Here is a 144,179-nt window from a genome sequence, read left to right as displayed (position 1 = left end):
TGCGGCTTCGTTTCGTCTAAATATATCCCATAATACCACTTGCGGGGAGCCGGCGGGCCCCGGAGGAGCCAGAGTGACAGACTCACAGGTAAAATAAGCTGCCAGCTCAGCTCACGACCAGGAGCAGATGCGAAAGAACAGGCTTGTTCCTCTTTATTAATGTCCCCCAGCAATTTAGCGCTGAGGACTTCAAATGGCAGCTTGATGTGCATAATAGGGGGAAGAGCGGTCCCTGGAATAGGAGCCGGAGCTGGAGGATTAAGCTTGGCTCTGAGTGATGCCTAGTTGCTCCATTGCTGAAGAGAATCTGTTGCGGATAAGAAAACAGACTAATCTCTGAGTGATTGTAGTGAAGACAATGCGCATTTAAAACTTGACAATTATTTATATAGTGAAATTGATGCTGGGTTTTGAGCTGATGTGTATAATTTTTGTATCACACAACATTAGATTATGTTCTTGATTGACACAATGGCTCTGAAACCTAGCATAGACACATTGCTTATTTATAGATCACCTAGCTTGTAAGTCTATTTGGTAAAAATTGCTAGGAAAATTTATCAAAGTCCTTTCTCATTGTTCATTGTGAATATGTGATCACATACAATAAAATGTAGACCACATTCGTTATTTCATATATAGAAACTGCCTTTGTGGTTAAAAGTCGGGAGACTGAGCAAGAGAACGACCGATAGGGAAAGAGCAGGAGCAAGGTGATGGATATTGTTGTACCTCTGTTACAGCTAGGCCATTAACTTTTATGTGATCTGCTTTATTTGCCAAATCTAGTGTGCGAAATCAATGAAGCGGCACTAAATTATGTAGGTTTAATATGATACTTCTCTGAAACAGTACATGAATTTCTATTCACCCATGTGAATAGGCGTTCTCCTCCCCCGGCCTCTGTATCAGCCGACTGGGTTTGTCTTTTTCAGCTGGAGAGTACATCAGACAGCCTCAGGTAGCTTGATATAATATAAAAATATAAGTAAATTCATAATGTGATCTGTGAAGACCTATGCTTGCATGCTGCATCAATAAATATGTTAGCGTTAAAATACTGTATACGTGCTGATGGGTTTTGTTATTTTAACAACTAATGTGCTCTGCATGCAGATGCACTGTGTGTGTGTGTGCGCGCGCTCTGCATGTAGATATACACTGTGTGTGTGCACTGCAGTCTAAGTAAATAGTACTCTATGTAGATGCACTGTGTGTGTGTGTGTGTGTGTGCGTGCGTGTGTGTGTACTGCAGTGTACGTAAATAGTAATCTGTAGATGCTCTGTGTGGGTGTGTGTGTGTGTATGTGTGTGTGTGTGTGTGTGTATGTGTGCGTGTGTATGTGTGCACTGCAGTGTAAGTAAATAGTAGGCCTACTCTATGTCTGTCCCTGTGCTTTGCAAGAATCTTTGTCTAACTGTATAAGAGCATTAGTGCATTTGTGTGTGTAAGTGTGTGTGTGTGTGTGTGTGTGTGTGTGTCAGCTCGGCTTCACCTCCAGCACTAAAATAACACAAGGCTCTATGATGAAACTCTTTCATCCATGGCGATTGGTTTCCATCACAGGAATAAAAATATCCTGGATGTCTGACGTGAATATGAACTTATCTGCTTCCCTTTTCTTTGTTTCACTGCATTATGCAACAAAGCTCACCTCTTGTCTCTGAAGCGGCGCCTTCCTCTGATGTTGCAATCCCCTGCTGTCGTTCTGCGTAAGGGAAAAGGCCCAGCTGTCTTGGCCAGTGCATGGCCTGCAGGGGGTTTCAGGGGTACGTGGAGTACGGGGGTCAGGGAGAAAGGGAACGTGTTATCTGTTGTCCAGATGACTTCCTCTCCGGCTCAAAAGCCCTGTAAATCTCTCATTTGTTTTATTCAACGGCTCCGTCTCGGCGCGCACCGCCGCGGCTAACTCTCGCAAGCAGGGGGTGCCAGGGAGTCCGCTGAGGCGCCTCATTACTGGAGCGCGACGGCGCAGAAGGAGGCCGGGCGGTCGGGACGAGAAACGAAAACAGCAACAGGGGTTAAGCTGACCCCCTCACAGCAGGGCAGTAACAATCCCTTGTTAGCCTGGGCCCCAGCTCACAGTGCACACCCCCCCCCCACACACACACAAACAGACACACACACACACCAACCCCCTAAGCCATGTCGATGCCCAAACTCTCCCAAGGCCTCCTTACAGAATCACACCCCTTTGTGTGTCTCATATGCAAACACATTTTATTGTCTATTACTCTCTCCTCCCCTATTATGTGATCTGCTGTCTGTCGGTGCCCATGCATCTCAGGTCTTCATCCCCAAAGAGAGAGAGAGAGAGAGAGAGAAATGAAAGGATGAAAGAAGAAAAGAAAACCTTTTCATGTGTGGGCAACAGCCTGTCGGGTCAGGCAGAGTGGCCATTACATATGTACCATTTCATCAGGCTCCACAGGCCACAGATTGATTGCAGTGCCTCTGCCACTGACACTGTGAGAGGGGAGGAAGAGGAGGAGAAGGAGGAGGAGGTACAGTGGGAGAAGGATGAAGAGGAGGAGAAGGAGGAGGAGGTACAGTGGGAGAAGGACGAAGAGGAGGAGGAGAAGGAGGAGGGGGTACACTGTGAGAGGGGAGGAAGAGAAGGAGGAGAATGAGGAGGAGGTACAGTGGGAGAAGGACGAAGAGGAGGAGGAGGAGGAGGAGGATGTGGAGGGAGGGCAGTTCAGGGAAGCATGACCAGGTGGCACAGAAAAAGAGAACACTTGCCTGGAGAGATTGCCTTCACACTCGCCTTCTTTTCACCTCTACCACCCCAACACACACACACACACACACACACTTTCTGCTCATATAAACACCCTTACACACATGCTCACACTTCCTCACACACATGAACACATACAAGCCTCCCCCCACACACACACATACACACAAACACATATACACACACAAACACATACACACACTCACTCTCTCTCTCACACACACACATTTTCTTCTGCCCACGCTCCCACCTCCCCTCTGGAATGGAGATCAAGATCAAGCAGCACCAGGGGTCCGATGGTGTCTTGGGAGAGGGAGCAGTTCATTCATCAAACTGATGTAACTCTAATGAAGTGATAATGCATTAACGCATTCACGGCAACTCCAGCCCGTTATACTGCCAGGGCACGCGGCTCACTCAACATCTCATTACTCTACTCGTGTGTGTGTGTGTGTGTGTGTGTGTGTGTGTGTGTGTGTGTGTGTGTGTGTCGATTCAAATGATCGAGGCGATTGGGTCAGGAGCCATCCTGAACACCCTCTGAAACATGGCTTGAAGCAAACATATAACAAACTTGCCCTGAAGTCTAACTGTCAGTTTTTATATTTTAACCTCGGCCTTGGCGATAAAGGGAATTTGTTTCCTCTCACTATCATTCACATGTAATTAATTTTTAGCTTGCCTGATGCTAAACGCCAAGTTCACATGAAAGTGTGAAACTCCCTCCCGGGGGAGTCATTCTGTCATGGTCAGCATGAGGGACAACGTTTTCTTTATGTGTGAGTGATTAGAATTAGTGGTTCGTACGGGTGCTTGAAATCCTTGAAAATGCTTGAATTTTAATGTTGCGTTTTCAAGGTTTGAAAAGTGCTTGCATTTCGGATAAAGTGCTTGAAAATGCTTAAAATTGTAACTGTATTTCTTTTGACACAAATAGCTATCTGACGGAATAGTTAGCATAGCCTATTAGATGCAGAAAGTCGGAGAGTTTAAAATTAAAACTTCTCCGCCATGGTCCTCACTTGTGCCTCTGCGTCCTGGCTACGGCCTTGGTCAACTCAGCTTAGTTTTGTGGTTTAATGCTTATAGGCCCTACAAGTGGAAAGGACATTAAAACACCATGCATATGCGCATATCGTGCCGTTTGGCAAGAAGTTAAATTTATCCAATTATATGACAACTCAGTCATCTTCACGTCACCCAACGTCACATCTCCGCATCGCTAGCCTACTGGTTGGTAGCTCATGATAACAGATGTAGGCCTGTCTGCATGCCGTTGTAGGCAAGAGACATAATCAGTCTTGACTGTCATGAAAGAGCGAGCCTTAACATTAGTTTGAGTTCACATATTCAGCAAACAATAGTTATTTGTTGAGTGATTATTTTCTTATTTTATTTTATTTCTTTATTTAAGCAAAGTCTACTTCCAGACAGGTGACACATTTTTTAAGTTTTCCTTTAATTTCTTTTCCTGCTATTAAGAAACACAATTTTGTCTGTTAAAACCATCTCTAAATTGACCTTGAAAGTGCTTGAAAAGTGCTTGAATTTAATGTTGGAAATGGTGTATGAACCCTGCACCTCAATCACTGAAATCATTTGAAGTCCTTGAAGTCCTTATTTTTAAATATGAATTACGTCTACTCAGTTGACATACAGTCAATTCTTACTGTAAAAGTAAAAGTTCTTTAAAACTCTAGAGATGAATTCACACAGCAGCAGATCATCAAAACCTTCCCCTAGATCTCTTAACAGGTCAACTTCTACTGTTCAGAATGGCAAACTCATTGCTACTGCATTTTGAATGCAGGAGTCATAATCAGCCAGAAAAGCTGGCTAAGGACATGTTGTTTTTTACTTTCCTCTGTTGACAATGATTCCACACCTCCAAAGCCCCCAACTCTCTGCAGATCTATTTGCCTTCTGTTTCTGTTCTGTTTTACTGGGTCCCACTGGCTCTCGCTGTGCGCTCCAATTGGTTTTAAAAAAAAATGTGTGAAAAGGCAGCGCATGTGAGTTCTGCAGTGTGAGTTTGTTTGATAGCATTCTCAAACGGGACACCCTTGGTTCAGTCAATAACACAGACCACCGACTGGTCCGAGAATGACTGTCATTTCGGCGTAATGATGTTTTTACGTTGCGTCCAATTTCCAACCTGACAATATGGTGCCACATAGGCACTATCAGTGACCTTCGGGAACAGAGCTAATATTATCTTTCATTACATCACTTCAATTTAGAGGAAACATGCCTTACCCAAAGCTGAGATAGCTTAAAATGATTGTGTACTTTGTATAAAATGGAATCCTGTTGACATCTGATTGTGCTGTTATCATTGATAAATGCTCATACTTCCTTGGCTAATGAAGTAGTTGATGGTTTGATGGAAACTCACTTCTTGAGAAAACGTCTACTACTTAGTGAAATTACATTACTTTGCTATCCTAAGCGACAGGAAGGCATGAAAGCAAAAAAAAGTAGATTTATAAAAATAAAAAAAAAGTAAATCTTTGATGAACATCTATCTGCATCTATGACATTAACATGCTGTCAAAATGCTCTCCTAATGTTTTTTTTATATAATAGAATCATATAATTTGACTGGGCAGCCAGAATATTTCCATTAAATGCTGATATTCACCACAACAATGGTCCACTGTTGGCCCCAGCTGTGGCGCAACTGGCTGGGGCACCTGCACCGTACGCCGGCAACCCGGGTTCAATTCCCGCCCCCTGGTCCTTTCCGAACCCCATCCCTGCTCTCTCTCCCATTTGCTTCCTGTCATTCTCCACTGTCACTATCATTAAAGGCCAAAAAATATACTTAATTTTTTTTTTTTTAAAAACAATGGTCCACTGACATCTGAAGGACATACTGTCTGTTCAAGTGCTGCTGTGCTTTTTCTGACATCCTTTTGCCGACATTACATCACTGTATTCCCTAGAGCTAGATAAGTTGATACATACCCTTCTCATCTCTGTACGTGTAGTTACTTGATTTGACACTCCCACTGCTAGCCTAGCTTAGCACAGAAAACTACGTTTTCATTCAGGGAAATCACTACTCCTTGGGGTTTGAAGAAGTAACACCGGAGCTTTTCATGTGCTGCCTGCAAATCACTCCGCCCAAGTAGCAGTGCTTCTCTGGAATGTGAACATAGTACTAAGTATGTATAAGCTTACAAAATGGCTGTATCTGATTTGAAATTGCTATTTCTACATGTTATTTATACAAATCACAGCATGTAAATAGGAAAATGTTGGAATTCTTTTGTCACTATTGGGAGGTGTAGGCTATTGAAACCGGACACCACTTGTGTTAAGTTAGACTAGCAGTAGGTGTGTCAGACCAAGTAACTATATGCACGGAGATAAGAAAGGTATGTATCGACTTATAACTCTTCTAACAATCTAACTAACGGTGAATAAGCTAAAGTCCCAAAAAGTTGACGTGTAATAAGAACACATGTCCAGACACAGTGTTTTTCCCCTACAGTTCCTTCTAGGGGCTTCTGCTCATAGCGGCTGGCCTGCGAGTTATACATTGGCCCAGCCTTCATCCTCATATAATACAGAGTGGCCAGACGAAGGCCAAGCCCCGCTGAATGGGAACATGAGTGGTTCAGTGGGCAGAGAGCAAGGTGTTCTCTGCTGAATGCTGTTTCTGACACACTGTCACCTTCTCACGGATGGGAAGCACAGAGTGCTGCCTCTCAATCATTTGGGAAGCCAAATTTGATGTTCTCTCTCAGCAATCATGCCTGTGTGTGTAAGAGTGTGTGGTGTGTGTGTGTGTCTGTGTGTGTGCATGTGGTATGTGTGTGTGTGTGTCTGTGTGTGCATGTGGTATGTGTGCGTGTGTGTGTGGGTATGTGGATGTTGATGTGGCTGTGTGTGAATATGTCACAAGGGTGGCAGAAGGCTTCTCCTCCAGGGCAGATAACCTCTTTGGAACCCCTATTATCCTGCAGCAGGGAAAAGTGTGGGTGTTATCAACCACACCGACTGACAGGTCTCTCTCGCTTTCTACTTTCCTCTCTCTCTCTTTCTGTCCCTCCCTCTCTCTCTCTCTCTCTCTCTCTCTCTCTCTCTCTCTCCTCTCCTGATCAAAGAAGAACAGGAGCTGAACCCCACCTTTGAATATTAATAAATATGTTCTGTACCGCTGTCTCCCCAGTCCAGTGATCATTACGATACGCCAGCACAGGGCTCATTAGCACTCAGCACATAATGCTGCAAAACATTGTGTGAGAATACTCTTTGAAGAAGACATTGCTGTCAAAACACCTTTGTGTGGATTGCACACCAGAGGCGAGCTATTTTCTCAGCACAACACTTCTGTTCTCAACATTACTGCATAGATAGTCTCTGTGGTAAAAACTGATCATTTGCAATTGCATGGCTAATTACCATTGTGGGATAAAAAAAAATCTGTAACTAACTGAAGCTTCATAAATTAAATGTGTTTAATTTTCTTTTTTTTATATTTTTATTTTTTTATCATATTTTAATTTGTGTTTTCTTTTATTTGTTTGGAGAGTTTAGGGAGAAATGGTGTGCTCTCTGTATTTGAATGCAACATACATTCTCGTGCATCCAACTTGCTCTCTTCATGAACTGCTATGTAATTAAGATCATGTGCCATCCACACCTCAGATGACTTGTTACACATCTGATTCAGTAGTCTACTCTTGACCTCACACATCACTCCCCCCTCCAGAGATGCATGTGACACTGATGACAGCTATCACCAGGGAGAGTTCTTATAATGGTGTTCTTACTATCAAGCTGATGATGATAATTTCTTAGAAGAAACTTGTAAAGTAAAACTTGAGCTGGAAACTGGGATGAATACTATTATATATACTATCAAAACGATATACTGAACAGTGATATTACATTAGATGAGGTACTTAAAGTGCTAGACAAAGCCAAGGAAAATAAAGCTGTGGGCATTGAAGATCTCCCTAACGAGGTACTGAAGAACCCTAACTTGTGTAATGTCCTACATTGTTTGTGTCACATATGTTTTCAAAATTGTATTATCCCATCTGAGTGGAATAGATCAATTATCAAACCCATCCCGAAATCTATAAAAGATGACCCTAGAGTCCCGTTGAATTATAGAGGGATTAGTTTGATCAGCACAGTTTATAAAATTTACTCAGGAGTCCTTAACAACAGACTTAATACTTTGTTGGAGGTTTATGGAGGGTTGGTAGATGAACTGAATGGTTTTAGGAAAAACAGGGCCTGTATTGATCATATTTATGTGTTGTCCTCTGTGGTGAGAGCTCGTTTGGACAAGGATAAAAGTACTTTTGCCTGCTTTGTTGACTTCAAAAAAGCGTTTGATTGTGTTAACCGAGACCTTTTGCTGTTTAAATTACTTTCATCTGGTATCAATGGAATATTCTATAATGCTATAAAAGCCCTTTGCTTTTATAGCATTATAGAATTGCTTAATTATATAACCCCATTGCTTGTGTACAAATAAATAATTTAAGAATGGATTGGTTCCCAACGCCTTTTGGGGTGAAGCAGGGGGACTTACTCTCCCCTTTCTTATTTGCTTTTTATATAAATGATTTAGCTCAAGAAATTAAGCAGACAAAGATTGTTAAGTAAATATGAAGATCAATGGAAACAGGATATATGGAAGAAGCCAAAACTATGTTCAGTTTAAGAATGATTATGTTATAGAACCTTATATTTTCCTTAATATAGGAAGGCAGAGGTCCCAATGTGCTCAATTGAGAACTAGTACCTTACCTCTGGGAGTGGAAGTGGGTCGATTTAAAGGTACACCTGAACACTTACGTTTGTGTGAATTCTGTGATCTTCAGGTTGTGGAAGATGAATTTCATTTTGTTTTTTATTGTCCTTTATACCGCGACTTAAGGAACTCTCTTTTTGAATCAATTCAGTTAAAAAAAAAACTGATATAATTTGGAAATATAAAGGGGAGATTTTGTGCTGGCTGTTTGAAAATGATGTTTTTGCTTTGGCAAAATGTATAGAAAAGGCCTGGTATCTGCGGCAAAGTATTTTGTATCCCATATGACAAGTCATCTCTATTATGTACTTATTTTTAGTGGTTTAGTTATGTTATGTTGTGTTCTGTGTTACGTCACATGGTTATCTGGAGATAACTGTGAAATTATTACTGCAGTGTCTAATAAGCCCATGAGGGCTGGGCACCATGGTGTTTGACACTTAAATAAACAAATCAATCAATCAATCAAAAAAAATCAAGCAGAATAGAACCTGACAAATATAGTAAAGCATCAACATCCTCTCACATCACATTGATGTCATTTCAAGAGTTGTTATGGCATGTGTTAATGAAATTGCTAGTGGCATATCAGAATATAATTATTATAGCCCTTAAAGTTTATGGTAACATGGCCTTTGACTTTTTTACACATACATACTCACATACTTGAGCTATTATCTTATTGTTACTGTTAGAAAGCATGCAGCAGCACTAAAGGCTTCCTGGTCTGATGTATATTTGCAGTGGCTGACAAACCTTCCTCTTATCTTTTTATGGCATGACAATGAGGGAACTAATGAATGCTTTATGCAGTTTCTCGATCGGAGTGCTTTAAGAGTTACAGCTGCAGTGCGGTGGCCCCCATAAGGCAGCGCGTACAGAGCCGGAATGGCAGCATCAGCGAGCGCAACGCAGCGAGGCATAGCTCAGAGCTGTCTACGCGCGGGAGTTGGGGTCGGCCCTCTGTGAAAACCCACCGCTGATGGGGCCGCCACAATGAGTGACATTTGGAAAAATGATCAATACTTAGAGAAGCAGTTGTATTACCATAGAGTTTACAGCCGTGAGATTTATTTTAGCCCAAGGCAAAACTAAGATTAAGGGAGCGCGAGGCTGCCGAGACAGCCGCGCTCGTAAAACACCAAGCCATTATAGTCATGCCTTAATGCGGAGCTTAGCATTCCAGACATCAATTTCATTCTGCTGCCGCTCCGCAGCCATTTGGAATTCAGTTACTGTTTCATATTAGGCAGACAGGGGGCAGGGGTAGGGGGGGGGGGGGGGGCTCCACGGAACGTAAGAGAGGCGCCCCAGCTGTGTGGCAATCGCCATAATAGCTGTAATTTTTGCCCCCGCGAGGGGCACCGGCGCTGCCGTGGGAGGGCATTACGATAAAGAATCGCCGTTTCTTTAACATTTGCTGGCAGTCTGAGGCGCGAGTGAGCTGCTCAGAGAGGGAGTTCAGTAGCAGGGCCGAGCTGAAGACAAACTGGAGAGCCTGAGATGGGACACAGTGTGTGTGTCCATGTGTGTGTGTGTGTAGGGGGTTGGATGGGGGAGAAAGATAAGCCAGGGGAATTCATTTCAGATCTGATTTACTGATTTCAAGCATTTCTTTGATTTAATGGATCAGGGTGGCACATGCCATCAATTTGTCCTCCTTGATGAGCATGATCAAACGATGAAACTTAATACATAATTAATTTTCTGCTGCCAGTGTTGCTAACGTGTGTGCTATAAGTGCATAAACATGTGAGTTGTCATGTTAAACACATCTCAAATGAGTAGTGGAGACGAGACGTACATGTACAGTATATGTCGAGACTGAGTCATTAAGGGGTCAAGAGATAGATAGATAGATAGATAGATAGATAGATGAATACTTTATTGATCCCCAGGGGAAATTCAAGGTCTCAGCAGCATACAGACAACACAAACACATTCTTTAACAGCAGAAAGAGTAATTAAAGTATATAATATAAAAACACAACTAAGCAATAAGGACAGTAGAAGATAAAGAATATGCTAAATATACTAAAATACAAATAATACTAACTAACACTTAATCTAAATCAATTCTAAAAACAGTATCCACATAGTGGTGATTAATCAATCAGAGGCGCTTGCAATGACTGAGGCAGGGACTGAGCCTGTGATTCTCTGTGCATAGTAAGGTACGGTAAGGTGCTCTGTGTGAATGAGTGTCATGGTGATAGTGCAATGGTGATATTGGTCATAGTGATAGTGCAAATGAGTAAGTCCAACAGTGCAACAATGCAGAAATAAAGTAAAGTAAAGTCTATACAGTATATCTATATATTGAACTATTTTAAGAAAAGGTATAAGTGTGGCCACAGTTCGGCTGTGGCATGGAGGGAGGGGTTATGCATATGTGCTAATATAGCACGCAAACAGTGAGGCAGAAAGACAGTGGTAAAAGTGGCTAGTGGACAGACAGTTTCCAAACATGGAGGGGGTGAAGAGGCAGACAGACTATGCAGAGAAGTCTATCTCTCCTCTTCCCTTAAGTGAAGCATTGAACAGTTCAATGGCCCTGGGGACAAATGACTTTCTCAGTCTGTCTGTTGTGCAAGGCAGTGAGCGAAGTCTCCAGCTGATCAGGCTCTTCTGCTTAACAATAGTGCTGTGGAGTGGGTGACACTCATTGTCCAAGATGTTGATCAGTTTGTTCAGGGTCCTTTTGTCAGATAGTGAAGTGATGCACTCCAGTTCAGCTCCCACTACAGAGCCAGCTTTCCTTACCAGCCTGTCAATTCGCCCCGCATCCTTCTTCCTTGTGCTTCCTCCCTAACATACTACTGCATAGAAGAGGACACTGGCAACAACAGACTGGTAGAACATCCTGAGGAGCTTGCTGCACACATTGAAGGACCGCAGCCTCCTCAGGAAGTACAGCCTGCTCTGCCCTTTATTGTAGAGTTCATCAGTGTTGGCTGACCAGTCCAGTTTATTGTCCAGGTGGAGACCCAGATACTTGTAGGTGCTAACCACCTCCACATTGACCCCATCAATGTGGACTGGTAGCAGAGTGGGCTTAGACCTGCGGAAATCCACCACCATCTCCTTGGTCTTTGAAGTGTTGATTTGAAGATGATTGAGTTTGCACCATTGCGAGTTGAGTTTAAGACCACTGGTTTTTAAAAGCAGTCAGCTTCAGCTCCCACTGAAGGCCGAGTTGAGACCAAGGATTTTTCCTTCCAATTCCGAGACAAGGCCGAATAAGCAAAGAAATGGTCTTAAGACCAAGACTCCAGTACTAAAATACTACAAATGCGGTACTACAATACTACTAAATGCAGGTTTGCATGATTAAAGTGCCATCCTGGCACCTACGCAAGGCTGTTGTTTGTTGACTTCAGTTCTGCATTCAACTGCATCATCCCCGCAAGACTGGTGTCCAAGCTACATGGCCTTGGCATCAATACCGGCATCTGCAGTTGGATTTACAACTTTTTAACAGATCGCCCCCAGTCAGTTCGCCTGGGCTCACAACTCTCCTCCGTTCTCACACTCAGTACTGGAGCCCCCCAGGGCTGTGTGTTAAGTCCCCTTCTCTACACCCTATACACTCACGAATGCACCCCAGTTCATGACAGTAACATCTTGTTCAAGTTTGCAGATGACACCACAGTTGTTGGACTAATTCACAACAATGATGAGTCCGCCTACAGGGATGAAATACAAAAACTCGCCACCTGGTGCTCCATCAACAACCTGTCTCTCAACACCTCTAAGACCAAAGAGGTGGTGGTAGACTTCCGGAGGATGGGGACCGACCATGCCCCTATCTACATCAACGGGGACACTGTGGAGAGGGTCAAGGACTTTAAATTCCTGGGGACATACATTTCACAGGACCTCACATGGGCAACCAACATCACAGCTCTTGTGAAAAAGGCACAACAGCGGCTATATTTTCTTAGGTCGCTCAACAAAATCAACCTCCCCCAGAAACTGCTATTATCCTTTTACAACTGCTCCATCCAGAGCATCATCTCACATGGCATTCTGGTGTGGTCTAGCAGCTGCACCACTGCTAATAGAAAAGCTCTGGACAGAGTAAGGAAATCTGCACAAAATATAATTCAAACAGCTGCCATCACTCACAGACATATATCACACCAGATGCCTGCAACGTGCAAAAAACATAATCAAGGACTTCACCCATCCAGGCCATGATCTGTTCACCCTTTTGCCATCTGGAAGGCGCTACAGTTCTCTCCAGTGTCGCACCTCTAGACTCTCTAAGAGTTTTTACCCAAGTGCCATTAAACACCTGAACAATTGACGGCACTGCACCCTTTGGACTGTCTTTTTTAGCTACTTATTTATTTATTACTGTGCATATATTGTCTTGCTGTCTTTTGTGTTAGGTGTAGTTCATGTTTCATGTTTCATGTGTCTTGTTATGTGTCACCACTAGGGGAAGTGCAATTGAATTTCGTTGTCACTATGTGCAATGACAATAAAGGCATTCTAATCTAATTCTAATTCTAACAGAATTCAATTTAATAATATTACCGCTATATGGTTACACTTTACTTGAAAGTATCTACATAAGAGTGGCATGATGACACTGTCATGAACGTGTCATAAACATTATAAACAAGTCATAAACATTTATGACATAACGCTTCTGTCATTGAGTGTCATTCAGCTTTTGTCATGACGAGTTAGGTTTAGGGTTCATGTGTCATGACAGTGTCATGTCACTCTTATGTAGATACCTTCAAGTTACCTATTATATATGGCGACACTAACAATAGACATTATCTCAAAACTATTCAAGATCTAACTCCCCCTAAAGCAAGCACAAGATGATGGTGGTGTCAAGAGAAAACGTCCCTTTTAACAGGGAGAAACCTTGGCAGCCTTGGCCAGTGGCACCATAACTACAGTAAGCGATGGAGCATGCTGATCCGGCTAAGGCACCCCTTTCCACCAATGAGAGCTGGACCTCCACATACACCATGGGGAGTATAGAGAGGAAAAATTCTTAAAAGTAGAGAGGGTGTCTGCCTTTGAATTACAGGAAGGCCAGCATTTTGGGATAGAAGAGTTCTTGATGAGCAGTGTGGTACTAGGAAATCCCCAAGGTAGTCTGGACCTAGACCGGTCAGGGCTTTGCATGTTAGAAGGAGTATTTTGAAATTAGTGCTGGTTTTGACTGGAAACCAGTGAAGAGAGGCGAGTAATGAGAAGAAAGGTGGTCATGTAGTTCTGCTACAGTAAGTGTGCACAGTAGGTGGCTGCATTTTGCTTCAGCTGGAGTCTCTTCAGTTACTAGTTACTGCATCGGGTTAGTAAGATTTTGCAGTTGTCAAGTCTTAAAGTCTTATAGGTGAGAGAAGGGAGCTTTCAACATCTGTTTCATGTGAAGCCTAAAAGAGAGGTCCTGATCGATGATTAAGATGCTCAACACTTGGGTTGTGCCCCTAAAATGTTTAGGGCTTACAACCATAACTTCTCTTCACTAGTGGTGTTATTTCATCTGGCTTCCACTGGTTTCATCATCAACATAAGAATGTAAATGCACTCTTTTTTTCTGTCACTCTCATCCACATTTCTCCTTCTCCGACTCCTTTTTGTATCCGATTCCCCCTCTTTCCTCGTCTTTCACACATACTGCCATATTGTTATAAGTTGTTAAAAATACCTTTGAGAGGTATGTCAATATTTACTCTGGATGCCTTCGCATCAAAAATTCTCACATCCTGAGGGTGTTCTTCTGTGGCTATGTAATGCAATTACACGACTGAGTGAATTCATTTGTATCTCCCTCTCACTGTGCAGCTTTCGATTCCAGCAATATTTGTCATTTACTCCAAGTCAGGTATTTCATATTAGCCAAAAGTCAGTTGTAAATTAAATGAATTTCAGAATGCATTCTGCAACGCAAACCAACCACTTGCAAGTACAATAACTGATCCTGCCAGTGTAGCTCTGGCCTAACTCTAATTCATGGGGATAAGCAAACAGAGGGCCCGCACTCCAAAACTCTTATTATTTCTCTTCATAGCAGTAGGGTCACAAGCATTTGGGCTAACTGGTCTTCCTCAGTGTGAGTGGTGGATACTAAACCTACGAGCCAAGTAAGCTAAAGCTAATGGTTTCTTCTTGGGTTTATGGATGCTCAAGGAACCCTCACGACCTTCACAAGGTCACAACCTCTAATGTAATCCAGGCTATCAGCACGTACCCCATAGTTCGTACCCCATTTCAGGATTCCTAGAAACCCTAAGATGTTTTCAGCCACCTCCTCAGGCAAGGAAAGGTTTGAGGGGGAAAAAAGACATGAAATGTAAACATAGTTGAACTACGGCACACATGCATGTCTACATTCCCCAAGATAGATTATTATTAGCAGGGATGATTATTTTCTCCATTTGTCCCCTGGGCAGGGAAATGCGGTGGCAGATTGAGATTTTTATTTGGGGGCTCTTAGCGAAAAGGTCAGCGCGTGCCTCTTAATCAAGCGACCTTTTTGAGGATTTACTGAGCTCAATCAGAGCAGACTCGACCAAACGCTTCCAGATAGCACTCTGGAGTGACTCAGTGACTGAAGACTGGACAGACATGAAAACAGGTTTTATGTTCTTCAGTTTCTGAGAATCAAAAGCCAATTACCTGCATATTCTGTTGGGCAGGCTGTTTACCTAACTTAATACCAAAATCCTCCTTAATTACTGGTAGACACAGGTTTTAGGCCAAGGTCAGGATAGAATGACTTCTTAAGATCTACAGTTGGGGCCTCTTATTAAAGAATCTAGCATGGATTAAGTGTGCAGACAAGTTTTAGCACCTTTTATTGTGAGTGTGAGGTACTTTGTTTGGAGGTCTACAGTTAAAAATGGAAAATAGGAGAAAAACATTTTGTGTGTAATAATTAAGAAAATGTGCTGTTATACTGCTCACAAACGCGCACAACTACTGCTAGTGTTTTTCCATCAACATGAGGAAAATAGATTTTTTTTTACCCTCTGAACCACTGTGGTCTTGAGAGAAAAAATAAAATTCCATTTCTTAGAGAGGTGCTTCTGGTTTCATTGCTTATTTCATTCAGAGAGTCAAGTGTGACTGAGTTCCTCAGTCTTTATTTACGGTTTGTAGAGAATCGTACTCTGCGAATTCAAACAGCCAATTAATTAGTAAAGAAGCCGAAACCACTGGGCTAAACAGAAATGAATAATTCAGAGACGAGTCCAACGGTGACCCCCATTACCAAGAGTGAAAACTCACACTCACACAGACACACAATAACACTATAAAGAATTTTCATCCCATTACGACAGATCAATATTTTGATAGTGTCGGAGAGCAGGGATATGAAAGGAGTGGCTCTTTTGATGTGGTTGTATTCATTAGAGACACTTGTTACATCAGCTCCACACATCAGAAGAGTCCATCCTGCCATCCCTAATGACTGCAATATCCTGCGGCTTGTGGCCTGGTCCATCCTCAAATGGTGGTAGTGGTGGTGGTGGTGAGTGGGCGGGTGTGTGTGTGTGTGTGTGGGGGGGGGGGGGTCAAAAAATGTTAAGAGATCTTGCAAATTGCTTTTGTGTGCAAGAGACAATGGAGTCTTGTAGCTATCTATATTTTGTGTAGAATTGTTCAAGATGAGTAGCCTACCTGATTGATCCCCTGGAGTTCCTTGTGACCAGCGAAAGCTTTTGTTTTCCCACAGCCTAGACGCATCTGCATCTGAGATACTATATTTGTGGTTTACACTGAAAATCGCCTCGCATTACTTGCTGTGTGATTTTAATGTAGGGGCTTAATGTAAGAAGCAGACATAATGTTGGACCCCATTATGTAGCACTCAAAACAAAGATTTGGACATAGATTACAACTAAGAACTAAACGCAAAATACTGATGAGGTTTCAGACGCATGACCGTAGGGTGCTTCAAATGATCTGGACCACCCTGGCGTGCGTGGGCCAATCAGGCAAGAGACAGGTGCTCTGTATGCAGCTGGCTCAGTACGCTGTCTGCATGGATCACCGTTTCTCTTCTAATATCCCTACTCTTTTCTCTCTTTTAATTTTATACTTACTGAAGCAGATAATAGCCATAATACATTGAAATCATCCATATTCACAAATGGCTCTCAACTCAGCCCCCATAGGCACCTGAACAGCTTAGCAAGGACACAAGGGGAAGGAAATTGTGCAGATTTTAACCATGTGTGTGTGTGCGTGGAGAATTAATAAAACAGAATTAAACACACACACACACACAGAGAGTAAGAAATAAAGCGGCAGTGGGAGAGATGAGCACGAGTCCCTTTGAAGATAATAGCCAAACTATCATTTAGACTCTCATTCAGTGATTGGATGAGGATTCAGACACAGATGTTTTTCCATATCTCTCTTTTTGTTTTGTTTTAAATTTACCAACTCATTTGTAATGCAATGTGAATGCAATGTAATGCAGTGCAACATTTATGCATTTGACTTCAATTACATTATTACCAAGAGGTACATGTGTCTGTAACAAAACTATCTTTATAAAATCAGATGTCTCAGTGTTTGTTGCAGCATATTTCTGGTCCAAAGAAATCACATCTGTAACAAAAGGTATACGTACATGAATTTGGCTATTGACTACATTCATGGGACTGTGACATTGTGTCAGTAAACATGTTTTGATTGTTTAGCATCACTCCTCTCCTCTATCTCTTCCTCCTTTCCCTCCATATCTGCATCTGTCTTCCTCCAGCTTGGCATTTGCTGCAAACAGAACGCAGACAGCCGAGATCCAATCTGTCAGCAGATGTGATTTCGAGCCGCAGCGTCTTAATGAAAACTTCAGATGGTAATTAAGAGCCATTGTTTACCTTGCAAGGGCCCGTCCTCTCATGGCTGCCACAGCTCTCTTTATCAACCCAGGGCCCTTCCACTGCCTCTTGCACTCGTTTATTTGTCTTTGTGTCCTTCTTGTTGTCACTTTGTCTTCACTCGACGCAGGCAGAGGGTCTGAAGTGGCAGGTCCAGCTCGTCAGAATAGTCCAGGATTCACAACAATGATACCAAGACCTCTCCGCATGTTTGTTGTCCACACCAGATGGAGCACGAGGTAGGTCCAAGACAGAGAGAGAGAGAGGGCATTTTAACATAGTCAATTTTTAATAGAACTGAACTCAGTCCACTAAAAGGGGACCAGGGAATGACCCGCATAGTCCCTTTTAAAAGAACCAAACTCAGTCCACTAAAAGGGGGCCAGAAAGAGGACCAAAACAAAAGGGACTTCGTTCATTTTGTTTTCACATTGTGAGTTCATTTGAAAAAGGACTCAGATCTCTTTCATGTTCACACTATACCTTCTCTGGGGTTTCAGACCTGCTTTGGATTATGGGCTATGTCGTTGCTCTGGGTTATGTATTTTCATCATCATTCATTATCAGGTTGAAGTAATCATCATAACCCATAATGGTGTGGTGATTTTGTTTCATTTTTTTTCTGAAATATAAATATTAGAATATATTTTCAGAATCTTGAACTGTCAGTCAACACGCCAGTCAATCACACTTTCTAATTCAGTGGTAAGCCCACCCCACCTAATAACTGTCGCTATGTCCAACTTTAGCTCACGTCCAAAATGACAAGTGAACAGTCTCGTAGTTTGCAATGAGAGTTAAGAGAAAATAGCCTAGCAAATTAGGAAAAATGGTGAGCAAAACAATCCAAAGTTCGCTGATTTGTACATTGTTAGTTACAAATAGCTTGGATGAAAAGATATTCAGCCTAACGATAGCGCTAGAACACACTTGTGTCACACATGCTGGCTCAAGCATATGAAACATAAGGGAGGTCCACGCAAGAGTAACAATAAAGTATATTTATTAAATAATTATAGAAAAGTCAGTATGTGGAAGCTAAAAAGTAAAGTGTCGTGCATAGTGTCTAGGGGTAAGAGTACAAGTGTTCGACAGCATAACAAAACATAACATAAGCACTATAACGACGGTCAAGAGGAGAGGGAGTCCCCCTGCATCCTGAGAGCGGGCCCTTTTAACGTCTGACTCATTAGGACCAATCGACAGCACACCTGTGCACACCTGCACGGCTACAGCCCCCTGCTGGAAGATGGAAATATTTACAGAACAGGGGCGGGGTTGGTGCAGGTCTTACAGGGTCCTGACACTTGTTTGTTTGGTTGTAGCCAATTTAACATTACAAATGTCTGTAGACCTATCCTGATAATAGTTTATTTTAGGCTATAATAAACAACATGCCTTCTGTTTTGGAAATGGCAAGTCAAGTAGTACAAAATTGGCTAGCCTACAATGCAAAATGTGAAGGAGATGTGGTGGATTTCTATGACTTAAAGGATGCATGTATGTTTTTTATAAACTTTGATATTACTGCAACTATTATGAGACTTTAAGGCCTGTACCCATCTTAAACAGACCAGACCAGCAGTCAAGGAGTGGGGTGAAGGAGGTCACAGTGACACCTGGCCTCTCATTAGATGGTCGAGAGCGAGAGGATGATGTAATTAGATGATGTAATGGTGGTAACAGCAAGGCCAAGTAACAGGTGGCAAGATAAAAAGCCCTGTTACACCCAACTGGAAAAAAACAGAATCTGGGAAAAACCCAGAAGACAGTTTTGCATATAATTTTATGCATGATGAGACAATGGGTTCCACCAATATTCGTAACCCTGGTGGATGCTGATTGGCCAACAGGTGTCTTTCGAGAGTGGCGAGAGGAGAGGGCCCAAGGTTATATAAAAGATAGGCCGCAGCCACCTGTTAGTCAGATCTCATCGGGGGCGCCAGCTGATGACATCTCACCTCACCCTATGGGTGCATTCAGAGCACCTCGGAATGACAAGGACCGGCCCCATGGCTACTTTGTTTTTCCGACAGCAAGTGTTCAAGTGCTTTGCCATCGAATGTGTGACAAACACGGATGCCACAACAAAGGTTAAAACATACACTCACTAATCCTAAACAAACAACTGTATTTGCTTAAAATATAGTGTAAGATGCTCGTGAAAGAAAGATATGCAGCTTTTCAAGTGATAAAAAGGGCAAATTCCCAAGTTCACATTAAAACTGTTGGACATGAAAGGCCACATGGACTACAAACGAACTACAACGTGACGACAAAAGTGATGACGAGCCCCTAACTGGGCAACTCTGTTAGCAAAATCTAGCCCCAGTTTCCGACCTCTGACTCACACATTAAGTGACGTGAATGACGCTTAATGATGATGTTTTCACTCGGAGAAAGGTTTTTCCGAAGCACATGAACGCTAGGTATTGCTTGACACCTGGTCTGGACATCGTTTAGGCTGGACTATCACTGCAATACGGTGAATAAAGATTCAACAGTCTTCAGAGATCTCCCGTCTGCATTGTCTCCTTCGAACACCTTGTCCCAGAGAGCTAATTAGTAAAGTTAAGTGATAAATTGTTAATTGGATTCGGAAGTGGACCAGTTTTTCCACGACAGAGAACCCAGGGCGATTTGTGTTCACAATGCACAGATAAAGCGAACCGCACCGATCTCCCGAGGTGGTCTCAGTTCGGTTCGCGTTAGAGAAGTCTGAGTTAGTTTGGCGGGTTCACATATGCACAAAAATGCTGAGTCATCGATCTGAGAGAGAACAGTAGGAAAGGAGTAAAGGTTAGAGCTGGTGTGTGTGTGTGTCTAGGCTACAGCAGTTTTGGCTTAGATAGGGTGGACAAGATCCATTTCAAGTACTGCAGAAAATCCCATTTCCTCTCTGACTTGGTAACCTTTAAAAGACTCACACAAAACCACCTCTAAGGTCGCGCAGTATTATTACAAACACAACCCCCTGACATCTCTTTTTTCAAAAACATACACATGGGCAATGGGTAGCCGTGGTCATTTTCCCTCTTTCACAGGGCTACATTCTATTTTGGAAAAGCGTTTGCATGTCCTGAATTGTGGTGGCCTTTTCCGAGCGCGGCAAACAGCGGTGCGACCAGCGAGGGCCGCTGTACATATTTGGAAATGAGAGCCATTCTCCCTGATGAGCTGTAGAGGGTAATGCTCACAGCGCCCGCACTTAAACTGATTTACACACTCTCACACACACGCACCCGCTGCCCCCATGCCCCACACCTGCCCACCTTCAGCCTGATCTCATCCTCTGGTTGTTGGGTTTGCAGATCGAGGGCGCTACTCTCTCTGTCCAAACTACACCTTAGTTTAAAATTACAGATCTCCTACCTCTCACTCTCTCTCCTTCTCTCCCTCTCTGTCTCGTGTTCAGCATAACTCTCAGCTGACTCCAGGAGGTTTTTAGCCTTCCCGGGGAAGGTTTGTTTTGCTAACGTTTCCCCGTTCTTTTCCTCCCGGGCTTGTTTGTGAGTCTCACAACTGTGTCGGCCTACCCAGTCATCACTTTGGCAGCAATCTCTAACACCTGTTTTATGGGCAGGCTGTGGCGGCAAAAGGTATTAGTCCCCCCCCCCCCACCCCATAATGGAAAGAAACGTGAAACAAATCTCGGCAACATGTCTTCAGGCGAGGCATTAATCCGGCCATTTGTGCGGTGCGCGTGCTCTCCTGCTCAATGGGAGGCAGTAACAAGGCTGAGAGGGCCTCCGAGGGACCAATTTCCCTGTCTGTTCTGTGGCCAGCGCCATGTCTCACTCTATGTCTTGGAATAAAAAGTGAGTTTAAGGTAATTGACGCTTGTCTTAAAAAGCTAACTCAAACGGATTTTTGGTTAGGTTGGGTGGTGAAAGCCAGACCAATATTTGGTTTGATGTCGCTGTGCACACACAGCATTATAAAGATAAACAGAGACAAACAAAATGTTGCGCTCATTGGGTGCGAGTTTGGCAGCGATGTATCATCGGCGAATATGGTACTGTAGAGCATGCACAGTGCATGAGAGAATTGCCAGCAGGAAGTGGGTTGAGCCAGGCTGAAGCTGCCCAATAACAGCGTTGTGTAATACCTTTAAATGAAATGTGTCAGACGAGATTACAGTAGCCTTTGAAATTTCAATATTGATCTGAATAGTTTTTCAAAGAAAAATAGGAAATCGAAACTAGCATGTCTTCTACTCTTCTAAATAATTAAATTCAGGAAAACATGGTTGTTTCAGAACTGTTTTAAATATCGTATAACATCCGACCAGGCAGTTATTTTTTTAAAGGGACACTTCACCCATTTGTATTAAGCACAGTCATGTTTTTGAATGGTCATGCATCATTCCCTCATTTTCCCCTGAGACGGGAGAAATACGGATTTCAATGTTGCAGTTCCTTCTTTCAATGATGTAAAAATCGTCATTTTGCATCATTGAAAGCAGGAAGTCCCATATCTTTGTTGAGGGGGTGAGACTAACACTCTTTCTTAATTTGTCCATGGGGTGGGACCCACTCACGCTACAGACGTATTACAGACCAGTGGGTGGGACTTCACTTACAGAAACTAAAAGATATAATCGCCATTTTTTTAAGCTAAGCTAACAGGCTAGGCTCCTGGTCTGCAGAGAAAGCTGCTTACGTAGTAGTAACTACGATGACGGATGATAGTTTTGAAACTGTCATGGCAAAAGGGGATTTTGAAGATATGGTGCACAAATCCGATATCCATCGCTGCTTGTACGAGCCGCAATATTGCAGGGACAGGAGGCCTGCAGCAAGACCTGCCTGTCAGTTAGTAGTAGGGTTGCCAACCGTCCCGAATTGTGCGGGACATCCCGTATTTTGGGTGATTTTGATTTGTCCCGTCAGGGACAGCACCACTCCCGATTTTCAATCACAGCTCATCGGTCTTGTTAACTTGTCAATAGTAGGCTACTGTAAACGCACCTGGAACAAAGTGTCCAGTGCCGCCGCTACCACGCCCATCTCGCACTGTGCGCACGCACCAAGGGACAGAAGGGGCACCATAATTTAGCCAGAGAAGCTTTACTGCAAACTGCTTTTCACTCTTCTTAGAGAACGATTACAATGTCAAAATGCAGCAACAGCATCTTACATAAGGATGATACTTTTTGGGTCCTCTCAGTCTCTCTATTATGCAGCAGATCTAACTTGAACGTTATGCTACTCGTTTTAATTGGGAACGAGAGGGAGAGAGGGGAAGTTTCCAACTGGCTTGTGATTGTTGGTAATTGATTTCACCTTTTTAATATAAGAAACTTTTAAAAGGAAATCATGAGAACAACAAAAACAATGCGAGGAGATTGCGGAATTATCCGGTTCACACTATGCTACAGACCATTTACAAAATGTGAGGGCACTTTGACATAGGCTGCCCGCACTGTGATTTGGACTGATAGAATATGAAGAGTGGTCAATTGCCTTTGTGTAATGGAATTGGTGAGTCTTGAAGTCTTCAATAATCCGTTTCCCTTAAACTTAGCATTTACATGAAGCACATGATAGGCTATGCCAATCAGGGCCGTTGTCACCATAGATGTGACCAAAATGTCCCCCCCCCCCAATATTCGGACATAGAAAAATAAATAAAGAAAAAAACGCTATAGGCGACTACAGGAAATCAACAAGTCCCACCATCTGAAATGCAATCAAACGTAAATAACGCTCAAATTAGTGACCTATTGATAGTTTCAGAGAGAGTAGCCTACACTGTGAGTGGTTTGTCCTTGAGGTTTTGCGTTTATCGTTTGAGGCGTGCGCTATCAAAAGCTCCCTGCACCCTACTACAGTGCGGGCTGTCAACAATATCGCAAAAGATACCGGTACAATTCTCACAAAACTTGTTGGAAAGGTGTAGCACTGTCTAAGGAAACCCCATTCATATTTGAAGCTGATCAGACTCAAGGGAACTTTGAGCATTTTCCATATTGTAGCCTACTTTCTCGCAATAATAGCGAAAGTGAAACGTAGTTTCCTTTTATTTGAATTTGTGCGTGCCTGTGTCATTAATTTCTTTCACATGCCTTACAACATAAACTAGATGTACCGCGTAGCGGTACAAAATATGACCGCCGCTCAGTCCTGCACATCCATTCCGCGAAAATAAATCATATTAATGAATTTGTCTCCATCTTCTACTCCATCCCCCACTCTTGAAACTTTTGTGTATGCTTGTTTGGAATGTGTGTTTGCACACATTCCGCACACAAAGTAGCCTACTGGCGCTGCAAAGGTGAATAGATTTGTTTCTGGGCCAAAAAATCTGTAACATTGTTATAAAACCTTTAAAATCTCTAAACAATCACAAGTAGGGCAGTTCATCATAGTCCATCCATTGCAACTGGACTGATGAAAGGTACACCTGTAGGCTACATTGTATTTGGGAAAAGCAGAAGGTAGCAGCATAATGTATTTATTTATTTATTATTAAACTAAAACAATCCCTGTCAGTTCCATGCAGTTTTCAACAGCTATCAAGAAGAGAGGTCATGTCATGGATTTTTGTGAATGTTTCTTCTTCTACATATGCATAGGTTTAGTCATCTAGTTCAAATTATATTCAGCTTTATTGTCAATGCACAAATTAAATACCAGTAGTCTAAAACAAAATGCCGTTTTACCCAGTGGTGCAAATAACTGACATGTCCAAAAGGGCCTTCATGAAATGCGTTGCGAGACTGTTAATACACATTTTAACGGGCAAAGTTGAAGAGCTACTCTCCGTTATTGTTTGTGCAAATAATATGCTGATTCATGTTCCCTTGCATTTTGCAACCATGAGGTCCATGGTTAAGCTCAATCTTTTGACGCAATCTTTTGATTTTCACCCAGCCTAGTCCATGGTAGGCGCCCGATAGAAATATTGTTTAATTTTGCGATTGAGATATCCACGCACTGGCGCCCCCCCTGCGACGTGTTCGCCCCCCGGTTTTAGAGCTATTCTAAATGCAAAAATGCATAGACATTGCATGACAAAACCGTGACTGTTAACAAACTATAAGCTATATAAGGTAGGCCCTATGCTAGGCCTATTACACAACACAAATTGTCACCAGGCTATGCTGGCGACCCAAATAAAATCTCCGTTGGAACCAATGGCTTACACCTTACAGTATCAAGCTGCCACCTCTTGGCGAAAAGTTAATAGTTTTGCATATCAGTAGTAATACATTTCACGTAGCTGTGAATCACGGAAAGGGCGAATGAAGTGGACACTTCTAAATGGAACCCAACCCACTGTACAGTAACTCAAGGTCTGTGGCTAAAGCAGCCATAATGAAAGCGTTATCATTGTTTGGATACTTCACACACACGTGTTTTTTAATCGCATAGACTACAACTACCAAGCTGGAATCAAAGCACATCGACTCCCCTCTCACACCCTAAACACGCACTTCGAACAAACAAAAAGCGCCTCAGTCTCACGGAATAGCCATAGGCAAAACTGTATCTGACCGGTGTAACGTTGGTATTAAATCATCCATCGCAAAGAATGATTTTTGTAGCACGTGCAACAAATATGTGTAGGTACAGCCCTGCCCTGAATACATCTCAACGTGCGCTCTAAAACATCTGGTTTAAATGGAGATGTAGATCATCACGGGATCATAGACAGGTTATCTTTCAGGTAGCCTAGGCCTATATATTTTCCATTAAAAAACCATCACGTAGCGAACGTGTTGTGGCTAACTCACTTAGCTCCTGTTAGTAGCCTAGGTTATGGTCATAAGCAAATGAGATGACAGTCGAAAGATACAATTAGTGCTGTTATCGATTTGCTTGGTAGCCTATAAACGCATTTATGGTTTTCTACAAATACATCAATAATCAAATTGGCCTCCATCACTCAACCATGCTAACGGTAAAATTATTTTACCTACGTTCTGCTATTGATAGGATTAACGTAGCCTACCTGCAGTAAAAAACAAGCATGTCCGATAAACATTCTCAGATTTATTTCGGCTTCAAGAGGAAATGGGAATTACATTTCATGCAGAAATCATCCTACCCTTAGACGTTCTCTGCGGTAAACTACTGTAGCCTACAGTCTTGTCCTTGTAGGAAGCATAGTGTCTTTCTAACCCACTTTAGATTAATTTCCAACAAAATTACGTCTCACTGCAACGATGCGCCATCTAGTGGACAAACGACTACTTATCGCCAATACTGGAAATGCAGCCATGATGATGATGATGAATATTTATTTTGGCTTTCTTTTAATCCTACTGAATTTGTAATTATGTATCAGCCGTTCTAATACCGATAGTATGTGGGTGCCTGTGTGTGTGTGTGCATGTGTATATGTGTGCACCACCATCTACAGGCCAATGAGTGTAGAGTCACTAAATGTACACATAACTTAATTTTTTAGACCCCCCCATGGATGAAATTCTACGAAACTTGGCATACCCCCAGAGAATGTCAGGTTAATCATACACATAAACTTTGGTGCAGTTCTGAACGTCTTTACTGAAGAGAGGGGCGATTAAAGCAGAATGATATTGCATTTTCATTTTTTACCGGGGGGGTGCAAATCACAAATCAGTGATTATGGGCTAAGTTGATGTGGGCCCTTGAGACCAACATACCATAAAAATTTCTTCATCCTCGGTGCCACGGTTCAGGTAGTTATTTAGGAAAAACTGCATTTTTTGGGTTTCGGGGGGCCCAGCGCGGAGGGGGAGTGGCCCCCGGGGACCAAACGAAATTTTTCCGTAAAAGTCTAGTGGGGCTACATACCCACCAAATTTCATGTGCCCCGGTGTTTCGGTGCCCCGGGTATCGTTGACCAAAATTTCAGGAAGTAGATGACGGGAAAAAAAAAAAAAAAAAAAAAAAAAAAAATTTGACAATCCCTAGCTAGCGAAGCGGTCATAATAATGCATTCATATGCTAGTAGTAATGTCAGCAATGAACCGGTTTATAAGCCTCATGGTTGTTGCATATTGCATGTTACATTTAGATGCGCACAATCGCGCATCCATGCAGGCAAAACGTAGAACTCGAATGTGGCGACACGTTGAAAAAACTTTTACAATGACGGTGATAGCCTACAGTTAATGTGAATCGTGGACAATAACCAAAGAAAGAAATTAACATCTCCATTCACCAAATAAAGGGTGTGTTTCTACATGTTAACACAAAACGTAATTTCTGTCAGAAAGCAGCCTATAATGCATAGGGTAACTTGAGGTGAGTCAGACAGAAGAGGGACCTGTCTTAGTAGCCTATCTTGAATCCCATCCCTTTCAAACTACCTTAAAATTGTGTGATTAGCCGCCAGAATAATAAAATCAAAATACAAAATATGATTGGGCTATAGGTCCAAACCTATGAGTAAGCATTCAGTGTAGCCTAATATAGAGGTTATTGATACTCTAGTTTGTATTTTCTTTTAAAATATAAATTTTGGAGACAAATGGTGTCATACCACAGGTCTATATCCAGGGATGGATTATTGAATGGACCTACTGGGCCCAAGAGCTCAGGGTGAAGCCTAAGACTGTGTGAAGTTGCTTCTCCGCCCTTCTCTTCTATTTCCACAAAACTCACAAGTCATCATAATATAAAGGGTAATTATGACCGCCGCTAGCGAAGCTAGCGAAGCGGTCATATAGGGATTGTCAAAGTTTTTTTTTTTTTTTTTTTTTTTTTTTTTTCCCGTCATCTACTTCCTGAAATTTTGGTCAACGATACCCGGGGCACCGAAACACCAGTGCACATGAAATTTGGTGGGTATGTAGCCCCACTAGACTTTTACGGAAAAATTTCGTTTGGTCCCCGGGGGCCACTCCCCCTCCGCGCTGGGCCCCCCGAAACCCAAAAAATGCAGTTTTTCCTCAATAACTACCTGAACCGTGGCACCGAGGATGAAGACATTTTTATGGTATGTTGGTCTCAAGGGCCCACATCAACTTAGCCCATAATCACTCATTTGTGATTTGCACCCCCCCGGTAAAAAATGAAAATGCAATATCATTCTGCTTTAATCGCCCCTCTCTTCAGTAAAGACGTTCAGAACTGCACCAAATTTTATGTGTATGATTAACCTGACATTCTCTGGGGGTATGCCAAGTTTCGTAGAATTTCATCCATGGGGGGGTCTAAAAAATTAAGTTATGTGTACATTTAGTGACTCTACACTCATTGGCCTGTAGATGGTGGTGCACACATATACACATGCACACACACACACAGGCACCCACATACTATCGGTATTAGAACGGCCGATACATAATTACAAATTCAGTAGGATTAAAAGAAAGCCAAAATAAATATTCATCATCATCATCATGGCTGCATTTCCAGTATTGGCGATAAGTAGTCGTTTGTCCACTAGATGGCGCATCGTTGCAGTGAGACGTAATTTTGTTGGAAGTTAATCTTAAATGGGTTGGAAAGACACTATGCTTCCTACAAGGACAAGACTGTAGGCTACAGTAGTTTACCGCAGAGAACGTCTAAGGGTAGGATGATTTCTGCATGACATGTAATTCCCATTTCCTCTTGAAGCCGAAATAAATCTGAGAATGTTTATCGGACATGCTTGTTTTTTACTGCAGGTAGGCTACGTTAATCCTATCAATAGCAGAACGTAGGTAAAATAATGTTACCGTTAGCATGGTTGAGTGATGGAGGCCAATTTGATTATTGATGTATTTGTAGAAAACCATAAATGCGTTTATAAGCTACCAAGCAAATCGATAACAGCACTAATTGTATCTTTCGACTGTCATCTCATTTGCTTATGACCATAACCTAGGCTACTAACAGGAGCTAAGTGAGTTAGCCACAACACGTTCGCTATGTGATGGTTTTTTAATGGAAAATATATAGGCTACCTGAAAGATAACCTGTCTATGATCCCGTGATGATCTACAATCTCCATTTAAACCAGATGTTTTAGAGCGCACGTTGAGATGTATTCAGGGCAGGGCTGTACCTACACATATTTGTTGCACGTGCTACAAAAATCATTCTTTGCGATGAATGAGTACCAACGTTACAAGGGTCAGATACAGTTTTGCCTATGGCTATTCCGTGAGACTGAGGCGCTTTTTGTTTGTTCGAAGTGCGTGTTTAGGGTGTGAGAGGGGAGTCGATGTGCTTTGATTCCAGCTTGGTAGTTGTAGTCTATGCGATTAAAAAACACGTGTGTGTGAAGTATCCAAACAATGATAACGCTTTCATTATGGCTGCTTTAGCCACAGACCTTGAGCTACTGTACAGTGGGTTGGGTTCCGTTTAGAAGTGTCCACTTCATTCGCCCTTTCCGTGATTCACAGCTACGTGAAATGTATTACTACTGATATGCAAAACTATTAACTTTTTCGCCAAGAGGTGGCAGCTTGATACTGTAAGGTGTAAGCCATTGGTTCCAACGGAGATTTTATTTGGGTCGCCAGCATAGCCTAGCGACAATTTGTGTTGTGTAATAGGCCTAGCATAGGGCCTACCTTATATAGCTTATAGTTTGTTAACAGTCACGGTTTTGTCATAACTCCCTCTATGCATTTTTGCATTTAGAATAGCTCTAAAACCGGGGGGCGAACACGTCGCAGGGGGGGCGCCAGTGCGTGGATATCTCAATCGCAAAATTAAACAATATTTCTATCGGGCGCCTACCATGGACTAGGCTGGGTGAAAATCAAAAGATTGCGTCAAAAGATTGAGCTTAACCATTGACCTCATGGTTGCAAAATGCAAGGGAACATGAATCAGCATATTATTTGCACAAACAATAACGGAGAGTAGCTCTTCAACTTTGCCCGTTAAAATGTGTATGAACAGTCTCGCAACGCATTTCATGAAGGCCCTTTGGACATGTCAGTTATTTGCACCACTGGGAAAAACGGCATTTTGTTTTAGACTACTGGTATTTCATTTGTGCATTGACAATAAAGCTGAATATCATTTGAACTAGATGACTAAACTTATGCATATGTAGAAGAAGAAACATTCACAAAAATCCATGACATGACCTCTCTTCTTGATAGCTGTTGAAAACTGCATGGAACTGACAGGGATTGTTTTGTTTAATAATAAATAAATAAATACATTATGCTGCTACCTTCTGCTTTTCCCAAATACAATGTAGCCTACAGGTGTACCTTTCATCAGTCCAGTTGCAATGGATGGACTGTGATGAACTGCCCTACTTGTGATTGTTTAGAGATTTTAAAGGTTTTATAACAATGTTACAGATTTTTTGGCCCAGAAACAAATCTATTCACCTTTGCAGCGCCAGTAGGCTACTTTGTGTGCGGAATGTGTGCAAACACACATTTCAAACAAGCATACACAAAAGTTTCAAGAGTGGGGAATGGAGTAGAAGATGGAGACAAATTCATTAATATGATTTATTTTCGCGGAATGGATGTGCAGGACTGAGCGGCGGTCATATTTTGTACCGCTACGCGGTACATCTAGTTTTTTTAAGTCTTCCGGGGAAGTATGCCCCCGGGCCCCCTTGTCTTAACAGGGGAGGGTTTTTTTGCATCTATGCCCAGGGATTCATAATCCATCCGTGAATATGTCCATCAAAAGTTTGGTATATCCTAATTGACTGACTTAACTAATGACTTGTTTGTGATTTTAATAATATTTTTGCATGGCAGGAAATGTTTTGAAATTCTGTTATTGAAATTCACACCGCACCACAGACTTGGTCCCCCCCAATGTTGACATCATGGCTACGGCCTTGATGCCAATTGAAACACTTTCCACTCAGATAGCTAGGTGGCTACCAGGTTCATAATTCACTATTAATTGCAAACAGAAAATATCTAGCTAGCATCATTACATGCCTCTATTTCCACAGGAATGAAGGTTGTTTACACCAACTTAATATACTTATCATTATGCTATAGGCCTAAATGTGGCACAAACAATGTTAGAGTTTGTGGAATGGCCATAGGCTATATTTGAATGGAGCTGGCAAAATATGAATACCACAATGCTCTTAAAGTGACAGTACACCATTTGTAAATTAGTTTTTGTTTTTTTTTTTGGGCGGGGGGGGTCCCGCATTTGAAGTGAAGTGTCCCTCATTTGGGGTTGAGGAAGTTGGCAACCCTAGTTAGTAGAGAGTCCGGACTGGCTCGAGCTGGGGCGGACTGGTGGTCTTCTGACAAAATCGGGTTGTCATTTGGCTATGGTGATCATGGAGCTCTGAATGCATCCATGATCACCATAGCCAAATGAAAATGTAAACATACTGTAGGTCGCACTTTTGGAGCAGGTGCAAGTTCTATCGCATACTGTGGCGTTGGCTGCCCATGTGGTGATTATCAGTTTAGTGTGTACTATATGTACTATATGAAATGAGTGTACGTTCTCTTTCAAGCATTCATTCGGTATCTCACTATGGGACACGCCCCCTCGCGAGTTCCCCAGAAGCCATTATTTCATTACGCCAGCCACCATTGGCTGGACGACTGACGTATGCGACGTGGAGGAGGTACTTCCTCCTCCTTTATATTCTACGGCGCAACGTCATTGCTTCAGTCTAAAACCTCTTCTCGCCCCCAGAGGCTTGTTCTCTCGTATACAGGTGCTGTGGCTTGGTGGCTTAACTGTTCATTGAGCGAGGTAACGACTCGGTCCCCGAACGCTACCTTAACGCCGCTTCATCTTCGAAGAGCACTGGTTTGGCTAGTCTGTCTCCAAACAGTAGTCTCTCCCTTGCTAGCCTGTCGCCAAACAGTAGCACGCTAGCCTGTCTCCAAACAGTAGCCCGCTAGCCTGTCTCCAAACAGTAGCCTCCAAACCCCAAAGCTAGTCTGACTCCATACAGTAGCTCCAAAGCTAGTCTGTCACCAAACAGTAGCAACCGCTAGTCTGTCCTCAAACAGTAGCGAAACATGTCGATGCCAGTGCCCCCCCTCCCCGCGAGGAAGTGCGAAGCCCCGGCTAGGATGTGTTTGTGTGGGAACAAGATTTTGGCAGCTGACACCCACCAGGTGTGTGCCGCGTGTCTGGGGCTGCAACACGCCCAGACCGCGTTAACATCCCCGGAAGTGTGTGAACACTGCGCCCGACTTTCCCTCCGGTCTCGCCGACGTAGGCTAGCATGCCTAGCTAGTCTCACCGACGACGACCCCATGCTAGGAGCGGATGACCTCCCTCCCCTTGAGTCAGCAACCCTTTCCCAGGAGCCGGCCGGCGCTGGAGAACTGGGCGCTAGCTGGGGTGACCAGCTCGACGCCCTATCGCCTATATCCGACACCGAAGACAGCCCAATGGGGATGCTAGGTGCGACTGGCGAAGCTGAACTCATCTCAGAGGATGACTCCGTCGACCTACTATCCCTGGGGGATGAGGATGGCGACGACTTATCCCTCCCAGCCACTCAGGCTGCTCGCCCGAGCGGCGTGAGAAGTGATAGCACCGCCACTGGGGCTGATGAAGCCGCAAGCGGGGGCCTTCACGACGTCTGCAAGAGAGCAGCTGCAAAGCTCGGCGTTCCCTGGCCGGAAGCCCAGAAGGAGAACGTGTCCTCTCGTTACGAGGGAAAGAGGCTCCCGAAGGCTAAAAGCTCCACCAGCGATTGGATTCTCCCATCTGCCCCCTGTCGAACCGCTCCTGGCCGGCCATCTCCACCCCACCCAGAAGTCTGCGATGACCCCCTCGGGACCCGCATTCCCCTCCAAAGCCGACAATTTCCAGTCCGCCGTGACTGTAAATAGCTACAAAGCAGTGGCGTCGGCGGTGAGAGCTCTCAACGCCTCATCTCTGCTCATGGCCTACTAAGCCGAGCTGGAGGAAGACTTCTCGTCCGCCCCCAACCAGCCAGCTGTGTGGGACGAAATGTGTGTGGTCACAGACCTCTGCCTACGGCTACACAGGTGTGCGGTGCAAACGGCGGGACGGGCTATGGCCCTCATGGTCTCCCAAGAGAGAGCTCGCTGGCTCAACCTCTCCAGCCTCTCCCACAAGGAGAAGACCCAGCTGCTAGATGTGCCCGTGGACCCCAAAGGCCTCTTTGGACCAGCCGTGGCCACTATGCAAAAGCGGTGTGAGGAAAAGATACGGGACGGTGAAGCGCTGCAGCTGTGCCTCCCCAGAAAGGCACAAGCCCCCGCTTCCAAACGTCAGCTCCCGACCCAGACTGCCACTCAGAGCCTTGGTAAGACCCCCGAGCTCAAAGGTGCCTGGGTTAAAAAGCCCTTTAACCCTAACGCGACACAGGGAGGTCAGCAAAACCCCCCACCCGCGAGGAAGAAGAAGCGCGCCTAGTACGCGCCTTGCAGGCGAGGGGGGGCGAGTCCAGCCAGACGCTACCGCCTACAGTTCGCTACACCCCCACCCCCGTTCAATGGGATTGTACAATCCCACGCTACAGGGGAACCTGCCCGTGTTCTACGGGGGAAAATAATTTCCCTGTTAAACAAACAAGCGATCAGAGTAGTCCCCATCGAGCAAAGCCGTCACGGTTTTTACTCGGGGTATTTTCTGGTCCCAAAGAAAGGGGGGGGCTTGCGCCCGATATTGGACCTGCGTGCACTGAACAGATACCTAAGAATGTACAGGTTCAGGATGCTAACCAACGACGCATTAATGCGCTTCATGCGCCCGGGCGATTGGTTCACCTCAGGGGATCTGACCGATGCGTTCCTACACGTCCCGATCTATCCGCCCCACAGAAAGTTCCTCAGGTTTGCCTTTCGAGGTGTGACCTACGAGTGGCTTGCCCTCCCATTTGGCCTTGCGCTCAGCCCCAGAGTCTTCGTCAAGGTCACCGAAGCGGCTATCGCGCTGCTCCGGGAAAAGGGTTTACGTCTGGCTACTTTTATCGACGACTGGTTGGTGGCCGCGCACTCATACCAGGAAGCGCAGCAGCACACGGCTATCCTAACGGAGCACCTGTTGTTACTAGGCTTCAGAATAAACTGGGAGGAAAGCGTGCTACGCCCATGTCAGATCACCATGATGGCGTTTTGGCTCGCACTCAGACATTTTCTGCCCATCCTGAGAGGGCATCATGTCTTGGTCAGAACAGACTACACCACTGTGGTGGCTTATGTCAACAAGCAGGGGGGACTGAGGTCTCGTCATATGCACACTTTGGCACACAGACTGATCTTATGGAGCAGCACACAGCTCCTGTCGTTGAAAGCCACACACGTCCCCGGTGTATTGAATTTGGGTGCAGATTTATTATCCAGGGGCAACCCCCGCTACGGAGACTGGAAACTCCACAGCGATGTGGTGGCTCAAATCTGGTTGCGAACGAGTCGAGCGAAAGTGGACTTATTCGCCTCAGAGGAGAATGCACAATGTCCGATGTTTTTCTCCCTGCGCGATCAGAAAGCCCCGTTAGGGATAGATGCTTTGGCACACCAGTGGCCACACGTCCTGCTCTATGCCTTCCCTCCGTTGGAACTGATCACTCCAACGCTCGCCAGGGTGCGGGAACAGAGCCTCTCACTCATTCTCGTAGCCCCGCGCTGGCCAGGGAAACCCTGGCTAGCAGAAATAATCCCGTTACTCCACTCCCCACCGTGGCCGCTGCCCCCCCGCAGGGACCTGCTGTCCCGAGCGAACGGGGAAATATTTCACCCTCATCCAGAGCGCCTGGCCCTCTGGGTTTGGCCCGTGAAAGGCTGAATCTGACAGCTGCAGGACTGCCCTGCAATGTCATAGCGACCATTCAGAGCGCTAGGGCGTCATCAACTAGGACGTTGTATGATAGCAAATGGCGTGTATTTAATGACTGGTGCATTAAAACAGGGACGATAGCCTTCCAGTGCTCTGTGGACGTTATCCTTACGTTTCTGCAAGACTTACTGGATAAAAACAAGTCCTTCTCCACTGTAAAAGTTTACCTGGCTGCCATCTCGGCCTGCCATGTAGGTTTTGGGGACAAAACAGCGGTCCAGCACCCTCTCATACGTCAATTTATGAAAGGGGCTCGACGCCTCCGTCCGGTTCTAAACCACTGGCCCCTTCATGGGATCTGCCGATGGTTTTGGATGTTCTGTCTCGCCCTCCCTTCGAGCCATTACAACAGTTGGATCTTAAAGTGCTCTCACTCAAGACGGCTTTGTTGGTGGCTTTGGCTACGGCTAAACGCGTAAGCGATATTCATGCCCTATCTGTGAATACAGCCTGTATGCAATTTTTCCCGGGTGACTCGATGGTTGTATTAAAACCCAACCCAGCGTTCATTCCGAAGGTTTTCAACCCGTCACTGTCGTGTCGGCCGATTGAACTATTTGCGTTTAACCCACCGCCTTTCGCCTCCCCGGAGCAGGAGCGGCTGAATGCGCTCTGTCCGGTCAGGGCGTTGCGTGCGTACGTGGACAAAACAGCGGAGTTAAGGAAAACGGAACAGCTGTTTGTGTCTTGTGCAAAGTCACATCTGGGTAGACCGCTCACTAAGCAGCGTCTATAACAATGGATTGTGGCGGCTATTGCCCTGGCCTATACGACTAAGGGGTTACAACCCCCAGTCGGTTTACGAGTCCATTCCACTCGAGGAATGTCGACATCATGGGCTTTATTTCAGGGCTTCCCCATAGAGGATGTATGCTTGGCAGCATGTTGGGCAAACCCGACAACGTTTGTCAGGTTTTACAGACTTGATGTCACTGCCCCGACTTTGCCGCATTCAGTGTTAGGCACTGGGACGCCGGGGGCGCACTGATGTTGTTGGGGATCGCAAGCTTGTCTGGCAATCCGGGAGTCACGATATCCCATAGTGAGATACCGAATGAATGCTTGAAAGAGAACTTAAGGTTACTCACGTAACCCCGGTTCTCTGATAGCATGAGTGAGGTATCTCACCAGACCACCCTCCTTGCCGTTGGCGAGAAGAGGTTGGTTAGCTAGACTGAAGCAATGACGTTGCGCCGTAGAATATAAAGGAGGAGGAAGTACCTCCTCCACGTCGCATACGTCAGTCGTCCAGCCAATGGTGGCTGGCGTAATGAAATAATGGCTTCTGGGGAACTCGCGAGGGGGCGTGTCCCATAGTGAGATACCTCACTCATGCTATCAGAGAACCGGGGTTACGTGAGTAACCTTAAGTTATATGACCTGTTTAGTGTACATTATATGACCTGTTTAAAAGGGACGAACTGTTTAGGTTTTGAATTACTATGTAACACCTTGTTTGAACTGGGATTACTTTTGCTATAGTTTCTTTGGTAACCACTAGAGGGCACTACCTGTTGGGAGAATATGCTGCTAAGTAAGAGAGGAAGTAGCTGCTTGTTAACATTAATACAGCAGCCGATCTGATTAACAGCAGCACAGTGTTCTGTGTATCATTTCATACACCTATATTTCCCCACTCTTCAGGTAGGAATGTTTGTTGGGATTTTGATTGTGTTACTAAACGGTTGTGACCATAAAAGAGGGATTTTTGTTATTGTCTATGTACTTTCTATGTACGAACTAGGAAAATGTTGCTAGTCACGTTTAACAATCTCATGCTAGCACGGAGGGAAGCATGATTTGTATTATCGTAATACACTGTTTGTACTTTGTGTTTTTATTTTTCTATGCTTGTTAACATTAATACAGCAGCCGATCTGATTAACAGCAGCATGGTGTTCTGTGTATCATTTCATACACCTATATGTCCCCACTCTTCAGGAGTGCAACACCTAAAACTCAGTTTTTCTCAGTTTACATGCAAACGTGCAACCAACGTTTTCTAAAATCTCCACACTGGCCGGAGTTTTTAGAATAATTTGTTTTTAGAGGCAAATTCTCTGTTTGTGTGTAAACGAAGGGCACAAACGAAGGGAAATGTCTCAATTTTTCAAAATAACCATGTGTGAAACAGGGTTAAAGAGACAAAACAAAACAGCATTAGGACACATCAAAATATGGCTAGTGGGCCGTCACATCCTCCCCCTGAAAACCCGGAAACCCCCAGGTTGAGTCAGGTTTGGTTATGGCAGGTGTTGGAAACGTTACTTTAAAAAAGTAATTAGTTATAGTTACTCACTACTTGTACCAAAAAGTAACTGAGTTAGTAACTGAATTACTCTATGATAAGAGTAACTCGTTACCAGGGAAAGTAACTATTTGCGTTACTGTTAAAAAAAAAAGTTGCTATATGTCATTGTATTGTATTGTATGTATTTTTTGAGCAGTTTTGAGCAGCCAGTTGAAATGAGTAGAACAGACAGGTGTTTGTAGGCTACATAACTTTCGATATTTATTAGATAGATACGTTATTAATCCCCAAGGGGAAATTCAAGATATTGCACATCGACAGACCTACGGTCAGGCCCGGAGTGGGTAATCGGGAGAATCGGGAGAATTCCCGGTGGGCCGCTTCACCTTTGGGCCGGTCGAGGGAAAAATATTAACATTTGCCACGTTAATCTATCTTCTCTAATCTAAGTTGGCTACACGTTCGCATCCTATGCCTAACACCGCAGCCTCTGCATGGGTTGTTTTCCCCTCCCAAGAAGAGTTAATTGGTTGGGTCCATATAGCCCGTCTTTTCTAAAAAGTTTTCTCAGATACCAGCTGGGCCGGCCCTACCGTAGTGATAAGCGTCAGGGAGGATGGATGGTAGAAAGAGGCCATGAGGGACTGGAAAGGCCAGGTAAAAAAGACGAAAAGTATTGGAGGAAAATGCTGCCAAATGTGCCAAGCTTCCAGATTTTTTTTGAAGAGGACAGAATAAGTGGCAACTGGTAAATTAGCTATGATTATAGCGCCGTAGCCTAATTATTGGGCTAATACTGGACGTTGTAGCATTGTCAACCTATTCGCAAGCGACATCAAATTAATTAAAAAAATTTGCCTTTTTGTATCATCCAATATGGCGATTCATAGACTTTGCAAATATTATGCAAATATTGATAACAAAACTCAAGCTTGATCTGTGTATGCAGTAGCCTAGGCCTAAAAATAAAAAGTAGCCTCTGAGCAGCAGATCAGCCAGTCCCCCGCTGAAAATGATGAGCCTGAAATTAGCTATGACTACAGGGACAAGTAGAAAGGATAATAGAGTTAACCATATGAATTAAAATTATTTTATGTAAGAAAGAACAGTAGGCTATATGACAGCCGTAGGCTACATGATCAACCTATATGCCTTGTTTACTCAGAAGTGGGTGTAGTAAAGGAGCAAATCACCAAACAACAACATGATAGCTGACCCATGCAGAAAAAAACATGTAAACAATAGTTCAATATGCCTCTTAGTGGAATTGCGGGATACATTTCAAATGCATTTAAAATGTCTTCCTTCCTGTTTTTGTTAACTTATCAACTTATCCTTGGAATAGTGGAATATTGGTAGCCTATAATAAAAACTACAGGATAGTAAGAGCTGAAATGTTGCCTTATTCATCCAATTTCCACCACCACTAAAAAAGTGGGCCGGTCTTGGGCCTGAAACTCCCGGGCTGAAAAGTGGCCCCACTCCGGCCCTGCCTACGGTTGACTTCAGCCTGTGTCATAGGTTTTTGGTGTGAGGCAGAAAGATCTAGCTTTTGCTGCTTGGAGGACTTTGCTAGTGGATGGCGAGCTATCATCTGTGGTGGAGGTATCGGTGTTTTTGGCCACTAGCTTTAGATGCGTGTGTGAGATGCTTGATTAAATTAGAGTTGTTTACAACGGATGTCGACAAAGTCTTCGCTCCTGGACATAATGTACAAATTACATGTACGTTCTTGCCTTTGACCACAATGAATTTGAAGTAGGGCTTATATCTCCACCTTGAAAATGCCAACTTTTCATCGAATTGCTCCTAACCTCTGCTGTTTCGTTGAATCTCTATTTTAGCTGTTGTGTGTGTGTGTGTCGCGTGTGCTGGCAAGTGTGTAAAAACACTGGCTCTGATTGGCTATCATGAAACATGACTCTGCCTTTGCCAATCATAATCACTTACGTCGTTATTAACCCACCTCCTCACTAGCTGTGAGCCAGGGGTGCGTTCGGATTACACAGTTTATTCAATCAATGCATAGTAACGCATAGCATTTAACGTCCAGTAAAGTTAACGGCGTTGTAACAACGGGAAAAGTAATTAATTAGATTACCCCGTTACTGAAAAAATAACGTCGTTACCTAACGCGGTTCTTTTAAACGCCGTTATTCCAAACACTGGTTATGGCGGATGGGTTCAGCATCCCCAACATTGATATCGCGCTCCAACTCATCAGTCTGCGTAGGCACGTCCAAAAACAACATTTTTAACTCGCCAAGCAAATCAGTAAGCTCTTGGCTCTGAGTTGGATTTAGATTTCTATTAACTGATGACATGTTTTGCAGTGTCTCCAATTTTTTTTTAATGGCCACCACGGGATCCATCATCTGCAAAGCACGCTGAATTTTTGGGTTCTCTTCCTCCTGTTGGGAGTCGAGATCACATAATTATCATTTGGACCACAATGCAGGAACTTATAGAGCCCCGCATACTTGGCCTGGAGCGGTGAGCCAATGACCGGCAGAAGCGCGAGTGCTCGATCACGTCACACAAGGTATATATAACAACGTAAGTCTACAGCCATCTAAGACACATTTCTGTCATATAGGTCACTAAAAACAGTAATATCAGGAGAATCCTCAATCAGGGGGGTGAAAGTTCATGCTGGCTGGTTCAGAGCACCTCATTACTCTCCTAGGCCTCTTGGCCAAGCCCCTCTCCTCTTGACCCAGACCTGGCTCTGTACAGCCGTTTCTGAAAGAGCAAAATGTTCCACCAGAACCTCATTAGGCTCCAGACCTGCCTCTGGGCTGTCTGTTTCTGAGAGAACACAATGTTGCACCAGAACCTAGTTAAGCTCCAGAGTGTGTGGCCCATTTCTGTGCAGCCGGCCTGTGGTGGTGCAGCCGGCCTCAGCATGGGAGGAACTCACAGTCGGCAGAGAGGACAGTGTCGGACTGAGGGGGGAGAGGACAGATAGAGCCTTGACCACGCTAAGATCTAAATAACAGGGAAAAGAGCCAAGTGGAGCTTCACACCAGCTATCTTTTAATGTCTTGATACTCTGCATGAGCTCAAAAGCCTCTTACGGTATAGTAAGTTAGTGAGTGTGTTAGAGGACGTACCGAACATAACCATTTAACATTTTACATTTACTGAAACATCCAAACAAAGGTACTGTCATACTGGGTACATGTTATTCAAATGCATGGGCGGATTATGAACTTTTGGGCCCCTGGGCCCAGATGTATTAAGGGCCCCCCACTAATTGTCGTATATGTGGGAGGGGGGGTTTGGGGGCCCTCCCCCAGAATTTTTTTTATTTGTTTGATGTGATTTCCTGTATTCTGGTGCATTTTGGGGATTGCCAATACTAAATTCAATCAGATTCATAGCCTACATCCTGATTTGTTGATATTGAGGCAATGATTCCATGCAAAGGCTTGGGCTTCAGGGCCCCCTGACCCCTTGGGCCCGTGCAGTAATCCATCCCTGTTCAAATGTCCTGGAAATGCAACCAAATCATGAGGCAGCTGTTTGGTTGAAACTCCAGCGATCTTCCCACGGGCAGTGGGCGTCATAATGCATGTAACAAGAGCAGGCCCTTCATGGAGGCTATCCTCACTAATGGTGAATGGTATTAATTATGACTGATCTGTCCAAAAAAATGCAACTCACACATTCCATTTTTAAATATTTCATGCTGGCTGGAAGTGCACACACATGAGGATGATTCCATCGCCCGTATGAATTCATCATGAGAGCGGGCATTTATTATGCAGTCGGTCAGTCAATATCTTTACGGCTATGGCTGCCTAAAAGCTTCTCAGTCATCAGAGGGGCTTGGTCCACAGAACATGAATATATGCACCAGGCCTGTGATGGGCTCCATAAACGAGTGGGACAGGGGTCGCCGTTTACAAAAGCACGTTCGTTAGCATTCTGGAGAGCAGCGACGGCAAAAATGCAGAACAAGAGATCCAATCCATATCTGGGCCTCTCAGCTGACTGGCCCTGGCCCACGAAGTGAAGTCTGAACTGGGGTTTTTAACATACCAAGATAGCAAAATCAGATTGGCAGATAGCGGACCGCTGGTGGTATGCCGCCGGTGGCGTGACACTTGTGGTCCGCTGTTGGACCACCATCTTTTTAAATTTAACTTGTCATGAATATTAAGAAAAGTTAATCAAATGATATATGGGGTATAACTGAACAAATGAAAAAGATTTTAGACCAATAGTGGGAAAATATTGGGCAATATGCATATTGGGTCTCTGCATTTATCCCAATCCATGAATTAGTGAAACACTCAGCACACAGTGAATGCACAGTGAGGTAAAGCACACATTAATCCCGACACAGTGAGCTGCCTGCTACAGCAGCGCTCGGGGAGCAGTGAGGGGTTAGGTGCCTTGCTCAAGGGCACTTCAGCCGTTCCTACTGGTCGGGGTTCGAACAGACAACCCTCCGGTTACAAGTCCGAAGCCCTAGGCCACGGCTGCCCCGAAGGGTTACTGCTGAACAATGAAATGTTTACACAAAACCATTCCAATTATACAGTTTGAAGATACTTGCCATTGTGTTCAAAAAAATTCTTCATGGGTAGTATAGAGTTCTTCATATTTTTACAGCACTTCACCTCACCTTCAGTGCTGTAAAAACATTAAGAACTCCTCCCTTAGCCAGAGCAGTGTCCTTAACCAGTACCCTCAAACTGCCACCCAAATTGATATAGATCAGACAGTCTCACAAATCTTTAATCAAATCAATAAGCACTGCTTCTACAGCTCTATATTTACACTCAGTTCAACATCTGAGTGCAACCAAGTGGTAAACATTTTTTTGATAGTTTTACAGAGACTTTACAAATGGTCCAAATACAAATGACAACTGTGTGTCATCTGTGGTACGAGCGCACCTTAGTCTGTAAAATATGTAACATCAAGTGCCACTTCACCTGTCCACAGCAACTTTTCCTGGTACTTTCTGAGTAGCAATCTACAAACAGAAAAGTTAAAGAAGCTGAAAACAATGCTTTCAGTCTTTCCCAGTTGCTTCGGCGCATTTCTTAGATCAAATAGAAATTCTCAGAACTGTTTTTTGAAACTCCATATCATCGTATCACTTGTGCACATCATTAAGTTTCTGCCCATCTTGATCAAATAGCAATGCAAATGCTTTTTTGCCAATCTGCAAAAGTTGGTAAATTCTTACCAACTTCGTGTCCCTGTAGGTGTCTAGTAACACCTCCCAATTTATCCATGGCCAAATCCTCGGGGAAACGTCTGGAGAGCCAATGAAGTTTGGGGTACCTAGAGGGTCTGGGCGAAAAATAATGATTTTTTTTTTTTTACCAATATTAGCTTTTGAGATGTCTAACTAAATGTTTTTAGGGGTGCTGAATCTATCCCATCCATTAGTTTTGAGTAGAAATGACTCCAAGTCCATAAAACACCCATAAAAAGTGGTTTTATTAAACAATTATAAAGCTTCCTTAATCAGTTTAAAATTTAACAAACCTCATCCACCTCCACTGCATCTCCCTCACTCCTGTTGTCATCTGGCAGGTTGGAGTTACCATGACAGATCCCACAAGCAGGAATACACTTGACTCTGCTTTTTACAGCAGCACCTGAGAGTGTCACAGTCCCCTGCACAGTTGCAGCTGACAAACTTCAGAAAAAGCAACTGCTTGAGACTGTCAGAAATCAGAGAAAGCTGGTTCTGCGTTTTGGTCATGCTGTCTACTGAGGGGTACTGCTTCATGTCAAGTGGAACTCTTGTCAAGTCTCCACAGATTAGATGAATGGCAGTGGAAATTGCGAGCTCTTTTAAGTGCAGCATCATCAATGGTTTGTAAGGGGTTGTTGACCTGTTGACAGTAGTCTCAGAGGATTGCATTTGTAGTGTCTTTCAGGCACAGTGTCCCCTCTTCTCTCATCTGATGTGAATTAGAGAGATTCCTCATAATATTCCTGAAGCTTTTTTTTTTTTCAGATACAGCCGTCCATATGTGAGACTTTTGTCCTCCGTGGGATCAAGCTCTACCATCTTCATGTGGATCATCATCTCTGAGACTTGTTACACCATGCTCCTGTAACGGAGGCAGACTGAGCTAGCGTGCTAGTTGCCCGTGTAAATCCTCACAGCCCTAACCTTAAGAACGCTTCTAACCGCTGAGTTGGAAGCCTGGGCTTTTGGCGCAGTGGTTAGAGCGTTCGTCTCCCATGCCGGTGTGTGTGTCAAGGTGGCGGGTTCGAGGCCCGTGAGCGGCGAACGAACTGACCTTGTGACACTCCACTACTTCATCCATTTGCACAGTTTCTCAAACAACAACTGTCTCCATCTATAGGCCGTCAGACCTGAGGGGGGAAAATACAACTTTTAATTTAAATGATTGGCTTCTAGTCTTGAAAAAAATATATTACCTCAGAGTTTGTAACTGGGCTCTAGAACTGGGACCTGCACCGAAGATGATACAGTGCCTCTTCAGCTACCAAATCTATTATTCAGGATAGGCGACCAGCAATTTCAACTCCCCAGGCATCTCCTTGTCTCACAGCTGTCTCCATCAAATTCCTTTTCCGTCTGTCAGGTGCACGATACAACTTCCTGGCTCTGTCTGGGTTATAGCCACATATATGACTTGGCCCAGACAGAACCTGCGTCTTTTCATCCTGTCTGAGCGTTGGTCCTGCGCATCTCGTCCTATGGATGGATGAAAGAGAATTTTGTGAAGTTTTTATTCCACAAAATGTATTGGATTGAAATGATTAATTGAAAGGATTGATTGACAGAATGTGGCAACAACATTCACTGAATAAAACAAAAAAATTCCCAGTGGATACACATACACTTTTCGAATGTTGGTACAGCTCAGTTCTGCAATCCAAATGGTACTTCAGCTTGAGGTCATCTCCATCTTTCCAGTCATCATGTAGTCTGTTGATCAGCATTGCATCATCTACAATCTCAAAATAAGATAATAGCTGCTGATAGCTAGAAGCTAGAAAAATGACCATTTGTAGTTCAATGAAATTTGTCTTGTCTATGTGCTTATTGTAGGCTAGGTCTTAGGATCTTGGGAGGAATTAATACAATTAATTTTTATTCAATAAATTTAGTCTTTTCACAGTTTTTCCATGATGAAAGAAATGACAGACATAGCAAAAAAGAAGGCTAAGTTTGAGAACTAGATTTTGCATTTTGTTGTCCAATCTGCAATGATTGATTGAAATCACACAGTGATTTGACTACAGATGTGTTATAAGGCTATATTTGCTTTTGCTGTATGTTTTAAATGTCTTGAGAGTAAAAGCCTTTTGCAAGCAAAATGTGTCATTTTGGCCAGAGTGCTTTTGTTCACGGGATGTCATAGTTGACACAAGCATTAAAGCGATCAAGAAAAACTGTAATATTAGCTAACTTAAACTGCATGCTAGCTAGCAACATTCATTTTAGGCAGTAACAAAGAGATAAAATAATGTAGGGGCCTATTATACTGTAGCGATCTCACCCTCAACAAGATTCACCTTTGGCCAGGACGGCCATTTTTAGGAACAGGAAGACTCAAACACAATTAGACATACTAGGATAACTACATAGGGCAACACAGGGGTAGTCTGAGCCGCACATGTTAACACACAATAAGGGTTTACCACACACATCAACACGAGGATAAACACATGAGGTACAACCAAAAAGACTAACACGCTAACAAATACACAACATGGTAAAAGTAACTACAACTATTATAACCGACATTACACATTATAGCATTCACTCACACTGCATTCTGGGAGACACTCATTCAACGTTAAACATGTACATCCACCGACGCTACATAACCCCCTCCTGAGCCATTGTCGTCCCCGGCAATGACAGCTCAGCTCACCGCTCGCGGCTGCATCGGTGTCAGTCCCAGTGCTTAGTCCAAGTGACCGGAAAGCCTCTGGCTGCAAATGGAGAGTCCAAGGCGGCCAGAGCTTCTCTGTAGACGTAGTATCCCCAGGCTGTCGGTGGCCCGCTCTTGGCCACTACGACCCCAGGCGATCAGTCTTTGGAGCCGCTCCCGCAGAAAGTCCCGGCATTCTCCAACGGTTACCCCTCCCGACTGGAAGGGCTCTCGGCTGCCTCTGTCACGTCAGTTCTCCCCCGAACAAGCACCAGAACCGGCCAGACGTGGGTCGTGGTGTCGCTTGGGCCCTCGGTCTCCCGCCGTGCAGCTGCGCTACCTCAAACAGCAGCAAACAGTCCCACTGCAAGCCGAACCCCCGGATACGCTGGAACCCCTGGACGTTCGGTAGCCCCTTCTGGCTACTGTTACAGCTCGGCACCTTTCCACAAGTGTGCCGATCTCCAGGCAGTCAGCAGTCCACGTTGTAAGAACGCTCATAAAATGATATATATATATATATATATATATACAGCCTCGGAAACATATAGACGTCGAGCTATATCCTCACTTGAAGGAGCTTGTGTGGACAAGTAGGGTGAAGAGTTAAATGGCAATGATGTTATTACATACTCGTTAATCTGACTCCATTTGATTAATAATTTGTATCACCAATCAATTACCAAGTAACTAGTTTATCAGCTATGGAGGAGAATGGCATGGCACACTACGAGAATTGAAGTTATCCGATTGGTAGGCAAATGAACAATTTAATAGGCTAAGTCTTAAAGGTAAATGTAACCCATATCACTTCAGTTGAATGTACAAGTAAACTCACATAGTCTACTGTAACAAAGTAGCAAATGGTAACAAAGGAAACTTAACCAATTCACAGAGGTAAACTTGACAAGTTAGAGATAACTGATACACCAGATAAAACAATACAAACCCAGAGATAGAGAAAAGGGGAGAGAGAAAGAGAGAGAGAGAAAGACAAAGGGAGACAGAGAGAGAGAGGAAGAGAGAGAGAGGGGGAAAAGAGAGAGACCCAGAGAAGAGGTCCAAGGTGGAAAAGAAGAAAAGATGGGAAAAGAAGCCCCAAGATGGGAAAGAAGACAGAAGAGCCCCAGGAGGACAAGAGCCTCCACTTTTATCATTCACTTGGGCCACCCCTGACTCATCAGAGCCTTTGTTGTCTGAGGTGGATGGGTTTGGCCCAGGTGGATATCATAACTTTATGCTACAGTTTAATTCTTAATCTACAACTATGCACAGATACATTCAATTGTACCAAAACCATAATCAGACTGTTGCCCACATTACAAGTATTAATTCAAGACCAAACATGAATGTATTATTCACAACACATATTTACAGAGCAATACTGTATGATAATGAGGTTGGCCTAACTCACCACAAGACATCAAGTAGGCCCAGGACTGAGTTATCTCTCAGTAGAGGGGCCAGAACAAGGAGCAAATGGTCACTTTATGCATGAGCGGGTGTTGGGGAACTTTGGCCATGGCCAGCTAAGACAATACAGATCAAACATCCACACATGTAAATTGAATGCAAAAGCCATTCTTTAGAAATGCATAAGGTTTGGGCAAAAGACAAACAACGTCGAGGTCCCTCCTCGCGCTGCCCTCTTGTAGAACTTTTGTCGGCTGTCTCTCGAGCACAACGATGCTCCACTATGGTGGGAAATGGAGACCCCGACCCTCCCAACAGGCTCGGGACACACAGGAACTCACACACAAAACGTGAAAAACATTGCGCAGACTTCATTCAACCGGAACGTGCGCACTTCAAATCTCAACAGTCCACAAAACGATAGCTCCCAATGCTCTACAGGTCGACGTTACCGTCTTGGTCACTAGCTGGAGCACCGCAAGCTCCCGAACTAGCAGCTATGACTCCATCACACTCTCGACCGGCAGCTGACGCTCTGGAAGTTCTTCAGTAGCTGGCGGTGTAAACCCGACCGCTGTGGTCGTGTTCCAAGGTCATCAGAGAGTTCGCGCTCTCTATGGATGAGATCCTCGGATGACGGCAGCATCGACATCGGCGTCGAGCCAGGAACTCCTTGCCAGCCGCGGACACTTCCGCGACATCAGCCGGGGCCGCTTCCTCCAGCGCTGGCAGCTCTCGTCGGCTGTGCAGGGCTGGTCCCGTTGGTCGCCTGCACAGGTCCCGAGCCGGGCCGGAAGGTCCTCCATCCTCCGAAGTGGCGAGCTCAGCAAGCTGGCTAGTCCTTAAAAGGACAATTGGAACATCTGCTGAGGTTCGCCGCCATCTTGTTGGTCTGGTCTTCGGCCTTCTTCTCCATCTTGATCTGGCGTAGATCTTCGTGCCCATCCCACTTCTGACACCAATGTAGCGATCTCACCCTCAGACAAGATTCACCTTTGGCCAGGACAGCCATTTATTGGAACAGGAAGACTCAAACACAATCAGACATACTAGGATAACTACATAGGGAAACACAGCGGTAGTCTCAGCCGCACATGTAACACACAATAAGGGTTTACCACACACATCAACACGAGGATAAACACATGAGGTACAACCAAAAAGACTAACACGCTAACAAATACACAACATGGTAAACGTAACTACAACTATTATAACCGACATTACACATTATAGCATTCACTCGCACTGCATTCTGGGAGACACTCATTCAACGTTAAACATGTACATCCACCGACGCTACAATACATTTATAGTCATCTAAACTTGAGATAACAAAAGGATTTACTTACCATGCCAGAAAGTAACTTGAAACAAAGAATTTTGAGCAAGATGCGCACTTTTGCAGGTAATCCATTATGCGGTGCAGTTTGCACTATTTTTTTGAGATACACTAACCTGTTGTGCAAATGTTAAAAGGATATTACACCATTGGGGGAATTACACTTATTTTCCACCTCCCCTTCAGTTAAACAATTGATTCTTACCTTTCTCCAGTTCATCCAACCATTCTCTGAGTCTGGCAATACCACTTTTAGCTCCAGCCTAGCATAGATCATTGAATCGGATTAGTCCATTAGCATTTCGCCTGCTAGCATCACGTTTAAAACTGACTAAGATTTCCGGTAATTTTCCTATTTAAAACTTGTCTCCTCTCAAGTTAGAAAGTGTAATAAGACCAACGGAAAATTAAACGTGGCGATTTTCTAGGCTGATTTGACATGGAACTACAGTATACTCTCATTCCAGCGTAATAATCAAGGAACACCATGGGTGCAGCAGCACAATGATATCATGCAGCACCTGAAAATAGTCCCTGTAGGCTAACTTCCAGAAACAAGGTTGAGCTTCAGCAGACGAATTGGTTAGTGACTGAATTATTATGCCTGAATGAGAGTATAGTTACATGTTAAATCAGCCTAGAAAATTGCCACGTTTCATTTTCCATCAGTCTTATTACATTTTCTAACTTGAGAAGAGACAAGTTTGTCTGTTCTGTGTTGCTATTTGCAAGTTTGGATCTAATGCACATTTGGACAAAGTACTGTATTGCCTATTTGGTAAAGAAAACAGTACAAAAGGTGTTAATAGGTCTATTTCGATGAAAAATGACAAGTTGTAGTTCAATGAAATTTGTCTTGTCTAGGTGTTTACTGTTAGCCTGACGTTGTCATACGCAAATTCTGTCAGAATATGAGTCTGATACTGCTCCATTGGGACGTAATTATGGGGCATGTTTCAACCAATACAAGGGGGAATGCCTCTGCACTCAATTGGATAGACCTAACCAATCAGAGCAATGAAATAGCTTACCGTGAGATGTAGGAAGAACACACAAACCATCCTTCTTCTCCACAAATGCCTTAACATTGTTTTCTGGTCTTTTGTAAAAGTTTTTGTGCCATCAATATCTCCTACAACACTCATTAGCGAAATCTAAGAGATACATAGTGGGGTAGTCTATTAGGAAAAAACTGATAGCCTAACCCAGGGGTCGGCAACCTGCGGCTCTTTGATCCCTCTGATGCGGCTCAGCTTTTGAAAATAATTAATGAGTATTTAATTAAAATGTATTTTATTTTAGTTCGTTCATTTTAAAAATGTAATATTGTAAGTCTATCTGAGTAATTTATATAACTTTCTACCTCACTTGACTCCGTAACCGTAGCCTGCATAATATTGTTACATTTGCGGTTCGTTACCATGTTAATATCAAACATCATGTTAATATCATGTTAATATCCTACATTTCAGTCAACGAGAACACTTTAAATGTTATCGTTGATGTGTGCGCTTGCTGTAGGCTAGATAAGGAAAATGTCAAAAAGGAAACGTCAGCGACCACAGCTTGCGAGAGCGTACACAAGCGGGCTGAAATGGGAAAGTTTCCATCCGAAGACTGATTCTGAAAACGCAAAATGAACTGCCCGTTATATATCGCACACTGCAACGAGTTAGTATTGCTGTGTTAACCCTATTCCACTTGCATGTGGGAAATCTTTCTCACATATGAAAAATATTAAGACAAACCTGCACTCACGTTTAAGGGCAATTCCGCGCAGAACTGTCACATCCATAACGCCAACACAATGCCATGGTATTTGGTTGGCGTTATGGATATATGACAGTTTTGCGTGGAGTTGCCCTTAAATGATGACAGCCTCAATTCTTGCATGAAACTTCACCTCACTGAATATGAGCCAGCCAGACTCCAAGGCCATCACCAAATCTAATCCCTGGTAGGCCTAATGTTCAATTTCGCCAATGACATGTCAACGAAAATTGAGTGTTGTGTTGTTAACTATGATGTTACTTTGCATACCAAAGGACACTGGGAAAATAGGGAGTGGTGTTTAGCATACATGGGAAGCCTAAGGTCTATACTTCTGTCATTCTACTTTACATTTCAAGTTACTTGCACATTACTTTTAAAACTAGTAGAAAATGTATTAAAAAACGGAGTGTCTATTTACACCCCTGGTACGAAGAGCCTTGGCCACACAGCTGAGCTATTCACACCCTGTGACAACAACAAAAAAACATTGCTCACGTACACAAAAAACATGGCGGACATTCGTTTTTTCGTCAGCAGAAAGTGAAGAATTCTGAAAGGTTTCGGCACTAATATCTGTTCAGATTAAGTTTTAATAAACACATACAACCGTCAGTTTGTTAGTTAAAGGAACCGTATGTAAGAAATGTATTTCAATTAATCATAAAATGGCCTTAATATGTCACTAGACATTAAGAAATCATGTTAACTTCAAATACTTATATCACTGACAACAGTAGTCCGGCCAGGATATTGTCATTTAAAAAGTGAAGTTGCAGCCCTCAACTGATGTTGATGTTGTGTTTTGTCATGTCATTCTGTGTTTTGGCCTGATGCGCCACCCTCCACCTATCTACTAATCACGAAGTCATAGTGTTTCGGCATCCGGGTTGGTAACCTCGAGTCAGGGGGGGGGGGGAGGGGATACACTTCTCTACAGTAATTTGAAACTGATTGCAGTACCAGTTTTGGCCACAATCTTACATATGGTTCCTTTAACAGAAATTTTGTGAAAATATTCAATATTTTGTCATATTCACAATGACAACACATTGCTGTGTGCACCGGGGTACGAATAGAGTTCACTTCTAATTGCACCAGGGTACGAATAGCATACACTGCTAATTGTACCAGGGGTACAAATAGCCTTACCTTACCCATTAAAAAATCCTCTGTTGAATGAAAGTAACTGTACGTTAAATATCCAAACTTTTTCTTGTAACCGTCTTTATGTGGCTCTTCTGAGATTAAAAAAAAAATACATTTGGTAAAAGTAGCTCTCCAGGCAAAAAAGGTTGCCGACCCCTGGCCTAGCCTATATCCCCTCCATTTTTAAAAATAATTCCGTTGAACACTGATATGCTACAAACAGTGGGGAAAGGCTGTTGCAAATCCCTCGAACAGGTGGTCAATCATAGCCTAGAAATCTAGACGCACCCTAGCAGCGGCAAATTAATTTGCTCAGCCTGTACGTCTAGTATCGAACCATAGGAATTTCTATTGGCTTAACACCGTGGATGTTCTCCAATCACAGTGCTCTATTTCGTTAGAGAGTCTTAAGGCGGGCGTAACAGGATAACGACATCCTGCGACGGTGAACAACAAGGAAGGTGGCTATGGCGAACGAAGAGCGGTTGTTTGAATCGGCGTTGGAGGAGTTGGACTTGTGCTTTTCTTTGAAAGTAGAGCAACACAATACACTTAAGTCATTCCTTTTGAAGAAGGATGTATTTGCCGTTTTGCCGACCGGATACGGATATGGTCGTAGCACTGGCCTATTGCATGCCTAGGCAGTTTGAAAGACAATTCTCTGCCCGCCCCTTGGATTAAGCAGGTGAATGATTCGATTCCAGACTATACATTTCAATGATATAGGATGGCCCGCCAGGCTAGGTCAATCAGAGATTTCAAACAAACGAGGGAACAACATGTCACAATGCAACACGCTGTTTTCCCTTGATGAAAGTGAAACCATGAGTTTTCCCACATCTCAACTTTGGCCAACGTTTTCAGAAATAATCGATTTCAGTGATAAAACCTCATTGAAATAATATGAATTTTCCATATGGGGTCTCAGAAGCCATCTGTCTCCTCCTAGCCACAGTGTTTTTGTTAAACATAATCAACCTAAGTGTGCTCAGCGTGCTATCATGCTCAGATGACAAGATAGACAAGGTGCTGTTGCTCACCTGTCCATCATCGTAAAGCCCGATTTAGATAGATAGATACTTTATTGATCCCCAGGGGAAATTCAAGGAATTTTGATTCGATTTGATTGGTCCGCACAGCTCTGGTGCGAGCATAGTTGCTCCACAATGGAGCCATGCCAGACTGAACTTCCCGACCTCAAACAAAGCATGACGAAGTTCGGCTGGCACCCAGGCTAGTTTACTGTAGGTCTTACATGTCAATGACAGTTACATCTTAGGAGGAATGAATAAATAATTTTTATTCAGTACATTTTGTCTTTTCACATTTTTTTCTGATACCAGAAAAATGAGAAAGAAGTGGAACAGACGTAACAGAGGTCGTAATTCGTCCGCCGCTCACGGCCCTCGAACCCGCCATCTCAACCCACATCGGCATGGGAGTCGAACGCTCTAACCACTGAGCTAAAAGCCCAGGCTTCTAACTCAGCGGTTAGAAGCGTTCTTAAGGTTAGGGGTGTGAGGATTTACACAGGCAACTAGCTAGTTCTATGCTAGCTCAGTTCGCCTCCATTACACTCACCTCCCTATATCCTCACTCCCATGATCCGGGTCACGGCACCACTGTAACAGAGGTTGTAATTTGTCCGCCGCTCACGGCCCTCGAACCCGCCACCTCAACACACACCGGCATTGGAGTCGAACGCTCTAACCACTGAGCTAAAGGCCCAGGGTTCCAACTCAGCGGTTAGAAGCGTTCTAAGCGGGTAGACGGGTGTGAGGATTTATACGGGCAACTAGCATGCTAGCTCAGTTTGCCTCCGTTACACAGACATAGCAAATTTTGCATTTTGTTTGTCCAGTGCATAATGATTGATTGAATTCACACAGTGATTTGACGACAGGATGTGTTGTTTGAAGGCAAGATTTGCTTTTGCTGCATGTTTTAAGTGTTTTGAGAGAGTAAACAGCCTTTTGTAAGCAAAATGTGTCATTTTGGCCAGAGTGCTTTTGTTCAGACACGGGTGTTAACGTGATGTCAGAGTTGACACAAGCATCAAAACGATCGAGAAAAACTGTGAAGTAGCCAGCACCAGAGACACTGCATGTAGTTGTCCATCACTCTCTCCCGTCCAATAGGGAAATAGATCCATAAATGTATGTAGAAATGGGACAGTCTGACATCACTGCAAGATGATCTACAGATGCCTCTGGTGCTCCTGCGTCCTGAGTCCATTGCTCTGCCTTGATCAATGCTTTCACATTGACCGCAAAAACTCAACACCTCTGACATGGCCATCAAGAAGTGCCATGGGCAACTTGTTCATTTCGTGTGGTCAATTACGTAAAATGTTGTTTTATGGAGCTACGGTAGTATTGATTGGGCACACTACAGGTGTTTTTGCCTCAAGGCTATGCAACGAGTGAAGGATTTGCTGTTTGCAAATGATGATGGAGAAGAGTTTAAACAGAAGTTAATTTTGCTAACACGGAATGGCACATAAAGATGCCAAAGAGTTCCACTGTGACAAATGGCACTGAGAGAATTTAGCAGAGGCGGACAGAGTACACAGCTTCATTACTTGAGTAAAAGTACAGATACCCTTTGCTAAATTTTACTCAAGTACAAGTAAAAGTACAACAGTCAGATGTCTACTTAAGTAAAAGTACTGAAGTACTTGTTTTTAAAAGTACTTGAGTATCAAGAGTACAAGAGTAGCCTACATTTTCTAAATATTGCATTACTACTGCCACAGTGCGCTTACATTTACAGAAACGTCCTACATGGAGTTATGAAAAATGTTAATGTTAAAGCAACACCAAAGAACTTTTTCTCTGTCGCACGCATGCTATTTGTTTATCCAGCACTGGCTTTGCAAATAATGATGTCCACAGACAAGATAGAATATGTTGCATGATTTTATGAAAGTACGATGTATTGCGACATCATACAAGTCAAATTTGTAGTTTCTTATGTCTCATTCCATCGAACTACAGGAACAGATCCGCTACCCGATCTGGCAAACTTACATAGTGCGGTTATAGCCGATAGAGGGCCACGAAGCGAATGCAGAAGTGCCGTTCACCCTGTTACGAGTTGATGAACCACTGAAACAATTTTGGAAACATTATTTTAAGGTACAAAAAACTCTTTGGTGTTGCTTTAATACCTTGGAGAATGTAAAAGGAATGGAGGAATCAAGTCATTTTCATCTTTTTACCATGTTGCCAGGGATGGGCAGAATTTCTAATACATGTATTTAAAATACATATTTAAAATACAAAATACTATTTTGTAATTGAAACACTTGAAGCGAAAATTATCATTAACTTGTTCAGAAAATTGAAATAGTCTGGCGAGGTGGGGCTACAGGTTGGCACATTCCCGGGATGGACCTGCTGCGTCTTGATCCATTGTTTCGTCCATGGTTTCATCTCTTATCTAAATCTGACCATGGAGTTGACTTTGGCGGAAAGCTGAAGGTGATTGCTGATAGGCTGTCCCAATCAGTGGCGCCTGCACAATCCAATCACGTTTGAGAGGGAAACAACAAATTGAGGGTTTCCAAAATTTTTCTTTTTTCCTTTTTTTTAGAAGAAGTAACGGGTACTCACGGTTATGGATAGAAATGTAGTGGAGTAAAGAGTACAATATTTGCCCCTCAAATGTACTTGAGTAAAGTCATGAGTACTCCCCAAAAATGATACTTGAGTAAAGTACAGATCCCTCAAAATTGTACTCAAGTACTGTACTCAAGTAAATGTACTCCGTTACTGTCCGGCTCTGGAATTTAGTGTGTTTTGTAAAGGGGGTTGTGTGTTGTAAACGACTGCTGTTTTGAGTGTCTCTCGTGGGTCTTGCAGATTGTATGCACATGTGCTGAAGATGAAGTCTGCTATATTTATGCTTGGCACAAGCAGAAAATGAAGTGCATGTCACACACACACACACACACACACGTGCACACGCATGCACACACATACCAAAACCACACACACGTACACACACAACCCCCTGAGCCTTCTGCCTCCAGCAGCAGTGCAGCAGGCCAGCGGGGTGGAAAATTGCATCTTGTCATTTAATTTCCAAAAAAAAAATCTTTGTTTTCTCAGGATTAATCTCTCTGCTTTGCTCCACTTAAGATAAAAGCTCAGCAAAATGAACCAGGCTGTGTCTGTATCCGCAATCTGTTGGGACAACTTTGAGAACTCACACAAAGATGAATAAAGATCAGATGCTTTTTAGTGCTCTCTCTCTCAGTCTATCTCTCTTTCTCTCTCTCTCCTCTGCAGTTTACTCTGCATAAGCCATAAATTACCACTGCTAAAGCATCTGTGAGCATCTGAAAGATGCATCATTATTAGGAGCCAAATAGCCTCGTTTGACTTCGAAAGCGGCCATTTTCGCCAGCGTACTATGCAAAGTTTTCATCAACCTGTCAGCATGCTTTGTTAAGTCAATTATGCACAGATTTCCGTTAATTGAGAATCTAACAATATAACATTTATCCTGAGCTAAAGTCTGGAGGATAAATAATGTGGATACAAGTGTTTGTCATTAGAGGACTGTTGCTCCACACAAGCCAACCTCCTGTACTTAATAAGTCACGCTGTACACTGACACCCACTTATTACTGGCTTTCAATCAGGCCAAAAAGCATTAAATGTTCTGCATGGCACCTGTGGTATACAGTATGCACACTATACTCATCATACATTTACCGGTATGCATACGCATGGCACATTAAGTGGAGCATTGATTGTCCCTGGTAGGTTATCATCTTTAAAAACTTTCAAGATGTCCCCCCATGATATCTACAGTATAGAAAAAATATCCTATTCACTTTCAATTAATGTAAACACAACTGCATACAAGAAAATACCCATGATCCTCTCTTACCAGCTCTGGGGGCAGACTGGTCCTGTTTCCAGTGTCCAGAGGAACCCAGGGGTCAGGGCCCTACTCAACTGAGGGAAGAGGGCGAGGATGCCACTGTCTGCTCGATGGTTGTCTGCTCCAATACCAGGCCCTCCCTAATTAAAGGAATGGATTTTATCAAACCTGATCCCTTCAGATAGCTAAAGGGGAGAGGAGGGGGGAGGGTGGGTTGAACCTGCCCTAGAGATCGATGCCTTTACAAGAGCATTGGACAGGCTTACAAAGACATGTCCTTAATGAAAACACAAATAAATTGGGGAGCGGGGAGAAATCGCTAGGATGGGAAACATGGCGGCCCGGAGCTCATAGCTTAAGCCAGCGCTGGTGCGGCGATTAGGGGTTACACTTATTAACCTTTCCAGAATGGTCCGGCTAGCCGTGGCGTTATTGATGACCCGGGTTATGAAGTCACAATGATTTCTGGGGAAAGTTAAAATGAAAGGTTAAACTATTCACATTAATTGCTCTCCTCGAGGTCGTTTATCGACAGCTCCGTAAGCTTCTCAAGCTGAAGGGGGCTTAGAGAGAGTGAGAGAGAGTATGTGTGTGTGTGGGGGGGGTGAAAGGCATGGGGGGGGGGGAATAGCGCAGGGGAGGGGCATTTGATGTTCCTGGAGAGCTATGAACAAACAGCTGTTTGATAGCACTCAGGAGGCTGAGAGGAGCCGATGAATAGCACAGGAAACGAAGCCCAGCCGCAGCCATCAGTCCCCTCAGAGGAACCGGCGTTCCCATGAATAAAAAGCAGGCGGAGGGGAGGGGAGGGACCTGGGGGGGGTGGGGGCTTCAGAGTACCGTGCTATAGACATTTGCACATAAAATACCCTGGGAGCTTGGGAGTACAGCCCCGCGGGCTCACAGACTGGAGCCCTGGCCACTGGCTACCTGCTTGTCTTTCTAAGAAATGGAGCCCGACCATAGACCTCATGCGTAAGGATGTCATAGTGGTGTGGAGAACATTGAGTGAGACAGCGATATGGGGTGAATGAGGGGTGAAGAGAGGAACTGTGAGTTAAAGGATTATATGGTAAATGGCAGAAACTGGAGAGATAGATAGATAGATACTGCCTGAGAGGAAAACATTTTGGAAGCACCAACAATAGCATAGTTGGCACTTAAAGCAAAAAGCTTGCCACCATAGATAGATAGATATATAGCACAGGAAGTGTATGGACAGAATGTTTTAAAACATCATAGAAGGTGAGACATTGCGGAAGTCACCTATTGGGTTAAATACAGAGACCAAATTTCCCTCACGGGATCAAAAAAGTATATATACTTATACTTAAGTGTATGTGTGTGTGTGTGTTCATGTGTGTGTGTGAGTGTGTGTGCGTGTGCGTGCGTGCAAGAGAGCGGGAGAGAGAGAGGAAGCAATATTCGGTGTCCCAGTGTGCTGAACGTGACCTCTAGTGGTGTTCCCTCATAAAGATAATGGTGATTGAGGCGGAGGGTGGCAGGGGAAGAGGGAGAGGAGCATCGCCAGAGGCAGCCGGGGGTTGAGGGGTGGAGGCTGATTTGTCACTGGATCGTTTATGCGCCTGGCTGCACACAGTGTTCAGGAGCACACAGAGTTCATGTCTGGGCTAACCAAACAGCAGGGCTCCTCAAACAACCCCATCACTAACAAAAGGGGAAAATGTACTTATGGATGGCAGTTATAAAGATGGGTACAGAAACATCAGGTAATACAAGACGCAGAGGTACAAATAGAAGTAGTGGATAGCTTAATACACCACTCATACAGTATTTGCCACCTTTATGTCTGTATTCCAATGTAACCTTATAATACCTTCTTGTACCTTCTCAAGGTGGTCTTTACGGTGGGTCATCTGTTCAGGACGTCTTGTTGTTTGGGGAGAATTTCTTCTATAGATGCAGTGCTGCACCCATTCAGCTATTCCTGTTTTTCTTTATAGTCCATGAGATTGGCTTGTTTGTGTCTGCAGATTCATACATAGCACCTCACCGCTTTATCTTTGTGCCTCTATCTGTTCCCTCACTCAGCATTCTGTGTTCGCACACACGGGGGCTTCTTATTCAAAGCCCCAGTCTGTTTACCCACAGAAATATGACATTGTTTGATTCACAAGCAATTTCCTTTCTGTTCTCGGCAAGGGCGTGTACTCTAACGCCACCCCCCCCCCCCCATCCCCGGCTCAATCCTCTCCCTCTGTGTCTCTCCCGCTTCATGTTGGACTTAATCCGCAGCTTGATTACCAACAAGTGCATGTTTATCCTGTAGCCTATACCTTTGCTCAAGCCATCAAAACATGTCCACCACGCAGGCTCCAGCACTTCTCATCTTGATCTTGTTATCCTTTCACTGTAAACGCCTACAGTACTTGCAACATTAAAACAAGAAACCAACCAGGAAGACTCAAGTCATGCATACTTGGGGGTTAAAGTCTGAACATTATGATCACTGAGTGTGAAAGTATTAGTTGAAGTATAGCTGGTGTGTGTGTTCACCAGAGAAGGTACCCCAGAATGAATTTTAAGGCTTTGACCTAAACAGTTTAAGTGCCAACAGATAGTTGGCACTTAAAGCAAAGAGCTTGCCACCATAATAACTGGTGTGTGTTTTTTTTTTTTGTTGTTTTTTTTTCATAATTTGTGATGTGAAAGCGTTTCATTGGCAGTTCTAGCTTGTAAGACCTTCCCGACCTGTAGGCTGCCAAGTTCACAAACAAGAATGCCTTCTCCAACCAGATAAAATGACTCACTTAGTCACGTCATTGACGTGATGTGCAAATCTGATCGAGCAGATCACCATCAACATCTCCAAAAGTCTTTATTTGGGTAAATTGGGGCTTTGAAATGTATATTATTGAAATTATTAATTTCATATTTCAGCAGTACATTAACAGTGCAATTAACAGTAGGCTATCGTTTTGAGATCATGAACATGGCCTTAGGCTAATTATCATTCAAAGGAAAGAAAGAAAATTAAATCATAGGATGGACTCAAAACATGAGGCAAAAAGTACATCTCTGTTTAAAAACTATTTTGGCTGCATGGCTCTCCGCAAAATTATGTCTCCTATACTAACCAAGATTTTCAAAATAATTCAACTCAGTGAAAACACAGTCTACATTGCTGTGACTAAAGTTCTTTCATCTACTTGCCAAAGGTATATTCAATGTTGACCCCACACCACCCCATACCAACCCCACCACACCTCCCCTCTCCCTCCTTCCCTCCCTTCGGCCCCAACAATAGAAAGCCATTAGTGCTGATTTATATTAGTAATAAAAGCGGCATTGGAGGGGCTAATGTCAGGGTACCCCAGCGGGACACAGGGCTGAGGACTAAGGCACGGGGAGAAGGCCACTCATTAGGTCTGTCAAATCAAATCAAGCCTGGCCAGTGTGGGCGGGTTGCACCAGCCTAATGGAGATTAAAAGCTCTGTCCATCAGCACATGCTAGACACCACCATCCACCACCACTACCACCGCACCAACAACAGCTGTCACCGCGGTGTACCAAAGCTTACCTGACTCTCCCGCTCAGCAGAAAGCGCTAACAGTGCCAATACGCTGTTCCACATCAAAGCACTGGCCTGACGAGGCCAGCGTTTGAGTTTAATTATGGGGTGTGGCGTTCCAAACGCTTGCATGTAAACCTACATGTACAGTAGGCACAGTGTGGCAGGTTCCCATGTGCAGTTCACTTCTTGGAAGCCTTTATGGAATATTATCAAAAGACACAACAGGGTGTGTATAATGGATGAAATTCAATAAGGAAAAGAAAAACTGGAATAAAAGAAAATGAAACAGAAGTGCTGAACTTAATCAAGAGCTAAAATGAAAAGTGCTGTGCAAAGCTTGATCAAAGCGACAGGAAAACAATTTAAACACACACTCACACGCGCACACACACGCTCACGCACAAACACACACACTCACACTCTCACTCACACACACACACACACACATATAGAAAAAAGAATCAACTAAATCAAAGAGTTATTTCACAAAAACACACACATGCACATGATGGGGAGCATTAAAAAAGCTAGAAAACCTCATCAGAGAGCGATGCACATGATCTACTCATGCTGCTATACCTGCTGCGTCATGCTGATACCTCATGTTGGCCAATTTGCTCCAAACATTCTTACATATATTTTTGCTCTTTGATTTTTACAAGATAACAAAAATTAGATTTTTTTCTGACCCTTTCTTGACCGATTTGCACTAATCAAGAAAAGTTCTCAAGCGTAAATAAATCTTCAGCCTGATCATTTTGACAAGTTGCCGAATAATGACTCCCCAAAAAAACACATATAATGAAGTAATTGCTGTTTAAACGGCATGGTGAAGATGTCAGTGCGAAGAGAGCATGTATGAGCATGCAATCATTAGGATGCTCTCTCACAGCAGGGTCCTATTGGAGAATAATCAGACTCATTGCCCTAATGATACTCTTGATTTCCGGGGCACCCTAGCAGCGTGTAATCACCCTGTTTGCGTCTGTCTGCTTTTGACTGTTTCTCTGACTCCAATCAGCTCAGGGCTCTGAGGGTTGCGATGGCTGGATCGGGCCCACACCCGGCCCACTTTAGGCCCAGAGTTCACTTCTCTCAGGAGGATGAGTGAGAGGACAGAGTCTCGTTGCTACTGACAGCTTTACAAAGCAACTTTTACGAAGGAAAAAACAAAGCAAAGGAAGGAGTCCTCTTTGATTTACTCATTTATTGGTCTGTATTCTACTATCCACCTCATGTTGACTAAACTGAAGTCGTCATCCCTCACTTGGCATTTATCTGACGGTAGCGTAGAGGACAACGATGGCACTTTAATTACCCAGGTGTGGCACACATCAATCACACGTCCTGGAGACCTTGCAAGGAGCTTGCGGGGGGGGGGGGGGGGTGTGGGGTGCAGATGAGGAAAAATCCGTTTGACCTGTCCGAGACAGAATTAATTATCCAATTACTCGAGTGCTACTGACTGCGCTGGCTAGATAACTTCAGAGCTATTTACAACTGACTGCCTTGCCGAGATAACAAAAGGCCCATTTGCCTCATAATCACCTCGCCACCGCCACAAACGATCGTCCAGCAAAATCTCATCAGCGTTTTTTTTTAAGCTCACACGCAAGAAGGAGAGAGAGAGAGACACAGTTGAGTCAGTTAGTGATTTCGTTTTTCTGGGAGCTTCAAAAAAGTTTCCCTCAGCAGAAAAAGAAAGAATGAGGTGAGCAGACAAGCTAGTGCAAGTTCAGCACCACACTCCACATATCAGACATAATGAATAAAACATGCCACCAGCACACTCACAAAACTTTGTCCATGAAGGTGACACCTTGGGGGGGGGGTAGATTCATTCAGCAGGAGAGTTGTATTGAGAGTGTGCAAGAAATGCTTACATGTCATCTTAGAATAACTTGCATGTCATCTTAGAATAACTTGCCCTGCTCGACCACAAAGAAACAACAGTAACCAAAGTACTCTAAAATACCAGTAGCATCAGGCCAATCCATGGTCACCCTGATGTCCAGCCATCCCGTCACTGAAACACTAGTCTGCTGGCTCCGGAGACAGCCTGGAGGTACCTCGGGCCTCTTTGAGCCCAAACACACAGAACAGTGGTGATGTTTTAATCCCTCAGCACAGACAGGGACAGACACAGCACCGGAACCCCAAGGACAAGGCAGCAATGGGAGTTATCTATCATCGCTGGGTAATAATCTCCATGTATCAAAAACGCTTCAAACGACACGGTCACACTGCGCAGGACAATATGTCTCTCCCTCTGTTTGCCGAAGCAAAGCACATTTCTCCGTGAGGAGAAGAAAGAGTGTGTGTGTGTGTGTGTGTGTACAGCACATATCTCTTCCTTATCACAGCAGAGGCAGCTATGCGGGACTGCTGCAGTCGGTTATCCATAACACAAGAGGGCTCAATTCCTTTCTTTGATATGTTGATGCCTCCCTGTTTTCACGCTTCTCTCCTTCCCTCTCTCCCCTTTCCTCTCGTCTTTGTGTTGACATCTTGGATTCCTTGAGCCCTGTGAAGCTATGGCAAGGCATAGTCTCCAACAACTAATGACTAAGAGGCACTTTAAAAGCAATATTATTCTGACTTTCTCACATAACCAAAGTAATTTCCAGCGCTCTCGAGACAAACTAATTTCTTCAGAAAAAGAAGCCGCTTCGTGTCCTAAATCTACCTTGCATAATTGTGTGGCGTGTAAACGTGTGTAACAGAACGAGCAGAACTCTCCTGTTCTCCGAGCTATGGTTATCTGTTCATCCTCATCTTTTCTCCTTGATGCTGCTCCAGCGGTGCAGATGGACCCATGACCCACCCCGCTTAGATTCTCTGCACTGTGCGAAATGACCGCTGAGACGGAGATGGAATTGGAATGCTGCTATGGATTCTATTAGGAGTGGAATCATCGCTCACCAGGGAGTGCATTTCACAGCACACCAGGGCCTCTCGTGCAGCACTCCGGGCTGAACACTCTGCCGTGCTGAGGACCAGTGGCTTGGCAAAGAGATGGGACTTTTTTTTTAAAGCTGTGTCGCGAAGGAAGAGGGCACTGTTTTGCATAATAGCATAAGCTTTTATCTGCCAAAAACTCATGTGATTCTCTGCCAGAGAATAAGAAGCCTTTTAAAGTCCTTTAATAGCACTTTTCTAAAAAAATGGATGTACAAAGTCTATCATTTCTGAATAATATTAGCATTTAGGAATCTATTGCGATCTTTGTGGATGTGGCTGTGAGCTTCATTTTCATTCTCCGTGCTAAAAGAAAGATGTTGAGGGAGCATTCATACCAGACCAATAAAGCACATCAAAAACCCATCTCCATCTACAAACGTGGGCTTTCAAAACCAAAGGCCAAAAGGGCAGAAGTTGCCAGAGATATGGAGACACTCTTTGAGTCAGAGAGATGGCCTGGCCCCGATCGATAAGTCAGCCGGGCTGAATAAAGCCGCCACTAAAGAAGGCTAAACCACGCGGCCACGTACGGTAAGCCTGTTCAGGGCAGCCCGCGACCTAGCGCACATCAGGCCTTCAGAACCCACCAACATCAGAGCCAAGGTCAACCAGAGGGGAGCAGCGTCGGAGATGTGAACACGTCGAGTGTGAGGGCTGCGATCTCCCATGCCCTACTGAGCCGGGAGAGCCATGATGTGTATTCATGAGAAGACAGAGGGAGAAGGAGGAAGGGAGATAAAAATACAAAAGAATTACACACACAATCACTACTCGTAGATATGTTCAAATCCTGTCTAAATAAGGGCATACAAATGCATTGTACACCATACATACATACCAATACACACACACACCTACACACACACACACACACACACATACAATAAAGGGACTTACCTAAAATGCAGATTTAACTGAATATGTGCAAGAGATCCAAGAGGTCTCTATGAGCCACACATATACACACAGAGACCAGTCTCTCTCTTTCACACACGCACACACACACACACACACACACGCACACACTCACCTCAGATATCCGTCCCACCGGCCCCTTCACAGCTCTGACCCTGCCCTCTGGTCACAGGGTTGGACTCCATCCCTTTCCACTGGAAGCCTAAGAAGCACAAAGCCAAAGGTGCTGTGATACCACCAAGCAGAGCACACTGCATGCGCTCCAGCATAGCCCACTCAAATCCTACAGAGAGTACAGCCTGTTCCAATTTATGATTCAGTTTTATCAGTAGTGTTTTTCTTTTACTATTTTACATTCAACTAAAAGCTGGACTGAGAAAAGTGACTAAAATTACTAAATTACTGTGTATTTTTGTTTCTTTTTCCATTAGTCTGTAAAGTCACTCTAATTTTGAGGAAAGTGGGCTTGGCAATATCAAAGAGCCCCAGCAATGTAGAGAAACTAACAGACTTTGAAAATTAGGTGGTTCATCCAGAGTTTAATGGTAAATTTGGTAATTGCAGACAGAAATACTCAAGACGCTAAATAGGCAGCCATTGCTGTTTTTTTGTTTTGTTTTGAAAGCGGCAGTCTCCATTGAGCAAGGTCATCGAGTGTGATCGAGCGGAGATGCAAAATGATGGCGTTAACAGCTGATGATGAAGATGATGAGGGCCTCGGAGGAGGAAGACAGAGGAGAGGGGAGGTCAGCCAGGTGTGGTCACCTGCCCTGGGCGCCAGCGAAGCTCAATCCGTAATCCTCTTCCTTAGAAGGACACCACAGTCCCACCACACATGAGCTTGCTGGCATGGACAATTGCAAAAGGTATACGCTTATAGAAAACACTTGCAATTGCCATTTTTTCCCTAGTTTTTGCTGTTAGTCACGACCTGTGGGGGTTGGTGTGGTTCTTACCATAGCTTCAGAGCTGTGTGAGGTCACCTGTGTTTAAAGTGACTGTAACCACAGCAATTTGAGGACATGGGCAGAAGATAATGCGGCCAAACACTCGCGCAAGCGTGTCAGAAGCAATTCATGCAAGGGTGACGTCCCCTGCATATTCAACAGCCGATGGAAACCACACAATAGGGCTCGGCTCTGCGCACCCACTCACACACACACACATAAACACACACACACACAAATCCACTCATTCACTCGCTCACACACACAAACACACACACACACACACACACACCATACAATGACATAGTCAGACACATACCCACTTAAACACACACACACACATAACCATCTCCATCCATCGGATCTCTGAAAGCACCCCCTCCTTCCTTCACGAGCCCCCCACCGCCCCCTCCGCCCACAGACACACTTACACACACACACACACACACACACCCTCTCTCTGAAAGGCTCCTGCTGGCTGCGTGGCGAGTGAGCTAACGAGCAGGAGCAGCCCCTGTAACGAGGGTGCCAGAGCGTATTAGGCCTGTCGGCCAATCACAGTAAGCATCTGTGAAAGCAGCCGTCTGCCACCGATGGAACGCAGCACCGAGGTGGGAAGCCAGCCGGATCGCCGGGGTGGTGGTTGGGTTACAGTCGGGGGGGGGGGGGGGGTGCAGAGAGAAAGAGAATGAGGAGAGAGAGAGAGAGATGTGAGGCAGTTGCATGGAGGCAGCAGGACATAGCAGTGTTGTCAAGGGAGGGGGGTGGGGGACAGAGTCTCCTGCACACCACAGGTATCTGCAACCCACTCTTTTGAAGTCGTGAACTGCAGTCCGAGACCACTCACTCAGTCCGAGACCACTCACTCATGTCAGCTTCTGCGTGCTCCATCATCACGGCTGTTACCAGATCACTTTGTTTTTTTATTTTAAAAGCCCGAAGCTACTAATGTTAGATGGCCTGATCCTGAATCAGTAATGACAAGAAGAATAAGCATGAGGAGTAATGTTCTCCCGTAGTGAATTCTGCACCTGTCCAAAAGCTCCTCTTTCGTCACATACACACACCTCCGTTTGACTTTCAGCGCTAATTAAATCAAGCTGGCGACCGGAACAAGGTGATGTATGCAGCAGCAATTCATTCCTGCAAGTGACAATTGTGCTGGCAACAGCAATAATTGCAAAGCTTGGCAGTGGATCTGGCCATGCTGATTGGTGATGTCATGACAACATTCTCTCGTTGCTAAGAATACACTTTGTTTCACCTTGTTTACACCCTGCAGCACCCAATGGCAAAATCTCTATCGCTGTTGTCTGAACAGTAGATGGACTGTTTGAATGAGCACATTGTCATGTTTTAGTGTGGACAGTCACGTGTGCTGCTGAAGTCTACCTTAACTTACTGAAGTGTACCATGCTATGGCATGTTGTTGAACTGAATGTTTGGAGAAAGCGAGGGTGGGAGGGGGGACTCAGAGAGAGTGAGGGAAAGAGAGAGAGAGAGTGAGGGAAAGAGAGAGAGAGAGATGAAGCTGAATCATTAGGCTACAGGTGCAAGGTTAAATGTGGCTGTGTGCATGTTGTCTGTTTGTGTGTTCATGTGTATTTTTTTGTGTGAGTGTGTGTGCTTCACTACTGCACGGCCATCGATTTAGTAGATTGTGGGAACAGTCTGTTCTTTTATTTTGCTCAGTGCCCTTCTCTCCTTTCTTCTCCTCTCCTCTCTGAGAACCTGCGTCATCTCTCAGCCCTTGATCAGCCGTTCACTTAGAGGATCAAGGATTTTTGCAAACAAAACTTTTCCTAACCTGAAAAAAATATTTTTTAGCAGCAAACTCAAACATCAAAGCCACTCAAATACATACTCAACCTTCCTATGTGAAAGGAAATGTGCCATTTATGGTGATTTTGGCATGCTTCGATATGTTAATATTATGAACATTATACACACACACACACACACACACACACACAGGAGATACAATCAGTCAGTGTCAATCATTCAATCAAACAGTGTTGGTTTGACAACTTCATGGCCATTGACACAAGAGTGTATATACTGTAGCTCTGGAAGAAATGGGCATATTTGTGATATGAACACACACACTTACACACACGCCTTTAAAAGGTCCATATAAATCCTGGTTCACAGGTCAAAAATCGCAATCTCCAGCAGTGGTAGCACATGTGTAATTGCTTCTCTAACTTGTGTATGTGTGTGTCACAGATGGTGTGAGTCCAAGCGAGCATGTCCATAAAAAAAAAAAAAAAAGAGATTGACCATGAACGAGCAAATGGGTGTGTGAATGTAAATCAGAGTCTGATCTGTACAGCGGGCCTCCTGGGACGGCTTGGGGACCCTGGAGCCATCACTCGTCAGGGTAATGACACATTCTCGACACGGATGCAGCCAGTAGCGTGGAGCGGGGGGGGGGGCGGGGGTGTACCGCCACAAGGCTGGAATGGATTTTCGAGCAGGAGTGGAAATATGTGTGACTCGCTGGGTCACGTGTGTACGAAAGCGCTTCTGAAGCGCAGACAGTAGCTGTAATTATGCCCAAGGGTTTGCATAGACACAAAAAACATTGAGGAGCCTGATTTGGGTCTGGTTTCATCTTTCTCTTTAGTTTCTTCTCCTCCAGGCGTTTCTGTCTCTCAATTGAAGACACACATACACACATTGTCTGTCTCTCTCTCTCACTCTCTCTTACACTTACACACACACAGCACACATTCCTGCCTCTGCTGCTCTTTGTCTTGGCAGTGGCTGTCATGGCGACATCTGCTAACTTCACATGAGCTCCCTTCTGTGCCCAGGGCCGGATTCACGCCGGGCGCATTTTGTTCTGGATGCTGCGTTGCCATGGGAGAACGGGCTGTAATTTGGCTCGCCGACGTTGCCATAGCAATCAGGTGATGCTACGTGTGAGAGAGTGTTGCCATGGAGAGAGATGGAGGCCGTGGCTGGCTGGCTGACGGGTGGGTGGGTGGATGGAAGGTGTTGGTGTAAGCGCTAAGTGGGATCTTGGCCCAGGTTGGGGGCACATGGTTAGCGGAGGGCGATGAGCACTTGAGGTGAGAGGTCATGTGGGGTCAAATGTTGTCGGGGGAGAGTAAGCCAGATGCAAGCCCCCATGAACAAGCAAACCACCTGCAGGAAACGCATATGGTCAGCTGGGAATCATATGCTCCTCACACTGAGCATAATGCTTTGTGTGTGTGTGTGTGTGTGTGTAAAAACATAAATACATACAAAATGTCTCAAAAAAACATGCACACAATTGCTAAAATACATCTTTAATGTTTCAGTAATCCTCGACAAAAAAATCTATAAAGGTTCATATACAATAAACATGGGCACTGGTTTACAAAGGCAAATCAGCAGTACTATCTGAAACAATACTGATAAATTATACAAAATACAAACAGATGTATAATTATATATATACATTTCAAATATCATAACAAGGTCAAAATGGATATGGATCCTTACATTCAAAGCATATATGTATAATTCCCTTTAAAAAAAATACATCAGCATAGGATATTGCAAGAGGAGTGGCATTAAAGATTTGTTTTGGCACTGCCGATCAACTTCTGACCATCAAGCCATAAATACAAGTATGCACTTTTTACATCCATACCATAATAAAAGACAAAGACTTTACAGAATTAAATAATAAGATTACATGATGAACCTCTGGGGAGTGAGGTATCCTATGACGGCTAAAAAATATATAATTGTCTGAGAAACTGAAGCAGATTGATGAGTCGACACAGCCAGAGACTCTGAACCATTAATCAAGATCAGGCCCTCCGCGGAGACTGGCGGCTCACCCTGCAGAGCACACAGCAACCACGACACAACCCAGCCCTCGGATGATTATGTCACATTACACACACACACACACACACACACACACACACACACACACACACACACACACACACACACACACACACACACACACACACACACACACACACACACACACACACACACACACACACACACACACACACACACACACACACACACACACACACACACACACACACACACACACACACACCCGTGTGGGAGCTCAGCTTGGAATAAAATCTGGCCCTGATATTCTCCTCCATCAGACACTATTTTCTGAGATCTCTACTAACAGTTTTAGGAAACTTTAAACTAATGTCACTTGAATTTAGCAGCTTGACAAGGTGGCTAAGAGAGGGCTAAATACTGACTTATTCCCTACACAGACACACACACACACACACACACACACACACACACACACACCCACACATCTCCACACACACACGCACCTTTCACATCCTTCCCTCACACTCTTTTCACATACAATACAATTTAATACAAGCAAATTGTGTCCTGTGATCATAATATATCCGTGCGGCAGTGCTGATCGATTGGCCAATAGGCTCTTATGTCTACATTATTACTCTTAGGCAGCCTATGATACTGTTTCCCACACACACACACACACACACACACAACCTGAGACAATGCCATAGAAGGGGCTCTGGGGATATCAGAGAAGGAGAGCAGAGAAAATATCCCTGTGATGGAGTGTATATACTCGCTCTCTCTCTCTCACACACACACTCACTCTAAGAACTGAATTCCACTTTCTCTCGCAGAAACTTGCACTTCACTCTCTTGAATACAAGCGGACATACATTCACAAACAATATATTGTCTGTGTGTCACACACACACACACACACACACACTCCCCCAGATGCGGCAGCAGTCGTAAGGTCCATCCTTATGCCATGGTGTAGCCGTAGCTGCCGCAGTGCAGGGCCACCAGCAGCCGGTCGCGCAGCACTTCCTTGCTGGGGTATTCTGGAAGTTTCAGCATGTTGATGCTGTGGACATCACAGGAGGAGCAGCGGTCAGAGAAAGACAAGTGCACTGCATACACACATGGGTCGTGTGTGTGTACGTGTTGTGTGTGTGAGTGTCATCAGAGGCTGCATTTGCGGAACATTCTCTAACTCTTAAGGCATGTAACTCATCCGAGCCGCTTTCACCCGCTCCTCCTCATTGTAGAACATTGACAGAATATTCCACGGACGGGTGGACTTGGAAACATCCTGAGAGCGGTTCTGCGTTCTGCGTGCCTATATGTTCCCTCTGAGTGGAGCCATACTGCCCTCTAGTGTTTGTCCTTTATTCAGCATTGTGTGTGTATACATGTTTGTGTGTGCATGAAAGAGCGGATGTGTGTGGTGCCTGTGTTTCTATTGTGTGTGTCTAGGACAACCATTATCTATATGTGTGTTGGAATACAAGTGGATTTGAGTATTAATAATTTATCCAGGTGAGTATCTCGGCATTCGTTCGTTCGTGTGTGTGTGTGTGTGTGTCTGTGTGTGTGTGCACACACGCACGCATCAACAGAGCTCACCAGGTGCTAGAGGTAGGCAGGAGATTCTGGGTGTAGGGCACAGCAGCGATGGTGAACTTCTGTAAACCGCTCCCTCCCATGAGATATGCAAAGCCTCCATGGGGAACCCTGGAGCTGAGAGGCAGCACAGAAAAGAGGGAGGGAGAGAGAGAGAAAAAAAAAATAGGAAAATAAATGATTGATGTCTAACATGGTGGTGGTGAATACAAATAGTGTGGTGATTCAGAGTGAGATTCTCATTAGAAGAGCTATTACGTCTATGAGCATATGACACAGACAGACAGAAGACGGAGAAAAGACTGTTTACCTGCCAGTCACAAACTGCAGCAGGAGCACTCTCTCCTCCTGGGTGAAGTTTTCCACCGCCTCCCAAAACCACTGCAAGGACAGACACCACGTCAAAGCACGCAAGACTAGAGTTCTCAACGGGTCGGGTCGGCCCGACAAACCCGACGGGACCCGCAGGTTCGGGCCGGGTTCGGGTCGAAAATATAAGCAAATGACTCGGGTCGGGTCGGACCTCGGGCTTAATCTTTTCTGCTCAGTGAAAAAAAAACATTTATTAATCATCGCAGCTGTTCACCGTAAAGCAAGTCTGCTGCTGCGTGCAACATGCATCATGGAGAGGGGCAGGGGCAGACACTGCGTGCACGCCTTTAGCCTGGAGAAGAAGATGGAGTTGGTGAAAAGTAGGCTGAACTTGCCGCAGGTGAATTCACCGTCGCTACTACAGGAGTGGGGAAATCAGAGGTCTGGAAAGTGTTTGGAGTGGTGCTGGATTCTGATGAAAATTCTGCAGGTTATGTGCAATGCTCAAAATGCAAGGTGCTGATTAAATATGTGACCCTGCAAGGCGAAACCAGTCGCTTTGGTAAAATTTACAAAATGAAGTTATTGTGCTCACATGAACGGCCATGAACTAAGCTTTCCAACGATATGTATATCGAGGGTAGGCCTATTGCAAAAAGTAGCGCTAAGATAACCGCATCCAAAGTTGGCATGGTTCTTCCGTCACGATACGCCAGAAGAGGAGAAAATCACAGTTTTAAGTAAATTGTCACGCTAATGTGTTGAATCTTCACCTAAATAAAGTCAGGGTTTAACAGTCAAAACGTAGCCTATGTTTTACGTCGGGCCGCGGGCCGGGTTCGGGCAGATAATTCATGTTGATGTGTCGGGTTACATCGGGTCCGGGCTTTAAAAGCCACGGGCCGGGTCGGGTCGGGTTGTAATTTTTAGGCCCGTTGAGAACTCTACGCAAGACCAACAAAAAGCCGCATAAACACATCCCACAGAGTTCCCCATGTCAAAACAGTGTCAAATAAACAATGCATGATTACTGTGAGTATCTAACTAAGAAATGACTACACGGATAAACATAAGCAGATCGAGGGACCAAAGTTCATGTCCATGATGAATTTCCACTCAGTTAAACGATTGCCATTCATTTCCATTGGGCGACAGCTACTAAAACAAACACTGAGTAAGGACAACACCAGGAGTAGGATCCCAGAGTGCCTGAGCTGATGGTTTGATACAGTAACAAAATGGAGTAGCTTTTCATTAAAGAAAGTTAGGTATCACCAGACATGTGCTGGCATGTGTCTAAGATTAGACTAAAGCCCACACACAAGAATGCTGGGTCCTGTTAGGCATCATTACATTACATTACGTTACATTTGGCTTACGCTTTTTAGCCAAAGCGACTTACAACACGATAAACAGTTTAAAACTTTATAAAGCAATTCTCCCAACAATTCTAAAAGCAATTTAAAACATTTTGAAGGTGCTCTAAGCGATGCCACGCATTTTTTAGGCTAAAACATTTTATGTCACTTACTACAAACATCACCTAACCATCCGCTAGCTGTCTGTGTCCTGAATACAATATAAAAAAACGCGATCTCTGTGGACAGCCCAGGCTCCAAAAACGGCAACAAAAACAACCTGGGCAAACCTAGCCCATAAAAACATAACAAACTGTTCCAGCAAATCACAGAAGAGATGCGCGTTTAGGAGAGTTTCAATTGCACTGGAGCAGCACGGGAGGAAGGGGGAGGAAGTAGCGAGCTAGCTCTCTGTTTTGTTTGAAAGTCAACAGAAGTGACGTTGCCCAGCATCGCTTAGAGCACCTTTAAAAGGTAGAAAAGAAAAGTGCATCGGTGAGTGCTGTTTTTAACAGTTAAGTGTCAGTTCTTGTCAGGTGATAAGAGCTAGAATTAAGAGGGCTAGTTGTACATGGTGCTACGAGAGGAGATATTCTCTGAAAAGCAGGGTCTTCAGGAGTTTTTTGAAGATGGATGTCCCTTGTCTAGTAGGAACTGGTAGCGCATTCCACCAGATGTGTCTAAGATTAGACTAAACCCCACACACAGAAATGCTGGGTCCAGTTAGGGATCACCAGACATATGCTTGGCACGTTTCTAAGAACGCTCTCTGGTGCAGGCGGAGCAGGTGGAGCAGACATGGGAGGCGGCCGCTGACCGGGCTCTGGGGTGAGTGGAGGCAGAGACGGCTGCTGACGCAGGTCGGTCAGACAGCCAGGGGGCAGTTCCACTGACTCACTCACTCACCTGGATAACAGGCTCTTGCAGGTCATAGCCACTGGTGTACTCCGTGTTCCTGGTCCAGTCCATTACATCGATCTCTGGCATCCCGGAGAGAAGCAGCTCCTACACACACACACACACACAGAGGCGCACGCACGCACGCACGCGCGCACACATACACGCACACACACACACGCACGTCAAAACACAGTGTGGAAACGCTATACTATAACACTATAAGCACATACAAAAATAAACAAAAAAGCATATGCACACGCACACACACACACACACACACACACACACACACACACACACACACACACACACACACACACACACACACACACACACACACACACACACACACACACACACACACACACACACACACACACACACACACACACACACACACACACACACACACACACACACACACACACACATCCATTCATAGAGAAGTTACAGAGGAAACACAGGCTTGCTGTAAACACTCTCCATACATGAGGAGTCACACAGTCTGTGTTTAGTACATGTAGTCCGTATGGAAATCAAGGGGAAAAGGATCAGGGATCAGGAACAAAGATGGAATGAGTACAAAGGCCTCAAAAGGGCATCCGAATGGTGTCAGGACTAATGGCTCTATCCATTTGTATCGTACCGCCCGAGTTGTACGCGCGAACGTGACGTAATTGCCTGGCTTGTACCACTTTAGCGTTCCAGTTTGTCTTTGTAAGAAAGAACATGGACGCCACCAGGGAAGCAGCTGTCTCGGTAGTGCATTTGGTGACCGGATTAAAGCAGTAATGTAATCAAGTGTGTACGAGCATTAAATCGACCAACGTAGTACAAATACAAAGAAAATACATCTCAACTTCAGCAATTATGGGCGCAGCCGTCTTTGTCTGTCAACTCGTACGTTAAGCTCGGTGCACTCTCAGGAGCCCCGAGGTGGACTGTTGAAATAACGACCAAAAGGGGGTGTGTTTCAGTGAAATTTCATGAGATAGCTGGGAGATTTACATTTTCCAACTCGGGCGGGGGATTTCCAATACAAATGGATAGAGCCATAAGAACTAAAGAGAGAGATAGAGAGAGAGCAGAGAAAAAGAGACATAAAGAGTGTGTGAGAGGGATGGACTGCAGAGAAAGAGGCAAGGCAAAGCTAGTTTATTTATATAGCGTATTTCATACACAGAGACAATTCAATGTGCTTTACATAAACAAAAACAAACAAAAGCATAAAGTACATAATTAAATGTCAAGAGAGTGTGTAAGAGGAAGGGATCAAGGAGAGGAGAGAGAGAGAGAGAGATGGACAGGCAGAAATAGAGGGAGAGCAGCACTGACCAGTTCATACTCATCGAACAGCTGAACGAGGGAGGGGGGGATGAAGGTGTGGAAGCCCTGTAGGAAGGCGTTGATCTGGGGCTGGATGGCTCGGGTCATCCTCAGCTCTGTCACCAGCTGGACATACTCCGCCTGGCCCAGGGAAAGCGTGCACACACACGCGCACACACACACACACACATGTGAACACGCACTCACACACACACACGCACGCACATACATGTGCACACGTGCAACAGTAAAAAAAGCCATTTCTCTCTCACTCACACACACACACACACACACACACACACTGCAGGCACTTACAAGCGAGAAAGTGAGCAAAGAGCTAAATCCCAGCCTAAACAGAGGCAACCAGCTTGTGCCTTAGGAAACACTGCCCTCTACTGCTTAAGTGTAATAACACAACACAGCTCCTCACTTCTGGCTATTTCCAAGAGGGCTGCACAGAAGGCCAGATTTCAGAATCAGCTGGGCAGTACTTATTAAAACTCCCACAAATCTGTAACACAGCTTTTACTGCCTGCCAAGATGCTAACCAAAACATGGTCCAAGGCTGTATTTATCAAATACCCATAAATATGTGAAACATAATTTGACCAGCCAGTTCCATGGAATCTAGTAGGGAGGGGCCTTAAAAAGACTATAAAAAAAATAATTGTTCCACCCACAAACACGGTGGCTACAAATTTTGGAAAAACAACTTTGATCCAACAAGTCAACAACTCGACAACAACAACAGAAAGTCGAAAACCTCCCTCCGCCAGGAAATAAAACAAACAGCATAACCGATTAATCAGTTCTCTGGTTTAGATGGCACTCTCCTGAGCTTAGGAGTTCTGACTGGGCCACCAACCTTGTTGTCCTGGGTGACCTGGATGGTGGTGCCGCCTGGTTTGAGTGGCACCTCCTCCATGGCCCCGAACACATCCGTCTCCACAGAGAAGGTCAGCTCCAGGCCCAGGTCACTGATGTCGTTGTCCAGGATCCACTGGAGGTTCTTGCCGTACTCCGGGTCGATGGAGGACACGTCCTGGTAGTTCACTGGGATGCCTGTGGAAGATGAGTGATTTAAGTTAAGTTGAAGTGTACATGTCTGTGGTGTGTTTATGTATGTGTATGTGTGTGTGTGTGTCTGTGTGTTTGTGTGTAGGGTACATTGGTGGGCAACATATTGCATGTGCATATGTCTCTAAGTGTGTGTGTGTGTACCTAGTATGTGCTTGTAGAAGGAACGGGTAAAGTAGATATTGACTAGTTGACGGTGGTAGAGAGCCAGACCCAAAATCTGACCAGCGAAACGGAAGTAGTTAAGATGGTCTGGATTCACAGAGGAGTTACTGTTGGGCTGAAATGTTGTCCCTGAAATATACAAGTATAAGCATAAGTGCACACGCACACACACACAGAGAGAGAGAGGTAGTGGAAGAGGGGGAGAAAGTGGGCAAAAGAGGGAGAGAGGGAGAGAGAGAGAGAGAGAGAAAGAGAGAGAGAGAGAGAGAGAGAGAGAGAGAGAGAGACGAAGAGCACAAGAGAATACACATTGTCATGTTGTGTCACATTGGGGTAATTCCTATGTTCCTAGGATTCTATGTCCCGCAGGTGTAAAGGGTCCAAAGTACAGTTCTATTTTCCACAGTTCTATTTAAGAGCTCTCTCAGGGTTTTAAAAAAGACCACACATCATGGACGCCCATGCTTACTTACTTCCTGACTGAAATGGAATTGAATGAAATCTTCAGTGATCTTAAGAGCCGCCAAGAATTGTAATTCAAGTCAATTGTCAAGTCAAGTTCAAGAATCGCACATTCAAGTCAATAGAAAGATTTAGAATCAAGGGTACACCACTTGAACACCCAACAAAACTCAATAACACACACACACGCACACACACACGCACACACGCACACACGCACACACACACACACACACGCACACACGCACACACGCACACACACACACACGCACACAGCTACTTCTGTTTGTTATGTTGTTTCTCACCATCTGCAGACTGGGTGAAGAGGGCATAGTCTGGATTGATGATCTCATTGGACAGAATATCAAACCACTCCCGCACCACGCCCTGGCCCTGAACAACAAACAGAAAACACACAGACATTTAACACACGTCTACACACACACATTTAACACACGTCTACACACACACACATTTAACACACGTCTACACACACACACACACACACACATTTAACACACATCTACACACACACACACAGGTCTATGCAAACACACATGTGCACACATGCGCGCACACACACGCGCACACACACGCATGCGCATATATTTGTGAAACACACTAAACCCAAATGGCAATATACTGAATACGTAAGAGAATAGCAATCACAAAAGAGAGCTAAAGGCTATTAAAACCTGAGGCTATGCAGACTGAAGGCCACACCACTAGTGCACACAAGTGCCGATTGAACACAAAGGTTTCAAAGAGAAACATACACACACGCACATGTAGACACAGGCGCGCACACACACACACACACACACACACACACACACACACACACACACACACACACACACACACACACACACACACACACACACACACACACACCTAAAGTGCCGTCCTGAAACACTACTGGCGCAGACATAAAAAGCTTTTAGGCAGTGAGAGTGGCGAGAGCGGCGAACAGCGGGCGGGCGACGAGCTGAGTGCCACCATGAGCGCTAATGCCCCATAAACACACCCACCATTCCCTCCTCGCCATGGAAACGCACGGCGATGCCCTGCTTCAGCTTCTCGTTGTTGGACTTGAACACCACCTCACAGCTGCTGCGGAAGATGGATTCTGGGAGGAGAGAGTAATGGGAGAAAGAAATGGATGGGAGGAAGAGAGGAATGGGAGGAGAGAGGGATGAGAGGAGGAGAGGGATGGGAGAAAGAGGGATGGGAGGAGGAGAGAGAGTCAGTCTCGGTGCAGTTTTGCTTTTCTTATCTGTATGATCATTTGGATTGTGGCACGATTCTGCGAAAACAGAAATACAAACAATGGTGCCAACAGGTGCAATTATGACAAACATCATTACCAAATGCGATGATAAGACGATAAACATGCAAATTAGACCATGCAAATTAGAACAGGTGCATAACTTCAAGCGTAGGAATACAACATCTCAAAGCATTAAAAAGCTTGACGAGAGTGTGTCTTAGAGGAGTACGTCTTAGATGGCACGCCTGCTCTGAAAAAGACAGCAGTGTGAAGTGCCTGCAGTTCAGTAACCAGAGGGTATTTCTGCAGGGCTTAGCCTCCTATAGGACACAACCAGAGGGATACCTCTATGCACTGCATCACATGCATGCACTGCATGCACGGCATTGTGGCCTACTGGTTAGGGCTTCGGGCTTGTAACTGGAGGGTTGCCGGTTCGATCCCTGACCAGTAGGAACGGCTGAAGTGCCCTTGAGCAAGGTACCTAACCCCTCACTGCTCCCCGAGCGCCGCTGTAGCAAGGCAGCTCACTGCTCCGGGTTAGTGTGTGCTTCACCTCACTGTGTGTTCTGTGTGTTCACTAATTCACGGATGGGATAAATGCAGAGACCAAATTCCTTGTATAAGCTAGTATACTTGGCCAAGAAACCTGATTTACATTTACATTTTTTTACACATACCAATGAAAGATTGAAAAAATGAATTGGTGACTGTGGGACTATCTGCAGTACTGTTAAGAACTCTTAACAGTCTTAAGAACCCATGACTGTGTGTTGGTGTGTGTGTGTGTGTGTGTGTATTTCTGTGTGTGTGTGTGTGTCTGTGTGTTGGTGTGTGTGTGTGTGTGTTAGTGTGTGTGTGTGTACTAGCTTCAGATGAGTCTTCCCAAAACACAGTTGAGTAATGACATTACTGAATAATGAGTAGCTTGAAATGATGCATGCATTCCCATAAGCACGAGTTGCGTAGTATTTTAAACATTTAAAGTATCTAAATATTTATGCGTGTAAATTTCAAACATTACATCACAATGTATTTTCTTGCAACCAGGCAACAGATGAACATCTACTCCTTGCCATTTTGACGGGCAGACGGTTCAGGCTACAGCCTTGCGCTCCTGGCTCAGGGGTCCTACCTCTGTGAATCAGCAGGATGTCATTCTCGTTGACCGGCCGGTGCACCATATCCGAGTCCGGCTGCCCAGCCAGCAGGTGCTCATAGAACCACTCGCAGCGGTCCTTAAAGGGCTGCCAGGGAGAAGCCCAGAGAGAGAGAGCATCAGTCACATGTGATTCAGTGCAGCCAGGCCTGTGGTACCTGGTGCTGCATCTCTGCTTGAGCTGGAGGTGGAGTTCTACTAACTGTCTGACTTCTTAAGGCGTACTCACACTGGGCATGGTTCACTTGTACCGTGCCGGAGTACGGTTCTCTCCTGTTCTTGGTCCGCACTCACACTGCATATTATCAAACTGTACCCAGGCATGGTTGAACTGCTGTGCTGTAGAATCTTTGCATAAGCGCGATCAGAAACCCAACCGTACCGCGCCCGAGTCCACCTCCTCAAGCGGACTCGGCCACAGATAAGCGTACCGTGCCCGGGTGCCGGGTACAGTACGGAGCGATCACACTGGTCAAACGAATCGGACTTTGGGGTGCAAACGTACTCGGGTACGGCACGGATGCCATAGGTGTGCAAGTACGCTCTTAAAACTCCTCAGTACAAAAGGTGAATTACCGGCTGATAGCTGAGCTGAAAACAAAGAGAGAGTGAGAGAGAGAGAGAGAGGAGAGCTGGAGACAGAAAGAGTGATACAGAGATAAAGAGAGAAGATAGAAAGAGACAATGCAAGTGAGAGAGGGAGGGTGGGTAGACAGAAAAATAGAGAGAAGAAGGGAAAGAGAGCGAGAAGGGGTAGGGAAGGGGAGGGGGTAGGAGAGAGGAGGAGTGGGGGAGACAGCGGGAGAGATAGAAGTGATATGGCAGCCGGCAGCCATTTGCATAATACTTGAATGGCTTTGTTCTTGAAGGAAGGAGGGAAAAGAACACGTGGGGAAGAAAAGAGGGAGAATTTAATCTGCGCAAGAGGAACCCTTTTTCCCCAGGGGTGGAATGGAGTGTTGGGGGGGGGGGGGGGGTAGCTTGGCGACGCACACAGAAAGGCAGATCAGAAGATGGAATCGGCAGCAGGTTAAAAAAACGATCTGTAATTAAAACTGCGCCGCATTCCCAGGCGGACCGTAATCCGAAGCTAACGAGGCTCGGAGTGCAGGCAGCGCGAGGATGAATGGGAGGGAGAGAGAGAGGGAGAGGGAGAGAGAGAGAGAGAGAGAGAGAGAGAGAGAGAGAGAGAGAGAGAGAGAGAGAGAGAGAGAGAGAGAGAGAGAGAGAGAGAGAGAGAGAGAGAGAGAGAGAGAGAGAGAGAGAGGGAGGGAGGGAGGGAGTCCATAGTGCAGAGGCAGCGCTGAGCACTGGAAGCGGGGACTCGTGAAGTTTATGCGGCCATATAAACGGGACTTAAGACAAGTGTTGTCAGCGCCGTAACGGGCCCCCGTTAAGAGCTGGCGGCTGCCGGGCACGGGCATTTCAAAGTCACTTTAGCACGAGACCCCAGTGACGATGCTCATACACAGACACAGACACAGACACAGACACAGACACAGACACAGACACAGACACAGACACAGACACAGACACAGACACAGACACAGACACAGACACAGACACAGACACAGACACAGACACAGACACACACACACACACACACACACAGACACAGACACAGACACACACACACACACACACACACACACACACACACAGACACACACACCAGTGTGACAAAGAGCTGCTTCAGGATAGTGAGCGTTATTTATAGAGGGTTGGAGGAGAGAGAGAGATAGACAGACAGAGAGAGGGTATGAGAGAAAAAGACAGGAGAGTCTGACAGAGACCTGATGTAAACCTGGCTCAGGGTGGTGAAGAGGCAAAGTGTGTGTGCGTGCGAGAGCGCGTGTGTGTGTGCGCGTGTATGCAACAGTAAGTGTGTTGATGTAGAGGTGTGTGGGTGTGTGTGTGTGAGAGAGAGAGTTAGAAAGAGAGAGATAATGAGTGTGAGAGAAAGAGAAAGAGAGAGAACAGGAGTGGAGTGTTTGTGTGTGTGTGTGTGTGTGCGCGCACATGTGTCTAACACCTTACCTGGCCTTTGATGATGTGCATGAAGCGGGACATGAGCTCTGGACATTCTAACAGGAAGTGGAAATGGTTAAAAATGATCTTGGGATTCCTACAAAAGGAAACAGTTTTGAAAAATGGGCTGCCAAAATGAAGTGAGACTGTTTCTGAGCAAATCACACATTAAAGCAGCTTATCATCTCACATCACTTAGACACTGTGAGCTTACCTGGTTACAAAACACTTCAAAACCTCATCATGTCGACACACAAACTCTATGAAGCGTGGCGAGGTCATCCTGAGACAGACACACACACACACACACACACACACACATACACAATACAAAACAACAAGGAGAGGACAGATTATTATTTCACTGAAAAGGTAGGAGGAAAACAACCAGGGAAGCAAGGCTGTACAGAGACACCTCAGCCAACGGCCACTGTGTCATTCTCCTTCTAATCCTAAACACTTTTCCAATGGGAGAGCAACTATGTTTCTGAGGTCCTCATGAAAAACAAGCCTGAGAAATAGAAAAGAGAGAGTGAGAGAAAGAGAGAGAGACAGAGAGAGAGACAGACAGAGAGAGACAGAGAGAGGGATGGAGGCCAAGAGAAAGACATCCAACTTCAACTTGCCAATATGAGCCATTCTACTCCTTGTTAATTAAGTATTGGTTTAATGATCTAATTACACATAATTGGAAGGTTTCGGGGGTGTCTTACGAAGAAGAAAACGAGCAGGCATTACGAGCTTGTTTGTCTGCCCTGGTCCTGTTGTGGGGTTGGGAGGGGTATTTTGGCGTGGATGCCCAGATCAGGACCGCGAGCTCAGTCGGACCTGGGCCACATGCGTTACTATACCAGACCCTATCGCAATTTAATCTGATTTAGTTCATATAGTGCCTATAGACCCTTTCAACAAGAAAAACAAAAACAATGCTTGAATGTTCTATTTTGTTCCCAAACTACTTCCGCTTCATTAAGATAACATATGGAATGTTAAAACGGAAGCCTTGTGGGAACAACTATGATGCTGATAATGGAACTCTCTAGAAACTGCCTATAACAACTGAAATGGTCTCTAGAGATCCCAGAGCCACAGCCTGCTGTTGTGCATACACTGAAAACCAGACTGGAGGCAGCTCCCCACAGCATGGCAAGAGGCAAGTTCTAATTTGCCTGATGAAGATCTGTTGAGATCAAAACGTTGCCTTTTAAGAATAAATAAAGTATTTCTTGGAGCCCATATACAGTGTGCAGACCATCTCCTCTCTCTAAGAGGCAATGTTAGCCTCTCTTTCCCTGTGGCGAAACCCACACAAAGGCAACATGGGGGGTGTTCTAATAATCCTTTCTGGGCAGATTTGTAGTTTTCCTTGATAAAGTAAAAAACAGCATCAAGCTGTTCTCGGAGTAGTTCTAATCCTCTGCAACACTAGAATGCAACACAGTGCTTCTGTGGAGAAAGCAACACTATGCATGATGCCAAGTCTACCTCGGCAACACAGAACAACACCAGGCATGATGCCAGGAGGACCTCCGCTACACCACATATAATACCAGGACTACCTTGGCAACACCATGCATGATGCCAGGAATACCTCGGCTACACAGGGCAACACCACGCATGATGCCAGGACTACCTCGGCTACACAAGGCTACACCACGCATGATGCCAGGACTACCTCGGCTACACAAGGCTACGCCACGCATGATGTCGGGACTACCTTTTATGAAAGGGATTAGCATTATTGTCTTGATACCAGTTGTGACTGTGTGGCTGTGTAACGAACAGATATGATGATATCACAGTGTGTGAGTGGCAGGGAACATGATGACGATTTAATCTGACTAGCCTTGGACACGACCATGAACTTGGTTTACTGTGATCATGCTCTGTCAGCCTGTCTGTTCCGGAGTGTTCTGTATGCATTATTCAGGGGAATCAGGTGTGTGATTGAGGAGGGTCAGGAGGGTCAGAGTGAGGTCAGAGGTCGCGTTGCTCACCCTTGGGGCATCTGACAGGAGCAGCACATGTAGAAGGCCTGGATGACGGCGCTGAGGCGGTTGGCCGTCATGGCGATGACATCCTGGCCGTCTGCGCACATGTCCGCCGGCTTCACTCCCACCGACTCGGCGTCCAGCGACGGGGGGAGGGACATCAGCGCAGGTGATTCAGCCGTTTCCACGGCGACGGAGGGTGGTGGGGAGAAAGCTGGGGAGGAGGACATGAGGGAAGGGGAGGCAGAGGGGGAGGAGGAGGAGGACGGGAGGAAAGGGGGGGAGGAGGGGCGAGGCTCGACCTCGTGCTGCTTCCTCAGGAGGGAGGCGATGTCAGACGTGCCGGACGAGGAAGAAGGGTCACGTTGCGTCCGCTCCAGCTCGGTGGAGATGAGCACTAGCCACTCGTCCAGAGAGTGCCACAGCAACTCCAGGGGCTGTAAGAGAGAGAGGGGGAGAGAGAGAGAGAGAGAGAGAGGGATAGAGAGAGAGAGAGAGAGAGAGAGAGAGAGGGATAGAGAGAGAGAGAGAGGGATAGAGAGGGAGAGGGGGGGAGAGAGAGAGACAGAGGGAGGAAGAGAGAGAGGGATGGAGAGGGGAGAGAGAGAAAGAGACAGAGGGAGGAAGAGAGAGAGAGGGAGGAAGAGGGATAGAGAGATGAAGAGAGAAAGAGAGACAGAGGAAGAGAGGGGGGTTGAGAAAAGAGGAACAGAGGAGGTGACAGGTGGGATGAAAAGAGGAGGAGAGAGAGAGAAGGGATAATACAATAGACACATGTAAAATAGAACATTTATAAGTCATGTAGAAAATATATAAAGATGCATGATGCAAAATAGAGATGAAGCCAGAGGAGGTATGTAGGTGGGATGTGTGATGAGATAGAAAGAAAGAAAGAACAAAAGAAAGAAAGAAAGAAAGAAAGAAAGAAAGACATGTAAAAGAACAAGAGTTGGTAGGAGGGAGTGAGACTTTAAAATCCCTCTTTTGACCTTGTGGCTAACTCCATGCCCCAGATGGCCGGTGAGGGCTGTGGAGCGCTGTGGACCATTGTGGAGACCGGGACATGCTCAGCTGGCGCTCCGCTCCCCAGGGCTTAGGGCTCCACGCCAGCCCCAAATCCCACCTTTCACCAGCAGCCCCGCCACTCCACCTCAAATGATTAGCCGTTCTAGCTCACAGCACCGGCACACGGGGGGCATCATTCTTCACAGGTATTACTGTGTGTGTGTGTGTGTGTGTGTGTGTGTGTGTGTGTGTGTGTGTGTGTCAGACTACGCATGTCTCTGTGACACATATAGATATTCAAAGAGATTACTTCTGAAAGGCAAAACGCCACATTCTTCCTATTTTCTGGGATGTTATCCTCAATAGTATGTCACTGTGCAAATCTACACCACGCAGGTCAGAGCTTCTCTTTCATTTCTCCACTTTTTCATCTTTGAGTGAGTGGTCTCAGATCAGCTGAGCCGCACCTAAATGTGCATGTTTCATATCTGCTCCTCATATCCATTACTCGAAGATTGTATGTGTCCACACAGATGTGTATTAAGGTCTGCTGTCCCCCCACTGCTAAAGAGAAGGGGAGGGAGGGAAAGTGCATACAGTATCTATGTATCTCTCAGCCTCATAAATAGGAGATGGCCGGCTATCCTCTAACACCCCCTGGTGGACACGCTAAGCAAAGGACAAGCACAGCCCCCTTTACTGACCCAGAGCCAGGAGAGGAATGAGGAGAGGAAAGTCTATTACAAAACCCTCAAAACCAAGGGCAGGGATAAGAGGAGCAGTTGCCCCCGCAATGGCCTTCACCATCAGCAGCCTATCCATAGCCTTTGTAAGGCTGTTCCCTCGCATATGCATACCCACGTCCCTTTTATTTGCATGGTGGAGACTGCTGTGTGCTACTGAAGGCCTAATGCATGGGTTTCTTTGCAGGTTTCAATGTCAAAGCGATTAAGCATTTATATATAAACCCACAGGGGCATGGATAAGTAGAGAACAGATGATTGACCTCCACTGAGTGGAACCGAGTAGAGATTCTGAAGCGGTTCTAGTCAGATTCTTTTTCTGTGGTAGGCTACCATATATTAGAGCCTTGAGTTTTTACAGTTTTTTACGATTGTTTACACACTAAAATAAAAGACTGTGTTTAAACAAGTCTATGTACAGGTATTTTAGTACATTTTTAGACTGTATTTGCAATTTCAACACCCAAAAAATGTCAGGCAGCGCAACCAAAAAGTTTCTAAAAAAAAGCCCACACTTTTTATTTTAAGTATACCTAAAAGTAACTTATGAATACTTAATGCTTGTTATGTGTGTGTGTGTGTGTGTGTGTGTGTGTGTGTGTGTGTGTGTGTGTGTGTGTGTGTGTGTGTGTGTGTGTGTGTGTGTGTGTGTGTGTGAGAGTGTGTTTGCATGTATGTGGTGTGTGTATGTGTGCACGTGTGTGCATGTGTGTGTGGTGCGTGTGTGTGTGTCTGCATATGTGTGTGTCTGCATTTGTGTGTGCCTGCATGTGTGTGTGTCTGCATGTGTGTGTGCATGTGTGTGTGCATGTGTGTAGAACAGCGCAGCAGTAAAGAGCGGAAGGGGTAAAGCGTCGGGCGATGTGTGTTTGTTTACTCTGATGGCGTCCGCCCTCCACATTTGAACGCTCTGGTGCCTGCTGACCTTGAAGACCTGGCTGCGGGGTGTCTTGTTGCCGTTGTAGCCCATGTCGTTGCCGTTGCTGGGCGAGGATGGGCCAAGGCGGAACACGTGACAGAAGATGCGGACGATGCGTAGAAGGCTCTTCATCTGAGCTTCGTAGCTACTGGACAAACTTTTAAGGGGATATTAAGGGAAGATGTTGAAGAGAGAGAAGGATATTGTAAGAACTAGAAATGTTATATGCGTGTTATGTGCATATTTGTGTATGTGAGGGTGCATTATTATTGCCTGTTTGTTTGGCTACCACTGCAAACTCTGAAATTGTTTGTGTGTGTATTAAGGGAGGTGAGTTTGTGTGTGAGGAAGCAGTGTGAGGTATGTGTGTGAGGAAGCAGTGTGAGGTATGTGTGTGTGTGTGTGTGTGTGTGTGTGTGTGTGTGTGTACCTGAGAAGCTTGTGTCCATTGGTGGTGGCAACCTCAGCCAGACTGGTAAGAATGCGCTGGTAATGAGAGTCACTCTGCTGCGAGACGTGTTCCAGAACCTGCCTGAGCTGCACACACAAAAACAAAACACATAAACACACACAATTAATATTCATGATAATACACAGTCCTCCTGCCCTGAAACACATGTACAGTGCAACTGGAAAGTTTTCAGACACTTTCAAGTTTTCCACATTTTGTTATGTTTCAGATTCATCTTAAAATGGATTCAATTCATTTTTGTTCTCATCAATCTACACACAATACTCCCACACTCCACACAAAAACAGGTGTTTGGAGTGTTTTGTAAATTTATAAAAAAATAAAAAAAAGACTGAAATATTCCATTTACAAGATACTTGTAATTGAGCTATTGTGCATCCTACTTTTATCAATGGTCCTTGAGATGCTTCTACAACTTGATTGGAGTCCACCTGTGCCTAAATTAAAAGGTCTGAATACTTATGTAAATTAAATATTTCAGTCTTTTATTTTTTATACATTTACAAAAGACTCCAAACACCTGCTTTTGTTGGGCATTGTGTGCAGATTGATGAGGGAAAAAAATTATTGAATCCAGTTTAAGATGAGTCTGAAACAAAGCAAAATGTGGAAAACTTAAAAGGGTCGGAAAACTTTCCAGTTGCACTATATGCATGCACAAATACACTAAAAAAAGCAACCCTGTAATTTTGGTGTTTAATTTTAGCAGAATGTTTAGCAGAAGAAGAGGGGCGTACCATGCTCTCTTTGAGCTCGTCGTTCTGAGTCATCTGGATGAGGGTCTGGAAGAGCCTGCCGTGGTGCTGAATGAGAATCTCACAGGTCTCTCCATAGCCACCCTACAGGAAGGAACGCGAAGGACAACACAAATGGAACTGTAGGACTGCAGATTTGAGTATTCAGAGTATTTATGTGCAGTGTGTGTCTGTGTGTATGTGTGTGTGTGTGTGTGTGTGTGTGTGTGTGTGTGTGTGTGTGTGTGTGTGGTGTATTAGGAGGATATGACAAGGTTTCATAAAATAAACAAACAGCAATGAAAGCACAATAATTTGTCATCATTCTTCCACAACGCAATGTAGTTCTTTGCTGACAAGGGTTGCCAAGCAACAAATAGAAGTAGCAGCACAGTTTTGGTATGCTGCAGTTAGATGTAATGGCCATCACAGGTGTATGACAGCAAAGTATATTACAACCGCTTCCAATGCAGCTTATCATGGGCTGGAACCACTTGTTTAATATTAGAGCTTTTACTTTAATACATGAATCATTTAGACTCCAGGGGATCAGGTGTAAAGAAATATCCTGCCATGGTGCACTGCAGAGTCCAGAGCGTGGCGTAGCCTTTTATCACCATTTTCGGTTACACTTTACTTGACAGTATCGACATAAGAGTGACATGACGTTTATGACATAACGCTTCTGTTATTAAGTGTCATTTGGTTTTTTGTCATAAATTAGGGTTAGGATTAGAGTTAGGGTTAGGGTTAGGGTTAGGTTTAGGGTTAGGGTTAGAGTTAGAGTTAGAGTTAGGGTTAGGGTTAGGGTTCATGTGTCATGAGTGTTACCCCATTTTCTTAAGAGTAGACAATTCAAACAAAAGGGCATAAAAGTGAGAAAACACATCTAGAGTGCGTCTGTACACTTTTGTGTGAATGTATGTTTGCATGTTGTATGCCAGTTGTCATTGTATGCATGTCTGTGTGTGTGTGTGTGTGTCCATACGCATCTAACCTGCACACACAGGTCCAGTGGCGTGACCCCATTCTTGTCTGCTAGATACTTGGCCCCTCTGGAGAGCAGAATCTGGGCAGTGTCCCTCTGGCCGTGACTGCTCAAGAGAAGAGAGGAAACGCATGGCAGACAAAGACTCAGTTACGGTTACGATTAACACCTCAGCCACACAACACCGCAACTATGGCATCAATATGTGCAGCATAGGAATCCATATTTGCAAGGCTCTGAAACATAAACTGCCTTCATCTCCTTTAGACAGCTGACTGAAATGACCCTCACACACTGATCTTCTCTAGACTACTAGAATACTACTAGACTACACTAGACTAGCCCTGAGCTGGACCTCATCTGGGCCTCATCTGGTCCTGAACTGGTCCTGAACTGGTTCTCATCTGAGCTGGTCATCATATGGCCCTGAGCTGGTCCTCATATGGCCCTGATCTGGTTCTCATAATGGCCCTGATCTGGTTCTCATATGGCCCTAAGCTGATCCTCGTCTGGTCCTCATATGGTCCTGATCTGTCTCATTCCTTATAAAAAGGCCGCATCCTCTGCATGAAGGTTGATGATGATAGCTGCAGTGGTGGCGGCATGATGGTGACCAATTACCTGCAAGCAAAGTAGAGCGGCGTCGCTCCAGAGACATTGGGCCTGTTGATGTCTGCACCACTGTCCAGCAAGCAAAGCACGGTCTACAAAAGAGACAGGCAAAAGAGGGTCATCATCAGCATCATCAAAAACTTCAGCTTCCACTCAAATCCATCTTTCCATTAACAGCAGACAGTGAAAATTAGCCTCTAATGTTTTCACTTCAATTTGGCTCACTTTAGTACCCATCCATTACGGTGACATAACTTCATTTACACACAGCAAACTGATTAACCTCAGCTACCAAAACGATGGCGTTATTCCTTTTTCTATAATTTTTCAAGAACCAAAACATTCCTGGCCATTGCCTACTGCATATAGCTTTGTATGTAGCTACATTGGTTTGGTGAGATCTACAGTCCTGTGTCCGGTTCCTGTGATGAGGAAGCGTGTCTGTTGAAAGAGGATGGTGTGATTACTTACCGTCTTGTGTCCGTTCTGGCAGGCCACGTGCAGAGCAGTCTGGCCCATGGCGTCCTCCACGTCCACGTTGGTAACGTGCTGCACCAGGTCGTGCAGTAACTCAGTGCGGCCATTCACAGCCAGCCAATGGATCTGGTGCAGGATGGTGAGAAGTGTAACACAGAGGGAAACATTATGCCCATAGGTTTGGGGGGAAACTGCCATGTGTTTGCGGTCATTATTATGTTTTTGTCATCACTGGTTATATGCAATTTAAAGCAACAAACAACTGCCGTAATCCATGAAAGCTATAGTAGGCATTAGTCACAGCTCTATGAGTTCGCCTCCGTTACACAAGGATAAAACTCACAGCTGTCAGTCCCTCATTGTTGCAAATGTTGACATCTGCGTTGTATTCCAGCAGCCTTCCCATACATTTCTTCTGTCTGAGGGGGAAAACAGATGACATGACTGACAAAATGGGGAATCTCTACAGGACAGGAACGGCAGCGGCCATATACAGGACAGGGCCGAAATCACATTCTATATCAAAACTGTTTCAATGAGTCAAAATGTAGCTTAAGCCCCGTTCACATGCAGTGATTTGCTCCTTGCTCATCACCTCAAGAGTTGAAATTATTTTAACTTAGACGTGCAACATCTCACGTCGCCAGTGGTTATTTTGCCTGAAATCACTGAATTACACTTACGTTACACGGTGTCTTGTCACTGGTTGCCGTATATGTCAATGGGACTTAATGGAACTAATCATTGTACCATTTTGTCCTTCAAATTTGCCAAACGTTGGACCTTTGCTTTGGCTTTATGTCTCGTGAAATGGCAAATTCCACCAAACCTAGACCTGGTTCTTACACCAGAACTAATCTGGCTAAGAGCAACCTTTTGGTTACATGACTTGGCTTGATTTCAACATCACTTGGAATGCACTTTAGGTAACAGTCTCTGCCAGATCAATACATGTGAATACACTGTAATGGATAAAGAGGTCTGTAGGTGGCAGTGCCTGACCATGTCTAGTGGAATAATAAAAGGCAAAGGGCCCTATCATGACAGTCAAAAGCGCATCGTCACTCGTCAAAGGCTTATTCAAATTTACTAGGATGTCCAGTCCACATTGCGAGGGGTTTTGTTATCAAACGTCGAGCGCATGGTGCAACAAGGTGTTGCTAGGTTTTTTAATCAGTCATATGGGTGTGTTTGGGGCGTAACATCATTTAAACCAATGAGAATGACATCCGTCATTCCCTTTAACGGCGCAAAGTGCGATGTCAAATAAATGCATCGGTATTTTGACATTCAACGGCACATTTGAAGGAGGCTGCTGGCGAGACCGTATGGAATAGTCATTCCACTAAACCATGCTTTACTAAAACCTAGCATAGTCCTCACACATTTGCACTCCTCTATTATTTGAACTCATTGTCAGAGTGAAACTAACTTCACCATGGTGTCAGTCAACGACAAGACAGTTATATGCAGTTACTTTGACTATTGACTGACAATGGGTTACCATCGAAAACATAGGCTGGAAAAAGCACCACTTACCCTAATATTGCTCAAATGACTGAATAAAAAACATTTATCCTGCAGAGGAGTTGCTTATATCTCGTGACAGTGCGTCTTCAGCTGTGCTCCATACGTGTCTCTCGCCTCTCCCCAAATCACTTTTAACCGCCATTACCAATTTGCAAATGATGGTGAATAACTACTCATCATGAGATGTACAGTATTTCGTAATATCTTTATTCTAATTATGTTTCCCATTGTAATCGTGCAATTTGTAATGTTTTGCATGGACGTGCGCTGGTGTGCGTTCATGAATGATAGAAGGATGGTGCGTGCACCTGCCAATATGACTGTTGACAATGCGCTCTTAAAATAACATGTAAACAACTCGCCATAGACTTCTGACCAGGTGTACAATTACGATTTTTAGACAATGCGCCAGGCCACTCCCTAGGTTGTTAATTGCCACACCCCTGGGTGCATTGTTAAAAAAATAAACGTGCAAAATACCAAATTAAACTTGGCGCCGGGTGGAAAACGAGTTTTACGCCATGCGCCAGTGTGCAAAATACAGCCCAAAGTCTATGGACAAATGTCTAGTGACAAAATAAACCTTCATTTAAATGGGCAGGAAACATAAAAAGCATAACAACATATGTCAGCTTGCACCACTTGGTGTGCATATGTACATTTGTAACCTAGTATTAAGTTTTCAGTTAAAGTCAAGTCAAGTCAAGTTTATTTATATAGCGCATTTCATACAGAGATCATTCAATGTGCTTTACATAAACAAAAGCAAACAATAATAGCAAATAATGCATGGAAAGACAATAGTCAAAAAATCATTTAAAAGGTAAAGATCATAATAAAAAAAGAAAACATAAAACGCACAAGGTAAAATAATTTAAAAATGTAAATAAAAAAAACAAATAAAAGACACAAGGTAGAATAATTTACAAAGACTCTGTCAGACATTTATGCTTCATCAGAACACATATGGAAAAGCACCAGACTTTTCTAGGGTAGGAGCATATTTCACTCAGTGTCTAAAATTGCTGGGCCAGACTACCGAGTGATCAGAAAGGGGACTAGGCACTGGGAACACTCAAGAAGGCACTGCGCCGAAACGCACAGTTTCTGTATGCAAAGAATGCTGTATGCAAAGCACCAGACGTGCCATCTGTACCAGCCTACGTCCAAAAGCAAGGTGTTAGCGCCAAGGTCTGGAGTTCTATGTTTCAGGGAAAAGCGAAAAGTGTACTATTAGTAAGCTTAGAGCACTGGTTCTACACTGGTGTGCCAAGGCCGTGGATTTTTGAGGAACCCAATGTGGTTTTGTACAGGTTCATGAAATAGGCTAGAAGGGTATAAATGAATCAATGACACAGCTTCTTAATTTAAAATAATTTTAGGAAGTCAGAGATTTACAACTTCCTCCTTCTAAGCAAGTTCCTCACAATAGTTTACCAACCATCTCATTGCCCCCTACTGGTTGCGTTCCTAGAGTTTAGCGGAGTTTATGGGATTTTTGTGTAGAAAAAATATAATAAACCGCGTGGTAATTACCTTTATGTTAGAGTAATTTGTGTTGTGCTCCTCCTCACATGAAGAGCTGGCAGTATGTGTTAAGTGTCAAGGCCAACCAGGCTAATAAACAAACCATGATATGGTGAGTAACGTCAAAGGGTAAAGTCACATGATCTCTAGTTGTAGTCTGTTTATGAAACGAAAGGAGCAATTTGGTTGTTTCAAAAGAAGGCAAAATAGAGTCAGAAATTTGTACAGTTAGTAGATTACGTATTACTGTTTACACACTGAAAAATATCTTTTGATGGATAACTTCGCTGATCTGGCTTCATAATATTTTTTTGAAAACTAGGTCTATGGGACTTAACATTGGAGCTGATCTTCGATAGGAATGGAACAACTGGGGGCACTAGTTTTCACTTTCCCTCCCTATTTGGGGGCAGCCGTGGCCTGGGTTAGCGTTTCGGACTTGTAACCGGAGGGTTGCCGGTTCGAACCCCGACCAGTAGGCACGGCTGAAGTGCCCTTGAGCAAGGCACCTAACCCCTCACTGCTCCCCGAGCGCCGCTGTTGTTGCAGGCAGCTCATTGCGCCGGGATTAGTGTGTGCTTCACCTCACTGTGTGTTCACTGTGTGCTGAGTGTGTTTCACTCATTCACAGTTTGGGATAAATGCACAGACCACATTTCCCTCACAGGATCAAAAGAGTATATATACTTACTTATACTTATAAGCATGGCTGTTAGGATATGTTGCAGATGCAAGACCTAACAACTTTTTTCACATGCCTGCTCTAGTGACAACAAAAAAACGTCTTCTACTGACCAATCTGAGGACTCCCACAACTTTGACAGCACCCTTTCCTTTGTTGAGCAACAGAATACAATCACCTTCAGTGTTTCCCACAGAATTAAATTATATTTGTGGTGGTCGGTTTGCAGAATTAACTTGAATGCAACAGTTTTTAACAAATTAGCGCAGCATGGTTATGATGCTAACCAGATTTAAGCACAATTTAGCACAACCTGGAAAATCATTGTGTGGTGGTCAATGTTGATACTGTGGTGGGCCGCCACAAATAAGTCAATGTATGGGAAACACTGACCTTTCCCAGTGTTTGAATGTCATTACTTGGCTTTCTTTTGTGGTCAGCTCATGGACACTGTATGTATAGAAATATGTATGAGAATGACCACCCCCCTGGCCTATAATAACGTGTGTAAAATTCATCATAATCAGTAACCATATGTTGATGTGCCTTGGCGCTTTCGTTTCACCTTTGGTGTGTCTTAGCACCCAAAAAGGTTGAGAATGTCTGGCTTAAAAGCAAAACCATCCGACTAAATTACTGAACGTGAGTATCCCTGAGAGCTTACCCATTCCTGGCAGCCAGATGGAGGGGGGTGCAGCCAGATATATCCTGATAGTTTGGATTGGCACCTCTCTTCAGCAGCAGAACCAGGCACTCCACTGATCCACAACTGCCAAAGAAAAACACACAGGATAATACAACCCTAATCACAACCCCAATCCCCCACAAGCACTCTTGCTAATAAGCAACAGCAAAATAATTTACGGGGACACTGTGGGGGCTATTAATTAAAATTGTTACTTTTACATTGTCATACCTGCCCAGGGACTACAGGTGGAAATTAGCAATTGTTGCTATAACCTGGCCAAGCACATATTATCCTGTATCACAAGATTAATGTTTATTTGTGCATTGTCCCAGTTTTAAATAAATACATTTCCAATTCCAATTAATATCACTTTTAGTGGTTTTGGGTACTGTTGTGTAAATTTCATCTGCTAAATAAAGGAATGATAATGAAGGGATCACTTCAGGAATAAAGAAAGAAAGAGAACATAATCCACATGACCATTTCCCACCCAAGTCTGATGATGTCACCATTAAGAAATGAGCAGAGACAAACCAACAACAACAGAGTACGTTGCAATATTTTTCTTGACAATCCTCTGTTTACTAAGCCAGACCATAAGACATGAAAGCCTTGGTGGAGTGTGAACAATCAAAAAGCTTACTTGGCAGCAATATGAAGGAGACTTCTCTTCACTCGACCAAAGGCATAGTTGACATCAAACTTAGAATTCAAGAGTAGTTCAGCTACTGATCTTAGTAATGAAATTAGAAAGAATTCAGAGTGAACTTTTGAGAACCAGGTTTTCACAGATGGTTATTATTAAACATAGAGGCAAACATAAATAAATGAAGTACGTCACCAGCCCTTTGCCTTGTCAAACAATACTTTTGTTTTTTGTTTTTCACACTGACAGATCTGGGAGATATTCCATGATTTAGCGTCTAACCGCATCAGTTAACTCAGAGTAAGCAACAGAACTAATCATGGGAAAGCTCTACTATGGCCTCATTATCCAATGAAAACAAAGCAATCGGGCTCTTCTCTAGGGATGTTCACTAGGCTACTCTGAGTCAACGTACCTGGCTTAGTCACTTAAACCACACACTTGGAATACACCCCGTTTCCTTTTTCAGCTAGTGGTATTATAACACCCAACATGACATCAAAAACATTACTGACTGAGAATGAGGAGGTAGACTGTTATGATCTTATCACAGCTGGACAGCACACTTCTTTTCTGACATACCTGTGTTGGTCAGCCATCACCATGGGCATGAGTGTGTATACTGCTGTCTCATTGTCTGTTATTATGACACAAGACGACCAAGAGGTTAGGGCTGTACCTCACAGTTACGCACGGCTGTAAACAACTTCGACTTCAAAGATATACAGATAACTTGTCATTCCCCTACATTTCCTTGGCTTTCTCAAGTGAAACAGCTTGAACATTATTTTAAGCCACTTTAGGCTTGAAAATGAACAATACAATCTGGATGTGATCCTAAATAAAAAATGCATCTTAAACACATTTCAGAGGTATTCATTCCTCTTTGCGCATAATATGTGGTCATTGAAAACTAGGCCTGATTGGTTACTGTAAGTAAACATTTATGTTAGGACAATCGCTAAGCTATATTTAGATAGTCATCTTGTAATCAGGAAAATATTTTCAGGGTGTCTCAACGACACAACATTTGCTCGTATGTCCGCCTATCATTTAACATCACATTATGGAATAATTCAATTACGCAGCCATTTGAGAAAAAAAGAGATTTGAGCTCGCTTGGTCTCTTTTACCTTCCGGGAGTTCCACAGTCCTGGCGCGGCGTAGAGAACGCGTCAGCCGATTCAGCTGTACATTTAACTGCTCCATCGCCCGTTCCATCATATGTGTACAAAATACTCGGATGAAACGAGGAAATTGAGCATCAAGCACCCCTGCTCTCACTGAACCGAGTTGTCTTGGGTCCCCGTGTCATCCATCTAGCTGGCGGCTAGGGAATGTATTCGGAGTCCAGTGTTCAACCGCAGGACGCCAGCCTGCCCTATGATTCATTCAGCATTATTTCCTCGTTCTCCTTCCTGTTTTTACGAAATCCCTTGCGCGTAGACACAGAGGAAGTCTGGGAATAGTAGTTTTCGGTGCCTCGACAGGATATTTGTAGGAGATGTACAACATAAACCTATTTATCATATCAGCCTACTGGCACAAACTTATGCTATATAAAATGAATATGTAGCAAAACCTTAAATTGATAATCATCCGAAAATTCCCTAAATTGTGAATAACCTATAGTATTTCATGTTCGTTTCCAAAAAGATATATTACATATTTACATATATATTCACATATTTACATTTCTTTTGATATTTGGTATGGGCAATAGCAGCCAGCTCCAGTTTTATCTGCAGTAGGAATGTTCCTCCACTACCTCTGATGCCCACCAGCCTTGTCCAACAAATACCCTATTGTTCATTAGCCTACTTTTACTGTGTTGAGCCTCTCATATTTGTTATTTTGAAATACCCCCTGGCCCACAAACAATAGGTCTATGTCCAACAACCGTATGTGCATTTAGAAGAAAAAAGACGATGCTGTGTCGTTTTATTAAATAGTGACAGATAGATTAAACACATTAAAGCAGAGTGGTGTCTGCAATCTTGGCCCTCCTGCTCCTGTGTCTGGGTGGCACTCAACTCTGCAAACATCAAACAAGGGTATAATAACACATGGACATGTAGGGATGACGAAAACGTTTAAAACATAGACATTTGTGTTTATATGTACAGTATATTAAAAAGACATGTCTATACTCCTATTGACATGTCCCCTTTTTAACAGATAACAAATAGGATTATACATATGTATGTCACAGAGTAAATCATGATACAGTACTATCACAATACATGCCCATGATAATGTTAGTATCATGTGCAGTGATTATGTGATACTTAAATTCATTGCAAGATGTATGTAGTTATTCACTTGTGGTGCCAAATGCAGATAGACATCTTTGGACATGGAGGTGAAGAATGGAGATTTTATTGAAAACCAGAATGCGTCTTGAGAAACCAGAAAGTGTCTTGAGTTTTAAAAACAAAACATCAGTATTTGGTTTTGTCACAATTAGCATGTACTGCCAGCATAGGACTAGGCCTAAGATATCTACTTAAGATACATCACTGTGTCAACTTTCTGTCCCACTCCTAAAAAAAGATATTATTATATTGTATCAGAAATTGTATCAACTTCCTCACTTCCTCACAAATTGTATCAACTTCCTCACTTCCTCACAAATTGTATCAACTTCCTCACTTCGTCCAAATGTATTGCTGGTCCCTGCGCTGCTGCACTGTTCTTTGCACTAAGACGCACACCTCATAAAGCACACAGGGTCTGTCACTGCAAGTGCCTCATGCTTATACATCCTTAGCACATTCATGTGGATTCTTGATTTAGTATCTTTTACTGTCCTTATTAGTAGCCTAATGTGGATTTGTTATTTGTTTGTCATCCTGTCTATGTTGTAGTGTATGTTGTGTGTGATGTCTTGAGCTACTGGGACCATGAATTTTCTCCTGGGGATCAATAAAGTATCTATCTATCTATCTATCTATCTATCTGTCTATCTATCTATCTGTCTATCTAGCTAGCTATCTATCTATTTGTCCACTGCATAACAGTACTACACAACAGAAATGACCTTGGCAGAGCTAGTGATCTCACCTTAAGGGAAATGGCTATAACAGTATTATGACCTAACAGTGTAAATAGAATTAGATGTGCATCTAGATTTAACTCCAATCTAACAGCTAACATCGCAAAAAAACTGTAAATAGTAGATAGTGGTCTGGTCTCGACCAGAGTTCTTCTCTCTCTCTCTCTCAATTCAATTCAAATATGCTTTATTGGCACAACAAATCAAATGATGCATTGCCAAAGGGTTCACAGGAATAATAATAATTACAAAAAAGTAAACAAACAAACAAACAAACTCTCTCTCTCGACTGCCTCTTTCATCTTGGGCTTGGTCTTGACTTGGACTTACAAACGTCTTATATAGCATTATACAGCATCACCTCTAGATGGCAGAGTGGTCTTGCAAGTTGGAAAAATCAAGTAGACTTCGTTTACGAAATTATCACACCTGTGTAGCTTTATCTGTTGATTGTGATTATATATATGTTATATATATATGTGGCTTTAAGTTTGAATGTAATCGTTTTCATGATTGGTATGGTTATTCCATGGGGGGGGGGGGGGGGGGCGTTTTAGGTTAATGCAAAATCGAATGAGGATAGTTCTCCAGAAAAGAGCCGCCAGCCACCTTCCCCTCGATAGCCTACAACTATTAAGTTGCAAATCTCTCACATCCACTGTGCGCCAAGCACAAACAGAATCGACACATTTCATATACATAGTGTATGAGTAACATAGAGTATGAAACAGAAAGACAGTGGTGTTGGAACAAAATGAAAGGGAAACCCCTTCAACATTGTTCCAATTTGGCGCTGTTTAACGGAGCGACCAATCGTTCGCATTGTGTTGCAAAGAGCAGGTGAGGCTGCGTGGATGCGAGAGGACCGCGCCGTTATGGCTATAGCCTCGCGCAAGGCAAGCAGCAGCAGGCTTCAACAGAAGAACGCCACCATCGACTGTCCTTCTGCGTCAAAATTGTGATTCATAACTGTAACACAACAGTGTGATGAGATTATTTTCCTGTTGGCAATGGGGACTGTTTGGTAAGCAACAATCGTGTCGTCTATGTGTCCCCTATAACCTCGAGCATTTATCCCTCCTCTGGTGAGCATGTTCCAGCTTGCTGTACACTGAGCTTTGTGGAAAAAAGGATGTCTTCGGGCTGTTGTGAAATCCTCATCATTTAACATTTACTCTACAGATGTGCAATATGGTGGTTCTTCCATGCTCTTCCGGGTTCATACGTAGGTTGCAGCATGGTTTCTTTGGCTGGAATCCAACAGGGTGTTCATTCATGAGCTCTCGAGCAGGTTCATGTGCAATTTTGCGATGTATAGGCTATAACACTATATGTAGCACTATAACTATATGTAGACGAGTGAAAAGTAAAGAGTAAGTGGTTTTCACTCGATTGAAAGATAGTCCGTTATGACAGCATATGACAGAATATTCATAGCCATCTCTGATCAGTGGTTGCCAAATATGAACGCGAGGGGGCATACAATGATGTAAAAATGTATATCCCACACAAGTTGTCTCCGCTGGGTACAATTCATAGTTTCCTTCATGCAGACTAAAGCCATGTCAAGCTGAATTATTTGTGTTAAGTTTTGTGTAGCGTTCTCTAGTAAGACAGTTTTTTTAAAACGCGTAAGCTTTGCGTGTTTACCTTTTTAAAATGTAATTATTAGGTTAACATTTGGCAATGGTCAGACCACAAACTTTGTAGCAAAGGCAAAAATACTCTATTCTCTTTCTATAAAGGACATACATGTCGTACAGCCTGGTACAAAAAGCATGTCTATTTTTGTACGTCCTGTGGGCAATGTGACTACCAGGGTTTTAGTGTCAATGTGTGTAAGAGAGGTCACCAGGTCGTGTTGCATTGATATTAAATTAGATAGGGTAGGCTATTAAATATTAATCAAGCCGGGGGCGTTTGAGTTGCAGTGCTAAAGACCCATGTTGTATGTGTCTCCGTATGCTCCCCCTCTCCCCCTGTTTTACAGGTTACTGATGGGAGCATGACAACACAGAAGCTCACCTCGGCAGTCCCAGGTCAGTGCGTGCTGGACTGACATTTAGGCTAGCAACCTATTTGCTTTGCGCATATAGCTTGAGTTTATTTGCAAGTTTTTTGTTTGGTGATATTCATGTCAGTCATGTGCTGTGGTGTATGTAACAGTGCCACACCAACGAGAAGTTAGATCAGGCTGCAATTTTTGAGGAAGCTATTTATGGTTTCAACGTGCGATTGTCATGAATGATTTGTCCTTTTTTCGCCTGTGTGCAAATCAGTGTTTATAGGATGCGTGAGAATGTGCTGTTTTTTCAGCGACTGACACAGACATTCGGGAGTTTTTCATAGAAAGATCAGTGCACTTCAGTATCCTGGTCAGGCTGCGCCCCAAGAGCGACTTCTCTGACGTAGGTATAGCAGTTGGTGATGTCAACAGCGTATACCAAAGACCAGCGCATAATTCTTTGCTAAGAACTATGTCCTGGTGTCCTATTTAGAAATTGTCTGAGTTTCAGTTTTTTCCGCGCCTGCCAGTTTTTATCTTAAATAACATTATGAAATTTAAAAATGTAGCATATCCACATTTGGATTCTTTCGACAAGTCTCTTAATCTGTTTTGTATGCATTCTATTATATGAGCAAATTCAAACGCCTATCCCGTTGGCAAGGTTATTTCCTTAAACCTAGGAGCCTAGGTCAATGTTTGCAAAATAATAGTTTGTTTAGACCTACTTTCATGAGTAATTTTAGTTAGTGTTGTGTTTAGCCTTGATAAATAGTATCATTTTTGAATGTTTTTAGATTTTTTTACCAAAAAATCTATCCCGACACAATGGTTATTCGAATTAAAAATATAAAAACAGTATTTCGCTGTAAAAAAATGTTCTTGCAAATCCATGGACTATCAGATGTAGCCAATTCAATTAAAGTCAATTCAAAGCTTATGAGGGGGTTTATATATTTGTATCACTTAAATGGTATATTCCCAAACCTTTAATGAATGCACTCTGTTGCAAAAAAATCGTGAGAATGTTGTCTATTGCGAATGAAAGTTAAAATAGGCTATACTCAAGATAACCAATGTGTAATTTAAGATATATAGAACAAGTACATTTGAGACAGTAGCCCGAGAAGATGATGTGGAACAAATTACAATTAAATAACTTTATTTACCTTTAAGACTGGTTTTGAAATAAATCAAACAGATTGGAGTCTAATAGTGCAAGAACATGCCTTGCCCTGATGAAAGTTCTCTTTGAATGAGCAGTCGCCAGCTAACGAAAGCCAGAACAATGCTCCAAACTTTCCTCCCTGCCCCCACTCACAGATATTTGAGTTGAAGAAAAGCTAAATGTTCCTCCTCCTAGGATGTCTCTTCTGTTATACGTATGTTATATGTCACACAAAATTGTGAAGATTGTAGATTGTATAGCTGACTATGTTACCCTTGAGGTCTTCTTGAACCACTTTCAAACACAAACAGGACACGTACTTCAGGGAATGTTGTCCAGACAGAATGTAACTAAATGTGTATTTTAATGCTAGAAGCAAAAAGAAGTCCTGAAAACGAGGTAATTTTGACCTCTTCCTTGAACCCGATGAACTAAAGAGAATGTTCTAATCTTGGGTGGCCTTGGATAACCCAAGTCATCACCAAGCTCCGCCTGCGTGGCAGGACGTGATTTTTCACAAGTCACGCATTCTTCAATTAATGAATGACCATGGCAGACTCATGAATTATGTCTTTCGGAAGTAATAATATGACACGCAGATACAAACATTGTATTACCATAAAAGATTGTTTACACGAAGCAGACTGTGCTTCAAGTTGTGACAAACACTCCTAACATTCTAATTAAAGTTATGTCGAGTTATTTTACTGTCTGTTTAACAACCATGGGTCTCTGTCATGCCTGCAAGATTATGTTAGTTTGCTTTCCTGGATTTTAGAAGCCTGTTAACATTGAACATGTTATGTAAATGAAATGGAATAAATTGGTGGGATGAATGGCATGGTATGGATGATGGTGAAACTATGCGACCCTTGAACCAGATTGGAAAAAAAAACATCATGGTAAAAGGTTGGGGGCAGGGCCACACAGAGGAACTCAACAGGGTGGGTTTGTGTGAATAGGACAGTGGATTCTGCTGGTTAAAATTAGTTATCTTGAAAATAGTTGTTTGTTATTTTTCAGTTTCTCTTAGACACATAGCCTACGATTGACGTGAAAAGCTCCCTTGTTGGGGAGCTTTATTGGCTTTTTAAATACGTTCAGTCTAAATAAAGTTTGAATAGTTGAAATTGTTGAAGTTAAAATTTTTCCAGCGTTTTGAGCATGTATGATGATGCCGCTCCGATTTTTGACCTTAGAGGTTGTATTTGCTGACGTGACCTGTTCTCTGGCTTTGTTGAAATAACCTATTGGACATTTACGGTTGAAGACGGCAAAGGAATGTCAGGACTCAGAACTTCTGCTCCAGTTGCTGGCATGTTTTTGGTTTCTTTTTACCGGTTTCATTCTTGTCTCAGGGGTCCTTCCTATTACACGCCCTTTCAAGATCAAATGGAAGGACCATCACGAATGCGACGGCTGGTTGTTTAACATTATTGTCAAAAATGGTCAAACCAAGCACCTTTAGGCTAGCCTATATCTTCAGGCGCCAAAGACAACATGAATAGCTTAAATGATCGAGAGGCTGTTCATCACAATTAACAATTTGCCTTGAAAGGGCAAGGCACAGCTGTGAATTCATAACACTCATTTAAATTGTGGTTTAGGGATGGCACATAATCTGGCTATTTAGTTTGAATGTGAAATGTATAAAGTAAGACCACCAAATATTATCAATTACTTTGTAATGTATTTAAAATTCTATCTCAGCATTTGAAATATTTTTTTAAAACACATTCACCTAAAATATCATTATATTTGTGAATAAAGCAATCCATGTTTTAAGCATGCTGATACGGTCTGCTGTTGGACATATTTACGCCAGAGGTTTAGGCTACCTGTTGACATAGGCCACAATATTGCGTAATTTCTGAACAGTAGCCTACCTTAATATCAGTAATGCAGCCTAATTAAGCAACTTACTGTAGACGCATTAAAAATGTTTTCAGGCTTGTTATATAAATACATTTCCCTTGTCAGTGTCATACTTGTGCCTGATGTAAAGAATTATTGAAAGTTGATTAACCGTAGCCTTTTAGTTTAATACTCTGTCGTTGTCAGCATTGAGTTGTCTTGATGAATTTAGTAGATTTTCTGAATTGACTCTGAGGTGGGTTCGTTCAACGACGATTGGTTGACTCTGTTCCCACTTTCTTGACTGTCCCCTCCCTCTTTCGGCCACGATTCGAACAGAAATTAGTCGCGAGAAAGCATGTAATTGACAATGTCACGTGTGAACCGCCGCTATAGCGCTAACAGAAGACAAGGAGGTGGGAGACCAAGAACAGGGGAGGAAGGAACGCAAGACCATGCAAGCTAAATTATGGTTGTTCAAAATCGGAATGTTGGATTAATGCAGAGGAGCAGACGATTTTCAAGACAAAGTTTCCATCTCCGAAGTTTGGCACGGAGGTTCGGCGGAGAAACATGGCCGAAGGTTATCCAATATTCTGTATCTGTTCAGACCGTCTCTGAAGGCTTCCCTCCGAGCCTGGTTTTTGAAAGGGGAGGAGGTCTGTGGCAAAAGAAAGTAGTTGCCACTGTTTGAAATTTCGTGTATTCAAGGCACTTGTTTTAATGCATATACAATGCGATTGTGTAACTTGTAGCGGGCTGCACGGGCTAAATGTACACACCTGCCTTTTTTTAGTTTAACAGAGGGGACATCATTTTTCAGATTTTCTGGGCTGCAGCATGCGTTTAGCATGAGTAGCTGGGATGGTGCTGTGCACAGGGGATAACTAACCGGCTGTATATTTTATATACATTAAAATGTTCTCAAATGTACAGTCAGTGTCTAGGCTGGACTAAAGCTTTTCGTGTAATGATGGCAACTCGTGAATGTTGTAGCCTATAGCCACAGAGCTAATGGTCGATAGGCGAGTAACTTTAGGATATAGCCTACTGAGCTTCTGGAAACGTGTAATTTACATTTTCTTCCTTAATTTTTCGAAGGTGGTGAGGGCAAAGGCGACGGAGAACCTGGGACTCTGTCCGAGCCGGAAGACAGTACACAAGCCCACAGCATGTGCGGAGCAGGCCACTGCAAGTGGTTCAACGTGCGGATGGGCTTCGGATTTATATCGATGACCAGTCGTGGAGGATATCCTGTTGATCCTCCCCTGGATGTATTTGTACACCAAGTAAGTTGTTTTGTATCAACATAAGCACAGTGCCAGTTCCATCATACGAACACATCCGCTGTAGCGGCACTGGATGCAAAGCTTTTGGTGAGAGGCTACAGCGTTGCTCAAGTGGTCGGGGTGTAGCAACATTTGTAACAATAGTTTGGGTTGGCAATCCGGTTAATGCGTCTTTTGCACATATTTGTTTCACTTAGTGAGATTTGCACATGTTTGTTTCACTTAGTGAGATGGCGTGAATTTGACTGAATCGTGCCTTATGCCCACGAAAAGATACACTTAGCTCTATACTTTAGTGTTGTTTTGTTGCGTTTGTTTATTGTTTTACTTCAGACTATTTGAGCCCTGTGTAGGTAATAATGTGTGCATTATACATTTACAAATGTCAAGTTTCAAATGTGTCGCTGTAATTAGTGTTGCATGGCCCACAGGCCTACTTTAAGTGTGAAGTTGTTTTGTATTTAGCTTCTTACGAAGGAACATGTGCGCCTCACCTTGGTACCGATATGACTCAAAAGTGCAGTCGTAACGTGTTTTAACCGCTTGAAAATGTTTAGGCCTATAGCCTACGTTTTGTCGTCAGCCATGTGTGGACACCCCAGATAGGTCATTGTAGCAGTGCAAGGCTCTTGTTCGGGACTTGTTGCTTGTTCTAGCAACTCAAGACGAGTCCTGATACATTTATATCCGTTTCTGTTTGCGAACGTGTTGTCCACAAACAGGCCCACATAGGTTATAAAGGCCTGCTAAAGTAGGCCTAATGTGTACACTAGTAGGGAAATTCCACGCAAAACTGTCACATCCATAACATGTGATAGACATGCCATAGACAATTGTCATATTGTCTTTTCTTTGCGTTATCACTATATGCTCCCACCAATAGCCAGGTGATTGATATTGTTTAATTCCAGTCATTAGCCTATGTTAGTAGCTGCCGGAATATAGGTCTACTGCCAGATTTTAATCAGGATTAAAGACAGCTGAGATCAGTTGTATTTTTTTTTTTTTAAATCAGGGCTGCAGTTTTTTTAGATTACATTATGTGCTTACATAATTGCAAAAGGGTTCTCCAATGTTTTCTCAGTTAGCCTTTTAAAATTATATCAGATTAGTAAACAGAATGTGCCTTTGGAACATTGAATGAATGGTTGATGTTGGGCAATGTAGATATTGCATTAAAATCAGCCATTTCTTTTTCAACAGTCAAGAACCCTTTTGCAATTACCTTCCCCTTGGGTGACCCTTCCAGTTGCATTGCACAGGTTTATTTCAGCATCTGTGGAAAGGGCCACCATATGTGGATCGAGGGTGTTGACCCCTCTGATCAAGCGTTTGGACACCTCACTTGGGAGACCTTGGGGTGTGTATGTGTGTTAGCGCACAAGTCTGTGAATTGTAAGTGGAGATGAGCGTGAGCCGATGGTAATATTTACATGGGAGACGCGGCCCCTATTTTGCCTCCTTGACACACGCTCTGTTGAATCCAAGGCCAGTTGGCTAATGCTGCATTCCTGATGGCCTGCCTCCATCTAGCCTGGTGCCCATGCCCATGTCGAGTGTGCAGCCAGAGTACCATCCATCCGTACTTACATGTTGTCCAGCATGGAAGCATGAAGCTCTGCTTTTAGTGTTTTTAAAATCACACTGGCTGATCAGGAAAGATTTTTTTTGTGGGGTGGCCATGTTGTGGTCGTATGTCCAGAGGGAGTGGGGGAAGGGGCCACTTGGGGGGCTATTCTCTAGGTGATACTGCAGAGACAAAAGCAAAGAGGCACTGGCCACACTCACTGAAAGTGGTTGACCACTGTTGGCTGTCTGTTGATCACTGTCTGTTGGCTTCACTGGGAATTCACAGTTTTTAGTAGGGATCGACCGATATGGTTTTTTCAGGGCCGATACCGATATCAATTATTACCAAAACAGGAGGCCGATAACTGATATGTAAAACCGATATTTCAGTTGTCAAAAAGGGGGGTAGATAGTAGCCTAAGCTATGGCGATATGCTGAAAATTTTAATTCAAAAGAAAAGCTAACTTTTCTTTCTTCTTTTGATACACAATTGTATCAACTTGCACAAGTGTAAATCCTGTGTATCATGTTAATCCAAGAGCTGAGTGATAGCAATTATTTTCATAGGCATACACAATGGGATATGTGCTTGTAAGGGACCAGTGACAAAGAGGATGCTTTGCCATCGTGTGTGTGAGTGCACGAGAGAGGGAAAGGGAGAGGAAGAGGTGCATGCGTGATGGCAAGTGTTACGGTTGAATAGTTTAACAAACCATTTTTAAAATAGTTCTTAGGCTATTTAAGCATGCAATTTGTGTCCATATGTAGGCTATAAGCTACACTTCTGTGAGCCTAAAAGGCACGTAATAGCCAGCTCAGGATGCAATTTAATTCAGGTCGGATTAAATTATGGCTGACCCTGGGTGCCTGTAGTCTTTTCTGACAGTCCGTCAAAAAGCAGCAACTAGACTTTTAGACGTTCGCTATCGCATAATTTAGGACTTGTCTACTATGTAGGCCTAAGGGATAACGTCCGCCGAGGTGTCCCATTATTAACAATTAATGGACGAGGCGGATGCAAAGAACTCCCGACGCGAAGCACCCGAGTTTGTAGGCCAACTAGTAAACGGTAGGCTATATCACTAACGTGCATCAATCGGGAATTCGCTAAATGAAGGAGGTGGGTGCTTTAGGCTACTTATTGATCCGGATCAAAGAGACAATAGCTTACAAAGTGGTGTTTTTGTAACTTCAGTGTAGATGATTGTGATTCACATTGCAACTTCAGCAATGTAAGGTAGGCCTACCTTCCTTACCTTCGAAAAATAGCTCCGTACAGCTGAAGCCCAGTCTACAATATGCCTCAGTGAGAATTCTAAACTTTCTCTGTGTTCAGTCTTCAATCCTGATTGGCTGCATTCGTGCTAACTAACAAATCAGACGGTGTAGTGGGCGGGACAATGCTCTCTACCACAGAGTAGCAAATGCAGGGAGTGAGAGACGCTTTACAGACAAAGTAGCGCGTTTCATTCTTTATCCATTTCAGTATCGGCTTATCGGTGGAAAAAATGACCGATACCAATTATTATAAAAATGCTAAATATCGGCCCTAATAATCGGCCCGGCCGATAATTGGTCGATCCCTAGTTTTTAGATTTAAACTGTGTGTGTGTGTGTGTGTGTTGGTTTTCTCCCATAAGGCCAGGCCAAGGCCAAGTTTAGGGCTTTTGTTGGTGCATGGCGACGTTAAAGTGGGCCTCTAGTAAGATTAACCATCAGGCCATTTCACCGTTTGGCATGCTGGCTCCACCCTTCCCAGCTAATGCCGGGCTTTGTTTCTCTTGCTCCTGGGCTTTTTTCCCTTTCCTTCAGAAAAAGGAGGAGAGAAAGGGGAAAATACCTAGTGCTCACATCACATGACTTCCTCCTGTGAGTCATCCATAGATGCTTGGAATGGGTTCTATAGTAAGCTGCAGACATGCATATGACCTGAAGGACTACTAGTGAATGCTACTGGGTTGTGTAGCATATTGCAGTGAGTATTACTACAGACATCTAAAGGACTGTTTCTTACTGATCTGGTTTGTTTACTGACATCATCTTTGTTTTTAAAAGTACTTCCACGTCTTAAGTATTAATCTCATCAAAATCCTCAAAAATCCTCATGGGTTTTCATCTGAGTCTTTTCATTCCTTCTTGCATCTTCAGTTTTTGTTTGTTGTTGTTTGCACTGCCATTATATTATTTTATTTGAAGTCACACATGTTCTAATTTGCAAGTTCGTTAGGCATTCATTTTAATAAAAGACATCTGAGACTAACATCTATACACACATTTTCCCTGAGCACACCAAGCACATTCCTTTTAGAGACTTGACACATTTGTTTTTTTTTATAAGCAACCATTTTTCAAAATGCTGTAATGTTTGCTGCTGGAGATGTACAAAAATAGAAGCCTTTCTTAACATGGATGTGTTGCGATGAGATCTGTGATGTATGGTAATTTATGTGTTTTTGTATTTGCATGTCATAAACTTGCAAAGAAAGACAAGGGATAGCAAGGGGACACAGACATTTTTTCTACAGTATGTGCACAATATACTCCTAATAATAATGTCTAAGTAATTTACTATACAAATTGTTAAACAGTTGAGTGTAAAGAAATCTGGCGGAAGGCTTAACATTTTCCTTAACAACCTTGATTTTTTTTATCAAGCGTTTGGTTATGTGCTTGTTGCATGAAAGAACATGTGCGGTCATTCTACAGACTGAAAATGAAGTACTACGACAGTAATAATATTCAGAATAAATGTAGAGTTTATTCAGATTGTTAAAGCCTTTATTTTCTCTGTTTTTAAGAGCCTCCTTGTCTTTCTCTGGAATGAATAACAAATGTCTTGTCATAGAGGAAATGAATATGCTCCAAAATATTCCATTAGTTGTTTGCTTTAAAGATTAGTACATTTCTCCTATTTCAACAAAGGCTCTGGGCTTCCCCTGTTTCTCCCCTCTTTTCCATTGAAACCTCTGTCTCCTCCCCCCGCACCCCCACCCAACCCAAATCGGGCAAAATGGCCGCTTATATCACACAACCACTATCCCATGGCTTGAAGGTTCAGCAGCAGAGCTCACCAGAGGCTAGCCAGGACTGAGAAGAGCAGTCTGGCCATCTCAGAGACCCCAACTTCCTCATTCTGGGCGCTGAACAACTGCTTTAGATTATTCGTTATGAACCACAAGGAAGTAGGATTTTGAATAAAAGCTGTAAAATAACATTTTGTCACAGTGAAGTGGCATGTGTTTTGATGTACAAATAATTATAGAAATAATTTTCAGGTTTAACATTAAGCATGAAAACAGTCTCACACAATAGATTTTTGGATGTTTTATTTATTTAGATCGAAATACTAGCCTTCTATCAATAGTAAACCTTTACCTCATTAACAAATTTGCTAGAGATAAACTAATATTAAATGTATCAATTTTGTGTATTTTCAATGCATCAGATAATTGGGTAGTCTATGCACTTAAATTCTCTTGATATACAGTATATACTGGCTCGATCCAGGTGCTTTAAACAAGTCTCGGAAGAGCTGCTGCTGTATTGCTGTATTCACTTTTTCATCTTCCTCGGAGTCATCAGCACGCAGTTATATTCCTTGAGCTAATTTAATCCCATCACCCAGAGCACACTGAAAACAGCTATGCCCACCACTCCCTCCAAATCAAACACGCACAGCTGCTATTGTAGTCACACAAGGTTGTTGCATGTGGCCCCCTCTCAGTGTAGATCCAGGATCCAGGCATTTAGCCTGTGGGTTTGGCACGCAGGCTGAATTAAGTCAAGGGCTTTTATGAAAGAATACTCTGATGTGGATGAGAGTGAAGCTGGAGCTGAACTAAGGCTGCGTCCATACACACGGGTTTTAAAACCAAAGCAGTGTAGTGTGGAAGTAGCCTTAGAGACAGGGTTTTATAGAAAGAATACCGTTTTAGTGTGAGCAAGAGAGAAGTTGAATAGCTGCCTCTTTAGGAAATTGTGTTATAATTAGCTTTTATATATCACCAAAACGCATTTATACTTGCGCTTGCCGACGCGCCAATGACTCTTCTCACCGACCACTGAAGAAGCAAAAAACGTAAACAAGAGGACCAGCTAACAGTGTAAAGAAAGGTCTGATCAGTAGAGCTACTTTGGTTAAAAATAAACCTCTTCATTACCTTTTGCTCGAACCCACCATGTCCCTGGCTGGTAACTTTGTTCACTTGTCCAGCTGACGATTAAAACTCCACGACCGTTTAGGCCATTCACCTGTGCACTGGGGACTTTGTTTACTGGAGTACAGTGACAGTGGGGAAATTTGCGATATCCAAGGGGGTTGGCGGCACAAACATTTCATCTCACAGGAATTGATGCAATGTTATCCGCAAGTAGTTGACACAGCTAACCACCAAAAACCCAGCTGTTCTAACATTAGCTTACCAGCTAAGGCTCTAGGCTACATACATGCTGCTAACTGCTGATAACTTTGCCTCTTTAAAGAGTTTTGTCTCCGCGATTGGCTTTGTTGTGATATGAACAAACTAGTTAATTTGCATGCATGCGTATTGCGCTGCGGTGTTGATGATGCTAACCTTTAGTTAACGCCGAGCCGAACGGTCATTCGGCCGCATTTATTTGCGCTACAACAATCTACAGTAGTTTGTTCCGATTCATGTGCAAGTAGCCTACAGAGGAGAGGAGAGGAGCGGGTCTGTGTGTGTGTGTGTGTGTGTGCGTGCGCGCGCGCGCGTGTATGGAGAGCACAGGACAAGGAGAAGCCGTGTCAGTGCCACTACATGTAGACCTATTTGTGAACTAACGAAAGAAGGTCATATCTACATGAAATAGAAACTAATCAGAATCATTAAATGTTTACAAGGCTGGAAGTTCAACAAATATAGGTCTACTAATGTGATTAAAGTAGTTAAATAAAAAATATTTCATTCATCAATCTTATTCAATGACCTAATGTCATCATAACATAGGCCTGGGCTCCAGGAAAGAACAGTTTATGTTTAACTTATCTAATTTTGTGTTGGTCATACTATAGAATAATATATTGCTTGTCTTTGTTGAATAAGACAGAAGATAAAGAGCTTAAAAATAATCGCATATCGCATCGCAATCGCAATATTGGTGAGAAAAATCGCAATTAGATTTTTTTCCAAAATCGTTCACCCCTACTTAATAATATGCATCTTAATCTTAAATTGCATCTTGATTACTGTTAATATAGTATCCATTTGAGTTCAAATGAGATTTTAAGCCAATGTATGAAATGAAATAGAATGGTCAAGTTCCAGTATTGCTTTGACATTACATTTATTTTGCAGCAATATACCAGAAAATACTTTTATTTAGTTTAATTAAGACAACAAATCGGTTTTAAATAAGTTTACTAAAGATAATGAACCTTTCAAAACAATAGAAATATCTAAGATACTATTCAGATCTTTGTAATTTTACTGTAAATAAATATCTAGCAGTTTTAATAACCTCTTCCCTCACAACTGTTTGTACTTGTACTCTGCACAATGACTAAGGTTGAATCTAATTTAATCTAATCTAAAACTGGAAAGAAAAACATAATTTCCTCAGTAATGGAACTAGATTTCCATTTGGAAAAGTCTAGTCTTGTTTATTAGAAAACAAAGAATTATAAAAAAGGGAAAAGCCCTTGTGAAGAATATTGTAGAATATTGTAGTCCCCATAAATCTCATTAAGTGCAGTTGTCATACAGAAGCATTATTGGTATGATCGACTAATAGAGAGAGAAATGGATAAAGAGAGAGAGAGAGAAGGAAAGATAGATATGTTTTATGATTGTACGGATATAAGCAATGTTTGCATCTATCTCTATACTCCAGTACAGTCTGTAACATAAAATAATTGTCTGACAGAACAGCGTCCAACATCAGCTGTGTTTGCCATGCCTCTCTGAGGCTTCAGTCCCCTGGGCACAAGGATGCCCCACCGGAAAATGAGTGGCCGCTCTACTCTGCACAACATCAACAGGAGGGAAAGAGAAGCAGTGTGCACGTGGGTGTGCTGGGGTTAGCACCAGAATGGAATAAAGCTGTCTCATTATGGCCATTGGGGGGGTTTGAAATGTGTACACGGCTGGCTATTTATAAACCTGCAAGACTAAGAGCATCTTCTCCGTTCTCCCGAGTCTCTACTTTCTCCTTTTCCTCCTCTGTCCTTGTGTAGGCATTCAGTCAGGTTTCATAGGCTAACATACTGTTTTTTTTCCCTGTCAGCAAACATTTTTTTTTTTTTTAGATAGTGAAAGTCAGCCTTTTTGGTGGCAAGCAAATGTAGAAAATGGTTTTCTGAACACTGGTACATTACATGGATGCTGCCTCTTATACGGAGAGTAGCCTTACAACAATGTCTGGACCAAATGTGTGTTTCACTCCATTCTTTGTTGTGGTGATGAGTTTGTTTATTCTAGCCTTTAGATATATTTGTTTTATTAAATATAAATCCTCTTCTGTTAAAAACAAGTATTTCCTCTTTTCAGAAATAAACAGAAAGGAATGTGAAGCTAATATCTAATGTCCTCATTGTTTTCTCCTCTCGTTTAAATCTTTCACCTTTCTACCCGTCTTTCTATCCATCTCTCCTTGTGTATATATGTACCACTATCTGTCTGTCACTGGTCTGCTTTTGTCAGAGCAAGCTGCACATGGAGGGCTTCCGCAGCCTGAAGGAGGGGGAGGCCGTGGAGTTCACCTTCAAGAAGTCCTCCAAGGGCCTGGAGTCCGTGCAGGTCACGGGGCCAGGAGGAGCACCCTGTGTGGGCAGCGAGAGGAGACCCAAAGGGAAGATTGTGCTGTACAAACGGAAGCCAAAAGGAGATCGGTGAGCAAGCTATTACTAAAGCCTCCCTTTGGGTCTGCCTGTCTGTGTGTGTGTGTGTTTGTGTGTGTGTGTGTGTGTATGTGCGCGTGTGTGCACAGGCTACTATAGGGCTGCAACTAACAATTATTGTCATAGTTGATTTAATCTGAATCTTTTTAGTTTGAATAGTTGTTTGATCTGTAAAATGGTGAAAATCTATATATCAGGGTTTCCCCAAAGCCCAGGTTCATGTCCTCAAATGCCTTGATTTGTCCACATACCAAAGATATTTAGTTTATTGTTCTAGAGGAGTAAGTAAAGCTAAAAAAAGCAGAATTGTTTTGCTTTTTTCCTTAAAATAAATGACACAAAATGATTAATCAAGTACCAAAATAGTTGGCGATTAATTTATTATTTGACAATTAAAAGTGCGGTCAGCAATCGTATGCAATTTCAAGCCCGTAACATATTTTTTGTCACATTCAGCAATTATCTCTCATGATTTGCTAGCTGCCCAATCCATTAGTACACTGTTAAAAAACACTGTTCTCTGTAGTCAATCCAGGCTCTGAAAACTGCAAACCAAGTAGGGACAGCTTGTCCCCTACACAAAAACAAAACCCTGTGTGGAGTTTCTCTGGGAATGCTGAAGTGAGGGGTGAGCTACCTCTCTGGTGTTTCATTTGGCCCTTGGTTAAAATATAATGTATGTTGTTTTGGACAAAAGCTAACAAATGTGAATATAAACATCAAGATAAACAAACGTGACTTCCTGCACAATCGCAGACTGCATCTTTAATCAAATTGAATTAAACCAGGATTGAAGGGACCACCGGAACAGAATGAGAGATGAGAATGGCAATATACAAATTGTTGCTGTTATTGACCCGCAATTTTCTGGCTATTAACCATACCAAATTATACAACCACATTACCCACATTACAGCATTTTGTGTAATTTTTCAAAACCTGTGGATGATTGTTCCTCATATGCTATGTTTCTTAATGCGTTACAGTGTTGGTGATCGCATTTCTTCATAACGTTTTCTAACTGCTGTACCAAAATGACTGGCTCTTTTGAGATGGAAGTGCAGTGTGTGTGTGTGCTGGCAGTAACATTCAGAGGATGTGCGGAGATGGATGTAGCTCTTGGTATTTCATTTCTGCATCTGTTCTTGTTCAATGCCACGATGCTTGTTTTACCCAGCTTTTTTGATGGTCAGGTAACCACACGGTGTGTGTGTGTGTGCAAAAATTTGCATTGCAGAGAATGTGTGGACATGGCAACAGCGATCAGACTCTTCCACACATTAGGGTTGATGCTGGTTGCCATGGTTTTCTTGCAACATTGTTCGAGCCAGCTCTCTCAGCCCAAACCCCCCATTGGCAAATTGCTGCTATTTCAGGGGGCTTTTTCGGAGGCGCTGGTGCACAGGTCTCAGCTGTTGCTGTTTATTTTAGCACTATCCCCACAGCATTGGTCTCCACCTATGCAGGATGGGTTAATGGCGGAAATAGAGAGATAATCCAGATGGTAGAATGATTGCAGCCCATCCCAACACATTGCTGCAAGTGCAAGGTGTTTCTATGTGTAGCAAAAAATGTACCCATTAAGTTGTCTTTTTTTTTTCCTGGTCCCAGACAATTATGGTTAATTGCAGTGTCAGAATCACTCTCAATTATATATAGTTTACCAAGATTAGTGTCAGGCTGTGAGGTGGAATTTCAATCAGAAGCGTGTTTGGATGTCTAGCTTTGTTCTGGTGCCTTGTTGTCGTGTAGTAGCCTACAGAAGGCTGATGCACCTATGGCAGCTTTTCCTGCAGCCTGTCCATGATGGTAAGAGGAAACAGTTTGTGTGTTCCTTCTGGGTGAGCAGGTGGTGAAGGTGTCTTACCTAAATAAGTTTGCTTGTCTTGCTACATTGAACTCCACCTTGATTTATGGCTTGCCGTCACACTCTCTCTCTGTATCACAATGTTGAATTGCTTTACAGATTAAATGAACCTGAAGAGATGCCTTGTATAATAAAGCCATAATAACATGTAGCATCTTGCCATGCGGTTGATGTGAGATTCTGCAGATCAGTTCTTAAAAATACAGATTAGATCAAGCACATTGTGAACATTCTAATGCACGGATGTGTGCGTTTTGCTACAGTTGAAGACTTAAGGAAGTGGTATGCACATTTGCACGCATTGACGCACGGTCAAGGCACGGCATGCGACATTCCCTCGCATGCCACGTTGATGACGCAATTCTCGTCACGCACCCAACTAAGAGACTAAAAGACTATACCAGGCTTATTAGTTAGAGCTATACTTTTAAACTAAATTTAAGATGTTTAATGCTACCCATACATCAGAAGACTTGGACAAGATTTGGGAAAGATTCTTAAAAGATTGGAGTGTTTTAACTAATGTCCCCCATTCAAGCTTTACTCAAAAGACTAGTCTTTCAAGAATCTTTCCCAAATCTTGTGAAAGTCTTCTGGTATAAGGATGGCATAAGGCATTTTTATAATTTAAGGCCTAGAATGTCTATAATTGTAGAAGGGCAGACATTAAATTTGATTCGGAGCATGACTTTTTGGGTTTTTTTTTTAAGTGTCAGACCTGCCAACCTGTATGCATTTTGACACGGTCAATGGTCTCTGGTGCATAGTAGCTTGCCAATGAGCTTTTAGTCTGCGGAAAAGAGTTCAGCTAATCATGCTGGCTTGCTGGCTTCAACTAATCATAACGAAGGATTCATTCCCCTTGTCTTCATCCAGTGTCAGTTCCCTGCCTGGAATCAGAAATCTGATGGATATACTTTGTTTTGCCACCCTTACGCACATACAGACCAAGAAAAACAGTCAGTCATTCTGTGTCAAACTAGATGTACCGCAGAGCGGTACAAAATATGACCGCCGCCCAGTCCAGCACATTTTTTCCACAAAAAGAAATCACGCTGAAAGGCCTATATGATTCTAACTGTCTCACTAAATTGCATTATCCACACTCAATTCTCACTGGTATCTGCTAGACAACAAGTCCCAAAACATGATTAGTTCATAGATTTCACATGTAAAATTCATTTTATACAACCCCACCTCCATCTTGCCTGTTCATAATTCTGAGAAATTCTTGATTGTTTGTGTTATGTTTATGTTATGTGTGTGTGTGTGTGTGTGTGTGTGAGTGTGTGTGTGTGTGTGTGCGTGCTTGTGTGTGTGCCTGCGTATGTGCCTGTGCATGGAAGCGTACATATGTCTACTGTGTGAGTATATGTCATACGTATGATTACTGTGAATGTGTGTGTGTGTATCTGTTTGTGCACATGTGTGCACATGAAATGGGTTAACATGACCCCTGGAGGCAAATATACGGAAAAAAAATGGTCATTCTAGGCCCTACAGTTCTCAAGATATTCACAGAGAACTGTGTCTGGCCTACCCTCCTTTCGGGGGGTCCAGTCCAGCGGGGGGGCTACAGATCAAAACGAAAAATGACGGTTCCATGCTATCCATGTGGGGGTACATGCCCACCAAGTTTTGTGTACCCCGGTCTTTCAGTGTCCCGGGAATCCTTGTTGGTGTACGTCACTAAATGTACACATAAATTATTTTATTGTAAGGCCCCCCATGAACGAAAGTACACAAAACTTGGCATGCATTCGGAGGGTGTCATAATGATCCTACACTTTCAATTTCGTGCAGTTTTGACCATGTCAGCCAGAGATATTGTGATGAAAACACCTACATTTTTGCTTTTTCATTTTTAACTAGGTGGCGCTATACATGAAATAAGTGGTAATGGGATGGGTTGACATGGCCCCTTGAGATCAACATACAAAAAAAAGGTGGACCTCCTAGGCCCTACGGTTCTCGAGATATTCACAGAAAACTGTCTCCGGCCACCTACAGGCCAGTTGGTGTATAGTAACATAAATGAATTTATTGTGTGGCCCCCCATGAACGGAATTCCACGAAACTTGGCGTGCATTCAGAGGGTGTCATAATGATCATACACTTCCAATTTCGTGCAGTTTTGACTATGTTAGGTCACAGATACCTGCGATTACAACACCTCATTTTTACTTTTTTGTGTTTAACTAGGTGGCGCTATACATGAAATGAGTGGTTATGGAATGGGTTGACATGGCCCCTTGAGATCAACTTACAAAAAAAAAATGGTCCTCCTAAACCTTACGGTTCTCGAGATATTCACAGAAAACTGTGTCTGCCCTACCCTCCTTTCGGGGGGTGCAGTCCAGCGGGGGGGCTACAGATCAAAACGAAAAACGATGGTTCCATGCTATCCATATGGGGTTACATGCCCACCAAGTTTCGTCTACCCCGGTCTTTCAGTGTCCCGGGACTCATTGACGGAAATTTGGACATGCGAAAAAGAAAAAAAAAAAAAAAAAATCTGACTAAACCTATATGACCGCCGCTTCGCTGCGCGGCGGTCATAATAACTGGATCCTTTAATTTACCTTGCAGATGAATAGAGGAACTATCCAACTCTATCCATCTCCTATCCAGCTATAGTTATGGTTATTATGACTGCCGCGCAGCGAAGCGGCAGTCATATAGGTTTAGTCAGATTATTTATTTATTTATTTATTTATTTATTTATTTATTTTTTCCGCATGTCCAAATTTCCGTCAAGGATTCCCGGGACACTGAAAGACTGGGGTACACGAAACTTGGTGGGCATGTAACCCCACATGGATAGCATGGAACCATCGTTTTTCGTTTTGATCTGTAGGCCCCCCCCCCCCCCCCCGCTGGACTGGACCCCCCGAAAGGAGGGTAGGGCAGACACAGTTTTCTGTGAATATCTTGAGAACCGTAGGGTCTAGGATGACCAATTTTTTCTGTATGTTTGCCTCCAAGGGTCATGTTAACCCATTCCATGTGCACACATGTGCATAAACAGATACACACGCACACGCGTACATTCACAGTAATCATACGTATGACACATACTCACACAGCAGACATATGTACGCATGCATGCACATGCACAAACACACATACGCAGACAAACACACACACACACACACACACACACACACCCACATAAACATAAACGTGTGCACGCACACATGCACACAATTCAAGAATTTCTCAGAATTATAAACAGGCAAGATGGGGGTGAGGTTGTATAAAATGAATTTTACATGTGAAATCTATGAACTAATCATGTTTTGCTACTTGTTGTGTAGCAGATACCAGTGAGAATTGAGTGTGGATAATGCAGTTTAGTGAGACAGTTAGAATCATATAGGCCTTTCAGCGTGATTTATTTTTGTGGAAAAAATCTGCTGGACTGGGCAGCGGTCATATTTTGTACCGCTCTGCGGTACATCTAGTTGTTATGGGATTTGGCAGACGCCTTTTTCCAAAGCGACACACAAATACAAAAACAACATAATATTTAAAATTGAACAGGGAATAGATTAGAATGTTGGTCAAACTATAATAAGGAGAATGGCAATAATAAACAACAATGTCAATTCAATTCAATCAATAGCCTAATAAAATAAGCAATGAAAATGAGGGAAAAAGCAATAATAAACAATAATGTCAATTCAATCAATAATATAAAAAACAATGACATGGTAAGACTACATTAAGGATATTATCAATAATAAACAATAATGCTAAATTAATCAACAGCCTAATAAAAATAAAACAATATTATACAAACCATAACGCATAAGAAGCGCTTAAAGGTGCCATGTGTGTAATGTCCGCCAAAAAATCAATCCATACTCCACATTCCATAAAAGATGGGGGCAGTATACCTCCAGAAAGTGAGTTGGTCTACCCTAGAGTAACAACCGAGAAACGTGTATTGCAGTTTGGCTGGCGGTTATGTTGCCCGCATACCGCCTCCCATGGCCGAAACTGGTATAATCACACCTGTCGGGCTGTGGCTAGTAATTTAGCATGCTAATTCAGGTTGATATCTCTGCAGCACTATACCTTGTCATTTTTTTAATGACATCATCTCCCTTATTTCTTCTCATTCTTTTGATGTGTGTAGCTCATTTTTTGGATATTTTTACCTCAATTCCTACACATGGCACCTTTAAACAACTAAGTGCATGTTGAACAGGAATGTCTTTAGACCCCTATTAAATGACCCAAAACTACCACAGGAATGGAGAGCACTGGGCAACTCATTCCACCAACATGGAACCATTGAGGAATAGAGTCTTGAATTAGACCTAGTGTGTATGACTGGTCGACATAACAGACGCTCATCAGAAGACCGCAGTGGGCGGTTGTAAGCCATTTATTACCACACAGTGTGTGTGCCCTTTTTATATATGATAATGACGACTAAAATCATCCAAATGTTTAGATACACCTAAGTATTTGGTTTAATATTATACACAAGCTGACACACCTAGGTTTCATTGGCTATTAAGCAGAGGTTTCCACCCCATGGCATGTTTGATTGTAATTAGTGGGTGTGTATACTGTGTAAGTTTCATAGCTCCGACATGTTTGATTATAATTAGTGTGTGTGTACTGTGTAAGTAGTCAGTGAGTTTCAAAGCTCTTGTGAGACCTCTGCACATCTCACCCAGGGCTGCACTGACTTTGCTGGCTACTGAGGAAAACAATGGGGGGAAACAAAGGAGATGTCAAAAGATTTGAAAGAAAAGAGAATTGACTGTATAAATCAGCAAAAGGATATAACAAGATATCCATTATCCAATGCCAGTAAGTAGTGTTCAAAGTCTGATAAAGAAGTGGAGAATTAGTATTTTGTATAATCCCAACCCACAGCCAGGCAGGCCAACAAAGATTTCAGGAAGATGGCAAGAAAATATTTTGAGACTTAAAGAAAAGCCCTCCCGGCTGGAATACTAGCTTTACAGCAAGAAAGTGGTTCCACTTTTTCAAGACCCACAGTAAAGAGACACTCGAACTAAAATGGGCTGCACAGTCTGGTTGCCAGCAAAAAAAACCCATTATTGTGCCAGTGGCATAAAACAGCACCTAGACACGCCTCATAACTTGTGGAACAAAGTTATTCGGAGTGAAGAGAATTAGAACTTTATGATCACAGCAAACAATATGTTTGGAGAGGAGTCAACAAGGCCTACATTGATTACAAAAAGTGCATCATCCCTGCTGTAAAGCACTGAGGTGGATCTCCGATGTTTTTGTGGAATGTCAGCTACAAATTCACAGGAGGACAATTTGCACTCGTTAGCATGAAGGCTGGACATCAGAGTTTTCAACATGACCGTGATTCGAATCACATGGTCAAGTCGACCCTTCAGTGGCTACAGCAGAATCTGAAGGTTCTGGAGTGTCCATCACTCTTCTGACCTCAACATCATTAAGCCACTTTGGGGAGATCTCAAACGTGCAGTTTATGCAAGACAGCCAAAGAGTTTATTTGACCTGTAGGCATTTTGTCAAGAAGTATGAGTATCTTCACCATCTAAGAAAATAAAGGTACTCATCCACAACTATCCCCAAGGACTTGGTATGTTTACTTTTGAAGAGGAATCTAATCGGTCATCATCATTATGTTCTTCATTGCTATGTTTTGTTTAATGATTATACTTTTCTCTGATGCATTATGGTATAATCACATTCAAATAAATATTGTGTTTTGCCTGATCACTTGTGTTTTCTTAAAATAATGGTACACATTTTGCAAGGGTATGTAAACATGAGCACACCTCTTAACCATCTATCCATCCAAATGATCTAAAATCCTGGGTAAACCTTTATTACGGTCCAGTGTGCATGAGGGGTAGGCGGTAAGGCGGGCGACTGCGGATGAAGCTCAAATTCCAGTGTCCCTGCCCCCACCCTCACATGGTCTAATTGAAGATGCCACCGAGAGGGACCCCCTGCAAGCCTCTCGCTCAACCATGCGGAAAAGTTTGTTTCCCTCAATAACAGCTGACGAAAATGCAGCGCGACAGTAACCCCAGACAAAATAGTAGTGTAACTTGTCATCGTAGCATTTAAACTGATGCGAAAAACTAGCTTTGTAGCCTTTTCATTAAGGCTCAAACTTACTAAAGCTATTAGCTATTATATATACAGGTCTCCTTACACAGTATATGCCTTTGGAGGCTGAATTCATGTTTTTGAAAAATGTAATCGTTATTAGAAAGCACAAGAAATACTAAATAATAGTAATAATTACTAAAAATAATAAATAACAGACAATTGCTGGCCAGAGATAACTCAAATATCTGTATTCAGAAGGGATTCAAATTAACGTATAATTCATTGTATGACCTTAAAACGTAGCTTGCTGCTGTTATTTACATTATTATTGTTATTGCATAATGAATGTTGTCCATCTATTGTGACGTCAATATGCATCCAAACCTGCTGTTCATATGGTGTATGTACAACTTTGCCATTCACTAAATAACTGAATGCCGAGGGATCACATTTAGCAGATAGAAATGCATCACACATATTAAATCATTAAATATTTATGACCAATATTGCCCAATAAAAGACATATTATATTGTCATTCTCAGATGCTATAACTGTGGAGGTCTGGACCACCATGCCAAAGAGTGCAGTCTCCCACCCCAGCCAAAGAAGTGCCACTACTGCCAGAGCATGTCACACATGGTGGCCCAGTGCCCCCAACGGGCATCTATGCCTGCTGCTGCTGCTGCTGCTGCCACCGCCACCACCACAAGCACTCAGGGAAGAGCCGGCACTGACCTCCACACCTCTACCTCCGGGCCCCTGGCCAGCGCCCACCAGTCTTCACAGGAGGCCTCCCCCAGCAGCAAGTCCTCCAGCTCGCCTGAGGAGGGCCTGCCTAGGACCTCCACCGCAGCAGCCCACAGGAGGAGGAGGAGGTGCTGAGGAGAGGGTTGCTCCTGGCCTAACTTAAACACACACACAGACGCAAACACATATACGCACGCACACACACACACACATGTGTATGCACACACTCACCTACACTCACACACACACACACAACAATCCCATCCACATACATGAAGGTGCTATCTGTTCTGCCTTCTGCCCATAGATCATAGCCCACTACACATCTACCTCCCAGTGATTCCACAGTTTGTCATGAATATCCAACAATGACAATAATACTCACACTGCTACTGCTGTCTCACTCATACCACAAGCATATCAGACTATATGAATGTTCCTGGAGACCTCAAGGCAAAGTGATTTGTCATGACAAACAAGCAACAAACCAACATCTTGCCTGAACTTTGACCTGAGCTGTTGTGTTGCTTACTTAGATTTCGCCAAGTGATTTCCTTATTGTTTATACCAGCGTACCCATTACGGGTGCATGGGCAGAATCTCAGAGGTTAACGAAAAACAAACAAAGATCTTAAAATCATCCTCACAGTTTGCCTGAAGCACTCTTTATCGACGCGTGAGACAATCAGCGCAGAGGCTAGGCAGAAACCAAAGGACGACGACTCTGGCGCCAATTTCACCCCCTCGGAGAGCACAGGATGCACCAAGAGGTCTTGTGCAGTCCGGTCATAAGACACTGGAAACCAATACCTCCTGACTCAGCCCAAGTGCGCCCCAGAATGTATCGCTCTGTCGTCAGCCAAGCACCGACTCGACTGGAACAAGCCGCCCTGCTCTACTTACCCATCCTGCACCAACCCCAAGCAAATGCCCACACTGTTACCATGGATCCAGTCCATGCCGAGTCTCCTGCCCTAGCTGACTAACACATGCGTCATGCACAGTGTGTGTGTGTGTGTGTGTGTGTGTGTGTGTGTGTGTGTAGCTAGCTGGCAAATTAGTCAGCATATCAAATGTACCAGCACAAGCTGGAAACAGGATCGAAGCATCTGTCATGATGGACCAAGTGCTGGAGGGCTTTGACACTCTCTAACCTGAAGGGGTGACAGTTGTAGGCCAAGCAGAGTGGGTGACTCAGTCTCTTGTCAGTTAGACATTTACGACCGTTTAAAGACCAATGATTTCACATGGAGTCCTTGAAGGGTATTCTTAAACTGTGGAAATGGCCAACAAAACTCAATCAAAGCTGACCAAGCAGCAAAGTGTTTTTCTTATAGTTATTGTTTCTTTTTATATATATATATATATATATATATATATATATATATATAATATGACAGTGGCGCTTTTGAATTTAAGTGTGTGTGTGTGTGTTGTAGCCAGCCCATGTGCAACACAGTCGTACGCTTGCACAAACATAAGTCAATCCCTGTGTGTGGTAGCGGTCACTGCATCTGGTGAACTGCTCTCCACAAGACCTTCTCAGGAGGAACAACTACTCTCAGGGAGTTACCAAAAGTGTAGTCCTATTTTTGGCCATTGTCTGCAAACATGTTTTGTTGTGTGTAATATATAGTCATATATATATGTATATGTATGCAAACAGATTTTATTTCAGATGTATTCTTTTTTGTTAGTAACTACCTCTGAACTTATATCACACTTTCACTATCAGTCAAAAGTTTGGAGACACTTAGAAATTTCCATTCCACTCTATTATAGACAGAATACCAGCTGAGCTCATTTGAATTGTTTTTTTACTCAGGGCAGCTTACATTATGTGCTTACATAATTGCAAAAGGGTCCTCCAATGTTTTCTCAGTTAGCCTTTTTAAATTATATCAGTTCAGTAAACAGAATATGCCTTTGCATCACTGGATGAATAGTTGCTGTTAATGGGCAATGTAGATATTGCACTAAAGATCAGCCATTTCTTTCTAAAACAGTCAAGAACCCTTTTGCAATTATGTAAGCACATCATGTATTCTGAAAACTGCTGCCCTGGTTAAAAAAACAATGCAAATGATCTTAGCTCGTATTCTGTCTTTAATGGAGTGGAATGGAAATGTCTAAGTGTCTCCAACTTTTGACTGGTAGTGTATATCAAAAGAGTATATATACTTATACCTATATATATATATATATATATATATATATATATATATATATATATATATATATATATATATATATATATTTACATTGTTCTGTAGTTCTCTGAATCCAGTAGTGTTTTCTAAATACAGAAACAAAGTGTTAAAATCTCTATGTTGAGGTGATGTCACCCTCCGGTGGACAAACAGGGTAACATCCTAAATTGTAACTGACCTTTGGATGAATTATGCCTGGACTCCATTGGCCCATAATCAGTCCAGGACTGCATCCATTGGGGTTAGATATATTATGGGTTGTTGAAGGCTATATATATATTTTTTTTTTTTTTTTTTTTTTTTCTGTTTACAACAAATACCTACCTCAGATTTTCTGCTTAACTCAAATGGGTGAAGAGAGTCAAAGAGTTTTTGGACTCCTCTTACCCAAAACAAACACGTTCAGACAAGCACTGTGTACCGCGTGTGTGGTAGGACTTAACTTGACCCCTGCTTCACAAAACTAGCGTAACCATGGCATAGTCTTGCTGTGGCAGTTGTCATAGGCCAACATAAAAATGTATAACAATGAGTGTCCAGTTATGTTACCGTGTCATTTACCCAGAATCGGTAATTGTCATGGCCGTATCATCTAATGACCGCTTAATAACATGAGACCTTAAGCTGTGGTGACGTATGAAATTCAGAATGCTATCATAACCACTGCCAAAAGGGTTACATGGCATTATCAAATCACTGGATGTCTGTGGTCATGATGTGTACGATGTTTGCCATAGCAAGTGTATGGCATGGCTATGTCAGTCTTGTTACCCCACTTCACAATTCCCACAACCTCTACTGACTCAGTGACATACTGAATGGACTAAAGCTAAAGCTTTATATTAAGGTTCTGTTTAGGAGAAATCAATAAATGTCGTAAAACACATATAAAGTGTTAATGGCAATACATCTAAATGTTGGTATATAGCATTATATGTTTGGTTTGTTTGTGAGCAAACTATTGTAATAGCTCTGATTGTATGGCCCTGGGTCTAAAAACATATTTCATTAGTTAACATCCCCAAACCACATGTACAAGCACATAATGTCATGGATTGTTTTGTGTAGCTCATGTTGTGCTCATATGGATGAATGCCTGTAGGCAATGGAAGCTTGGGGTAAAGACCTTTGAATTACTTTAAGGACAGTACTTGACATTCCTTTGAAAGGCAGCTTTGGCGTGGTATCTTGTGGGAATGGTACGCCTGGGAAATAATAGTTAGCTGATTTCTGTAAGGCTTTCTGGGACTTCTCAAGGACCTCAATACCCTATGTCCTCAAGAGTGCAAGACACACCAAAGTGTGCTTACTATACAGATCACTGTAGTGGATTGTTTAAGAAATGTACCTGTATTAGTCATGCTGTCTGCTCTAGTCCTTTTTTTATTGTATAATATTGCATTGTATCCTTGTGTTAACCCTGTTTCTTCTCCCTCATATTACATGGTCATGATCTCAGGCTTTGTTTACACCAAGGCACAAAATGGCCCCGAGCAAAGTAGGACTATGTTTTCTGTGTCTTGTGAATCCTCTTATTACTCTGTTAAAGATTGTAACTTCTGATGTAATCATTAGTTGTCCGACATAATTAGGAAGGCATTTTTCATACTGCCACTGCCATTTAAAGAATAGCACTGACAGAAAGTAATTATATTCACTTTAAAACATGAAATTATTTTTTTTATTGGCATGGAGTATCAATCAATGGAATTGCATTGCACTTACTTGGGTCTCGAGAAAACTTGACTTTGCTGATGTTATTGCCTGGGATCTCTCATTTGAAACTGTAACATGCTCTTATGTGAATGTCTTTTTGTTGTTGACTGAGAAGCCTTTAGTTGTCCAGCAGTTATCTATGCTGTTGTGTCTCAAGATCCAATATCCAGCACAGACTGGCTTGTCAAAGGAAGCACTGATTTGCTTTTGTACTATTTTTTAATCAATTAAATATTATATCCTCAGTTAAAGTGTGCTTCGTCATCATATTTCTATGTGCATGGGAATTGGCAATCAGAATCTAGTCAGAATCTTTGTCTACATGACTTATTCATACTGCTGCTATTTATATTTCTGCAGTGGAACTCGGCGGTTAAAATGGAGCGTCACAGTACACCCATCTTAATGGAGTAGAAAAATTCACTAGGCCTACTGAATATTTCTCTTTGGTTCTTTAGTCAGGCCTGAAGAACCGATGTTTGGTTCTCTAGCGGACCGTCTGAGTGTTCCGGTGCCTGGACAGGATCACCATGCTTGAAGTTCAGAAATTGGACCACAGAGTGACTCTGAATGCCTGCGGGATTCCCAAATTAATTTAATAATTCAATAATTGTCAGGCATTTTGCTAATTTGCTTTTTTCTCCAAGCTTTGTATTCTTAAATGTGTTTCCATGGTGCTGCAACATTACAAAAAAACATGACAAACCTGTGACAAACGTATTGAGTGATTCATATGCACATCTATTGAATGTATTTCACATTGAGCACCACAGTGAGGACAGTTCATGTGAATTGAGTGCACACACACACAGTTTTTATTTTTTTTAAATGAGATTGGAAAAGGAACTAATTGCTTGCAGACAGCCTGAAACCGCATTCCCAGGATGTTTCATTAATTTGCTTAAACATGTTATATGCCAAGGGCAGTGATGACACTGAGCAGGTTCACCAGACATAGACTTACAGTAAAAGTCTGCTCAGTCTAATCAGAGTGTCATTAAAATCCAAGCCCAAAAGCATAGAACACAAGACAGGCTTTAGTTCAAACCAAGTTCATTTTGATGACCAAAAGCAATATTTTTTTTGCATCTTGTGCTGCATTTGCCATTACCAACTTGATTTATACTGTGTAGGAAAGCTAGAATTTGCCATACACTGCAAACACAGACACACACACATATCTACAAATGTTTGGTGCATATAAGATGTAAATGTACTGTAAATATATTCTCCAAGGTCACTGCCTTTAGCAGGTAATGTAAATTCAGGTTTCATCTACAGTTAACCCAAAGGTCAATCGAGCAAATCCACAGTAGTGAATCTGTGTAGTGGGGCACAGTACATGGCTATGTAATATATATGGCTAACAGCTCTAACCTTACGAAGTAGTGCAACGCTGTGGTCAGCTCACTGACCACAGCTAGACAGAGGGGATGTGGTGGATCAACATGAGATCCTGACCAGACTCATACTCAGCTGCCACCTCAGTTGACCATCCTGTACAACAACTAGAGCAAAGCATCAAACATCCTCAGATCATGGATTTGACTCGGCAACACACACACACACGCGTACAGTGCACACACACATACACACACACTAATGAGAGTGTACAAGTGTGCTGTATAAGTATGTCCTAAATGGATGAATGTACAAATGGAAATGGACCCCCCCCCCCCCCCCCACCAAAAAAAAAAAAACAGAGCACTGTCCTGAAAGGACAAGTACTCACATCTTCACACATAACAGCTAAAGAAATAAGAAACCATTTGTGTGACCTCCGTCAGCATAAAGCACTTTCCCACACATGCTGGTTTTAAGAGGGTGAGCGATCTCTGATATTCCTCGCTCTCTGCTCAGGCTGAGAAGAGGTGGGGTTGGTGGGGGGTATCATTATGACATCACTACTCATCACGCCTCCTGGTGGGAGGTACTGGGGACACGGTCTGTTCTGGAGGGGGAGTCAGACTCAAACACGTCGTCGTCCTCCATGGCTTCCTCAATAGGCTTCATCGCGGTGGCTTTCGGCATTGGAGATTTCTCTGAAAGAAGGGAAGAACAGAAAGAAAAAAGCGGAATCCTTAGCATACACTTTTGTTAACACAATTTAAAAAAGAAAAAGTATATTCGGTAACACTTTCTATGAAGGTTGTATTTATAACGCCCTATGAATGCATTCATAATGTTTTATAAGGTGTCTATAAAGCATTGTAATGCTCATTATTACCATCTATATGTATTCACAAGTCGTCATAGCCAACTTCATGATGCATTATGACAGCTAATTATGAATGATTATAATTTTAATCTGAATAATGCATTATAAATATGTCAAGATCTGCCTACTCACTTGTCAGTTTTATGATGCATCATAACTACTTTGCTTTGCTAAATGCGTATAGTGATGCATAAAGAGTTTTGACTTATACTGTAGTCCTATATATCTATAGCTATAAGTATATGTAATAAAGTTATAATAATTTATACATCTCCCTATAGCAATTATAAACAGCTATGCAATATCATAAGTGTTATTTGTCAGCTCTAAGTAAAGTGACAAGAATATGACCCTATTATCCTACAATGAAATGAGAGCCTGGACATTAAAGACAAAAGGAATGCATTTAGTTCACTTTATTTTCATTTAAACCAAAGGTCTATTTTGATTCGAACGATCTTTCATAATGACCCATAGATTTCAGTGGCATTGTGAGTTTTATTCCAATAATAACCACCACCACAAAATATAGGACCGTGTCGTGCCATTTTTTTGGCCTGTCTCATTGTGTTTGTGTAATGTGCTCAGAGCATTGATAATCAGTCTGATTATGTGTGTTAGTTTAAATGAAAATAAAGTGAACTTAAAATCATTCCTTTTGTCTTTACTGTCCAGGCTCTCATTTCATTGTACCTCATATTTGTTTATAATAACCTTATATCTATTTATAACAACACCTCATTTGCTCTACTTTACCTAAAGCTGACAAATAACACCTATGACATTAACATAGTAATTTATAATATTGTGCATATGGGGTAAAGATGCTAGACTCGGTACTTAGTTCATTGCACCCTTTAATTACTCAGTGAACTTATATCTGTCAATAATAAGGTCATATTCTTGTCACTTTACTTAGAGCTGACAAATAACACTTATGATATTGCATAGATGTTTATAATTCTGTGCTGTACGGAGATGTATAAATTATTATAACTTTATTACATATACTTATAGCTATAGATTTATATAGGACTACAGTAAAAGTCAAAACTCTTTATGCATCACTATACGCATTTAACAAAGCAACGTAGCTATGATGCATCATAAAACTGACAAGTGAGTAGGCAGATCTTGACACATTTATAATGCATTATTCAGATATAAATTATAATCATTCATAATTAGCTGTCATAATGCATCATGAAGTTGGTTATGACGACTTGTGAATACATATAGATGGTAATAATGAGCATTACAATGCTTTATAGACACCTTATAAAACATTATGAATGCATTCATAGGGCGTTATAAATACAACCTTCATAGAAAGTGTTACTATATTCTAAAGCACGAGCAAGAGGCATGCTTCATTTCTATCTCCTGGGTGTTGAGAGCTATTCATCCCTCTTTGGAGGTGCTTTGGAAAACAGATTCATTGACACTCGTGATGCAGTAGACATTAGGGCACACTGTTACAGACAGACAGGTTGCTTAAGAAACTACGTTTGTCACCTGCAGGTTTATGAGATATGAGTGCTTGCGGACCACTTCTGTTTTTCACTTCTGTATTATGTATGGGATGTAGCCCTATTTTTAATACTCAAAATGTATCAAATGAAATAAAGAACTAGGTGATATCGGTTGTAATGTGAAAATGCAATACTGTGGAAAATCGAACACCTGTGCAGTGTGTTTAAGGTGTGAATGGATAGTCTGCCGCACTGTCCAATCAAGCTGTTAATGGTGAGTTTTATTTAGACACTGGATTACACATAACGTGGCCACACATTTACACCAAACAGTGTAGGACAGTTAGGGTTTAGATTGCACTGAGGGGTTGTCATCGGCAGCTGTGGTTATAAGTGCAAGCCTTACATTATTTGTCGCACTGCCATGTCATTCCTCATGGTCACTGACCGTGTCTCTTATTGACCTCAGAGACCATGAGAAGCCATGGCAGTTCATGACAAGTCTTAATAACCACCGGCAGAGAGGAAGGTTACAGGGGATATAGTTTGTTTGTTAAATTTAGGGTTTTAAAAACAAGATCTTATAGGGGGGTGGGTTGAATGAGGGATGCTGATATGTTGACAGAAACAGAAAGCATCTTACACCCCCATCAGGGTTTAGGCACGATCTGAGGGGCTGGGCAGAGTCGCGGCTGGAGGGGGAACAGGAGGAGGACACAGTGTCAGAGAAACACTACAACACACACACACACGCACACACACACATACACACACATATGTATACACACACACACACACTGCTCGGAGAAACATTAGAACACCCACTTCTCAGAGTAACACTACAACACTCACTGCTCAGAGTAACACTATAACACCCACTGCTCAGAGTAACACCCACTGCTCAGAGAAACACTTACTGCTCAGAGAAACACTACAACACCCACTGCTCAGAGTAACACCCACTGCTCAAAGTAACACTACAACACCCACTGCTCAAAGTAACACTACAACACCCACTGCTCAGAGTTACACCCACTGCTCAGGGTAACACTACAACACCCACTGCTCTGAGTAACACCCACTGCTCAGAGTAACACTACAACACCCACTGCTCTGAGTAACACCCACTGCTCAGAGTAACACTACAACATCCACTGCTCTTGGTAACACTCACTGCTCAGAGAATTACATCATTATAACAGTAAGTAGACATTATTGGCTAACACATGTTCCCAAACTAGATGGTTTTCCTGGGGTGATTCTTGAATGAACTTAAAATGATCTGCTACATTACTATACACAGAGTACAACCTTTAGTTAGAGAAGAGATGTGCTTTTGATGTTGAAAGGCCCAAGTGACTGATTGAAAACATGTTAGAGGCACCCTTAACAAGATTTGCTCTCGGGGTCCCCTCTGGTTGAGACGCGCAATAATAAACAAACTAAATATGTATCTTTTGCAACAAAGTGTTCTGTTAAAGAAGGTGGCAATTCAGTACTCATCTGGTACTTATCCATTAGGTATTTTCCAATGAGCAGATACCCAGAAGACAGGTATCGTTGAAATACGCAAGCCAGCCTCTCTGAACTGTGGCACTCTTGGAGAATTATTACATACAGATAATAGGTGAAAAAGTGCAGTCAACTCCATGACCACTAGTAAACATCGTCATGGTTTAAAGTGAGGTGCTGAGCAGGTGTGAGGATGTGGGGACTGAAGAGGTAAGATTTTGTGAGGACTGAGGAGGTGAGATTGTGGGGACTGAGGAGGTGAGATTGTGGGGACTGAGGAGGTGAGATGGTGAGATTTTGTGAGGACTGGGGAGGTGAGATGGTGGGCTGATGAGGACTGATGGGAAGCAGGTGTGAGGAGGCGAGGACAGATGAGGACTGATGTGAAGCAAATATGAGGAGGTGACATTGGAAGGACTGAGGAGGTGAAATTATGGGGACTAAGGAGGACTGATGTGTAGCAGGAGGTGAGGAGGTGAGAGTGAGACTCACGTAGTGAGGAGCCGGCGGAGCCTCCTCTCAGGATCTGGTGCAGGACGTCATCGGTGTCACCAGTGCTGGCCATGCTGTTCCTCATCTGGGTCATGGACAGCTGGGAGCACAGGCTAGGCTGCCGGTCCATCTTCTTCACCGCCTGCCAGTCAATCATCATCATCAGTATCATGATCATAATAATCATCATCATCATTAACAACATCCATATCTTCTTCTTCTTCTTCTTCTTCTGCTTCTTCTGCTTCTTGATCATCCTTGCATTATCACCCCCTTTCCACAGTCATCACCATCATTATCATAATCATCAATGTATTTGTCAATGGAGAACACAACATAATATTTGATAGCAATTTAATTTTTCATTTATTAAAAGGGTCAGACCTACCTTGTCACTAAGTGTGGGGTCATTCAGTGAGTAGAGTTTGTTTGTTATGTCCTTGCCGATAAGGTATCTGAACACCTCGTTCAGGAAGGAGTCGGACTCGAGGAAGTAAGTGAGCCTCTCTCTTGACCAGCACAGGAACTTGCAGTTCTCCTCAGCCATAATGGTCACCTGCAGACCAACAGGATACTGGTAGCAACTGATAGCAACAGTGAAAATATTAGCAGAGCTCTCTTTGCTCTTTTTTGCACAGTTACTCGTACCAGTTTGAGGTCAGAGGCCGTGGTTTGGCGCTGTAACCGCACAAAACAAGGACACTCAATTTTCCATTCCAATATTCAAATTCACAATCCTCATAGTGGTAATGCTCAGACAGATACAGTAGTAGACTAGCATTATTCCCCAGACCAGAGTAAGAAGCCCTACTAAAACAACACTAATAGGACAGTAGTATGCAGCACTTATTTGGTCTTCTCTGTGGTTACCTGGAACCGCTCTCCTCTGTGCATCTGGGTGGACCGGAACTCAGGGGAGTCGATGAAGGCATTGGTGTAAATGTTGTGGAGGAAATGACCACGATAGGTCACCTTCATTCTGTCTCAGACACACACACACACACACACACAGTCAGATATACATACATGCATACGTACAAACACAAATACAGCCACACAGACACAAAAGTACAGACAATGACAGATACATTTAAATTAGATCCATATAAGCTTATCCACTGTAGATTCCACATATTATGCACATACAACGGTACATTCAATATACTGTTATTGTTGTTATTATTGAATACTTATTGCATCTAGGTGACATGTGATTTCTATTTGACAAGTTTCTGAAAGAAAACACATTTCAGACACACCAAGCTGTCCAAGTCCAAGAAAACCCACTGCACATTGAACACACAGCAGTGACGCAGATGCCTGACGAAGTCATCTGGTGAACTGACAAATGTAATTAACAACCCACATACTTTCCCTTGAGGAGGATGCTGAGGCGTTCATCCACGGACGTCTTGTCCTCAGCTGCGTACACCTGCCCCTTCTTTAGGGTCTGGATGGTGCAGAACTGTCCCGTCAGTCTCTGGAACAGAGCCTCCCGCACATGCAGTGGCTCGAACATGCGCTTGTACACAGACCTCAGCTCCCTGTCAATCTTAATCTGGGAGGAACAGAGAAGAGGCACATGAACTCTCTCACTGGCAGCTGCTGGGGGGGTGATGCTTGTTCTAAGTAAGCAGGAGAGTGTTGCTGAGAGTTGAACTGATGTGAACAATACAAGTGGAAATGGCAGTTTCAATCTGAGAATGCACTTAGAAATACAGGCAAATACATCTTGTCCTTGCATTAAAATACAGTTGACAGGCCTTGAGGAAAGAACTCAGTAGCCAGTCCCTGTGCAATTGCAGCAGGGGCATTTTCATAGAATAGCCTCAAAAGAGTGAAATGTTGTTTGCAAAACAACCTCAGTGTTAAAACAGAATAATTTCAGTGGTGTGAGGTTGCACTGCATTAGATACTGTTGGGCTGCATGATTTGGGGACAATATTGTGTTTTTTTCTGACATATATTGTCATCGTGATTTGATTTGTAAGTCAAGCTTCATATTCATATTCCAAATTTCACTTTGAGTTGGGCAACTTCTGATGAGCATGTGAGCATGTCTAATGCATGAGAAGCACTCCTGTTAGATGAGCTTCACTTTTTGTATTTTTTGTAGAATTGCAAGCTGCCCAATTAACTTGCAGAAGTGCATTTGCTCAGTGCATGTACAGTTTTGGACTATTCTCCGTTCGGCTAAAACCCGTTCACTCTGTCTGAGTATCCTCCTGATGGGAGAAGAGTGTTCACAAGGTGAAGCCAACAGGGAGGAGCATTCTGCACACAGGGAAACTACTGGTCCCATTCTATCATCCTGCTAAGCAGCACACTATAGACAGTCACCTATAGCTGCTGGGAGGCATCTTAAAAAATCTTCTTGCCAAGTCTAAATTTGGGCTGAGTCACATCCCTGTCTGTGCCTCTGAGGACAGGCTGTTGTCTCTTAACAAGGGGAGGCTTGCGTAACAGGGACACTGGGAGGGGGTGGAATAAAAGGCTCTCTTTTACTGGGGTAGACGGTCCTGTTTAACATCCAGCTCTGAGTCTGACCCAAAATCCCATTTAGATCCATTGATAGCTGAGGCAGCCTCCATGCAACTATTTCTCTGATTCCTCAGAGGAGTTTTTCATAGAACACACAGTGAGGCTGTTTAGTCCAGGATGTCTGAGTACTACCTTTTTTGGTTTGGTTTGGAAGGCGTCATTTCTTATCATGGTTTGAATTGAAATGAGAGAAAGTGCTGGGGTTTTTTTTCTTCAAACATTTTCAGCACAAAATGCGCAATCTAGTCTACATCTACTGTCAGTTGGTCTACAGAGAGGGCAGACGCCATCATGACAAGGGCAAGGGCGTAGGTTTGGTCTGAGCTTTGGTGGGGACACTACCCACTAATTCCCCCGAAAAAAAAAAAAGGAAAAGCTACTCAACTCTTTCACCAGCCACTATAGATATATAAAATGATTAAAATGTGCTACTGTCCAACTACCCATGATTAAAATGTGCTACTGTCCAACTTGATCTATACTGTGTAGCACATAATCTGATTTTAATATGTATACATATGTAGGCTATATTTAACATTTATTTTCTATTTGGTCTGTTATGAAATCATGCATTGACCCATTTAAGCACAGCTCAGTTTTAAGAAACTTAAATACATGCATGCTTAGCATTTTGTGTAAAGAATCATTAAGGCTACATTGACAACTCTTAACCATAAGCTGCCTGTATATTCTCTAATAGGCCTATTTACAGATGTCTAGGCAATGTAAGCACAGCTCAGTTTTAAGAAATGCTTAAAGCCGAAAGACCATGTTGAATTTTTCTACAATTTATTTCAAAACCGGATTACTCTGGAACAGCTAACTATACACGGGAATGCTTTACACCTTTGTGTTCGGTAAGGTCTGCTGTTTATTCTGATATATGGGTTGTCATGTGTTGCGTGAAGAGTGTGTAGGCCTACGATATTCCACCGAGACGAATGGATGTGGAGATGGGCACAGAGAATAATTATTAAATCTCTTGAAGTTAATTTTTCTCGCGAACTGTTTATCACAGCAAATAGTGGCTATAGCACCGTTTAAAAGCTGAGAAAAGGCTCTTTCATGTGACACATGTGTGATGAGTAACCTACTCGAGGAGTTCAACAGAGAAGAATGGATGAATTTGGACGCACTTCATATGCCTTGTAGTGAAGTGAAGCTGAAGCGCAGCGTCTCCTGTGGCTCACTAGTTATTATAGGTAACTTCAAATCAGCGCGATTTACCCTTATAGGCTACTGCACATTACACGATCTGTACGAGATGATCTGCAGCAAAGTGAGAAAGTATTTAATTCTTTGTAGCGCATGTGAGCGCTTTCCCCCCCACTTCAACCTGAATATTGGTGGGGACATTTCAGTCGTAATCTGACATTGGTGTGGACACGTCCTTCGGTCCCCACGCAAATCTACGCCCCTGGACAAGGGTCCTGAGCTACACTATAAATGCTTCTTTAATTCTGAGAGCAGATATGCTTGTTTTTTTATCCTTATGTCATCCTAGTCATTTTTGGGAACAGGAAACATGCGAGATCCCCCATCCATCAGCTATATGCTAGTCATGGTATAACTAGAAATAATCTTATCTCGATTCAATTAAATGTTCCACCTTCTGCACTAAGAAAGCCTGGTTGGAAAAAATGGATATGGACGCTTCAATGTTAGATCTCCAAGCAATAAGTCCTTTGTTATTAATGCGCTCATTTCTGAACTTAAACTTGACTGCATGTTTTTGACTGAAACTTAAGAAGTTAAAAAGTAACAGTCCCTCTGTCCTCATTGAGACATCCCCCCAATGCTATAGTTTTGAACACTCTACCAGGAATGGAGAAAAGGTGGTGGGACTGCCTCTATATTTTCTGATGCCCTGAATCGTAGAAATATTCCTCTTGGTGACTTCCACTCCTTTGGACATCATGCTCTACTCCTGAAATCCTAACCTCCTGTGCTTGGGGTACAAGTCTTTCCTTCTAAAGAAAAGTAACCTGGATCCTTAGTGCTAAATAAATCTTCCTGGCGAAAGATCTTAGCGTGCTCCTATATCCTGACTTAAATTTTGAATCTCACATCAGTAACATCACTAAAATTGCGTTTTACCACCTTAGAAAATGTTGCAACCGTTTCTTTCTCAGACAGACATTGAGAGACTTATGCATGCTTTTATGACTAGCGGGTTAGATCACTCTTTAGATCACTGTAACGCTCCTCAGCATGTGCACTAACCAAAACCAAAAGGAGAGTGCACATCCACAGTGCACTAACTAAAACCAAAAGGAGAGTGCACATCCACAGTGCACTAACCAAAAGGAGAGTGCACATCCACAGTGCACTAACTAAAACCAAAAGGAGAGTGCACATCCACAGTGCACTAACCAAAAGGAGAGTGCACATCCACAGTGCACTAATTAAAACCAAAAGGAGAGTGCACATCCACAGTGACTAACCAAAAGGAGAGTGCACATCCACAGTGCACTAACCAAAAGGAGAGTGCACATCCACAGTGCACTAACCAAACCCAAAAGGAGAGTGCACATCCACAGTGCACTAACTAAAACCAAAAGGAGAGTGCACATCCACAGTGCACTAACCAAAACCAAAAGGAGAGTGTACATCCACAGTGCACTAACCAAAATGAGAGTGCACATCCACAGTGCACTAACCAAAACCAAAACGAGAGTGCACATCCACAGTGCACTAACTAAAACGAGAGTGCACATCCACAGTGCACTAACCAAAACCAAAAGGAGAGTGCACATCCACAGTGCACTAACTAAAACGAGAGTGCACATCCACAGTGCACTAACCAAAACCAAAAGGAGAGTGCACATCCACACTGGTCTCCTAGTCATTCCCGAGGTGAGAACAAATAAATATTTGGAGGCGGCATTTAGTGTCTAGGTCCCTGCCTCTGGAACCCCCTACCACAGGAACTTAGAACATCCTTGTGTCAATCTGTTAATGTTTTCAAGAAAAATCTCAAGACATAGCTCTTTAACCTAGAATTCCCCTGATATACTTGCACTTTATTTCCCCTACTCCTACCTGCCCTCTTAATCCCTTGTTATTTCAATTACTGATATGAGCTTATTACTAACAAAATTATTATCATTCTATATGGTTCCATGTAGGAATGCTTGCACATGTATATATGAGTGCATTCTGTATGGTATGTTACCTTGGTATGGTATGTTACTTCCATATGTGTATGTACAGTATATGTTTGTATGATAATTGTATAGTCTTTGCTTTGCTTTGTTCCCCTGGCATTTGATTGATTAATTAGATATCACTAGATGTCATTATTTTGTCATGAGTGCAGCTTGGAACAGCTTCCTAGTTCATCTTCAAAGCTAACACCCCAGCCACACTCTGAACAGAAGGGACAGAAAGAGAAGAGAGACTAGTACAAACTCACAGGTCTGCGTTTGTACATGAGGAAGAAAAAGTGCATGAAGTTGACCACGAGGAAGACTATGTTCCAGCCCATAATGTCCAAGGTGCATCGGTAGAGCGTTGCCCAGGCGATGAAGAAACTACACCCTGGGGAAGGGAAGGGAAGCAAGCAGACGATAAACGTCAGGTTGATATTCAGCACCCTACTAGCAACATCCTCCTGCCTTAATGCAATCTAATTAATTATTTCATCAGTTCCAGCTCATTCAGAGCAGGGAATGAGAACAGAGGGTCAAACTCTAGTCTGAACAACAACATTTGAAATAAAGGATGTAATTATTCAGTTTGTCCTACACTGTACAGTGATGTATTGAGTAACAGTACATGTACAATGCAGCAGCCACATTAGTGCACTATACTTTCATTGGCCCAAAGTCAGGGTTACGAGTAATGATTCAGGTTATGTGAATAGTAATTCAGTGTGTGTGTCACAACACACTGCAGCAAACTTATCATTTCTGTGTTCAAATTATATATTATTTACTGATTAATCTGTTTTCTTTTCTTTTTCTGGTTAGTTAATTTAATTTTCTCTTGAATTTCCCCTTGGGGATCAATAAAGTATCTATCTATCTCTATCTATCTATGGAATTTGTGTTTAATTGTAGTAGTAATCTTGTGTGTGGGAAAAGTCTCTAATAAGTAGTTACAAGTTGTATCTTTAACTACCAACTAATGGTCACTCCAGACATATCAGTGTAGTGTCATTTGTTAAAGTTCCCTTGTCTGTACTTGGATGAAGCAAAATACTTGTGGGTGTCTCCCACCAAGCTGTCAACAGATCAAGTTGGCACCATGACCATGAGCAAATGAACACACAAGCCGATAACCGACAGAGGGCAGTACACACATACCTGCCATTAACAGAAGTCTCAGGAAAATCATGTGCAGTCCAAGAGTAGTCGGGATAACCAGACCTGCGAGCAGGCACAGGTTTCCCAGGTGGAACAGCAGGTGATGGGCTTCCTCCCATTGCTGACATGACGTTATGTTGGACTGTGATGCGTCTAACTGTGGCACATCCGAAAACAACGGAGCCAAGGTCGTGTAGAAGTCTGTGGTTAAGTCTGGTGTGGTCGACATCCTGTACTGCACTCACCAGGTGGGCTGCTGGAGAGAAAATTGGCAGTGGTTGGGAGAAGCCAACGACGAGTTGTCTGAGTTGGGAACAGTTGAATACACTTGCCGGCCCCATCAGTGTATTGAGTTCATTGAATAGGCTGAACACCATGAACTAGCCTATGTCTGTGCGCACCTAACAATTATAGACTGGCTTTTCATAATGTTAGTGACTAAGGCATTGGCTACTAAAGAATTTATCAGAATCGGTTTAAACATTTCAGATATACGCTCGCTATAGCATTTCATCACACAGAAATACGGCGATGAATCAATCAATAACAGGGCAGCCTACCCTGCACTGACTGAATCGTTTGCACGAACATAAACTTGATATTGAGTCTGAATGGTGTCATTCTCATTGATTCACTTTTAAAACAGAAAACGTAGAACATAAATAGACTGACATTGGGCTAGTAACCTATGTCTTATCCCATTGCGTGTTCTGTTATCAATAGCCAAAGCGTATAGGCCTATAACAGACTGTTGTAGCAGTTAACACAATGAAGTTTGTTTACATGCGAAAATAATCTGATAGCAACGGAAGGCGTACGAATAAAATGCGTAATATTGCAACGTCGTAACTTAAGTTTAAACAGAGTGTGAAGACAACTTACCACACCAATAGCGTAGGCCGATGGAAATTCCGTGTATGCCTGTCGTGATTTGGGGGCAAGAAAAACAATGGTCGCCTATCGTGTAGCTATAAATGTAAGTCGGTGAGAAGTGGGGGACTGCACAGTGTGAGTAGCGCATTCCATGGAGCTGACAGGCATTGACTAAAATGGGCAAGAAGCGAGGGGACAGCAGACAACACCGCCTCTCCTCTGCGCGCATGTATTGAGAGGTCCTACCACTAGATTGCGCAAAATCACCAAAACGTAAACCACCGAAACGAACTCGCTGTGCGCCACACATAATAATAAATAATGGTGGAAGAAAATGCACACTTCCATAGGCTTTACTGTGTTTCTTTATTACAGTTTTACACTTTGTTCAATCTTGTTTGCCCAATCCCCCCTCCCACACACACACACACACACACACACACTTTTACATGTACATACTTTTACATTTACAATAGCAACCTACGCTTGTTCTCGTCTGTCAAATCCATATATTGTATAAATTAGGTCAAATCGGACCAGACATGAACTCGGTATATTTTTTAACACATTGCAAATCTGGCTGGTTTATTTAGTTATTTTTTTCGAACCCGACAAAATCTGGTCACTCTGGATGCCCCTGTCCGTAGCATGTAGTCTGGGATGCCGTCTCTGACTCCCTCATTTGGCTACTGTCTCCAATTGTTGTCGGAATGGTGTAGTAGGCGCTGCCGGATCAGCACCGCGGCCAGCGACAAAGAGACGAGGCTATCCGGACCTCGTCACCACAGCTGGATGAAAGTCGTCTGGTCTCCCGTTGCCTACTTTTAGCTGTTGAATGCTCGAATAAGACCATGCTTTGTGGAGAGGTGGTATCTCTACAAAAAATAATGTGATAAAATGTCATGCACAATCCTGATTATATCGGCTTGGCTGTTTTAAGGCTGCGGTTTTTGGCACAGGTATGGTGAGAACATCAGGCTAAGTCTCACATCAGCAATATCATAATATATGCCAACAGGGTAGTAGGGCTTTGTCCAGCAGCCTTATTTTGTGTTCGACTGAAGTAACATGTGTGCCCTTGTTTTGAACAGATTATATGCCGGTGCGGTACAGTTTTTACAATTGCATTTGGCGCAATCAAGACAATGCAGTGTGCAATATAATCTTATCAAAACAAGAAACGTAGAACTGTCCTCATTGGAGGATCACGGGACACTTTCATTTGGCATGGTCCCTTTACTCTTTTCCGGGACTTGGGCCGGCGCATCTGTCTTTTCTAATTCGGGCACGGGCACGTGACAGAAACTTGGTAACCGGAGATCATATCGGAACCCGTGGCTGTCGAATGCTTTGTCGTTAAGCGAGTAGAGCTTATCTGCTATATCATTCCGAACAAGCAGCGCAAAGATCTTCGCAATGTACCGATGCTTGGCAAAGAGGAGATACAGTTTCTTCCGTCTCCAGGCCACATACTTGCAGCGGTTGTCGGCTCGCAGCGTCACCTAGAACCATAAATAAAGTTTGTTCTGCGTTACCAGTGAACATGCGTAAACACACATGTTTATCTGTACAATTTCGCCTACCTGAAACACTCCCTCCTCGGAAGGTCTGAGGGAATCCCACTCGGGTGAATCAAGGAACTGGAAGGGGTAGATGTAGTGTAGAAACTCTCCATTTACCGTCACCCGAATCCTGGAAAAGATTAATGGTTACATGATATTCTGTCCCGTTACTAAACATACCACGTTGCGTCGCGTCGTAGGCTAAGACTGAAATAGATTTCTCAATTGGTTACGCACCTGCCGGACAACAGAACGGATAGTTTGTCGATGGCAGTTTTACCCTCCATAGCAAAATAATGGTCCTTTTCAATAGTATGAATATCCCCTTCACAACAAGATACGATTTTGCCATACTGAGTGAGCGACACGCCCAGTTTCTTGAACATAAAGTTGTACAAATCCTGGAACTCCTTGTCGAATGTGACACTCCGAAGGCGATACGAAACATGCACAAGTTGAGCCACGGACACCACAAACAGAGCAAACGTCCAGGAGAACGTGTCCGTCGTGCAGACGTCCGACCATGCCCAGATTGTGGAGCAAAAGAATCCAAACACCAGAAAGGTGAACATATACAACAGTCCATAGAAACCGCTTCCTCCCATGAAACCCAGAAATAATAAAATGTGGGCCAGATGAAATATGGATCCTTCTGGATTTTCTCTCCATTTGGAACACACGGTCCAAGTCAAGTTACTCTGGACATCATGAATAGACGACTCCATGATGATTCACTTTGTAATTAGAGAAAATTAAAACAGAGTTTTTAACTGGTTTCACATAGTTCGTCAAAATGTCAGTGAACAGATTAAAAGAAACTTGAAGGGCATTTATATCCCACCCGAAAAGGTACGAACTGTCAGTTTTGATTCTTATCTCCTCTTGGGATCGGATATGTTGGGTTGGCGAACGCGTCCTCAAGGTCCCAGTGTCCGACCACACACGTGTGACAGTCAGAGAGAACCCCTACCCTATCACCGATTCCAGGGACACATGAAAAATACGACTTCATCAGACGTGTCCGGTATGGTTACTCTAGAAAGATTGCAAGACACTGCGCCTCTCATCCCAGATAAATCAGGCACAGTAGTCAGAAGCTATCCCACCATACTGCATGTAGGTGACAGGATATGGCTTAAGAAATACAGGAAACGCTAGAGGTGCATACATGTATTATATTACTAGCATTAATAAATGGTCTTCAATTTCACATTTTGATTTTGATAACAAGAGAATGAGTAAGCTCTTATCCCTTCAAGGTTATCACAAGATTCGAGTGGTTTATAGTGGTTTGACACCCTTTGTCTCCCAGAGTGTGACACATGCACCAGAGGCCTTGGCCACTGATGAATAATCCTGACAATTTGAGGATGACGCACAGACATGGAGTGCTTGTAAGAGAAGCCTTTAAAGCTTTTAGAGCTTCAGAGCTAAGGATGCAGAGTTTCTCTGCACCCCTAAAGGTGTCAAGGTGAGAGGAAAGAACAGACAGTGGTGTAATGAAGAAAAACAACATTAGCAGTGGAGGTAAAAGGGGTAGCATGTGTTTCACACCTCCACCTGTTTCCTCCTCCGGAGGACATGACTGAGTGCCTGTGTCCTCTGGCGGAGAGTGGTGGTCTTGCTGGTCCAAAATAGCAGACACAGCCCCCTGACACATGTACCTGCCAGGTGAAGGTGACCTTGACACACTGAAGGGACTCAGGGAGTACTCCACCGGAGTGAGAGATTGAGGACAAATGTTTCCACACTTGCCTTGGGGGTCCAGCGCAGAGCCAGAAAGCGTGAAAATAAGATCCACCACATTCTCTTGAGTTGTACCGCAGGTCCAGGGCTGGGAGTTTTTCTGCCCTTCTTTTTTTTCCCCCAGTAGCCTCTCAGGTTTATATTTTTTTTGAGGGTGACTTGCATCATTGTTGCAAGACAGGCTGTCAGTCTTGGTCCTGCAGGCACCATGTAAAGTGGAGCTGTGTAAAAAAAAAAAAAAAAAAATAGATCTGAGGAGGTGAACCAGTGGTACCCTGTCTCTCTTCACATGAATCCATTGGACAAGCTCCAACGTAACGTAGGTTTCTCTAGCCCTCCTGTTGTGTTTTCTGTTCCCTAGTTTTGTGTTTCCGATCAAAAATGGCCGCTGCATTATGACTTGTTATAAATCCAAAGTAACACATATATTATCATCTAATGTTGTGATCAACTTATGTTCTATTGGATATTACCAGTTTTGAACTTCCATTTGCTAATTATGGCCTGCAGGCCTCATAGACCTGAGCTAATGCAAGTCAGAAAGGGGAAGATTCTACTGGGGAAAGGTTCCAGTGGGGGCTGCATAAAAGCAAAGAGGGAAGGGGGGTGGTGGTGAATGTTTGAATTTACAGAAGCACAGATACAGTCCATCTGACCAACAGATATGTTCCTGGACTCAATTTTATACACTGACCATTTTCTCACCCATTTATTTCTAATGGCCGGTCATTTTTGACCGGGAACACAATGGGTGTTCTAAAGTTAAATAAAACACCGAAATTGTTATGAAAATTATCAACATTTGCTTTGTGTGTTCAGATGCCCTGTGTTAACAAAGTCATGGAGCTTCATCATAGTAAGAATAAATTAACAACTATTTTGAGAGAAAACAATTGTCAATCGGACAAATTTGACCGCAAACACAACAGGAGGGCTAGCACATCCTCATAAACAAAACATTAAAGATTATCTCCTTTCCAGCACTTTCCAATAAAAAGCTTATACTTTAGCCATTTGTGTAACTCTCTTACACAGTGTCTAGATGTTCTGCTAGAATCTTTTCCTTCCTGAAATAGTTCTTCAAGGCTCTTTTGACCATTAAAGACCATTAAAGGGCTCCTGTGACTGTTACTATGTGACTACTGAATAATATGCCATAGGTTCCAGGTAGAACTTTGAAATGTTCTATGAGGAGGATAACCAAATCCTGTTATGTGCAAACATGAATCGAATAATCAAATACCTCAGCTAAGTCATGAAATTTAGAAACAACTATATCCTCAAATGACTTGGTGTCAAAGTTTGTTGATGAACTGCAGTGTTAGTAACTGCTGCAGACTATATGACTGTACTATTTATGCCACAGCTGCTGGAAATCCAACAGCTAAATATAGAGCTAGGTCTGTAGAAGTCATTTCCATTTGTGTGTTAATAAAATCCAATCATTTGTCAGCAGTAGGGAAATGTAGAAAGCATATGTGCAACCTATTTGCATATTTTATCTTTAATTTATCCTTGTATAATTCATCCAGTTAAGGTCCATGGCTTATTAAATCTGGACCTCTGTTACCAGTATTGAACCATATGTTGTGTGTGAGTGTGTGTGTCTGTGTGTCTGTGTGTGTGTGTGTGTGTGTGTGTGTGTGTGTGTGTGTGTGTGTGTCAAGAGGGTGCAGAGATGCCCCTTTGCCAGATGGGAAACAGTGTCCCTCATTAATCAATGTATTGTGTTTGGGGGTCACAAATGACCTTTACTGGAGCGAGGAAAGAGAGGAGGGGGGGGGGGGGGTCTTGCGATCCCTTCATCCTGAAGCTTCAAGACAGAAGGAGTAAAAAGGAAGAGCTCATCTCCTCCATGGACATCTACATGCTAGAGTGCTAGGCTCTGACAAGGTTTCTAGATCTAGCAATTGACCATTAGGAACATTGTTCTTGTCTAGGTGTAATTGATCTAGATATCAGGATGCCCGACCCCATTATAGGAATTCTAGAATGTTGAATATAATGGTGAAATGTGTAACACATTGGCTCGAGATACTGTATGTAATGAAGTTCACCCACATCAACAAAAACAATGTGTTGACTGACTGAAATTATGTGCAGCTTTAAACTATACTATCCAGGAATCAGACGTGTCCGGTATGGTTACTCTAGAAAGATTGCAAGACACTGCGCCTCTCATCACGGATAAATCAGGCACAGTAGTCAGAAGCTATCCCACCATACTGCATATGGGTGATAGGATATGGCATACACATAAGAAATACAGGAAACAATAGAGGTGCATAAATAAATGTCTTATAGCATTAACCTTTAAACACTGTTCGTTGCTACCCCCCTTAATTTACTGTTCTCGGTCAAATTTGACCGTACAGTTTTAATTGCTCTTATTTTAACATAAATTAAAAATGTACACTATAACAATAGCAATAATAATATTGTTTATGTATATATTTTTAAGATTTGTTGCCTCAATGGATGTTGGTATGGTAGTCAGGGCACATACTCAACCATAGCGCTGGCATTTTGTAAAACTTCATGAAGCACACTCATGCACTTCACACAAACAGGTGCCCCTCTTGCATCCTTCCATCCACTGTTCATCACAGACACAGGGTGCCTCACTAATGCATCGCCTTTCCATGGGGGCCCTCATACAGGGGTCAACCTGACCTAAGGGTCCCTCATACAGCTCTTACTTTGAGCACACTTCCGTTAGCATTACAGCAAGCCCTTTCACTCCTGGCATTATATAGCAACAGGAGAAAGCAGTCACCCCACCTGGCCTCAAACCCCAGTACAACACCTGCACTCTGATTGCATTTTATTTGTAGAGCGCTTTATCATTTTTTTTATCATTTTTGACCGTAAACAAAAAAAGTGTGACCAAGTTGAATAAATCACTCAAAATTCAAAGAAATTAATGAATTTAATGTGTTCAAATGCCTTTTGTGAAGGATATCGTAAGGTCTTGAGGCAATCTGATGAAAAATGGCATATTTATGGTACAAGGAATGTGTAAATCGGTCATTTTTGACCAGAACAGTGTTAGAAGGTTAATAAATGATCTTCCATTTCACATTTTGATAACACACAACACATGCAAGAGAATGATTGAGCTCTTACCCCTTCAAGGTTATCACAAGATTTGAGTGGTTTATAGAGTTTTTGGCACCCTTTCCCCACAGATACATCAACAGTTTCATGTGAAGTGGCTTTATAAGCTCATGTGTGATTAAAGAGGAAAGAAGCCTCACGGGGCCTACAACAACAATGAGCTAGCACTTCATAATCAACTCCTTACCACACACCTGCTCCCGCAGCTGCTTATGGCCTCTCTCCTTAAGGGGAACCAAGGGAGGGTGCCAACGATGTCTCTGATTAAAGACAACCTGAGTGGGTCGGGAGAGAATCATTGTCACTGGCTGTTCCCCTCATCCCGTGTGTGCACAGTGGAGATGCCCGCACACTGTTTCTATATGCTCCCAGAGTGGTTTATTAACACAACGTTTCGACCAGAGGTCTTCGTCAGGTATTTTTCAATTGTTGGCTAAGCCTTATACCCAGCACCTGTTTAAATGTTGCAGATGTGCGTGCACTCCACTCTCTGACCACAATGGAGATGCCCCCATATCCACGAGCATATTGATGAGGACAGCCTCTCTCCACCTCTCCACCACTGACAGAGGCAGCAGCAGCCTGTTCAGGTGGAGTTGAGGACAGGCGGGGACGAGGGACTGAGTGTGCGTGTGTGTTGTAAACGTGTGGGACGAGGGACTGAGTGTGCGTGTGTGTTGTGTGTTGTAAACGTGTGGGACGAGGGACTGAGTGTGCGTGTGTGTTGTAAACGTGTGGGACGAGGGACTGAGTGTGCGTGTGTGTTGTAAACGTGTGGGACGAGGGACTGAGTGTGCATTTTGTAGACAGAAGGTTTGATGTATGGTATAAGTGATTTGGGTCTTGCTGAAACCACAGGGATACAAAGCATCATTCTCAGAGAAGGATATATTTCTGTGGTAGATATACATAGTAGTATATTATGCCCTCTGATGACAATGATGGAGTGCTAGATAAGTGGGTTGTAGTGTTTTTAACCATACCGCAACACAGTCAGGTTTAGGTTCAGGTTTAACATCTGGCTATGAGTATATTACCTGTCTGTGTGTGAGACACCAGGGGCTGTCAATGAATGATGGAATCATTGGCTGTCTATGAATGGGTGTATCATTCATCTTGAGACTGTCCAGACTCAAAGGCCAGGCAGCCTAAGCATGGCACACAAACTCATTCAAAGGGTGCGCTGACTGACAGCCATAATCTCCAGCAGACAGACCTGCATGGAGTGGGAAAAGTATGGTGGGAATGTCTCAGACCTGGAGTTATACGAGGAATTTCTTTACAAAACACTCAAAAGGTAAGGCCAAAAAAGAGTTTATCATTAAAAAATGTCATTCAGCATGCAGGTATTCACCAAGCACATGGCACAAGAGACTGTGAGGGAAGACAGAGAGCTCCACACGTACATCCATCCTCATTTTCTCTGAGTTGCAGAAGCCCAGATAATGAGAATATCAACCATCCATACCTTCCATCAGCATTCCCAACGGTCACCTGTGTGTCCGTCAAAGCCGAGGACCAGAGTGGCACGCAGCTCTGCAGGCAGGGACAAAGGGGAAAAGAGTGTCTGGCCATGTGCCAGAGTGACCTTTCCTTATCTCTCCGCCTGCCTGGGGAATGGGCATAGAAAACAGGACCAGTCTCACATATTGAGAGTTGACGAGATGGGCCATTTCTGTCAGACGTAAGAGACTTGGAGACACGTTTTTTGCTGCTCAGATGTCTAGGTTTTTGCCGTTTTTCTTCTGGAATAATATGGTGCGCAGAACACATTAAAGCAAAGGCACCTTGTGAGTGTAGGCTACCCATATTAATGCTTTCTCTGGCTTTAGAAACAACCTGAAGAGCCTCCTTAACAATCACAAGGGCTCCCATTGTGTGGGATTATTAGCTGTTTGAATATCTGTCGCCAGGCAGAAAGAGCAAAGACTCTCCATGCCTCTCCATGCTTCTGCCCCCACCTTCAAGTGGGACACAGATCACACCCCCCGTCCACACCACCCTGATCTCAGACGTTCGCTTCAGTCAAGCTGAAGACGAACGCTTTAATGAAGCAGAGAATCAATGACACACACACATGTCGGTCCAGAGGGTTCAGTCACAGCCACTGTTTCAATCAAGAGTGCGGGGGAGCAGAGTGAGGTCGATCAGCCATGTGTGTCTCTGGCAGCCCTCATCACTCTATACTCAGCTATATTTCAACAGGCTTGTATGGGGATCAAGACCAGAGCCCCTTTTGCACTGACGCAGGGGCCGATGCACAAACACCTGCATCAGTACATAAGGGACTTG

General features: G+C 43.3%; 5 protein-coding genes across 7 annotated transcripts; 2 read left to right on the top strand and 3 right to left on the bottom strand.

The window, feature by feature from the left end:
* Window positions 1-31,284: 31,284 nt before the first annotated feature.
* Window positions 31,285-34,309, top strand: LOC143119644 (uncharacterized). Its single transcript, XM_076281264.1, has 3 exons — window positions 31,285-32,101; window positions 32,175-32,570; window positions 32,694-34,309. Exons 1-3 carry the CDS (start codon window positions 31,285-31,287, stop codon window positions 34,028-34,030), a joined length of 2,550 nt encoding a protein of 849 aa, XP_076137379.1. The 3' UTR covers window positions 34,031-34,309.
* A 32,121-nt stretch (window positions 34,310-66,430) lies between these two features.
* hace1 (HECT domain and ankyrin repeat containing E3 ubiquitin protein ligase 1) lies at window positions 66,431-93,010 on the bottom strand. Of its 2 annotated transcripts, none has more exons than XM_076280574.1 (24): window positions 92,762-93,010; window positions 92,211-92,265; window positions 91,626-91,715; window positions 90,959-91,063; window positions 86,899-86,974; window positions 86,550-86,681; window positions 86,088-86,170; window positions 85,476-85,572; window positions 84,482-84,583; window positions 83,703-83,809; window positions 83,231-83,429; window positions 80,612-81,042; window positions 78,829-78,897; window positions 78,624-78,711; window positions 76,563-76,674; window positions 75,189-75,286; window positions 74,463-74,550; window positions 73,675-73,824; window positions 73,319-73,515; window positions 72,463-72,594; window positions 71,134-71,232; window positions 68,868-68,938; window positions 68,561-68,674; window positions 66,431-68,018 (listed from the first exon to the last, which is right to left on the bottom strand). In XM_076280574.1, the coding sequence occupies exons 1-24, from the start codon at window positions 92,850-92,852 to the stop codon at window positions 67,916-67,918; spliced, it is 2,889 nt and encodes a 962-aa protein (XP_076136689.1). In that variant the 5' UTR covers window positions 92,853-93,010; the 3' UTR covers window positions 66,431-67,915. The 2 variants fall into 2 exon arrangements, with proteins under 2 accessions (XP_076136689.1, XP_076136690.1); XM_076280575.1 differs by having other exon boundaries at window positions 83,279-83,429.
* Window positions 93,011-95,537: 2,527 nt separating this feature from the next.
* LOC143119643 (protein lin-28 homolog A-like) lies at window positions 95,538-118,431 on the top strand. The gene is made up of 6 exons (XM_076281263.1): window positions 95,538-95,579; window positions 96,674-96,722; window positions 97,000-97,095; window positions 100,812-100,999; window positions 109,229-109,416; window positions 117,917-118,431. The coding sequence occupies exons 1-6, from the start codon at window positions 95,538-95,540 to the stop codon at window positions 118,254-118,256; spliced, it is 903 nt and encodes a 300-aa protein (XP_076137378.1). The 3' UTR covers window positions 118,257-118,431.
* A 5,293-nt stretch (window positions 118,432-123,724) lies between these two features.
* popdc1 (popeye domain cAMP effector 1) lies at window positions 123,725-134,840 on the bottom strand. 2 transcript variants are annotated; one of them, XM_076280572.1, is made up of 8 exons: window positions 134,590-134,840; window positions 133,698-133,822; window positions 129,112-129,299; window positions 128,612-128,720; window positions 128,130-128,297; window positions 127,742-127,883; window positions 126,381-126,429; window positions 123,950-124,089 (listed from the first exon to the last, which is right to left on the bottom strand). In XM_076280572.1, exons 1-7 carry the CDS (start codon window positions 134,816-134,818, stop codon window positions 126,395-126,397), a joined length of 996 nt encoding a protein of 331 aa, XP_076136687.1. In that variant the 5' UTR covers window positions 134,819-134,840; the 3' UTR covers window positions 123,950-124,089; window positions 126,381-126,394. The 2 variants fall into 2 exon arrangements, with proteins under 2 accessions (XP_076136686.1, XP_076136687.1); XM_076280571.1 differs by lacking the exon at window positions 126,381-126,429 and having other exon boundaries at window positions 123,725-124,089.
* A 1,064-nt stretch (window positions 134,841-135,904) lies between these two features.
* Window positions 135,905-137,759, bottom strand: popdc3 (popeye domain cAMP effector 3). The gene is made up of 3 exons (XM_076280573.1): window positions 137,262-137,759; window positions 137,046-137,154; window positions 135,905-136,964 (listed from the first exon to the last, which is right to left on the bottom strand). Exons 1-3 carry the CDS (start codon window positions 137,747-137,749, stop codon window positions 136,668-136,670), a joined length of 894 nt encoding a protein of 297 aa, XP_076136688.1. The 5' UTR covers window positions 137,750-137,759; the 3' UTR covers window positions 135,905-136,667.
* Between the last annotated feature and the right edge of the window lie 6,420 nt (window positions 137,760-144,179).

The sequence above is a fragment of the Alosa pseudoharengus genome, unplaced genomic scaffold, assembly GCF_046254945.1.
Source record: "Alosa pseudoharengus isolate Yale_2024_CS ecotype anadromous, Long Island Sound unplaced genomic scaffold, YU_APseudo_1.1 YU_APseudo_1.1_scf_12, whole genome shotgun sequence".
NCBI lineage: Eukaryota > Metazoa > Chordata > Actinopteri > Clupeiformes > Clupeidae > Alosa > Alosa pseudoharengus.
The sequence above is the reverse complement of the archived record's forward strand: the minus strand, read 5'-3'. Positions and strand labels throughout refer to the sequence as shown.

Excerpts from the sequence above, each read along its gene's own strand:
- popdc3 (XM_076280573.1), bottom strand. The coding sequence starts at position 137,749 with ATGGAGTCGTCTATTCATGATGTCCAGAGTAACTTGACTTGGACCGTG. Across the intron at positions 137,155-137,261 it reads TCCGTTCTGTTGTCCGGCAG|GATTCGGGTGACGGTAAATG; the intron begins GTGCGTAACCAA and ends AATCTTTTCCAG. Across the intron at positions 136,965-137,045 it reads CCGAGGAGGGAGTGTTTCAG|GTGACGCTGCGAGCCGACAA; the intron begins GTAGGCGAAATT and ends TTATGGTTCTAG.
- hace1 (XM_076280574.1), bottom strand. The coding sequence starts at position 92,852 with ATGATGGAACGGGCGATGGAGCAGTTAAATGTACAGCTGAATCGGCTG. Across the intron at positions 83,810-84,481 it reads ACGAGCTCAAAGAGAGCATG|CTCAGGCAGGTTCTGGAACA; the intron begins GTACGCCCCTCT and ends TTGTGTGTGCAG. Across the intron at positions 73,516-73,674 it reads CTTCTACAAGCACATACTAG|GCATCCCAGTGAACTACCAG; the intron begins GTACACACACAC and ends CATCTTCCACAG.
- popdc1 (XM_076280571.1), bottom strand. The coding sequence starts at position 134,818 with ATGTCGACCACACCAGACTTAACCACAGACTTCTACACGACCTTGGCT. Across the intron at positions 133,823-134,589 it reads GAGACTTCTGTTAATGGCAG|GGTGTAGTTTCTTCATCGCC; the intron begins GTATGTGTGTAC and ends TCCCTTCCCCAG. Across the intron at positions 128,298-128,611 it reads ACAGAGGAGAGCGGTTCCAG|GTGACCATTATGGCTGAGGA; the intron begins GTAACCACAGAG and ends GTTGGTCTGCAG.
- LOC143119644 (XM_076281264.1), top strand. The coding sequence starts at position 31,285 with ATGTCGATGCCAGTGCCCCCCCTCCCCGCGAGGAAGTGCGAAGCCCCG. Across the intron at positions 32,102-32,174 it reads ATTTCCAGTCCGCCGTGACT|CCGAGCTGGAGGAAGACTTC; the intron begins GTAAATAGCTAC and ends TGGCCTACTAAG. Across the intron at positions 32,571-32,693 it reads TAAGACCCCCGAGCTCAAAG|CCAGACGCTACCGCCTACAG; the intron begins GTGCCTGGGTTA and ends GGGCGAGTCCAG.
- LOC143119643 (XM_076281263.1), top strand. The coding sequence starts at position 95,538 with ATGCGAGAGGACCGCGCCGTTATGGCTATAGCCTCGCGCAAG. Across the intron at positions 101,000-109,228 it reads TGGATGTATTTGTACACCAA|AGCAAGCTGCACATGGAGGG; the intron begins GTAAGTTGTTTT and ends TGCTTTTGTCAG. Across the intron at positions 109,417-117,916 it reads CGGAAGCCAAAAGGAGATCG|ATGCTATAACTGTGGAGGTC; the intron begins GTGAGCAAGCTA and ends TGTCATTCTCAG.